The sequence below is a fragment of the Chionomys nivalis genome, chromosome 17 (assembly GCF_950005125.1).
Source record: "Chionomys nivalis chromosome 17, mChiNiv1.1, whole genome shotgun sequence".
Classification (NCBI taxonomy): Eukaryota; Metazoa; Chordata; class Mammalia; order Rodentia; family Cricetidae; genus Chionomys; species Chionomys nivalis.
The window spans coordinates 56,136,939-56,278,864 of NC_080102.1; the positions used below are offsets into that span (position 1 = coordinate 56,136,939).

The 141,926-nt window shown below is 45.8% G+C and overlaps 4 protein-coding genes across 9 annotated transcripts in view; 2 read left to right on the plus strand and 2 right to left on the minus strand.

The window, feature by feature from the left end:
* The first annotated feature begins 3,751 nt into the window (after positions 1–3,751).
* Spats2 (spermatogenesis associated serine rich 2) lies at positions 3,752–79,014 on the plus strand. Of its 2 annotated transcripts, XM_057792808.1 has the most exons (13): positions 3,752–4,038; positions 28,095–28,341; positions 35,028–35,107; positions 37,095–37,203; positions 38,254–38,303; positions 41,981–42,239; positions 43,828–44,007; positions 48,502–48,637; positions 65,000–65,058; positions 70,124–70,233; positions 72,429–72,531; positions 75,273–75,487; positions 77,420–79,014. In XM_057792808.1, exons 2-13 carry the CDS (start codon positions 28,317–28,319, stop codon positions 77,729–77,731), a joined length of 1,638 nt encoding a protein of 545 aa, XP_057648791.1. In that variant the 5' UTR covers positions 3,752–4,038; positions 28,095–28,316; the 3' UTR covers positions 77,732–79,014. The 2 variants fall into 2 exon arrangements, with proteins under 2 accessions (XP_057648791.1, XP_057648792.1); XM_057792809.1 differs by lacking the exon at positions 28,095–28,341 and having other exon boundaries at positions 3,753–4,038; positions 77,420–79,013.
* A 9,600-nt stretch (positions 79,015–88,614) lies between these two features.
* On the plus strand, positions 88,615–106,050 carry Kcnh3 (potassium voltage-gated channel subfamily H member 3). 2 transcript variants are annotated; one of them, XM_057791909.1, is made up of 15 exons: positions 88,615–89,087; positions 90,312–90,545; positions 91,216–91,350; positions 92,143–92,276; positions 92,670–92,913; positions 93,285–93,442; positions 93,530–93,737; positions 97,101–97,385; positions 97,520–97,719; positions 98,107–98,356; positions 101,577–101,794; positions 103,026–103,357; positions 104,213–104,319; positions 105,012–105,088; positions 105,176–106,050. In XM_057791909.1, the coding sequence occupies exons 1-15, from the start codon at positions 89,012–89,014 to the stop codon at positions 105,773–105,775; spliced, it is 3,258 nt and encodes a 1,085-aa protein (XP_057647892.1). In that variant the 5' UTR covers positions 88,615–89,011; the 3' UTR covers positions 105,776–106,050. The 2 variants fall into 2 exon arrangements, with proteins under 2 accessions (XP_057647892.1, XP_057647893.1); XM_057791910.1 differs by having other exon boundaries at positions 90,316–90,545.
* Positions 106,051–106,095: 45 nt separating this feature from the next.
* Mcrs1 (microspherule protein 1) lies at positions 106,096–115,600 on the minus strand. 4 transcript variants are annotated; one of them, XM_057792333.1, is made up of 15 exons: positions 115,512–115,600; positions 114,092–114,211; positions 113,432–113,570; positions 112,921–113,059; positions 112,212–112,370; positions 111,946–112,055; positions 110,682–110,790; positions 110,281–110,419; positions 107,870–107,945; positions 107,565–107,593; positions 107,379–107,471; positions 107,180–107,262; positions 106,938–107,025; positions 106,581–106,708; positions 106,096–106,489 (listed from the first exon to the last, which is right to left on the minus strand). In XM_057792333.1, exons 2-15 carry the CDS (start codon positions 114,099–114,101, stop codon positions 106,403–106,405), a joined length of 1,389 nt encoding a protein of 462 aa, XP_057648316.1. In that variant the 5' UTR covers positions 114,102–114,211; positions 115,512–115,600; the 3' UTR covers positions 106,096–106,402. The 4 variants fall into 4 exon arrangements, with proteins under 4 accessions (XP_057648316.1, XP_057648317.1, XP_057648315.1 ...); XM_057792334.1 differs by lacking the exon at positions 115,512–115,600 and adding an exon at positions 115,376–115,394; XM_057792332.1 differs by lacking the exons at positions 114,092–114,211; positions 115,512–115,600 and adding an exon at positions 113,747–114,029.
* The window catches only part of Fam186b (family with sequence similarity 186 member B), a 53,509-nt gene continuing 27,131 nt past the window's right edge, over positions 115,549–141,926 (minus strand). The window contains exon 9 of the mRNA XM_057791316.1: positions 115,549–115,643. Coding sequence (XP_057647299.1) covers positions 115,549–115,643 — 95 coding nt within the window. The remainder of the gene's footprint in view (positions 115,644–141,926) is intronic.

Consider the following 141,926-nt stretch of genomic DNA (forward strand, 5'->3'; position numbering starts at 1 on the left):
GGGTGGGGGTGGGGAACGCAGAGAAGCAGAGAGAAAGGGAGGGGGAGGGAGGAAGGGAAGGAAAGAGGGGGAGAGAGAGAGGAACAGGAGGTGGGCCAGGCCTACCTTTTATAAGGAAATATAAGGAACATTTTATAGTGAATGTTCACAGGAGGTCCTCTTAGTGGCTGCAGCTGGGGGCACATCCTGTCAGAACCTCAAGGGCAGGCCAGTACAGATGCCTGAATACTAAGAATACCTGGGTTCAATTCCTAGCAAACACATGGTAGCTTACAACTCTTAATTCCATTTCCAAGGGATCCAACAACCTTTTTTGGTCTTTTTGATCTCTTAGGCACTGCATATATGTGATGTACAGACATATATACATGTAAAATACACCTATTTTTTTTAAAGAAATATTTATTTTATTTTGTTTGAGTGTTTTGCCTGTATGTCTGTGTACCATGTGTGGACCTGGTACCCACAGAGGGCAAGACAACAACAACAAATTTTAAAATTTATATTTATATTAATACATACTTATATTAATATTGAGGCAGGGTCTCACTGTGTAACCCTGGTTTGAGAGAGGATCTTCCCAGTAGCTCAGGCTGGCCTCAGACTCATGATTTCTTGCCCCATCCTCCCAAAGTCTGGGCACCTGCATGAGCCACTAGGCATCACAGCACATGCGCCTCATCTTCTTTCCTTCTTTGTTTTGTTTTGTTCTGAGACAGGTTTCTCTCTACGTAGCCCTAGCTGTCCTGGAACTCACTCTGGACCAGGCTGGCTTGACTTTTGCAGTTTGGAGATTCCCCTGCCTCTGCCTGGGATTAAAGGCACTCCACAACCTGGCGCTCTTCTTTCTTTGCCACTAAACTCTTGCTTTCTTGAAAGAGCTGCCACATATAATAGGTTTTTCCCATTAGGAGTGATGAGATGGCACACGGGGTACAGGCACTCATGGATAAGTCTGGTGACCTGAGTTCAATCCCTTGGACCCATGGCAGGGGGAGGAGGAACGGATTCCCATAAGTTGTCCTCTGACTTCCACAATACATGGGAGGTGGGACACGGACACGGGCAAGTGCACGTGTGCCCACACAGAGTAAGAGAAATAAGTCATTAAATTTTCCCAATTTCCTCATTAAAAAATATTTTTAGAGCCGGGCGGTGGTGGCGCACGCCTTTAATCCCAGCACTTGGGAGGCAGAGGCAGGCGGATCTCTGTGAGTTCTAGACCAGCCTGGTCTACAAGAGCTAGTTCCAGGACAGGCTCCAAAAACCACAGAGAAACCCTGTCTCGAAACCGCCCCCCCAAAAAAAATATTTTTAGAGAGGGACATGACATAACAGGCCAGGCTTTTTGTGTGTGCATGTGTGAGCTGCATGTGTGTGAGCATGCATTTATGTGTGTTCTTGCACACACATGCAGGGCATGCAGTGTCTTCCTCTGGGGTTGCTGTATTACCATGAGACAAAGGTCTCTTACTGAAAGGCAAGCTTACTGTTTTAACCAGCGAGCTCTCAAGATCTACCTGTCTCTGCCTCTCAATGTGGGAGCTATAGGCTTGTGCACCTAACCTGGCTATTTATGTGGGTGCTGGAGTTTGAACTCAGGTCAAATTTATTTATTTATTTGCCATAGGGTCTCACTGAGTAGCCTTGGCAGCCTGGCACTCACTATGTAGCTCAGAAAGTGGTCTCCTAATCACAGAGATCTATGTGCTTCTTCCTCTTGAGTGCTGGGATTAAAGGTATGTGTTGCCACATCTAATTTAGCTCATCTTTTGTTTTTTGAGACTGTCCTAGGATGTGCCGAGTAGGTTGGGCTGGCTTGTAGGTAGGCCTCAGGAATTCTCCCATCTCCACCCTAGAATTCACCTGATGCTGAGATAACAAGTCCAAGCCACCACTCTGGTTTTGTTGTTTTTGCCAGAAGAGTCTAGGAATTGAACAGTTCTGATCCTCATACTTGTATGGCAAACACTTTAACAGCTGAGCTCTGCCGTTTGCCTATTAAATCTGTAAAATTGTGTTTGGAATAGAGTGGGCATGTTTTATCTAGGGCTCATTGTACTTCAGAGTTTTGTTTTGTTTTTGGAGACTGGGTTTCTCTGTAGCTTTGGAGCCTGAAACTTGCCTTGAACTCAGAGATCGACCTACCTCTGCCTCACGAGTGCTGGGATTAAAGGCGTGTGCCACCACGGCCTAGCTGCTAAACTTATTATTATTATTTTTTTAATATTTATTTATTATGTATACAATATTCTTTCTACATGTATGCCTGAAGGTCAGAAGAAGGCACCAGACCTCATTACAGATGGTTGTGAGCCACCATGTGGTTGCTGGGAATTGAACTCAGGACCCTTGGAAGAGCAGGCAATGCTCTTAACCGCTGAGCCATCTCTCCAGCCCCTAAACTTATTATTTTTTTTAATTATGTGTGTGTCCGTGTGTATCACAGGAGTGCAGGTGCTCCATTGAGGCCAGGGTGTAGGAAACCCTAGAGACGGAGTTACAGGTGTTTATGAGCAACCTGGTGTTGGGAACTGAACTCAGGCCCTCTGTAAGAACAGTGTATGTGAGTGTAACTACTGAGCCATCTCTCCAGCCTGTGTTTCATCTCAGGCTGGTTTAGAAGCTACTATGCAGTACAAGGCTGGTCCGAAACCTGGCTTTTCTTCACTCTCAGCCGTTGAGAATTGGAATTACAGATGTGCATCACCACAACTGATTTGGCTCCAAATCTATTTAGCTCCTACCCATTCAAAGTTAAGGAATATAAAACTGGGTACCTGGAACTCACTATGGAGACCCGGCTGGACTTGAACTCAGAGATTCGCCTGCCTCATAATCCAGACTTTAAAAATAATCACCACAACAGATCTCATGTTTAAAGAAACTTCCTCGGTTTGCAAGTGGGTTGGACATGCCTCTGAGTGAGCTCCTTCTATAGCCCCTCTCTTGATCAGCCATCCCGTAAGACGCTAACTCAAAAGATACATCATCAATACTAGAGATGATTCTGGCCCTACAGAAGTTGGAGATTTCGAGTACTGGTTACGAAGATCGGTATTTAACAGAAAGATTCCACAGCAAGCGTTACTAAATACTGCCACGTTGAGGGATGTGAGGTTGTCGCCTGTACATCCTCTCTCCTGATCTGACCCTCTTCCACCAGGCTGAGTGGCCCGTGGCTCTGGAATGACCTTTAAAAGGGGTGAGCAGTTGAATAGTACACGGCCAGAGAGTACTGACCTACCCCCCTGCGGACCTGGAGCAAAAAGCGCTAGGTGCCCCTTTGGGAACCTTCGGCCACCTCCGGAGAGTTTCGGCTCTTTCCGCCAGTTCCCGCTCGGCTCTTCACTGATGGGCGCGCTATCGCCCACCCTTAGCCCTGCCGCTTCACCTAGCCTTTTGGCTGTCCCGCACGCGGACGCGCCCCCACTCATTCGCCGTTCCTTCTCGTTTGGCCCTTGACCCGCTCCCCGGCTTCCCGCAACTCGGGCACGCGAACCCGGCGCGAAGAACGAGCGCCCGAGACGAGCGGTAACCCGACCGCCCAGCGTCGCCCGCCGGCCGCGGGCCCTTGCGCCCTCGCGCCAGGTCCCCCGGCTCAGGTCTCCCTCGCGCGCCTCTCGGCCGCAACCTCCTCGCGCGCGGCGCAGCGGCGTCGCGCCGGCGCGAGTACGCGCGCTGCGCTCTGGCTGGCTGGGGCGCACGCGCGCGCGCGGGCTCCGAGGCGGGGCGAGGGGCGAGCAGCGCGAGTGCGGGCGAGGGTCGCTGTGGATCCGCGGGCACTCCGGCCGCAGCCGCGCCTGCGAGTCTCTGCCCGCCGCCCGGCGGACGAGGGAAGCGGGGAAGGCGGCCGTGGGGGCGGGGCGGCGGCGGGCCTTGGGCGAGCTCGGGGAGGAGCGCGGCAGCGACGGCGGCAGCTCCGGGGGACGAGGACGAGGAGGAGGCGGAGGCTCTTTCCTCATCCCAGACCCAGGAGCGTCCGGGACGCAGCGCCCGGAACTGGGGGACGCGGCGGCTGCAGGGAGCCCGGGCTAGGTGAGGCTGAGTGTGTTGGGTGAAGTGGGTGGCGGGGTGAGAGGGGCCAGAGGTGGAGCGGGGGCTCGCGGTAGGGAAAAGAGGGAAGGGGCAGTTGTTGGGGGGTGGGGTACCGAGAGGAGGGGGACCGTGAGCCCTTCGGGACCTGCAGAGGGCCGAGGGTTTGTGGAGTTAAAGGGGCGAGCGAAGCACACGGGTCCGAGTTGCGGAGTTTCCAAAGGATAGGCCAGAGAAACAATGGAGTGAGGGGGGCTCTGGCTTGAGCGTGTGCCGTTCTGGGTTTAGGAAACTACGAATGTGATCGAAAAGAATGAAATAATGGGTAATTCGAAATGTGAAGTACAGCGAAATGGGAATGGATGAAAAACCTTCTTGGGTGTCAGCGGTCCTTAGGACGCCAAGTGCCCTCATGGGACTTAAAGGATAGAAGAACAATTTCGAAATTTGAGAATTGGGAAGGCAAAGAGAGGCAAAGAATTGGAGTTTGGTTTTGAATTAAAGCACAGTATCGGATAAGTGCACTATTGGATTTTTTTAGAAGGTGGGTTAGTTTTAGACTTGGCCCCTTGCTAAGTCATGCAAGCCAGTCTTTCAATAATTTTATAATTATTTGTAGTCAGTTTTATTGTAAGGCAAACCTGTAATATTTATTCCCGATCAGCTCACCAGACTACATAATTTTTCTGCATTTATTGAAGCGGGAGAGGACACATTACCAGAAATATCTTGCTAGGAGTGAGGTCACTAATGCTGCAGAGTTCAAGGTGTTTGGAATGGAAAGCTGTGATGAAAATCTAATTTTTTGTGTTTTGTTAGAATTTCAGTTTTCCATTGAGAAATGTTCATAAGCCATCTAATTTTGGTTTTGTGCTTGGGGAAGAGAATTGGGGTTTTTGAGAAACTGTTCAGTGGGTGCTAATTCCTAATGATCCAGCTGCCTGAGTACCTTCCAGTTTGAGGTAAGGTGACCCGGGAATGCTGTGAAAAAGTATTTCTGGGTTGTGGAATTTGTATCCACTTCTCCCCCACCCACCCTTTGGAGGGTCCTACTCGGTAACCCAGGCTGGCTTGGAATCAACTGTGTAACCCAGTTCCTCTTGAAGTGTATTTTGCCTCAGACTCCCCAAATTCTGGGATTACAGGTGTGGACCATTATGTTGGACTTATATTTTCTAGATTCTTGCAGTCCAAGACAGAATCTGATACAGCACTAACTAGAAGATTGCAGAGTTTGAAGTTGTCATTGGCATTACATATTCATAGATCTCTGTTAAGCTTTTCATTTGTGAGGTGTTACCTTTTGCTGACTCATCTAAACTAAAAATTTCTGGGCATTTTATATTTTTCAGCTATGTTTATTGTTTATTTTTTCTTTCTTTCTTTTTTTTTTTTTTTTTTTGAGACAGGGTTTCTCTATAGCTTTGGAGCCTGTCCTGGAACTAGCTCTTGTAGCCTAGGTTGGCTTTGAACTTACAGAGATCTGCCTGCCTCTGCCTCCTGAGTGCTGGGATTAAAGGCGTGTCAGCTATGTTTCTAATAGCAAGCAACATTAGGCTACCTTATAAATATCCAAAAAGCATATCCAAATTACACTTTTAAAAATTCTTGCTGGAGTGGTGGTGGCGCATGCCTTTAATCTTAGTACTTGGGAAACAGAGACAGACGACAGGCATTCTGTGAGCTCAGTCCAGCCTGGTCTACGGAGCGAGTTCCAGGACAGCCAGGGCTGTTACCCCGAGAAACCCTGTCTCGGGGGAAAAAAGTCTTATTTATTATTTTAAATTATACATGTCAGTGTGTTTGTACATGTGAGCGCAGTGCCCCAGAGACCAGAAGAGGAGGTTGACTTCCCTGGAATTGGAGAGACAGTTTTGCGCCTCCTGAAATGGCAATCAAACTCTGATCTTCTGCAATAGTCCATGCTTTTAGCCACTAGAGCCATTTGTCATGTCTCTAAATCGTACTTCAATTAAGAATTGTTTTGAGATGATAACACTCTATATCTGGTCTGTAATTCATAGTAATTGTTTCTGTCTCAGGCTCAGTTTGGGCCAAAGAAGCAGTCATGCCTGGCTGAACTTTACAGGCTTTTACTAAAGCCCAGACTCACTTGGAACTGTGTGTGATCCTCTTATCTCAGTCTCCCAATTGTTGGGATTGCAGGAATGAGCTGGTGTATCCATCCATATACTTTCCAAAAAAAAAAAAAAAAAAAGACGTGTGTCTGTGTCTGTGTGCACGCACGTCTGCAGTGTGTATGCTGTAGGCCAGAAGAGGGTGTCAGATCTTCTGTAGCAGAAGTTACAGGTAGCTGTGAGCTTCCTGATGTGGGAGCCAAACACCTCTGAACGAGCTTAACTGCTAAACCGCCTCTCAAGCTCCTCTACTCCCTATCTTGATTGATAAAAAGCAGTATGATCTGGTTTTAACTTGAGTCCAATATGATAATAGTAATTTGTTTCCTTCTTGCCTCCCATCCCCTGCCGTCCTGTTTTTTTTTTTAAGTTCTCCTTAATCTTTTTGTCTTAACCTCCCAGATGTTGTGATTACAGGTATGAACCACCATGCCTGACTGATGCAAATGACGCTTTTGCTTGATTGGTTCGTAGGCAAACAATTCCATCTGTAGAATATTTGGAAAATTTATTGCTCCTTTGGTTTTAAAGTTTCTAGGTTCTAGTTTTAATGCTAAAAGCATCTCACTAAGATTTGCCTTGTGATCACACTTACTTTTTCTGTTTAGTCTAGATGATGTAGTGCACATGGTACACAGAAGTCAAGACAGCAGGGGCAGAGCCAGAACTCATTGTCTCGGGAATACAATTGAGAACTGCTCAGTGCTGAAGTGCTCTCCAAGCACCTGTTGATCCCACAGTTGATACTGGCATTACTTCTAAATATAGACAAGATGCTGTTAGAAACCCCGAATGAGTAGAGCAGAAACAGCTGGGGCCTGAGGAAGGCGCTGTAGGTTACCAGCCAAAACATCAGCACGCACGATCCGGGGAGCCTGATCAGGCTTCTGAGGCTAGTTACTAACAGAGGGAATTGGGGAAGAGGGGACGCGAAAGTCTTCTTTTGTTGAGGTTTTATGTGTTTCGTGTGCTAAACTGTATAGTCACTCAATATTGGCATCAAAAGAAACTTATATTAACTGTTTTTTAAATTGCTACTTGTAGTTTCCCGTTGCAGAACCACCACATTAAAGCTGGGAGTGGAAAAGACACCGTTCGTTTGGACCGCTTTAGAGGTGCAGCTGCTTATATCAGTCTTGCTGCTTTCCCTGGAGACTGAAGTAAAGCTTGTGTTTGTTCTGTTTCGGGGAAGGAGGAGTCCACTCCTCATGTGAACATGTGACCGAAGGACCTTGTAGAATAGGATTCAGCCTTCCCCACTGCGTTCAGTGTGTGCTCGGCGTCATTGAGAGCGCCATCCCCTTTGTAGTGAGGCCCTGACTTTCTGGGGAATCATCTGGGCTCTAGACAGCGAAGCGTGCCTGGTCACCTTTCTGCTTTCCTTATATTTTGCCACAAGGGTTTATTATTCTTTCTTGGTTGTTTTATTTTTTTTTTTTTTTATTACTGTGGTGAACTATACATCCAGGTCAGTCAGGTCTACACAGTGACACCTTATCTGAAACAAACATACCGCAAAATTTTACTGTTTAATTTATTTACTTATTGAAGCAGAATCATATTAGAGGATGTTTTAACCATTTTAAATGTGCAGACCACAGCATTAGGTGCTTTCACATGGCTGGACACCATTAGCTATCTTGTGAACTTTTTTCTTCTGAAAGGAAAACTCCCTGTGTATCAAACAGCAACTCCTTATTCCCCTAAGCCTGTCAATCACCGTTCTAGCCGGGCGGTGGTGGCGCACGCCTTTAGTCCCAGCACTCGGGAGGCAGAGGCAGGCGGATCTCTGTGAGTTCGAGGCCAGCCTGGTCTACAAAGGGAGTTCCAGGACAGGCTCCAAAGCTACAGAGAAACCCTGTCTCGAAAAACCAAAAAAAAAAAAAAAAAAAAAAAAAATCACCGTTCTACTATCTACCTCCATGAGTTTGACTACTCTGTGTATTTCCTGTATTATTCTCCCCCCCACCATGTGAGTATGTGTGTGTGTACATGCCCATGTGCACTGGGGATTGAATTTAGGGCCATATGCAATATACCATTGAATTCCTGGGTTCAAATAAGCCTCTTGCCTCATTCTCTCTCTCTCTTTTTCAAAGCAGGGTTTCTTTGTGTAACAGTTAACAGTCTTGGCTGTGCTGGAACTCGCATTGTAGACCAGGCTGGCCTCGAATTCACTGAGATCCACCTGCCTCTGCCTTCAAAGTGCTGGAACTAAAGGCGTGCACCACCCAGCTTTTGCCTCATTTCCTAGACAGCTGAGACCAGGTGTTCGCTACTGCATTCTCCCACACTGCCTTCTGTTTGTTTTCCCTCAGTGGACATTTATGTTGCTTTACCTCTTTGGACTATCTTTCAGTTTTTAGTGATATTGCTGGGATCAAGCCAGGTATGATGCTTGTACTTTCATTCCAAAATTTTGGCGTCTTAAGTCCTAAGACTGGTTCTCTAGTTCAAGTTCAGCCTAGACTGTCTCACAAAACACACTACAACAACAAAGAATTACCATATCCGGAAAGTTTCTTTCCTTTGACACCAGGTCTCATGTAGCCCAGACAGGCCTCAGATTTAATATGCAGTTTAGGATGATTTTGAGTTCCTGATCCTCCCGTCTCTGCTCCCCAAGTGCCTCTCCACCTTCTTTTTATCTTTTTGTTTTGTGAGACAAGTGCTCACTCTGTAGCCCAAACTGGCATGGGGTTCAGTATGGAGTCTAGGTTGGCCTGTGGAGCCCTGTGTCCTGGAGCTGGCCTCGCGCTCAGAGATCTGCCTGCCTCTAACTTCATTACCACTGGGATTGAAGGTGTGTGTCACCATGACAGTCTTGACAGTCTTCCGGGTTGGCCGTGGGCTCAGTGTTGCCCCTCTTCCGTTTTCCTTTCAGACGTGTGCCATGTGCCTGGCTCTGCGCTTTGTTTCGAGGAAGCTAAAGTTCTTTCAGGCTGGTAATTTCATTGCTTGCCCCCTGAAGATAGCACTCCACCTTATGTATTAGGTGGTGCTTGCTCACTAACTTTGTTTATACTTGCAGAACACTTGTAGAACTGATTTCAAAGAAAATGTTTTTTCTCAGTTTTCTTCTTTCTGATGTAGAAGGGACCATTTATGCTATATAGATCTTTTTATCCACATATGCAAATGTGATGCTATCTTCAGAGTGTTGTACCTATATAAAAAAAGCATCAATAGTGTAGCAAATTTCCAGTACACTTGCTTGGGTAAACATTTTTTCTTCATTTAAAGAGGTTTTACACACATCATTTGCTGGTTACTATTTATCTTTTTTGCTTGTATGTTTGTTTTTGTTTGCTTTGAGACCCGGTTTCTCTTTGTAGCTTTGGCTGTCCTGGAACTCTTTAGACCATGCTGGCCTCAAAGTCGCCTGCCTCTGTCTCCTAAGTGCTGGGATCAAGGTGTGTGCCAGCAATGCCCAGCCTACTGTTGATCTTTTATATCTAGTTCATTCATTGAAAATGATCTGACCCCTGGCATATGCTTGAAATTTTTGTTCAGTTTTGCTTTTGTTTTTAGACAGGGTCTTACTGTGTGGTCTAGGCTGGTCTATCAAGGCTGTCCTGGAAATTTGAGACAATCCTGCCTCAGTATCCTGAGATTACAGATGTATGATGCCACACCCAGCTACTTCAAATATTTGTAATTTGATTCCATTTTCTTATGGATATGAATCATCACATTATACCAAATATAAAGCAAAATGTCCCTTAGGGTGGTCTCACCTCCCATTTTATTACTTTCTAAATGTCCTTCGGAAGTTAATTGTTCCTACCTTTTACCTATGATCATTGGGCCTCAAAGTGGCTGTAGGGTTTATATGCTGTTTACCTGGAGCGTTGTGGAAACTTAGTTAGGCCACAGTCACTGTGGAGGCATCTGTCTGAAGCTCAGGCTAACTGCTTGATACTTGAATTGGTCCTGAACTATTTTACGTATTTGAGGTTTAAAAATCTCTTAGGTTTCTGACTAATGAGGATTCACCAGAGGCCAGTATTTACTGTCAGTGTTCGTGTATAGCATGGCAGCTCGTGGGAGTGGGTTTTGAGTGTGCTTCATTATGTATTTGAGCAGAATATATATATATATATATATATATATATATATATATGAATGAAAGAACATTTTAAACTTGAAAATACTGCTGCTATTAGTTCCTATTGGTCTGAGTAGCAGTGAAAACATCAGTTTGTAAAATCTGCAGTGTCTTCTGTGTTGAATACATATGGGTCTGTACAGTGATAATTGGCTCGCTACTGTTGTAAGCCTACTCTTTTTTCTCCTTTTTTTAAAAAAGATTTTTATTTGTTATGTATACAGGGTTTTTCCTGCATGTATCCTGCAGGCCAGAAGAGGGCACCAAATCTTATTACAGATGGTTGTGAGCCACCATGTGGTTTCTGGGAATTGAACTCAGGACCTCTGGAAGAGCAGCCAGTGCTCTTTACCTCTGAGCCATCTCTCCAGCCCCTGTAAGCCTACTGTTAACTGTAGAGCACTACTCTCCTTTGAATTACCCACTTGGTCTGTGGTCAGCACACAGCTGGGTCTAGCTGGCCTCCTGTTACCTAAGTTCTAAGTATGCATTAGTGTGTGGCAGAATAATAAATTGCCTTTGTAGTCTCCCTGCTTATTCTAAACAAATCCTTTATGTAAGGATCTCAGTATGAGGGACTCTGTTACATTTATATTTTAGTTAATGAATTAAAAATTTAATTTTGTTACAGATTCTCACTGTTCAGTTTTAGTTGATCTAGAACTTGCCCTGTAGACCTTGAACTCACAGACTTCCCCCAGTTTTGGGATTGAAGGTGTGTACCACCACACCCACTGGGTCTGTTGTACTTAATGAAAATAATGGAATTTGTTTACAACTAATGTCTTTATGTTCTGAGGGGTTGATGATGTAGAGCCACCATAGGACTAAGTCAGCATTAGCTTAGCCCAGACTTGATGTTAGGTTAGATTCAAACATTTTTTTGAGATGGTTTGCCTAATTTCTTATTAGGTTGACAGTGTTTATAATAATGTTCAGTTAAATTGTTGGACTCTAGTGTCCAAACACTGAGGAGGAGTCACCCCCCAGAGACCATCTCATACACCACAGCCGATGCAAAAGCATGAGGATTTTATTAATTCTGTCATGACAGGGTCCCCCAGCACTCGGGAAGCCGAGGGACCTCGAATAGATGTTACAGGCTACTTTTAAAGGGGCCACAGAAGCAAGGGGGGTTGTTCTTTGACTATTCTGATTGGCTTATTCGAAAGGGCTATTACCAATAATTGACTGGAGAGCTGTTGCCAGATCAGGTGAGGTAAGAGGTCATTTTGACCCCGTTTCCCAGGGGACTGAACCAAAGCATACATATTTGGGTAATTGTTCAGGAACTGAGTATGTGCGAGTGTAGCTGTTAGGTCCTTGGTTCCCAGGGGAGGAGGGGAAGCACTATGGCACAGAGGCTGAGAGGATTCAGAATTGTCAAAATGGCTTCAGGATTGTCTTAAAGTCTTACAAAATAATATTTTGTTTTCTTTTTTTAAAAAAAGTTTTATTTATTTGATGTGTGTGGGTGTTTGATATGTTCATCGGGTGCATGTAGTGCCTGTGGAGGTCAGTCAGACTTAGATCCCCCAGAACTGGAGTTAGAGATGGTTGTGAGCTTCCATGTGGGTGCTGGGAACTGAACCCAGGGCCTTTACAAGAGCAACCAGAGCTCTTAACTACTGAGCCAGCTCTATTTTTATTTGATGCGTGTAGGGGTTTTGCCTGCATGTGTGTCTATGTGCCATGAGAATGCCTGGTGCTCTTGAAGGTCAGAAGAGACTGTCAAACCTTTGGAACTGGAGTTACAGATGGTTGGTTGTGAACCTCCATGTGAGTACTGGGAACTTAATTTGGCTTCTCTGTAAGAACACCAAGTGCTGCTCTTAACTGCAGAGCCATCTCTCCAGCCCTACATCTTTGATTAGACAATGAAACTGAGAATATAGAAGAATTCTTACAGGGCTGGAGAGATGGCTCGGAGGTTAAGAGCACTGTCTGCTCTTCCAAGGATTATGAGTTCAATTCCCAGCAACCACATGGTGGCTCACAACCATCTATAATGGGATCTGACACCCTCTTCTGGCCTGCAGACACACATACAAACAGAATACGGTATACATAATAAATAAAATATTTAAAAAAAAAAGAATTCTTACATATTCTACTGGCCACTGTGAAATAGCAAAAGTATATTATTAATTTTTTATTATTAATTTTCTTGATAACTGAAGTTGTTTTGGCTTTTAGTCTTTTGAGATAGGTTCTGCCCATAGACCTTACTTTGTAGACCAGGCTGGCGTTTAACTAACAGTTTTTTTTTCTGTTCTAGCCAGTACTGGCGTTACAGGTGTGAGAGTACTATACATGGCCTTAATTATTTTTTTATTGATATTTATTGAGCTCTACATTTTTCTTTGCTCCCCTCCCTGCCTCTCCCCTCCTCCCTTCCACCCTCCTCCATGGTTCCCTGTGCTCCCAATTTATTCAGGAGATCTTATCTTTTTCTACTTTCTACTTCCCACGTAGATTAGATCTATGTAAGTCTCTCTTAGTGTCCATATTGTTGTCTAAATTCTCTGGGATTGGTTTGTGGGCTGGCTTTCTCTGCTTTATGTTTAAAAACCACCTATGAGTGAGTACATGTGATAATTGTCTTTCTATGTCTGGGTTACCTCACTCAAAGTAATGTTTTCTAGCTTCATCCATTTTCCTGCAAAATTCAAGCTGTCATTTTTTTTTTTTTTGCTGTGTAGTACTCCATTGTGTAAATGTACCACATTTTCCTTATCCATTCTTCAGTCAAGGGGCATTTAGGTTGTTTCCACGTTCTGGCTATGACAAAGCTGCTATGAACATAGTTGAGCACATGTCCTTGTGGCACGATTGAGCATCCTTTGGATATATACCCAAAAGTGGTATTACTGGGTCTTGAGGAAGGTTGTTTCCTAATTTTCTGAGAAATCGCCACACTGACATCCAGAGGGGTTGGACCAGCTTGCATTCCCACCAGCAATGCAGAAGTGTTCCCTTTTCCCCACAACCTTTCCAACATAAGTTGTCATCAGTGATTTTGATCTTGGCCATTCTTACAGGTGTAAGATGGAATCTCAGAATTGTTTTGATTTTCATTTCTCTGATGACTAAGGATGTTGAACATTTCCTTAAGTGTCTTTCAGCCATTTTAGATTCCTCTGTTGAGAGTTCTCTGTTTAGGTCTGTATTCCATTTTTTTTTTTTTTCGAGACAGGGTTTCTTAGTAGCTTTTTGGTTCCTGTCTTGGAACTAGCTCTTGTAGACCAGGCTGGCCTCGAACTCACAGAGATCCGCCTGTCTCTGCCTCCCAAGTGCTGGGATTAAAGACGTGTACCACCATCGCCTGGCTTCCATTTTTTTTTTTTTATTGGATTATTTGTTCTTTTGGTGTCCAATTTCTTTGAGTTCTTTGTATATTTTGGAGATCAGCCCTCTGTCTGATGTGGGATTGATGAAGATCTTTTCCCATTCTGTAGGCTGTTGTTTTGTCTTGTTGACTGTGTCCTTTGCTTTACAGAAGCTTTTCAGTTTCAGGAGGTCCCATTTATTAATTGTTTCTCTCAGTGTTTGTGCTGCTGGGGTTCTATTTAGGAAGTGGTTCCCTGTGCCAATGCATTCAAGTGTACTTCCCACTTTCTTTTCTATAAGGTTCAGTGTGGCTGGCTTTATGTTGAAGTCTTTGATCCATTTGGACTTGAGTTTTGTGCATGGTGATAGATATGGGTCTGTATTCATTCTTCTACATGTCGATATCCAGTTATGCCAGCACCACTTGTTAAATATGCTTTCTGTTTTCCATTTGATATTTTTTGCTTCTTTGTCAAAAATCAGGTGTCTGAAGATGTGTGGATTCATATCCGGGTCTTCTATTCGGTTCCATTGGTCCTCCTGTCTGTTCTTATGCCAATACCAGGCTGTTTTCAGTACTGTAGCTCTGTAGTAGAGTTTGAAGTCAGGGATTGTGATGGCTCCAGAAGTTCTTTTATTGTACAGGATTGTTTTGGCTATCCTGGGTAGTTTACTTTTCCATATGAAGTTGAGTACTGTTTTTTCGAGGTCTTTAAAGAATTTTGCTGGGATTTTGATGGGCATTGTGTTGAATCTGTAGATTGCTTTTGGTAAGATTTTTTTTTTTTTTTTTTTTTTTTTTGGTGTTTCAAGACAGGGTTTCTCTGTAGCTTTGGTGCCTGTCCCGGAACTAGTTCTTATGACCAGGCTGACCTCGAACTCCCAGAGATCCGCCTGCCTCTGCCTCCCGAGAGCTGGGATTAAAGGTGTGCGCCACTACTGCCCGGCTGAGAAACTTTTTTTTAATTTAATGTGTATGGATATTTTGTCTACATTCAATCTGTATACAATGTACTTGTCTGGCATACTTGGAGGCCAAAAGAGGGTATTGGAGCTCAAGGGACTAAAGAAGGCTGTGAGGTACTGTGTAGGTGATGGGAACCAAACCTGGCTCCCCTAGAAGAGCAGCCAGTGATCTTAACTGCTGAGCCATCTCTCCAGTCCCAGAATTATAATCATACCTAACTTTTAAAGATTATTAATTGTATTAATTTTTTAGAGTAAATATACAGTGTAATGGGTTTCCTTGTAGCATTTGCATACATGTCATTATAAATAGTTTCCTCTCTCCTGAGACAGAATCTCCCTATGGAATCAGAGCTGCATTCACACTGCTGATCCTCCTGCCTCAGCTGAAGAGGACTGCCGTTTGATAACCAAAATGAAAATCTGTTGAATAGTATTATAGTTCACAGCATTTCTGTCAGGTTCTTACTCATTTTTATTGCTAAATGCTATTTATTTTATATGGATGGCATATTTTATTTCTCTTTTGACTATTGGTCATTTTTACCTTTAGCTGTTATGAAAAGTGCTTGGAGGTTCATTCTTTTAATCCCAACACTCAGAGACAGAAGCAGACAGATCTCTGTGGTTTTTTTGTTGTTTTTGTTTGTTTGTTTGTTTGTTTTGGAACTAGCTCTTGTAGAACTCACAGAGATCTGCCTGCGTCTGCCTGGCGAGTGCTGAATTAAAGGCCTGTGCCACCACCGCCTGACTCTGGTTCTTGAGACCAGTCTTGTTTACCTAGCAAGTTCTAGGTCGGCTGGGGATATATGGTGAGATACTGTGCTGGTGGTACACGCCTTTAATCCCAGTGTTTAGGAGGCAGAGGCAGGCAGATCTCTGAGAGTAGACCAGGCCAGCATAATCTACAGAGAGAGTTCAGGACAACCAGGGCTACACAGAGAAACCCTGTCTTTTTTTTTTTTTAATATTTATTTATTATGTATACAATATTCTGTGTGTATGTCTGCAGGCCAGAAGAGGGCACTAGACCTCTTTACAGATGGTTGTGAGCCACCATGTGGTTGCTGGGAATTGAACTCAGAACCTTTGGAAGAGCAGGCAATGATCTTAGCCACTGAGCCATCTCTCCAGCCCCAGAGAAACCCTGTCTTGAAAAACAAAAAAACAAGCCGGGCGGTGGTGGCGCACGCCTTTAATTCCAGCACTTGGGAGGCAGAGGCAGGCGGATCTCTGTGAGTTCGAGACCAGCCTGGTCTACAAGAGCTAGTTCCAGGACAGGCTCCAAAACCACAGAGAAACCCTGTCTCGAAAAAAAAAAAAAAAAAAAAAAAAGAAATGCTGAGTGAGCTTCCCTGAGCTGTCCGCTGAGTGAGCTTTCGGCTGAGTGCCTGTTCTCAGTCCTTCTGAGTCCATCTACAGCTGAGTGGAATTGATGAGCTGAGTAGGAATTCGAGACTAGGATTTTTGAGGAGCTACCATGTAGTTTTCCACAGATGCACCATTTTATGTTGCACTAGCAATAAATACAGTGTGTTAATTTCTCTACATCCTCTGTAGCCCTGCTCCTGTCCCACCCACCTGCTTGTTACTGTAGACATCTTAGGTGTGAAGTGGTATGTAGTTGTGTGGGTTTTATGGGATTTTGTGGGTTTTTTGTTTTGTTTTTGTTTTTCGAGACAGGGTTTCTTTGTAGCTTTGGAGCCTATCCTGAAACTAGCTCTTGTAGACCAGGCTGACCTAGAACTCAGAGATCCATCTGCCTCTGCCTCCCAAGTGCTGTAATTAAAGGTGTGCATTGCTACTGCCCAGTTCTGATTTGCATTTCTTTACTGACAAGTGATGTTGAACACCATTTATTTATTTATTTATTTATTTATTTATTTAATTTTATTTTCTTTGGTTTTTCGAGACAGGGTTTCTCTGTAGCTTTGGAGCCTGTCCTGGAACTAGCTCTTGTAGATCAGGCTGGCCTCAAACTCAAAGAGATCCACCTGCCTCTACATCGCAGTGCTGGGATTAAAGGCGTGCGCCACCACTGCCTGTTTAATGTTGAGCATCTTTTAAAAACTTTGTGTATGTGTAAGTGCCTGGGTGAGTTTATGTGCATCATGTGCACGCAGCAATCCATGGAGGACAGAAGAGGGCACCGGATCCCCTGGAACTGGAGTGGCCCACAGTTGTGAGTTGCTGCATGTGCTGGGAACTGAACCCTGGTCCTCTGCAGTAAGTACTCTTTACCATCGTGACATGTAATTTTCCAGACCATAGTTGAGTGTCTTGTCATGTGTTTTTTTCTTTTTGTATTTTCTTTAGAGGAATGTATATTGAGATCTTTTTTCCATTTCTAGAATTAATTAAGTTGATTAGTTTTGAGACAGGTGTCTGTTGCCAAGACTGGCCTGGTATTAGGTTTAGACTCTTACCCTGCTGTTTCAGGTTCCGTATGACTATTGAGCCAGTGGCTAGGAACACTTGGCTCTGTTAGTGTACATAGTTTGTACTCAGTAAATATTAACTGATCCTACAGTTAGGATTATATTTGTTATCGTTACCTGCATTGGCAGGAAATGGTGCTTACGTTTTCCAAAGTAAGAGGTGAAACCACAAAATCTATACTTATTGTCAATTAAAGTTTTAACTGCCAGTGTTGATATTTTGCTCTTAATGTCCTAAATCATCAGTGTCTAAGTCATCCCCAATGCCTCTGTTATCAGTCAGCTGGCTGGGGTCCTAATGCTCTACCCAAGGAGGAATTGTGGGTAGGCAAAGAAAAGCTGACAGTCCTCCAGCCATGGAGTGCCAGGTTCTAGGTTGGACTGGTGGATTCATAGACTTTTATATGCTGCTCTAAGTGTTGGAAGTTATCAGCACACAGTTTTAGGCAGTCTGCTTGAAGCTTATTGCTCTGGGCTTTAACAGCCATTAGTGTGATCACTTGGCAGCTAGCTAATCATCAGCTCAGCATCCAGAAGCAGTGTGTGACGGGCAGCTGACAACAGCAAGGAACGGCAGACGGCACTGTCCAGTGCTGGAGCTCCTGCCTAGGCCTCAGGTGCTGAACCGCTGGCCCTGTAGTGATGGTGCTGTGACTCAGGTCCGTGTTCTCAGAATCCTCAATCTTAGGTGTCTGAGCTCCTTGGCTCTGTAGAAGTCTTGGCTCTTTGGAGGTCTTCCAGTGACCAGGCCCTGTAGTTTCTCTTCTTTTGTCCCTTGGTGTCCCTGAGGCCTCCGCTCCCTGCTGTTTTGCTTCAGCTACCCTTTTGCGGCTACTGCTGCCCCCTCCAATGTCACTGTTGCTGTCTTCAGTCTGCTAGCACTTGCTGCTGCTTCTGTTGTCCTTTCTTGTTCCAGCCCAGCGTGCTCAACTGATGGTAAAGGACAAAAGTAGGCTAGAAAGGGCTGGGCACTGTGATGGGCACGGTGACAAATACCTTTGACCTCAGAACTCAGTGGGGGGTAGAGGACATTCAAGGTCAGCCTTGGCTACGTAGTGAATTTAAGGCCAGTCTGAACTACATGAGACCCTATCTCAATTTTTAAAAACAACAAGCAAAACCAAGAAGTCTTTGCAATGTGAGTGTACTCAATGGTAAAGCTCTTGCTTGCTGTATGCGAGGGTCTAGATTCTATCCTCAGCAATAACAACCAAAAAAGGGTCCAGTGAAAGATCACTTGAGGTTTTTTTCCTTCTTCCCTTCATGTCTATACTTATTAAAAACTGAAAAACAGGCCGGGCGGTGGGGGCACTTGGGAGGCAGAGGCAGGCAGATCTCTATGAGTTTGAGGCTAGCCTGATCTACAAGAACTAGTTCCAGGACAGGCTCCAAAGCTACAGAGAAACCCTGTCTCAAAAAAAAAAAAAGACAGAACCTGTATAAGAAATATATCAGATTGGGGGCTGGAGAGATGGCTCAGTATTTAAGGCCACTTTTTTGCTCTTCCAAAGGATCCAGTTTGGTTTGCAGCAACTCCAGCCCCAGAGGATCTTCTTCTGGCCTTTGTGGGCATCCATACACACATGGCAGATACACAGACAATATACACAAACAGAAAGAGAAAAAAAAGGTTTCCAAACTGGAACTGGATGGATAGCTCAGGGGTTAAGAGCATTGACTGCTTTTCTAGAGGACCTGGGTTCAAATTCCAGCACCTACATGGTAACTCTGTCTGTAACTCCAGTTCCAGGAGATCCAATGCCCTATTCTGTTCTACATGCATGTCGGCCATATAAGCTTACACAATTACATATGCATACATATAAAATAAAAGATAAGTAAATAATTAATAAAAACCAGTTAAAAAAAAGCCTTTGGAATAGTAATTGTGAGAGACATTATTAATTAGGGAGTCCCTCTTCCTGTGCCAGACCACATCCTTTTCCTCTACCTCTGCCTCTTAGAGCCAGCATCCACAAGTAGGGTATTCACTGGCAAACTGTTGGTAATAGATTAATTAAGTGCTGTTCCTCAAATACTTGGTGTTTCTTACTGTGCAGGTTGTTTTCCAGCATGTGTCCATGCTGATTGATATCTATGCTGGTCATTGTTCCGCGGCCCTGTGTTCCATTTTCAATCCAGTGATTATAGGTTCATGTCTCAGCTTCATCGAGAATCTCACAGGCTTCATCTTCTAGTTCTTTTGGGTTCATCTTCCTGCCTCAGCCTCTGGAGTACTGTGATTACAGATGTGCACCAGCCCATCTTTTATTGGGCCAAATGTTCCAGCAGTAGGGGGCAACACAGGAAAATGGCTCTGTGCTGGCTGGAAAGGGTGTGTGTGGCAAGGGTGTTTGCACCAATCATAGGAGACTCTCATGTAAATAAAGACTCTGTGCCAATCACACTGCAGTCCCCCATGTTGAAGGGACGTGCTTCAGAGGACCTGCTTCTCTTGTAGCCTGGATGGAAATAGCTGCAGGGTCATTTAGAGTCCACTGAGGCCCATGGTGGCACGCACATGTCTAGCACTAGCTTTTCAAACACTTGTGGCTGGTGCGGTGCCTGTTTAAGCAGTAACCAGCTGTGATTGCTATGCAGATTCCTCAAGGCAACCACAGAAACTTCAAAGCAGCTAGTGCTGGCGTGAGTGTTGTCCTCCATTGAAGTTTGGTGGGGGATAAGGGAAGGGTCTAACAGCTGTTAGGGAACCAAATGGCTCTGGCTCCCAATACCTTAGCTTATTTAAAGGAAGAGTGGACACTAAAGGGGTGATTTCAATAAAGGCAAACATTACAGTGGACTTGTAGTGTTTAACAACACTGTAACAGTGTCTAACTCCTGCCCAACCAAGTATTTCAGGGAGACCGTCTAGTCACCATCTACTTACACTGATACTTAGACAAGTTTTCCTTCATTCTGCCCTTTTAGGAGACAGTTACTTGTAAATGCCACAATTAGAATACTTCTGGAAAGTCTTTGGGGAAGTCCACTTTTTATAGTTAATGATACTGGTCATTGATGCATTTATTCTGCCCACCCATACTTGGTGCTGGAGAACATGGTAGGCAAGGACTCCACCAACTGCCAGCCCTGTATTACTGTCATCTTTCTGCTGCTACAACATGGCTTTATTAACTGGTCAGAGGTAGAAGAAAGGGGGGTTTTACCCTGCAGGGAGGATCTTTTGTTTGTTCCTTGCACAGGTCCTTACTATGTATGTAGTCCATCATAGTCTCTCCGGCTGAGTGCTGGCATTGTGGGAGTGCATCACCATGCTGGCACAGAACTGCCACCTGGGACTGATGGCTGTTTTCTGACAGGTGGTCGGTAGACTGCTCGTTTCATTATGCCATGATCTGGAGTGGAGTACTTGTTTTTTTTTTTTTTTTTAATATTTATTTATTATGTATACAATATTCTTTCTACATGTATGCCTGCAGGCCAGAAGAGGGCACCAGATCTCATTACAGATGGTTGTGAGCCACCATGTGGTTGCTGGGAATTGAACTCAGGACCTTTGGAAGATCAGGCAATGCTCTTAACCCCTGAGCCATCTCTCCAGCCCTGGAGTAGTTGTTTTAAGCAGAATGTATAGAAAGCTGACCACAAATCTTAATCTGGTTGTTTTCTTTGATTAAATGTTATGAATCGTATACATTCAGCAACTAGTAATTATTGATGGTCTTTCTCCGTGTGTTACCTAGCTTTGTCCTGAACTCTCCTGTCTTTCACCTCCACACCTATTTCTATGAACTGTGCCAGCAATGCCACTGGATTGAATGAATTTTATGTATGTAGGTATCATGTAGGTATTTTTACCTATTTATTTGACTTCAGGTCTGTATTCTCTTTTGAAAATTATTTACGGGACTGGAGAGATAGCAGTTAAGAACACTGGCTGCTTTTCCAGAGGTCTTGAGTTCAATTCCCAGCAACCACATGGTGGCTCACAACCATTTGTAATGAGATCTGGTGCCCTGTTTTGGCCTGCTGGCATACATGCAAACAGAACACTGTATACATAATAAATACATAAAAATACGTACATTTAAAAAATCATTTACCTGTTAGTAATTAATTGATTGTGTGTGTGTGTTGTACATGTGGATGTCTGAGGGCAACTAGCGAGAGTTAGTTCTCATTTCACTGTGGAGTCTAGGGATTAAACTTACATTTTCAGGGCTTGGTAACAGGCACATACCCCTCGACCTATCTCACATCCTACCTCTATTTTTTTGAGGGAATGTCTCCCTGTACAGCCCTGGATGGCCTGGTACTTGCTCTGTGTCAGGCTGGACTCTTAAGCCGAGGCAGTGCTACTCCCTGTCTTCCCTAGTGCTGGGGTCACAGGTGACATCACATTCTTTGTATCTCTATTTCCCTGATGAACATCTTTGGCTTTTTATTACTGTTGTCTGTATTAAGACGCACTACTGTTTGTGTACTACTGGAAAGTGGAAACAGGCTTAAATGAGTAGTCTGTTGAAGTACAGCTGAGAAGGTAGTAAGTCAAACAAGGCATACTGGTACAAGTCTGTAGTCCTAACATTCAGCAGGCGGAGGAAACACGATTGTGAATTCCAAACTGCAGGCTACCAAATCTCAAATGGAGATTTTATTTTTTATTCTTTTTTATTATGTAAATTTATTAATTATGTATATAGTGTTCTGGGCACCAGATCTCATTATACATGAGTGTGTGTAATCATGTGGTTGCTGGGAATTGAACTCAGGACCTCTGGAACAGCAGTCAGTTCCCTTAACCTCTGAGCCATCTCTCCAGCCCTTTTTTTTTATTCTTTTTTAATGTTTTTAACGAGCTCTACATTTTTCTCTGCTACCTCCTTTCTCCCCCTCCCTTCTGCCCTCTCCTGTGACCCCCATGCTCCCAGTTTACTCAGGAGATCTTGTTTTTTCCTCCTTCCTATGTAGATCCATGTATGTCTCTCTTAGGGTCCTCTTTATTGTCTAGGTTCTCTGGGTTGTGGACGGTGCTGTAGGTTGGTTTTTTTCCTGTCTAGAAGCCATTTATGAGTGAATACATATATTTGTCTTTCTGGGTCTGGGTTACCTCACTCAATATGTGTTTTTAGATCCATCTATCAAATGGAGATTTTAAATTAGAAGTTGTTTCAATGGGGCTGAAGAGGTGGTTCAACTGACTGTTAAGAGCACTGGCTGCTCTTCCGGATAACACTGGTTCAGATCTCAGCAACCATTTGGCCATTCATAACCATCCATAACTATCATTTCAGAGGATCCTGTCTTAGTTAGTTTTCTTTTTTTCTTTTTAAAAGATTTTATTTAATATGTGTACACTGTTTTGGTCTGCATGTGTGCCTACAGGCCAGAAGAGGGCACCAGATCTCATTACAGATGGTTGTGAGTCACTATGTGGTTGCTGGGAATTGAACTCAGGACCTCTGGAAGAGCAGCCAGTGCTCTTAACCACTGAGCCATCTCTCCAGCCCACATGTAATAATTTTTTTTTTTTTCGGTTTTTCAAGACAGGGTTTCTCTGTGGTTTTGGAGCCTGTCCTGGAACTAGCTCTTGTAGACCAGGCTGGTCTCGAACTCACAGAGATCCACCTGCCTCTGCCTCCCAAGTGCTGTGATTAAAGGCGTGTGCCACCATCGCCCGGCCACATGTAATAAATTTTATTTATTCTTTTTTCAGTTTAATTTCCCTTTTTCCAGATTAGTAGTGCTCCAGGAACTTAGCACACATACGTAACAATAATATGTTGTCAGCGGCTTCTGATTTTTCAGAGATGTTAAACTATTAAAAAGGGGTCTAGAAAGAGATGGCTTAGAGGTTAAGAGCACTTACGTTCTCTTCCAGAGAACATGAGTTTGGTTCCCAGCACTCATCAGCTCACAACCACCTGGCACTCTAGAGAACATGAGTTTGGTTCCCAGCACTCATCAGCTCACAACCACCTGGCACTCTAGCTCCAGGGAATTCCAGGAATGCCCTCTTCTGGCCTCCGTGGGTGTGTACACCACACAAAAATATATATACATAGGGCTGGAGAATTGTCTTGGTGCTTAAGAACACTTGTTGCTCTTGCAGAAGACCTGTGTTCAATTCTCAGCACCCTCTTGGCGGTTCACAACAGTCTATAATTCCAGTTCCAGGGGATGAAATGCCTTCTTTTGATCTCTTTCTGTGTTGCCACTATGGCCGCTTCCACAGTGCAACAGCATTTGGTTATGACAGAGACTGTATGACTTAGAAAGCTAAAATAATTACCATCTTGTTACAAAAAAGTTAGCTGGCATCTAGTCTAGTTCATCATAATGGTTTCATAGATTATATTGTATTAAGATGAGGATTATAACTAGCTGCCAGTAGTCCATCATGCTTGAGTTTACACGCAAAGACCGGGTGCATATAGCTCAGTGGTCGAGCACTTAACTTGCATGTGCCCATTCAGGGCAAATGGAGTAGGAAAAACTTGATTTTTTTTCCCCCAAGACCTTTCTACAACTGTTGCTGATCCAGTAAATGTAGACTGTCAGTTTTGTAAACTACAAACCTTGGAGCCAGACTTTTTTATATTTAAATTTTTTCCAAGAGTCTCATTCTGTGCCCTAAGCTGGTTTTAAGCTGGAGATCTTTCTCCCTGAGCCCATTGAATGATAGCATTACAGGCACGTTCTGTCATCTTAATGCGTCTCTCTGTAATCTTATGTCTGATATTATTAGGAGCAGTTTTAAATTTTTAAAAAAATTTCTTTAATATGTATGAGTATTTTGCCTACATGTAAGTCTGTGCACCACGAGTGTACTTGGTACCTGAAGAAGGTGTCAGATTGTTTGGAACTGGACTTGTAGGTGATTATGAACCTCCATGTGGGTGCTAGGAATTGAACCTGGATTTTCTGGAAGAGCAACCAGTGCTCTTAACTGCTGAGTCAACTCTCAGCCCCAGGAATAGGCTTTTTGTTTTTCTTTTTTTTTTTTCATTTTTAAATTTTATTAAAAAATTTTTCTAGCTGGGCGGTGGTGGCGCACGCCTTTAATCCCAGCACTCGGGAGGCAGAGGCAGGCGGATCTCTGGGAGTTTGAGGCCAGCCTGGTCTACAAGAGCTAGTTCCAGGACAGGCACCAAAGCTACAGAGAAACCCTGTCTCGAAAAACAAAAACAAACAAAAAAAAATTTTTTTCTAACATATATCCTGACCAATTTCCCTTCTCTCCCCTTCCCTGAGTTTTCCCACCTCACCTCCCTCCTCCCCCCAGTAGTATTTTTTTTTTTTTTTTTTTGAGACAGGGTCTTGGTATGTAACACAGGCAGGCTCAGTTGAACTCATAACCCTTCCATCATCTGAATGCTGGTATTGTAGGCATGTATCACCATCCTGACTTTTTGGTTTTGTTTTGTTTTTGAGAAAGGGTTCAGACTGGCCTCCAATTTAGAGAGATCTGCCTGCCTCTGCCTCACAAGCGCTAGGATTAAATGCGTGTACCACCACCGCCTGGCAGTTTTTAAATATTTTGAAAAGAATCTCATGTAACTGAGGCTAATCTTTATCTTCCAGGGTTTCTGTCTTTGCCTCCTGAGTGCTAGGATTATAGGTTTGCATGACCTTGGGCCCCTGGTTGTTTCTAGTATTTTTTTTCCTTCAGTGCTGGGGATCAAACTCAGACCCATTAGCATTCTGGCTAAGCACTCCGTCATTGAGCTACAGCCTAGCTTTTGACGTTTCTTAAAATTTTATATGTATGAGTATTTAACCTGCATGTCTGTGTATGTACCTTCTGTAAGCCTGGTGCCCAGGGAGATCGAAATGGGTGTGGCATCCCTGGGAAGGGAGATAAAGGTGTTGGGAACAGCCATGTGGGGGAGTGCTGAGATTCAAACCTGGGGGCTCTCAAGCAATGGTGCTCCTAACTGCTCAGCCATCTGTCTCTCCAGCCCTAGAACCTACTTATTTATTTGTTTGCTTGCTGGTTTGTTTGTTTTAAGGCAACTCTCTGTATAGCTCAGGTTGGCCTCTATTACTCAGGTTAAAGATGTGTATTGCCATGCTCCGCCATTCCTGACAGGTCTGAAGTAAATTTTATTGAACAACAGTAGAACTTTTGAACAAAGCAAAAGTTACTAGGTAGTTGTTGGGGCTCATTGTGAAAGCAGTGCTTACTTACTAAGCTGGAAATGTGCATAGACAGCTGGCATGACTGTACGATCCTGTAATGCCAACATTACATACAAGTAGGCCGGAAGATTGGGAGTTCCAGGCCATCATGGACATAAAAAAACAAAACTTTTTAAAGTAGAAACCTAAATATTTGCCCTGTGAGCAAGAGAGATCCCACCTCTTTCTGAATGAGAAGACTCTTCTTTGCCGTTAGTCCCAAAGCCCAGACGAATACTTAGATCAGCCACGTTGGTAGGATGTAGTGGTGCATGCTTTTAATCTCAACTCTGCGGAGACAAAAACAGGACAGTCCCTGAGTTCCAGGTCATCCAGAGCTGCACAGTGATAAACTGTCTCAGACAGCAACAACAGTAGAAAAACAAACAAAACCAAAGCCTCATTATGGGTTAAATAGACGTTTTTGGTTTCTTTTGAAACAGGATTTTGCTGTGTATCCCAGGCAGGCCTTGGATGCCCAGCAGTCTTTTTGGTTCAGCCTCTAAGTGCTGGGATTATAGTATGCCCGCTAACCTTTCCTTGATTTTTATAAACTATTCAATATAGTGATATAAAATCTCTTTAAACAGTTCAGTGGATGGAATAGTCTTGGATTGGGACTAGAGAGATGGCTTAGAGACCAAGCATTTGCTGCTCTTAAAGAGGGCCTGGCATTTCACAACCCTCTAGAACTCCAGTTCCAGGGGATCTGGTGCTCTCTTCTGGCCTCAGTGTGCACTGCATCCATGTGTGTGGTACGCTTACATGCCCACAAAACACTCATACACATAGCATAAAAGTAAATCCTAAAAAATAGCCTTAATTATCGGTATTATTCACTATTTAAAGAATCATCAGAAAGCAGGATATGTATTTTTATTCCTACTAAATTAATTATGATTATATTTTTCTTGGTATTTGCTAAAACAAACCTTTGTCTAGGAAAAAGTGAAGAAAGCTTAATTAAACTGCTGCTGAATAATTGAGAGAGTTTTAGTGACTTAGCAGATGAAAGCCACCCTCTTTCGGAATGTCTGGTGGAAGTACACAGTGGAGAAAGCTTGAGTTTCCTTAACTGCTGTTGTTCTTGCTGGTCTCTTCCAGTATACCTTTTTCCATTTTGTTGGGGCCAGTTAGTTTCTGTCTGAAGCTGTTTTAGTTTTCCTACAGAAGTCAGACTTAATTGTAATTACAATCTGTGCTTTTAAGAATTTAAATTAAGCCGGGCGGTGGTGGCGCACGCCTTTAATCCCAGCACTCGGGAGGCAGAGGCAGGCGGATCTCTGTGAGTTTGAGACCAGCCTGGTCTACAAGAGCTAGTTCCAGGACAGGCTCCAAAACCACAGAGAAACCCTGTCTCGAAAAACCAAAAAAAAAAAAAAAAAAAAAAAAAAGAATTTAAATTAATTAATGGTTTTTTTGAGACAGGGTTTCTCTGTAGCTCTGTCTTGGAACTCTGTAGACCAGGCTGGCCTTGAACTCACAGAGATCCGCCTGTCTCTGCCTCCCTAGTGCTGGAATTAAAGGTGTACGCCACCCTAAAATTTTATATGTATTGATGTTTTACCTGCCCTGTGCTCACAGGCAAGGTGTGGGGCCAGCTCTCCTGAAACCACAGATATTAACATGGCTTTAGGAAACAGTCCAGACCGCAGATGTCCCAGTGAGCTTTGGTTGTAACATGGGCAGCAGTGTATTTTGAACATTCTTAGCAGACTCTGGACTATCTGCTTATCAGTGGCAACTGTTTCCTGATTGAAAATGGGGAACAAAATATTCACGTGTGCAGTTTTTCTTTGCAGGTTATTTACATGGTGACAGTAATGATGGGATTCAATTGTATTTTTAATAGAGTAGCTCCTGATCAATAAAAAATTTGAAGAAATAAAATAAGAAATAAAAAAGAAAGTATACTTTAAAATGTATTTAATTAAAATATAATTATATCAACTGGGCAGTGGTGGCACATGCCTTTAATCATAGCACTCGGGAGGCAGAGGCAGGCAGAGCTCCAGGCCAGCCTGGTCTATAGAACAATTTCCAGAACAGCCAAGGCTACACAGAGAGGCCTTGTCTCGAAACTCTCGCCCCCAAAAGATTATTTCTCCCCTCTTCTCTCCAACCTCCCTCATGTTCTGCCTTCCTCCTATCAAACCCATGGTTTCTTTAGTTATTATTCTTACACGTATGTGTGAAAAAATATATCATGCAGTGTGCTGAGTACAGTTAGTGTTGCTTTTGTGTAATGTGTTTTGAGGGGTGAGCAGTTGGGACTGGATAACTCACCCTAGAGAAGACTAGTTCTCCCTCTCTCAGCAGCTATTAATGGCCTGTATTTTCTCCTCTAAGGATGGGTCTGGAGAGATTACCCTCATCCCTGGCTGCCAGCTGGTGTCATTGTTAGGTTTCGTTTGGGCGACTATTTATAGTTGAGTATCATGGATGTAGCTTCCCTGTCATTTCTAGACACAGCCTTGCGGCAGATTTCCTGTCTCTTTTCTCTTTCCATTCCATCTTCCACAATGATCCCCAAGCCTTAAGTGTAGGGGCTGTGTTGTAGATGTATTGGTGTGGGCTGGGCATCCCGGTCAGTAGTTCTCTGCATTTGGATCAGTTGTGACTTTCTATAATAATCTCTATGCAAAAAGATGCTTTCGTGAGGGATTAGTGCTACGCTTATGTCTCTGTGCCATGTGGGCAGGCTAAAGTGTCAGGGATCGATGAGTCCCAGAGAGAGGAGAGGGGGCTGAGAGAGAAAGCATACTTACCAATTAAGATGATCAGATTGTAAGGTTAAGCTTTCTTCAGAAAATGGTGCTTTTCATTAACTAAAACTAGTTTTGCAGAAATTGAAAACCCACATATGTCACTCACACAGTTTTTACTGATATTCATTATTGTAATAGTAAATGTGTTTGTATTTTTTCCTTCTAGATTCTGGAAGAAGACATGATACATCCTGACAAGAAGTTAATACCAGAGAAGGAAAAGAAAGTAACAGCTAGTGAACAGAATTTTAAACAGCCAGGGTTTTGCATTTGTTACTTCTAACTACAGACTTCTATTGCCTACTTTTAAATTATCAGGATTCCCAGAATTTGGACAAGATATTTTCTTCTGTATTTTTTTTTTTTTTTTGACATTGAGAAAACTGCAATGTCTAGGAAACAAAGCCAGAAGGGTAAGATCACATATGCACATAAATTGTTAGAATAGTTTTTGCCGTCTGGGGAATGTGTGTAGTTTAGTGGTAGAGAGCTTGCCCAGCATGCACAGGGCCCTGGGGTGGGGAATAAGGCTCAAGTGCTTTGTGGCATGCATGAGGTCAGCCTGGATTTGATCCCCAAGAACTGCAAAAAGTTAAAACCAAAGCGTGGTTATAGACCAGCAATACTTTCGTCTGTATGTTTTACAACTATTCCTTTAGTAACATATTCTGAATGATTTTGCAAGGATTGTGTTAGGTTTTAGTTTTGTGTATAAGTCTGAGAATTGATCTCACTAGAAATTGTTTTTCTACTCAGATTTATCCAATTGTAATAGATTTGTTAGCGAGCGGGACGTATCCTGATGGCGCACTTTTGTAGAGTGGCATGTGTTAGGGAGATGCAGTAGAAGCTAGCTTCCTGCAGGAGGCTTCATATTCCAAGGGACAGGAAATGGAGCAAGAGTGAACGCTTCCAGGCTTTGTTTCCTTCTTTAGCTTTCTTTCCGCGTTTGCTACCCTGGCAGAATGGAAGATACAGGCATGAAGTATCGAGAGAGGTTATAGTGAGGGGAAGCAAACAGGCTGTGTAGAACCCTTTTCAAGTGTGCTGGAAGAGCCAGTGTAACAGCAGCTGAGCCACCGCACAGGATTCATTCAGAGAGTGACCTTCTTCTCTTGTTCATTTTCATTTTTTTTTTTTTTTTTTTTTTTTTTTTTTTTTTTTTTGGTTTTTCGAGACAGGGTTTCTCTGTGGTTTTGGAGTCTGTCCTGGAACTAGCTCTTGTAGACCAGGCTGGTCTCGAACTCACAGAGATCCGCCTGCCTCTGCCTCCCAAGTGCTGGGATTAAAGGCGTGCGCCATATGGTCTTTAATTCAAAACAGAATTTCATAGATTGAGGTCTTCACAGATTCAATGTGGTAGAAATGCTTTTAATTTAGATTAGAAAGTTCAAAAACCTCAAAAGAAGATAATATGCCACAGTTACTTCTAGTTTTGAAAACTGTAATTTCATTGTAGTATTAGCAGAAGAGAAGATTATCTCTCGCATACTAAAGTTGGTGCTGTCTTCAGTTTTGAAGTTTGGGAGTATTCTAGGCATTAGCTAGCAGTTCTGTGACAGTGGCCTGCCTCCTGCCTGCCTGCCTCCTGCCTGCCTGCCTTTCTTTTCAGACAGGGTCTATGTAGCCTAGGCTGTCCTAGAACTCTCTTTCTGTAGACCAGGCTGGCCTCTAACTGAGAGATCTGCCTACCTCTGCCTCACTAGTGGGATTAAAGTGTGCGCCACCACCTGGCAACAGCAGGCTTTCTTCCTTGCACTTAAGTTTGTACAGTAGGACCAGCCCCTACACTTTCCAGTGTCCGTGGGAAGAAAAGCAGCACCACTTTACTTTTTTTTTTTTTTTTTTTTTTTTTTTTTTTTGAGACAGGGTTTTTTGTTTTTTTGTTTATCCCTGACTGTCCTGGAACTTGCTTTGTAGACCAGGCTGGGCTTGAGCTCACAGAGATCCACCTGTCTCTGCTACCCAAGTGCTGGGATTAAAGGTGTGCACTACCATCACCCAGCCTTCCACTTACAAACTTTAAATTATTCTCAAACTGTTAGAGAAAAAGGAAAGTCCAAGGCTCGTTCATAAGGAAAGAGCTAAGTTATAACCTCATTTGCCACTGTATTGGTTTTTGGGAACCTCCTGATCCATCTTTTAGGAACTACCATGTAGGTTACCTTTCTGCTTTGTCCCTTTATTCATACATATGTCCTCTGTCCCTTGCTCCTTTCCTTTCTGCCCCTCCCTTCCGCCTCTCCCTTCTTTCCCTCTTTCCTTCCTTCCTTTACTTCTGTCTGTCCCTTCCCCCTTTTTCTTCCTCTTTTCTCCCTCTTTCCCTCCCCTTCCCTTCTTTCCTCCCTTCTTCTCTTTCTCCTCTTCCCCTCCCCTCCTTCCGTAGTGCTAGGGAGACAGAGACAAATGGCTTTCTGGTCCTCACTGTCCAGCCGACCTAGTCTAGTTGTAAGCCTAGACCTGCAAGAGGTAATGTCTGAGAAATGGTCACTTTGTTTGCCACATGCCAGCTGTGTTCAGTTCATGCAATAGCCACCTTTCCAAGAGCTTATATTTGCTCAAGCATTTATTTCAGCTTTAAAAATACTTGTATCTGTTTGTTTGCATATTTATTTTGTGTGTGAGGACATGTGCATATACAGCTCCTGTGGAGCTCAGAGGATAACTTTGTAAGAGTTGACTTTCTTCTGTTTGAGTCCCAGGGATCCAACTCAGGTCATCAGGCTTGATAGTGAGACTTTTACCTGTGTAATCATCTTGTGGGCTCTTAAGTTAACCTTTTAATTTTCAAAAGGACGTTGAATAAAAGAATAAAGATGACTAAAAGTAGTTGAGCTTCTAGACTTCCTTATCTCTAACTTTATCCTTTTAATTGGATCTTACCTTTTCTTGCATTTCTTTGGCCCTGTTAAAATGTTAGCCATATTGTTCCTCATCTTGCTGTGCATCCGTGTATAACAGTGAGTAGCCAACAGCTGTGATTTGCCAAGGAGCTGTCGGAGTAATGGACCCTTGAGAAGTAGAGTATCCAGTGAGTAGCAGCAGCAGTGTTGTCTGACAACTCGGACTCCCTTGATTCTCCAGGAGGACTCAGGGGGTTACTCTGGACAAGGGATAATACTGCAACTGACTTCCTCGTTTTTCCATCAGTGAAAAATTTAACAAGCTTCAGACCGGGAGTATAGCTCAGTGGTAGAGCTTTTACCTAGCGTGCAGGAAGCCTTGAGTTCAGTGCCCAGAATTGCAGAGTGTGGGAAGGGATTCTCAGAGCTTATAATCCCAATTTCACTTCACTTTGTCAAGGAAATAATTTGTCATCGTCTGTATTCTTCGAAAATGGTGTAAGCAGTCTAAATAATAGATGCAAATTTAGTAGCTTTCTGAGAACCTCTCAACTTACTTCATACCTGAGCAGATCTGTACACTTGAGTTTGCTGTAAGCAGTCTAGAGTTGGGGGTGGGCAGGGCTTTGATGAAGAGAAATCTGTTAATCAAATTGCCTTCAGTACTTCAGAAAGCCTCTGTATATTTATGATGTTAGCCTTGGCTAACTTCTTGGGGTAGGGTCTAGGGTGGTGGGGCTTTTAGTAATCTCTACTTCATAAGTGCTGTTGTGGGAGTCCATTGCGTGGTTTATTATTATTATTATTTATTTTGAGACAGATTCTCACTGTGTAGCTCTGGCTGGCCTGGAACTCACTGTGTGAATCAAAATGGCTTCTTTGATAAGCTAATTCTTAGTTGTTGTCGTATTAATATACTTTTTGTCTTTTTTTTTTTTTTTTTTTTAAAGACAAGTCTCACTGTGTAGCCCTGTCTGGCCCAGAACTTGCTCTGTAAACCAGTCTGGTCTGGATCTCACAAAAATCTGTCTGCCTCTGCCTACGAAGTGCTGGAATCAAAGGTGTGCACTATCATGCCCGATCAGAGTCAGGGTCTTCTGTTGGTCTGTAGCTCACTGGAGGATAAATTGGCTGGCTGACCGCAAGCTCCAGGGATCTGCCTGTCTCTGCCTCCCCTGGGCTGAATTACAAACACAAACATGCTTGAATTTTTTTTTTTTAAATTGGTTAGGAATTAGAGAGTTGGTTTAGTGGTTAAGAGCACTGACAATTTTTCCAGAGGACCCAGGTTCAAGTTTGGCATCCACATGGCAGCTCACAACTGTGTGACTCTAGTTGCAGGGAATCTAACACACTCTTCTGACTTTTAGCATTGAGCCACCTACCTAGTCTCCTAACTCTTTAGGACCTGGGGGCAGGGATGAGTACTGCATTTATTAGCCAAGGGGTAGTGTACTAGGATCTTCCTAAATAGACATATACATATATATGGTTTTGTTGTTGTTGTTGTTTTCTTTTTAGGTTTTTTGAGACAGGGTTTCTGTGTAATAGCTAGCTGTCCTGGAACTAGCTCTGTAGACCAGGCTGGCCTCAAACTCACAGAGATCTTCTTGCCTCTGCCTCCCGAATGCTGGGATTAAAGCCACCATGCCCAGCTAGACCCTATTTTTTAACTATTCTAATTTTATTAATCTGAGTTTGTTCCCTTTCATTCCTCCTCCTTTCTTTCCTTCATTCATCCATCTAGTCATGAGATTACAGACATGCTTTACTACACCCAATTTACTTTATATGTTAGTTTTATGTTAATTGGCATGCTGGATAAATTCGAATAATATGGAGATTGATTTTGGGAGCTGAGTGGAGAGCTGCCATTTGTTGTCTCTGTAGTTTGTGTTTGCTGATATGTTGTGAGGGGAATAATTAAAAGGCTGGTAGTAATCCTTCTCTAATAGAAACTATAAATTGCTGTTTTGATCCAACTGTCCCCTCTCCTAAAGGAGATCGGTGGTTTGAGTCTCTAACCGTAAGCAGATAGATGATTGATGTCTCTGTACCAGTGGAGCAGGGGAGCACACTGCAGCATTCAGATGATATCATTTGACTGCTCTGTGCTCTCAGGAGGTCTGGACGATAGTGCTATGCTATCTAGGGTCTTCCTCTTTCTCAGCAGCATCTCTTCCAGTTGATAAAGATAATTGAGAACTAACTACCCATGTTCTGTAGTCCTCTGGAAGACGTACACATGGTGAGTTTGTCTAAGTGCCTCCTGGTCCTTTTGTGTTAACAGAGGTTAGAGCTCAATGAATTCACAATTCATTGTAACTGGCAAACATAATTTCTCTTAAATGACATGGTTGTATTCGTGTTGTCTTTCATACTTGCACGCAGATCTTACTTACCATAAAACTTGAATCTTTCATAGCAACCAGGAGTTATTTGGAAAGAAGGTAAAAGTTAAACTCTAAACCAAACTTTAATTAAAACATGTTTGTAGTAATAGCAAAGGAATTTGGAATATACTGTCATATTTCAATTTTCCATACTCCTTTGTCAGACTTTCCTGTATTACTTGCTTTGTTGAGATTTCAATTCCCAAACTACTCCTTAGTGGGGTTCAGGAATTGGTAATGCTGAAACCAACTGGGAGTAAAAATCTTAAAAATCGCTGGGCGGTGGCGCACACCTTTAATCCCAGCACTCGGGAGCCAGAGGCAGGTAGGTAGGTCTCTCTGGGTTAGAGTCCAGCTTGGTCTATAGAGTTCCAGGACAGTCAGGGCTGTTACACGAGAGAAACCCTGTCTCGAAAAACTAAACCAAACCAAAAATCTTAAGCCTTAGACTGTTGAGGCACAGCCTACTTTTTGGCATAAGATTCCTCAGAAGACAGACACGCACACCAGAATTTGAGGAGTCCTTAAGCTCCTCCTAGGATTGCCTCTCGTGGGGTTGAAGCATCCACTGCACAGCCAGGGTGTGACTCGGTGGCAGAGCTCTTGCCTGGCAGGTGTAAGGGTCCGTAGCTGGTGTCTCACACACAGTGCTGTGGTTATTCACAATGCTTCGGTAATTTACTGATTGTGTAGTCACAGTTTAGTTAAAACTACTACAGCAACAATTTATTAAATTTAATGTCCTTTATTAAATTTGTGCCAAGAAACTAGACTTTATTTTTAATAATTCACATTGAACAACTCATTCCAGGTTATGTTTGTTTACTCTGCTTATTGTGCAGTTTGATTTGCTTAATACAGACTTGGATATAGTGTTGGTAAGACTTGGATACACTGTTTTATCACACATCTGGGACGTCAGTCAGTGAATGTATTCATGAAGCTCTTAGTCTAAGAAGAAAACTGACTTTTTTGTTACTAACTGTAGATGCTGCCATCTCCACCCCCAGTCTCATAGGCAGCTGTTTGCTTGTACCATTCTTAGGGGGCTTATAAGTTAGGAAGGATCATTAAGAAAGAGATTAAGGACTATAGGATATAGTTGGCTTGTTGCTAGTTTCCTCAAAATCTACTTTAAAAAGTAGACAGTTAAGAACACTTGCTGCTCTTGCGAAGGACCTAGGTTTGGTTCTAGTACCTACTTACTGACCCCCTGTTGTCCAAGACTCCATTTGTAGGGGATCCAGTGCTCCCTCTGGCTCCTGCAGGTACCAGGCACATGTGGTGCACATGTATACATGCAGGCAAACACTGTTTGAGACAGAGTTTCACTATGTACCTCTAGTTATCCTGGAACTTATTGTACAGCCCAGGCTGGCCTTGAACTCACCAAAATCCACCTGCCTCTGCCTCCTAAATGCTGGGATTAAAAGTGTGTGCCTCTGGGCCGGAGAGATGGCTCAGAGGTTAAGAGCATTGCCTGCTCTTCATAAAGGTCCTGAGTTCAGTTCCCAGCAACCACATGGTGGCTCACAACCATCTGTAATGGGGTCTGGTGCCCTCTTCTGGCCTGCAGACATACGCACAGACAGAATATTGTATACATAATAAATAAATAAATAAATATTTGAAAAAAAGTGTGTGCCTCCATGCCTGGCAAAAATAAATAAATCTTTTAAAAAAATTTATTTTATGACTAACTCAAAATGTAGTTATATATGAGCTATGTATATAATGGAATTTTCTAAATAGTAACTAAATTATTAGTAATTACATGGGGGGAAAGTAGCTATTCTTGATCTTTTTGTCTTGGATGAATAAAACACATAGATTATATCAGTTTTTTTTTTTATATTCTTTTAGATTCTTCAGGATTCATTTTTGATTTGCAGTCCAATACTGTATTGGCCCAGGGAGGAACTTTCGAGAACATGAAAGAGAAGGTAAGATTAATTACTATGGATATTAAATTTGAATACCATAGGAAAATTTGTTAATATAAGCAGTGACTATCACAAATGCATTATGAATATGAAATCTGCCCTGGTGTAGTGGCACATGCCTGTAATTCCAGGAGGCAGAGGCAGATGGATTTTTGTGAAGCCAGAAATCTGGTATCCATAGTAAGTTCCAGGCCAGTCAGGGTTACATAGTGATATTGGTCTCAAAAAAAAAAAAAAAAAAGGAAAAAAGAAAATGAGCTAGGTGGTGGTGGCACCATCAGAATTCTAATAGTTACACAGAAGACATGCCTTTTCATTGTTCTAAGTACTAAGGACTCAACAGCAGACGAACATAAAATTGTGGTCTAGGATTGGCGCTCCAGTGAGTGTGTTCCTAGCATGTGAAACCTCTATCATTGCAAAAACAAAAAGCTAACCAACCAAAAAAGTTCTGGTTATCCATTAACAGGAGAATGAATAAATTAGATATATTATACAATAGGAATGCTGTGTACAATGTGTGTGTTAAAATATATGAATGACAAACATTCTTATCAATATGAAGAAAATAATGTGTGGCAAAAAACTAAAAAAGGTATGCATGATGAAATAATACTTATATAAAATAGTATATATTATTTATGGAGTATACATATACTGCATGAAAATACAAATATATTAAAATTAAATCAAATTTTGGAGTAGGAATTTCTGGAGAAACAGGATTTAGTAGATGTCCAGTGGACTTTATTTGCATTTGTTTTGTTTTATTAAGCTGGATTATTACTAGTGCATTATGTTTTATCACCTAAAATAGCCTATAATAATTCAGACGATCTCTGTCAGTTATCTCTGTAGTCTTTATACAGCTAAATGACACAAAGTAACAAGTGTTCTGAATAGTGCTGTATACAAATCTGAGTTGTTGGGCTGGAAAAATTTTGACTCAGTGGTGAGAGCACTTGCTGTGCAAGCGTGAGGACTTGAATTCGGATCCACAGAACCCACATATAGAGCTGCATATAGCTGTGACCCCAGCACGATGGGAGGAATAGACAGGAGGACCCCTGGAGCCTGCTGGCTGCGAGCCGCACTCCAGGTGAGAGACTCTGCCTCAAGGGAATGAAGTGGAGAGTTATAGAACGGAAGAGCCAGTGTCCTCTGCCTTTACAGTGTGCTCACACACATATGTTCCTGTGTGCCAGACTCACACATGCATGACACACAGACTTTTAAAAAGCAAAAACCTAAGCTGTTAGGGCTAATGGTTCATTAAATTTTCTACTTAACCTATAGTATGCTTACAGTGAAGAGCCACTGATGGTAAATTAATAGCTGGCACCTAAATGAAACTACATTTGTGTGACACCATATCTTAATTGCCTACTCTTTCTTGGCATATAATCTTGTGCATACCATCTAACTTTTTGTTGTTGTTGTTTTTGTTTTTTTGAGACATGGAACTCACTAAGTAGACCAGACTGGCCTTGAACTTACAGAGATCTGCCAGGCTCAGCCTCCTGAGTGCAGGGATTTAAGCCCATACTCAGCACCTTCTAGCTTTAAAAATAAAAATTAATATTATTATTTGTGTGTGGGAGAGAGTGTGTTGGTGTGTACATGCAGATGTATCAGGACCTGGTTGGTAGCTTGTGTGGCTGTGTCAGTTTTCTGCCTTCACCGTGGGTTCTAGAGATTGAGCTCAGATCCTCGGGTCACTGTAAATGCTTTTATTCACTGACCGTCTTCAGTGGTGCCCTTTTATTTCTATAAATGTTCTGCCTTTTTAAAATTTGAAATTAAGTTTTCATGTGGTGTTATCATTTTTCTATTTATTATTCCCAGTGTGATGGTTGTGTGTGTTCTTACTGACATTAAAGAGTGATAAAATTGCTGAAAGTAAAATGACATTGTATCTCCCTGATACACTTCAGCTGGCCAGTGACCTACTCGCGTTAGAATCACACGACTCTGTCATCTTTTGCAGATAAACGCAGTGCGTGCAATAGTTCCCAATAGGAGCAACAATGAAATCATCCTGGTTTTGCAGCACTTTGATAATTGTGTGGACAAAACAGTACAAGCATTCATGGAAGGTAATCCTATCTCAAGTTTAGACTTTTGGAACCTGAACCATAGCTCATAGTCTACTGTGTACTGTGATATTTTGTTAATGTGAGATACTCTTTTCCATTCCCAAGCTATAGAAAAACTATAGAAAGAGACAAACTAAGAAAACTCCTTTATTATTAAAAGTGTTGTCTACTAGTGTTTAAGAAATCAGACAAGTGTGGTGGCACATTGCTGCAGTCCCAGTATTTGAGACATAAAGGCAAGGGGACTATGACTTGAGGCCAGTCTTGGTTATATAGTGAGTTCTAGGCCAGTCTCCCATGGTACAGTGAGACCCCATTTAAAAAAATTATGTCCCCCCTCCCCAAACAAACTGATGGTATAAGGGGCTTGAATGGAGCTGGATAAAGTAATTTAAGTGACTGTTACAAAGGAGTAACTCAGTGGCCAGGAACAAGTGACCAGTTCAAGGACTCAGCATTTATTTCCAAACTCCATTATCATTTAGTTTGGTTCTGGCAGGTGACTCAAACATATGAGTTCAGTTTCCTTATGTTCTCTATATGTTAGATAGAAAACAATAATCTTATTCAACTTCTTGAATTTATAGAGTTAAGTGTTTTTAAACTTCATTCTGTATAACGTTACTTGAAGCTGTTTTGCCTTCGAGAAGAGTGGTGTCAGGTCAGGACTCCCCACTGCCCTTTCCTGGATTTGTGCATACAGGAGAATCAAGTCAAAGTCTACAGGGTTTTTCTCTGTCATCATGTTTTCTTTATATTAGGGTTTGTGTCTGATGCAGGGTGCAGCTCTTCCCAAACACCGCAGTCAAGATGGTCTGTAACATGGAGGGGAGAAGACAGCATACTTAGGTGAAGACTAGTCATTTTTGTGCTCAGACAAAGATACATAGAGAATGTTAAATGGCCAGGAGACCGCAGTAGGCTAGTGTAGCAGAAGCATGACATGACTACTTCACTACTCTATCAGCAATTATGAGACGCACTGACTCCTTCTTTACTGTGTGTGTGGCACAAGAGGAAATATATCTATCTCTCTGATTTCTTTTTCAGGCAGTGCCAGTGAAGTACTCAAGGAATGGATAGTAACAGGCAAGAAAAAGGTACAGATGAGTTATATGTAAGAGCATGATGTTTATTTTGTTTTGTTTCCTTATAAATTAGTCTTTAGGGGCTGGCAAGATGGCTTAGCAGGTAATAGTAGCCTACTACTCCTGCAGAGGAACTGGGTGCAGTTCCTGGCTCCACACAGCAGCTTACCATCTGTAACTCAAGGGGCAGGAGGTCTGGACCTCTTTAGACCTCCACAGGCATTAGGTGCACACATGTATAGGAGGACAAAGAACCCCACATAATTTTTAAAAAGAAAAAAAGGCTTTAAAGAGTATTAGAGCTTCTTTGGAGGCTCCAGTAGAGGAGCATTGTGGGTGGAGGCGGGACACCTGCCTATCCACCCTGGTGATCACTGACGTCAGATTTCACAGCCAACTCCATACATCTCATAATATTTGAAAGAAAACATTTAGATGTTTGCCATCTGTTTATCATCTCAACAGTGCCGTTTTGACATTGCGACACTGCTGTTTTCCAGAGTTTGCCCCCTGTGGTTGGAGGCAGAAAGTATTAAATTTGCAGGTACAGTTGCTGGGGTTGCTCTAGACAGAAATACAGTGCCTCCAGGGAAGGCGACTGGCTTCCAGTCAGATTCGTTTCATAGACTAAACAGTTTTCAGGTCAGACAGCTGTGTCATGTTTCTAGTAGTAGTGGTTTTGACTTAAAGCCAAATGGGAGCTTTTGCTTCTTTAAAAACTTTATCCTTGTGTCTGTACTTATTGTTTGTATGTTTGCATATATATGAGCTCACGGAGGCCAGAGGGTAGCTTTGTGGAGTGTGTTCTCTCCTTTCACTTCTAAGTGCTTTCTGTGAGTGGAACTCAAGTTGCCAGGTTTGATTGTCATGTTCACCTGCTGCCCATCTTACTAGCCCATATTTTGCTCCTTCAGAATGCTTCCCTTCCTGGGACATCTGATGTTACATGTTAAAGAATAGAAAGCATTTGGGCTTCAGAGTCAGTCAGAACTGGGTTTCTGTCCTGTTCTGCCTCATCTGGTCTTGTGAGCTGTGGGTATTGTCTGACTTTAGTTTGCTCATCTATAAAGTAGAAATATATAGATGTGATGGCTCTTACCTGTGATCAGGAGTTCAAGGCCATTCCCTGTCTTGCGGGGGGGGGGGGGGGGGAGCCACAACAAAATTAAAATAATACTAAATACTAATACATACATATTTTCATTATAATGCCTAATACGTTAGTTCTTAATCCCTTTATTTATATCCTTCTAAGACCCAAATTGCTCCCCTCCCGTGGTACTGAGTTCTGAATTCTTCCCATGGCTCTGTAACCCAGGTGTACTGCCTTTAAAGAATGTTTAAGTGCCGATTTGAATTAAGTACCAACTCTGTTAGGAGCATTTTGCTGTAAGTTAGTGTTGTGTTCTGAAATGCTTTCTTTTATTTTTTATTTATTTATTTTTTGATTTTTCTTTTTTTTTAATATTTATTTATTATGTATACAATATTCTGTCTGTGTGTATGTCTGCAGGCCAGAAGAGGGCACCAGACCTCATCACAGATGGTTGTGAGCCACCATGTGGTTGCCGGGAATTGAACTCAGGATCTTTGGAAGAGCAGGCAATGCTCATAACCACTGAGCCATCTCTCCAGCCCCCCTCTTTTTGGATTTTTCGAGACAGGGTTTCTCCGTAGCTTTTGGTTCCTGTCCTGGAACTAGGTCTTGTAGACCAGGCTGGCCTCGAACTCACAGAGATCCGCCTGCCTCTGCCTCCCGAGTGCTGGGATTAAAGGCGTGCGCCACCACCGCCTGGCTTGAAATGCTTTCTTTTAAATTTCATTATTGTGTTGTGTGTGTGTGTGTAGGTTGTATACCTGCCATGGTGCAGAGAACAGCTTGGGGGAGTTGGGTTTCTCTTTCCAGCGTGGATTCCAGAGATTGGATTCAGATGGTCAGGCGGTGTGAAAGATATTTTACTCACTGACAAGTCTTGCCAGCCCTGAAATGATTTCTTGACCAAGCCAGGTTTGGCTTTATTAACCTTTGAGAATTTTTTTCCCAGAGTCACGTTATGCTGTTCAGGTCCTCATGAAGCTTTCTGGGCCTGCTGCTTTTTATACTGTCTCACTGGCTTCACCCAGCATACATAGCTTTGAGTGCCCAAAACACCAGTGTCACGATTTATTGATCTCAGAACATAAATTATTAACAACACAAGCCACGTGCATAGTGTGTGTGTGTGTGTGTGTGCATGCATGTGTGTGACATGAACTGGTAGAAGAAAATAGATGTATAGTCTGATACTCTCCAGTGCTTGAATCTGTAACACAACCCTTAAATTAGCCTAATAAGACATGCGTGTGTGCTGCTAATTACACATGTGTAATAACACGGGAGAAAGTAAGATAGAGGAGGAAACTGAATGCCAAGTTCAGGAGTTATTCTGCTGGACAAGGTCATCAAAAGGCCTGGCATGAGAACTGACTGGTTTACTCATCTAGTCTTAGGAGTAGAAGAGTTGAATGTTGCCAGCATAGCTATCTTTTGTTAAAACAGAGACAAAGATTTTTTTTATTAACATGTTTCTGATTTCCAAGGTATAAATGTACCCTGTAATAGTTTTACCTTACCTCTTTCCCCCAGCCATTTGGTGCCCACTTTTCCACCAGGCAGACAATTATTGGTTTATTTATTCATTCATTTTTTGTTGTTTTTGGCATTAGAGATCAAACTTAGGGCCTTGTGCATGCTAGGCAAGTGTTTTACCACTGAGCTACAACCCCAAGTTTATGTAGCTTCCAAGATACTTTATTCACATAAACAGTTACAAATATGTATTTTCTTCTTCACACATTCCATGTAATGGAGCCTGGAATGTCTCAGTCCCCTACTGACATACATTTGCATCATTTCTCCATCCTTATTAATATAGCAGTGCTGTATACATTGTCACTGCTGGCGAGGATAGATTGCTGTTATTAGAACTGCTGGTTGAAAGGTGTGTGCGTTTGTAACTTTCAGAAGCACTACTAGGTTTCCACTCACCCTGATATTTATGAAAATGCCTGGCTATTTCCAGAGCAGTCATAGCTGTCTGTAGAGTGGACCTTTGCTAATGTAGTAGTTGAAAGCCACGTTGCAGCACAGGTTTCATTATTTGTCAGTTCTTGTACTGAGGTGTGCTTCATTAAATTACTTATAGATTATATTTTCTCTATTTGGTTATTGTGGTTATTTAGAGCTCTGTCTATATTTCACTTTAAAAATATGTTACATTTTTTGTTTTTGCCTTTTACTTTTTATAACTTTTCATTTTGCTTAAAGATAGGTTTTGCGGAGGATAGAGAGATGGCTCAGTGGTTAAGAGCGCTTATAATGCTCTTCCAGAGGTCCTGGGTTCAATTCCCAGCACCCACATGGCAGCTAACAACTGTCATACCAATGCACATAAAATAAAAATAAATAAAAGTATGTTTTGCTGTGAAAAGTATTTTATTTCAAGAGTTCATTCAAAATGCAGTTTTACATAGTAAAGTACTATTTTTGTCATTAGTTCAACATAAAATTGCTTCAATTTTTAGAAGAATGTGTGCAAAGTTGGTGACACTGACTTCTTTTGTAGCTGGAATTAGTTACCTCTGAGTTGTGTTGGAGGATCTGCTTTTTCCTTTCTTTTTTTTTTTTTTCGAATCTTTGATAACCTTAGAACAAAAAGAAGAAAAGCAAACCAAAGCCTGCATCAGAAGCAAATAACAGTGTCCCAGACTCCAGTAAGTCAGTACCCATTAAAGAGGAACAACCTGCATCTTCAGAGAAAGGTAGCATTAATGGTTACCATGTTAACGGTGCCATCAATGATGCTGAGTCTGTGGACTCACTCAGTGAAGGTTTGGAGACACTTTCGATAGATGCCAGAGAATTGGAAGATCCTGAGTTTGCCACACCAGATACACTGGATAGAACCGGTGAGTTTTTGTTTTTATAAAGATTTTGGGATGTTAATTTATGCAAAAAAAATAGGACGGTAAGGGGGGTCTACTGGTTGAGACACTTATTATTACATTAAATATAGTTGGTCACTGGACCGTGGTGGCGCACACCTTTAATCCCAGCACTCAGGAGGCAGACAGAACTCTGTGAGTTCAAAGCCATCCTGGGCTACGCAAGATCGATCCAAAAACAGATTCAGGTGATGGTGGCTCACACCTTTAATCCCAGCACTAGGGAGGTGGAGACAAGAGTGATGTGGCTGGACAGAAAGAGGAATATAAAGGGGAAGAGACAGGAGCTCAGTGCAGTGCAGTCTGAGGATTCATGGAGACAGGCTCTCGCCCTTTCAGTCTGCAGAGTTGATAGAGGTAAAAGGTCGCTCTAGCGACTGGCTGCTTTGCTTTTCTGATCTTCAAATTGAACTCCAATATTTGTCTCTGACTTTTTGTTGTTCGTGCTGCATTCATTTATTTTGTATTAATGATTTTGTAAATGTTTCTCTTTGAAAAATAACTTGTTTGGAAACCAGGTTTAGTGGCTCACGCCTTTAATTGAGAGGTAGAGGCAGAGGCAGAGGCAGGCAGATTTTTGGGAGTTTGAGACCAGCCTGGTCTCATACAGAGAGTTCCAGGACAGCCAGTGGTACATAGAGAAACCCTGCTCCCTCCTAACAACAACAAAGAGCAAAAAGAACAGAAAAAGTAATGCTTTTGTTTTGAGGGGAGTCTGGAGTGCTGGGTCATAGGTTAAGAGCACTGGTTGCTCTTGCATAGGACCCAGTTTGATCCCCAGATCCCATACTGTGTCTCACAGCCAGCTATAACTCTAGTACCAGCAGATCTGACACCCTCTTCTGGCCTCTGGGGCACTGCTTGCATGTGTTACACAGATACACATGCAGGCAATAATAATAATAATAATACACAAAATAATAAAACAATTAAATGTAACATAATTACATTCCCCCCCCCCCCTCCGAGACAGGGTTTCTCTGTGGTTTTGGAGCCTGTCCTGGAACTAGCTCTTGTAGACCAGGCTGGTCTCAAACTCACAGAGATCCGCCTGCCTCTGCCTCCCAAGTGCTGGGATTAAAGGCGTGCGCCACCGCCCGGCACATAATTACATTTAAAAAGGTATTTGTTTATGAATCTTGTTCCCTCTGCTTTAGTATACCTGGGTTCTTAAAGGTGATGTTAGTGTAAAAATTTTGTTCTGCCTTTTTGCTGTTTTTTTATTGGCTAATTCACACACATACATATTTTTTTAAAGATGCAGAGAAAAAAATATTGTACCTGAGTGCAAACAAACCAAACCGACGATAACCAGTGGATTCCAGTTCATTGTGTACAAGCGCCCTTTCCATTTCCAGTTCTGCCCTTTCTTTACTCTCTAAAACTTTTGAATAATTTTTTTTCCTCTGAGACGTTATGAAACTTTTTTTCTTCGTTGTAGCTTATGGAAGCCAATAGCCTTTTTAATAGGCATGGCTTTGTCTAATACTTTTTATCTGCTTTCTTTCTATACTGAATACAACTTAGATAATTCACCCTCTTTCTTGCACAGGATCTGTGCTGGAGAATGGTGTCTCTGACTTTGAGCCCAAATCTTTGACTACGCGCTCTGTCTTGAATGCCCAGCAATCCCGGAATGCTGCCAAATCTCTCTCAAGAGCCATCACAGGAGCCCAGGTTTCAAATCTGGGAATGGAGAATGTTCCATCGTCTTCTACCAATAAAAAGCTAGGTAAATCCAAGGCCCACTTGGGAGAGGAAAAAAAAACCCAGCTGTTTTCACCAAAGAGAACAGCATGACTGTTGCTCCTGTGGCTGAAGTTCCAGGGGGCCTTAGGCGACCATTTCTGCCTGTGCTGTAATCCCTGCATGTTACGGTGTCTTTTTGTGAGTTGTAGTCAAATCCTACTGCCAGGATGACCTAGCTAACACTGCCCTGTTCCCTCTGCGTCACGGCAGCTGCCTATGCTGTTTCCTTCGTATTTATCCTGGTTGAATCAACGTGTGAAAGCCTGTGTCTGACAGGACACTCACTGCTCTCTCCAGCTCTGTGCTCTTCCTGAAGTCCAGCAGACGGATGCTCTAACAGGAGCATGTCCTCTGAAATACTTGGTATTGATTGGTGGTGGTAGTTCTTTACTTTTAAAATACGACTATTATAATCATCTTGGCAGAAAGTTGTAATGCTTAGAACATACCAGTGATCCTGGCGCTTGGGAGCCTGAGGATGGAAGACCACAGCTTCTAGGCTAGCCTGGGCTAAAGCAGTTGACCTTATCTCAACAACAGATAATACTTAGCACTAACTAGTAATAACTCTCGCTGTGTGTGCATGCATGTCTGTATTTTGAAGCAGGATCTCACTGTGTAGCTCTGTCTTGCCTGGAATTCTCTCTGTAGACCAGGCTTACTTCAGATTTACAGAAATCTGCTTGCCTCTGCCTCCTGAGGGCAGGGATCAAAGATATTCATCACCCCATCCAACAACTCCTGTTTTTCTAAACGTTATAATAATCATTTAAATGAACAGTCAGTTATTAAACAGACATACTAGTCCGTCTGTATCTAAGCATAACGATCCTCTCAAGTGAACAATGAGAGAAATATAGAGGGCTGTCATAAGTTGTAGCTATTTTTAAAATATTTTTCCATAAGAGCTACATTTTAAAATTTTTTTTTATTTTTATTTATTTATTTATTTATTTTTGGATTTTTTTCGAGACAGGGTTTCTCTGTGGTTTTGGAGCCTATCCTGGAACTAGCTCTTGTAGACCAGGCTGGTCTCGAACTCACAGAGATCCGCCTGCCTCTGCCTCCCAAGTGCTGGGATTAAAGGCGTGCGCCACCACCGTCCGGCTACATTTTAAAATTTTTATATTTATTTATTACATTACTTATTTATTTGTTTTCAAGACAGGGTTTCACTGTGTAATGGTCCTGGCTGTTCTATAACTTGCTTGTAGGCCAGACTGGCCTTGAACACACAGAGATCTGCCTGTCTCTGTCTCTGTCTCCTAAGTGCTGGGATTAAAAGTTGTGTGCCACCACCAGCACCCAGTTGTGTGCCACCACCATCACCCTGCCAACACTCACTTATTTATTCATTTATTTATTTATTTTTGTGTGTGTGTCTGTGCTTTCATATACTCCAAGAAAAACTTTTGGGAATCAATTTTGTTTCTCTTTCATGGCATCTCGGGATCAAATTCAGATTGTCAGGCTTGACAGTACGGCCCTTTGCCTCTGAGCCATTTTGCTAGCTCATGTCCTACTTCCTTTTCATTTTGGTAGTAGCCCTCAGCTTACTGCCAAATGGCCAGGCTGAGAATATCCAACCAAGCAAAAATAAAAGTATGCACAGGGATTAAAAATTTAGATAAATTCTAAAGGAAATCAAATTGGAAGGAGGAAGAATTTGTATTGAAAAGTGAACTGGATTCTGATGTGGGATCCCCTCTGTATGCTGTGATTACCATTAATGAATAAAGAAACTGCTTTGGACCTATAGCAGGGCAGAATTTAGCTAGGCGGGGAAAACTAATACTGGAAGAAAGGAGTCAGAGAGAAGCCATGGAACCGCCCCCAGAGACAGACACGCTAAAACTTTGCTTGTGGGCCATGACCTCGTGGTGATGCAAGATTAATGGAGAAGGGTTAAATTAAGATATAAGAGTTAGCAAATAAGAAGCTAGAGCTAATGGGGCAAGCATTGATTTAAATAATACAGTTCCTGGTGATTATTTCGGGGCTGAGCTGCTGAGCAGCCAGGAACCAACAAGTGGCTCCCTGCAACAGGATTCACTGGCAAAGGCTTTAGTTCCAGCTGCTCTAGAGACTGAGGAGTTTATGTTTAGCCTGGGTAGTATACTAAGAGTCCATCAAAAAATTGATGCAATTGGAAATGTAGCTACTGGGGAGATGGCTCAGTCAGCAGAGTGTCTGCTGTGCAAGAATGAGGACCTGAGTGTGGAGCCCAGCATAGAAAAGCCAGGCGTGGCCAGGTGCATGAAAAGCCCTGTGCTGTGGAGACAGAAGAGTCTCTGGGGCCAGCCAGCCTTCCCTGTTGGTGAGCTCTAGGTCCCAGTGAGAGATTCTCTCTCAGAAAGCAAGGTAGGGGCTAGAGAGATGGCTCAGCAGTTAAGTTGCTTTAGCAGAGGATCAGGGTTCAGTTTCCAGAACCCACATGACCCACATGATAGCTCACACATGGTAAACACATTTTTTTTCATAGCTTCCATCCCACTGTTTATTATAAGTTGGGTAAGCACATATATATGCAGGCTGAAAACTCATACATAAAATGAAAAAGTAAAACATAAAAATAAAAAAGGGTGGGTGACTCCTGAGAAATGAAACTCATGGTTGATCTCTGGCACATACCCCTGTGTACACATACATGTAAAATTAAAAGTGTGTGTAGGCCCATATTGTACACATACATACACAACTATTGATAGTTGCTGTCTAATCCCAGCTCTCAGGAGGAAGAAGCGGGAGGATCATGTCAAGTTCAAGGCTGACCTGGTATACACATATGAGTACCAGTGCCAACCATGATTACAGAGTGAGACTTAGGTCTTAGAAAACAGAAATGAGAGACAGAGAAAACAAAAATGTGCATCTTTGTTGGGTAGTGGTGGCACATGCCTTTAATCCCACCACTCAGGAAGCAGAAGCAGGCAGAGCTCTGTGAGTTCAAGGCCAGCCTGGTCTACAGAGCGAGTTCCAGGACAGGCTGGAAAACTACACAGAAACCCTGTCTCAAAAAACAAGCCCCCCCCCCAAAAAAAACAAAACCCATAGTCTTTGATGGTACTAGGGATTAAATTAAGCCCAGGAATGCCAGGCAAACACTACCGCTGGCCTGAAGTCCCCAGCTTAAAATATTTTTAATTTACGTGTATGAGTAATTCGCCTGCACGTGTGTCTGTGCACCATTTGTATGCCCAGTACCCATAGAGGCCAGAAGAGAGCATTGGATCCTCTTGAGCTGGAGTTACAGACAGTTAAAAGCTGCCCTGTGGGCACTGGGAATCAGGCCCAGGTCCTCTGGAAGAGCCGTCTCTCAGCAGTTAAGAGACATCTTTTGATGTCCTTTCATACTTGATTCTAGCATGTGTCCTTTCTGCATCTGTTTCTGGTGATTTTTTTCTCTTCATAATTGATCATATTTTATTTTTAATATATTTTTTCTGTTTTTATATGCCTTATTTTTAGTGGAATCCAAATATCGTAAATTTTTCTTTGTTGGTTACTAGATATTGGAATTTCAGTACTCTGTGTCTTTTCTGTGGCTTGGTTATGTGAGAACACTGGAGCTTCTGAACCTTGTTAGATTAGATGAGAACAGCCTTGACTTTAGCGCTAAGTTTGCTTCCCTGTTGGGGCACTATCCGCCCAAACAGCCCGTTGTATGTATTGTGAGGTTTTTCTGTTTTCCCCCGTATATACAAACTGTCCCTGGCCTGGGTGAAGGCCAGCTGTCATCCACTGCTTGGTGACTTGGTGATGTCTTCAGCCCATGTCCTGGTTAATCCCAGGGCTCCCACTGCTCTGCCTACCTGTTACAGCTTCATCTTTGTGTGGATTCTGCTCCAGCTGAAGAGTTCTAGCCTTAGCCTCCCCATTTATTTAGCTCAGGAGACTGCCAGGCTTGGGATTTCGTCTTTTTATTGTAGTTTAGAAACTGTCCTGACAGTAAGTGGGCAATCATAGGCCTCACTTCACTTCTCTCTGTTTCTTCAGGGAAGAACTTCCTACTGTCTATTGTTGTAGAACCATTATTTCATACGTTTCGTCTGTGTTATGTGTTGTTTAGTCTGGAAAGATAAATCCACTTCTTGTTTCTTCATTTTCATTAGAATACTTACTTTAAAAAATAAACATGAAAATTTGAAAAATAAGAGTTTCTTTTGTAGCCAGGTGGCGGTGGTGTACACCTTTAATCCCAGCACTCCGGAGGCAGAGGCAGGCGGATCTCTGTGAGTTCGAGGCCAGCCTGGTCTACAAGAGCTAGTTCTAGGACAGGCTCCCAAAGCCACACAGAGAAACCTTGTCTTGAAAACAAACAAACAAAATAAAAAAAAAAGAGTTTCTTTTGTTGGAATTGGAAAAGGTGGTCATTTGGGTCTTAGTCCATATGATGATTTTTGACTTAACACATTCAGATCCAACTTTTAATTTGCATGTTTTTTTTTAAAGTAATGGCTTGTTTTTTCCCTCCAAGGTTCTAACATTGAGAAATCTGTGAAAGACCTCCAGCGCTGCACCGTGTCTCTTGCGCGGTACCGAGTCGTAGTTAAAGAAGAGATGGATGCATCCATCAAGAAAATGAAGCAAGCGTTTGCTGAGTTGCAGAGCTGGTAAGAGGAGTTGCATTTACACATCATTAGCATGGTGTTCATTTATAAATATGGCCAGCCATTCACTAGCTTCTTTAACCCCCTTCTGCTACATATGGGGATAACCTAAAAGTCCTATAGTATATTTAACTTTCTGCTTTGTTCAGTTTCTTTTGGCCATAGTATGGGATTGAGTGGTAGAACTCACAGTGCTCTAGAAATGGGCTTAATGGGAATAATTTTTTTTGGAAGAGACAAATAATTATAGAGTAGGGCCAGTCTGTTGCACCAACAATATAATAAATGACATACTGCTAGATTAAAACCGTAAAGAAGAAAGCCCCCTGTAATCATAGCACTTGGGAGGCTGAGGCAGGAGGATACCAGTTTCCAAGCCAGCCTGGCTACAAGCATGACCTTTTTTTGAAACAAAAAACAAACCAGAACGCGTAGAGAATATCTGTTTTTTAAATTTTTCATCTTTCTTATCTCTCTTACCCTAATAATCTCTTCAGTGCCCTATTAATCATTTATTTACTTTTGGTCTTATGTTTTTCCAGTTGTGTTCTGTACTCATTTCTTAAAATGCACCAGTTTGTATTCTGTTGGGAAAAAAGCAGGTTTGGTAAAGATTTGAAAATACTTTGTATGCATGCATGTATGGAGGTCATAGAGTTGGTGGTCTCTTCCACCTTGGCGAAACTGGTCTGTTTGCCCCTGCAATATACCTGCAGCTGTTCCAGGAGCCTCCAGGAATTGTCTTGTCTCTGCCTCCCATGTTACCATAGCAACACTGGGATTATAGAAAGCTGCTACCATGTGCCTGACTTTGTCTGGACTACTCCCTGAGCCATCTCTCAAGTCTTGAAAATAGTTCATGTGTGTGTGGAGGCAGAGTGTGGTGTACACATGTGACTGTGTGGACCCACGGTATGCATGTGCTCCAGTGTCCAGAACAGGGCACCGTGTCGTCCTCTGTTACTGAAACATTGCCTTAGGACTAGATCTCTCACTGTTCCGCAAGTTTTCATTTTCTACTAGGTGTCTGGGCAGGCAGCTCTCAGAATTCACCTTCTTCAGTCCTGCACCTAAATGCAGTTACACACATGTTCAGCCATGCTGAGTCTCTTGTGTGGGTGCTGGGATTCAAACTCAGGTCCCAGTGTTACAGAGAAAGCAACTCTTGCCCATCGATCCATCTTCCCAGACTCCAGAAAACACTTCTTAAAAAATGTTTAACCCTGAACCACAATGTTCCCTGATATTTATTTATTTATTCATTTATTTATTTGATTTTCAGGACAGGGTTTCTCTGTGTGGCTTTGGAGCCTATCCTGGAACTTACTTTGTAGACCAGGCTGTCCAGAACTCACAGAGATCCACCTGCCTCTGCCTCCCGAGTGCTGGGATTAAAGATGTGCACCACCACCGCCTGTGCTTTCTGAATTCTAATCTGCATTGTGAACTAAAGGGACGTGTTTGATCATGGAATCCTCGGGGAGAAATGTATGCTGTTGTATTAAAGCCATTTTAATTAGATATTAAGGTATTATGTGTTTAAACTTAGCTCTCTTCTGGGTAATTGTATTTTTTTATTTATATATTTTTGGGTTTTCGAGATAGGGTTTGTCTGTGTAGCCCTGGCTGCCCTGGAACTTGCCCTGTAGACCAGGCTGGCCTTGAACTCAGAGATTCTCTTGCCTCTGCCTCCCACGTGCTGGGAATAAATGTGTGCACCATCACTGCTCAGCTAGGAATTGTATTTTTAGAGGATGCTTTTTTAAAAATGTTTTGAACAAACTTTCCAAAAACGTTAAGAAAAGGCAGGCAGGATGGCTCAACAGGTGCTTGCCTCCAAGCTTGACTACTTGAGTGTGATCCCCAGGGCTCACGTGGCAGAAGAGAATTATCTCTCTAAAGCTGTTCCCTGACTCTGCAGGCATGCCATGGTGTGCACCTCCCACCTCCCCTGCCCCACAAATATAAAGATAAAGTAGTAAATATTATTTTAAAAAGGAAAATGTCAGGAAGACAGCCAAGGGTCACTTAGATGTAGGACTGTGCATTCTGCTTGTGTAAGAACAACTTACATTTATAGTGAGTGGTGCAGAGAGCCCTGCGCGTCCCCTTCCTTCTTACTGATGAGCTGTGCTCTTCCCTGAGCTTATGCCTGACCATATCTCTTTGGTCCCTGTGTGCCACAGCAGATGGAAGGAGCTGGGCAGAGAGGATTGTGATTGTGGTCCCCTCAGTCCTCCTTGTCTCTGGGATTGAAAAAAAAGAGTGGGGTAATAAAAATGAAATGACACTTCCAAAACCTTGTCCTTACAGCCAAGACGTACTTGCGTGTTTGTGTGAGGGGGTTTTAAGAGAGGGTTTTTCTATGTAGTCCAGGCTGGCTTCGAACCTGTGCCACTTGCCCAGCTCCAAAAAAGTACTGTTTAAGACAGCTTGTTCACCTCGTAGTCTGACCTTGCCCTGGAGCCCCCGTTTGTACCTTTCAGTTTTGTAGCTATAACATGATGTCGTCTCTTTTTTGATGTACATCTTTGCTCCTGCCAAATTACTCATCACAACTTAGATTTCCTCTTTCCTCCGAGTTAGTGCCACCTTCCCCACTCGATGCGTTCTTCTGTGGCTGTCTGTAGCGAAGTGCCCTTGTTCTGAACACGTACAAGGGGGACGTGCCATGTCTTCTGTAGAGATTCTTAACATTTTATTGGCATATTTGGAAAAGCAGCTTTGCTTTTCGTAGGTCTCTAGTCTCTTAAGATCATTCAACTTACTGCTTACTCGGCTACAGGACCCAATTCCATTCAGGAAACTCACTTCTGAGAGAGATTTGTGAGTTCCTGCTGTCTTGGAGCCCAGCCAGGAGGGACCTCTTTCCGTAACGACAGGTGAAATGGTTTCTTCCCTGGGAACTGTGTCATCAGTAGGTCAGCAGGCTAACAGCCAGGTCAGTTGAGCTTGAGGTCAGAATTTCCTGCCCTTTTCTGCTGGTGCCTTCTCAGGCTGTTGGGGCTCTAAAAGCTGCCTTCTTCCGTGCATCTTGTAGTTATTACTCTAAGATGTAATGGACAAGCAAGCTAACTTCATTCGGCACCAAACAGCTTGGAATTAATGCTGAAAGTCATGTTTGTGTTTGTTATAATAGCACAGAAAAACAAAGATTTTGTTTTTCAAGACAGGGTTTCTCTGTAGCTTTGGAACTTATCCTGGAACTAGCTCTTGTAGACCAGGCTGGCTCTGAACTCACAGAGATCCGCCTGTCTCTACCTCCCGGCTGCTAGGATTAAGGGTGTGCTACTTGGCTTTTTTCAAAAAAACAAAAACAAAACAATTTTTAACAGATTTGCAACAATAAGATTGATTGTAAAAGGTGATGGTGGCACACAACTTTAATGCCAGCACTCAGGAGGCAGAGACAAACGGATCTCTGTGAGTTCAAGGCCAGCATAGCCTATGGAGTTCCAGGACAACCAGGTATTTAAACTTAAAATCTATCCTTATTTAAGATGACTTAGTAATAACAATTTCTAGACCCAGGTTTACTTTTCTTGTTAATCTATAAAACTACAATGTGAGATTAGTTACTTGGCTTAAGCTGAAGACTATTAACAAAGCAGGATTTGAAGTAAATGTATCCTGAAAGGTGTGGTGTGTAGTAGAAGATTGTCATCAAGGTGTGGCTGCAAAAAGCCAACAGAAAATATGCTAGGGTTTCTTTTTGAATAAAAATAGCGTTTTAGTTTTATGAAACACCCACATTTAAAAGCTCTCTTAACTATCTGTGAAAATTACTGCTAGGGTGCTGGCCTTGCCTCCTGTCACTGTGACAAACACTGACCAAAACCAAGATGGGAGAAAGTCTGTGTGCTTTATTTGCCCCGATTTATAATTCTCCGAGAGAAGTCAGCACATGAACTGAAGTGGCTACCCTTCTTATACAACCCTGGACCGCCTGCCCGGGGCATACAGCCCGCAGTGGGCTCAACCTCCCCATAATTAGCAGTCAAGAAAAGGCTTCAGCTGTATCTACAGCAGTCGGAGAGGGGCAGTTCCTCAGCTGAGATTCCTTCCTTCTGGGTAGCACACTGACAACACTAACTAGCACAAATGTCTTACTAAACGTGCTTGGATAGATTGCCTGATATATTTATCCCAAGTTCTTTCCTACTAAGTAGTTTTCTTTTTTATAGTAAAAAAGGACTTGAGTTTTAGTTCTGTAGTTTGCTTAATCTGATACCACGAGATGCAGGTTCAGTATTTGGATCTCTGTGTGTTCTGACCCAGTAACCTTCATCTCATTCTTACTGAGGACTTATTTCCTGTATTTAAACTTTGAAAGGCTAGACATAGCATGAATTCTAATTGGTCATAATAAATAAAAACCCAGAGTCGGATATTAGGGGGTGCAGAGATCAGAGTAGAGCAGGCCACTAGAGAGACCTTTTACCTCTACCAGATCCTCAGACCAAAAGGTGATCCTGTCCTCAGACTGCATCTCCAGACTGTACTCCCGCCTTGTATTCCTCTCTCCGCCCGCTCATATCCCCTGTCTTTACTTCCCTAGTGCTGGGATTAAAGGTGTAGGAATTCTAAATACTGGGGTTGAAGGTGTGAGCCACCACCACTTGGCCTCTAGTGACTTAGCTCTGCACTCTGAACTTCAAGCAAGCTTTATCTGTTAAGAGACAAAATATCACTACAGCTAGACACATTTGATATATGTAACATATATTATTCCTTCCTCAGGTGAACGGCTGTTATATATAAGCCAGTATGGAATAGGATTTAGAACTTTGTCATTGTACAACAGGGTTTTAAATTTAGTAAATTAAATCATAAGACCAGTAAGATGGCTCAGTGAGTAAAGACACTTGCCACCAAGCCTGAACATTTGAATTCAGTCCTGGGTCCACGTGGTGGAAGAAGTGAACGAACTTGGAAGTTTTATGACCTCCACATGCATGCTGTGGTGCTTGGTGCCTCATGCACACTCAAGCGTTCATGTGCACACATGCATAATGCATAAAAAATAGATGTACAAAGCCGGGCAGTGGTGGCGCACGCCTTTAATCCCAGCACTCGGGAGGCAGAGCCAGGTGGATCTCTGTGAGTTCAACGCCAACCTGGTCTATAAGAGCTAGTTCCAGGACAGACCCCAAAAGTTACGGAGAAACCCTGTCTCGAAAAACAATACAAAACAAAACAAAAAAATAGAAGTACAAGGGAAAATGCCCCATCAAAATATTCAGTATTCTTTTGGTTTTTCTAAGTTAGAAGGTCTTAAATAAATCACTCTTGGTTTGGTTTGGTTTGTTTTTGTTGCAGTGGGTTAGTGTTTAAGACAGGTTCTCACTGTAGTGTTGCCTAACCTGCGATGTAGAACAGGTTGGACTCAAACTCATAGAGATCCTTATGCCTCTGCCTCCCAAGAACTGGGACTAAAAACGTATGCCACCGTGTCCAGCTGAGTCACTGTCATTAAGTCATAACTTACAGTTTCGTGATTAAATATCCTTTAGGTCCTATCTCAGGTATGGGAGTAGTAGTAAGATTAAGATAGGAGGACCAGTCTGGGCTACATAGCAAGACCCCATTTCAAACTACACTTAAAGGAAAGTTTAAACTTTTAAAAAGTTTATTTCTCAGAAGTCAGGAGACTGAAACAGAAGGGTTGCTCTGAATTCAAGGCCAATCTGAGATGGATAGCAAAACTCTTATCTGAGAAACTAAAATAGGAGTGAAGAGATGGCCCAGTGGTTAAAAATGTTCCCTGGTCTTGTAGAAGACCCGAGCCAGTGCTAACACCTGCAGTGAGGTGCTCAATTAATATAAAGAAATTTTAGTTAATAAGTGAAAGCAGGGAAAACATCAAAGTCCTGTCCGTGTGCTCTGTAACTGTCTCCATACAAAAAGAACCCTCAGAATTTAACAATAGTAAGGTTGAATGTGTGTTAGTTCTTGAGTTTGGTTTTGCTGCAGTTACTCTCTCTGCTCAGCTGACCTGGCTCCCTAAATGGTCCATTTTGTTCTGAGCACAGGAGAATGAATAAACTCCAGGAAGGTCAGTGCTAGGGATGTGGAGGCTTAAAGAACACAGGAAATGTCATTTATTCTCTGCTATAAAACTGTTGGGGCTAAAAAGGCAACTCAGCAGCTAAGTTGCTTTCCCAGAGGGTCCAGGGTCAGTTCACAGCACCCATCAGGTGGTGCCATACTGGATTCATCCGTGCATCATCTGTGATTCCATCCCAGGGGACTGTAAGCCCTCTTGTGGCCTCCAAGGGCACCAGCCCCTGGTGAACCACAGACTTGAACGCAGGCAAAACAGCCATGCACTTAACCGTTGCCAGGCATGCTCTAGCTCTTGGACATCAGAGGCAGGTGGATCTTGTCAGTCTGAGGTCAGCCTGCTCGACACAGGGAGTTCTAGGACAGCCAGGATGTAGAGAAACCCTGTTTCAAAAACAAACTATTGATAATTCTTTTAATTCCCATTTGCTTTAAATGGGAAGAATAAAGTCTTAAAAGGAAAAAAAGATCCATTGGCTTTGCTTCAATTTCTGATTTGATTTGCAAATATATTGGGATATGTTTTAAGTTTTTTTTAAAAAATATTTATTTATTATGTATACAATATTTTGTCTGTGTCCATGCCTGCAGGCCAGAAGAGGGCACCAGACCCCATTACAGATGGTTGTGAGCCACCATGTGGTTGCCAGGAATCGAACTCAGGACCTCTGGAGGAGCACGCAATGCTCTTAACCTCTGAGTCATCTCTCCAGCCCCTGTTTTAAGTTTTGAGCAAGAAAAAAAAAAAATCAAGTAAAAATATTACCTGAGACTCCTACTAAGTGGTTTATTATGATTATTTTATAATAGACAGAGTGTTATCCTGTTATATAATTTGCTGTAGAATTACAGTTGTTTTTAAAATACTATGTTTTTCTAATGCAATAACCATAAACAAGTGATAATTATTTTTTGGTACCAAGGAAATACTGAACGCAAGACTAGTCTCAAAATGAATAGTTTCATGTTAGGACTATCAATCAAAGATTTTGCTTGAAATGACAGGCACAGAAAATATCTCAGATGTTTGTGGTGCTGCTGTAGTAGCAGCTACTGAGCAGTAAATTGTGCAGAGGCTCTAAAATAAGGTCAGCAATTGGAATTCTGTAACAAGTCCTGAGAGGGAAGGGAAGATAGAGACCATTCAGTGGCCAGTGTTCTCTAGTAATGTGACCATTTCATGATTAAAGGTACAGAAATTATCTACACCAAGCCAGGTGGTATTGCATGCCTTTAATCCTAGCACTTGGGAGGCCAAGGCAGAGAGACAGGTAGATCTTTAAATTTGAGATCTATAAAGCGAGTTCCAGGACAGCCAGAGCTACAGAGAGAAATCCTGGTTTGTTTGTTTTTGTTTGTTTATTTTATTTGGTTGTTTTTTTTTTTTTTTTTTTTTTTTTTTTTTTTTTTTTTTTGAGACAGGGTTTCTCTGTGGTTTTGGAGCCTGTCCTGGAACTAGCTCTTGTAGACCTGGCTGGTCTCAAACTCACGGAGATCCTCCTGCCTCTGCCTCCCAAGTGCTGGGATTGAAGGCGTGTGACACCACTGACAGGGGCGAAATCCTGTTTTGTTTTATATAAATATAAATATAAATACACACACACACACACACACACACACACTACGTAAGGGCTCGGGCGTCATAAAACCTAGTGTCTTTCCAAGCAGGATCCCAGCAATGTTGAGCAAACTGCGTTATCCGTTTCACAGCCTATCCAATGCCATCGTGGCTTACTGCCATTGAGGAGAGCCTTGAGGAAAGCTTATGCCTGAGGTGTTGGAATGAGCAAGGTCATGGAAAGTATGACAGCCTGAGCGAGCCTTTCGTCATTCTGTGAGAGCTCATTCTGATATCAAATACATTTATGATATCTAAGAACTATTACTTCACACCATAGGCAGTGGATCTCTCAGTCACCATGACATACCGGGACCACTGTTTATCTCAGCAACAAATAGGAAACGCTAGTTAAGTTTCTGTTTTAGAAAGTTGAATTACAAAAAATTATTGTTTTTAATTGTAAAGAAAAGAGCCTCTTCTATTATTCAATCCCTAACCTTTCTGACGTTCTGATTTAACTTCCTACCCTTCTCTATTTATGTCATAGTAAACACAGTCTCCAACTTTCTGCCGATGAAAACTTTCAAAAGTACAGAAAATTTAAAAAGATTAAAACAGTGGTCTGTATTGGCTCTATGTATGTGTTGGGAGAACTGTTTAACAGTGGTCTGTGTTGGCTGTGTGTATGTGTTGGGAGAACTGTTTAACAGTGGTCTGTGTTGGCTGTGTGTATGTGTTGGGAGGACTGTGTTAACGGTGCTCTGTGTTGGCTGTATGTGTTGGGAGGAGTGTGTTAACTGTGCTCTGTGTTGGCTGTGTGTATGTGTTGGGAGGAATGTTTAACGGTGCTCTGCTGGCTGTGTGTATGTGTTGGGAGGACTGTGTTAATGGTGTTCTGTTGGCTGTGTGTATGTTTTGGGAGGAGTGTTTAACGGTGCTCTGTGTTGGCTGTGTGTATGTGTTGGGAGGACTATTGGAAATCCAGATGTTATATAACACTCTGCCCTGAGTTCTTTCCTTAAAATGAATGATCTAAGAAAAGCACACTCTTTACAACCATAAAGCCATCATGTTGGGAACTTTTAATAAGAGGTGTTACTAACTTTAATGTTTATTTTCATATCTTAAAGCGTTGTAAAATCTTGAATGGGAAGTTACAAATATTGATTGCGCTCTATCAAGCTTTGTTTTTCATTCCCATGTACTGTGAACTATCGCCAAGATATTTCAGTAGATGTTATCATGGCAACATGACAAACAGAAGTAATTGCTACTTTTCATTAGCCTTTAAAATGCATTTATATGTTTGTGGGGGGGGTGCATGTGTGCACATACCTGTGGAAGTCAGGGAGCAAACTCAAGATTCATCCTCAGGAATCCTGTCTATCTCTCTCTTTTTTTTTTTTTTTTTTTTTTTTGGTTTTTCGAGACAGGGTTTCTCTGTGGTTTTGGAGCCTGTCCTGGAACTAGCTGTTGTAGACCAGGCTGGTCTCGAACTCACAGAGATCCATCTGCCTCCCAAGTGCTGGGATTAAAGGCGTGCGCCACCACTGCCCGGCCCGTCTATCTCTTTTAAATTTTTTAAAGATTTATTTTATGTGTATGAATGTTTTGCCCGCATGTGTGTCTGTTGCATGTGAAGATCAGAAGAGGGCATTGGATCTCCTTTAACAGTTATGAGCCATCATGTGGGTACTGGGAATTGAACCTGGATCCTCAGGAAAGGAACCAGTGCTCTTATCCTGTGAGTCATCTTTCCAGCTGCCACGCACTTCCTTTTGTATGTATGTGTGTTTTGATTTGGGGGGTCGTTTTGTTTTGTTTTGGGGATAGGGTCTTGATATGTAATCTTGGCTAGCCTGGTACTTGCTCTGTAGACCATGCTGGCTTTGAACTTATAGAAGTCTGCTTGCCTCTGCCTCCATAGTACTAGGATTAAAGGTGTATGCCACCCCATCCAGCTTTATTCCCCCTCTTTTTTTTTTTTTTTTTTTTTGTTTTTCGAGACAGGGTTTCTCTGTAGCTTTGGAGCCTATCCTGGAACTCCCTCTGTAGACCAGGCTGGCCTCGAACTCACAGAGATCCGGCTGCCTCTGCCTCCCGAGTGCTGGGATTAAAGGCGTGCGCCACCACCGCCCGGCTATTCCCCCTCTTTTTGAGGCAGGATTTCTCACTGGCATAGAGCTCAATAATTAAGCTAGATTGGCCAACAAGCGTCTACTAGTGCTTCCTTCTCCAGCCTGGAGTTAAAAGTTTATGTCACCATGCCCAGAATTTTTACCTGGATTGAATGCAGGTCTTCAGATTTGCAAGACAAGTCTTTACTAAGTTTTTATTGGTCTTTGGTATGGAAATGTAAAAGGACTTTTGTTGTTGGAGACAACTTGTTCGTTTCCTGGCCGCCCAGACTACTGAAATAATTACATAAAAACTATATTATTTGAATCACTACTTGTCCAATAGCTTAAGTGTATTGCTAGATAGCTCTTACATCTAGAATTAACCCATTTCTATTTTATATTTACCATGAGGCTCATGGCCTACTGGCAAGGTTCCAGCTGGCAGCTCGCGCCTTTCCCTCCGGCGGCTACATGGCATCTCCTGACTCTGCCTTCTTTCAGCATTCAGTTTAGTTTTCTCCACCTATCTCTATTTTGTCCTGTGCAGGCCCAAGACAGCTTTTTTATTAACCAACGGTATTCACAGCATACAGAGGGGAATCCCATATCACCTCCCCTTTTCTGTCTAAATAAAAAGAAAGGTTTTAACTTTAATATAGTAAAATTACATATAACAGGTATCAAGCAAGAATTACAGTTACAATATTTATATGTACTTTTTTATCACTATAATTATAGCCATCTATTCTTCAATTTTATCAAAGACTCCAGAAGAATATAATCTTACCTAAGAAAACAGGAAGTTTATTGTAAGCTACTTCCAACTCTAGAATTGACAGAGACATATCTCTCCCTGGACAGTCACCCAAAGTTCTTCTGTATCATTGGGGCATCCATCTTCAGCCTTCAGACCCCTAATATCCAGCAGACTTTCCCATGAAGCAGGAAATTTCAAAGACAGTTCCACCTATATTGTCAGTTTGTCAGTCACTTTCTTCTGTGTCTTGCAGAATATCTAGCAGACTCTTTGTGTTTTGTTCTTTTATGAAGCAGGAACCCCGAAGGACTGTCTCACCTTCTTTAGGCAACTTCAGCAGTCATTTTTCTGTGGATCCTGCATGTCCAGTTCATACAGCATAACAACAAGTAGTCCAGGCAAGAGCGATTTCTTGCCCAAACTCCATAAGGAACCTCTTCGGTGCCTATCTTTCTTTTGAAGTTATTGGTGCTGCCAGGAGCAGATGTGTCTCACAGTCATGAAAAGTCCTAAGTTCTTAAAACATTTTAAATGCCATATTCTGAAGGTCTCCGAAAGAGTTGAAGAATACCTATCTAGCTGAACTATATCTTTATATATCTAGAAAATCTAACTAACATGACTACATACTTGACTATTATAGATGATCATCTATTAACCTATGTTTCTTAATTATACATTACATTTTATTTTTTTGATTTATTTATTCTGTATACAACATTCTGCCTCCATGTATGCCTGCACACCAGAGGAGGGTACCAGATCTCATTACAAATGGTTGTGAGCCACCATGTGGTTGCTGGGAGTTGAACGCAGGACCTCTGGAAAAGCAGCCAGTGCTCTTAACCACTGAGCCATCTCTCCAGCCCTATACATTACATTTTAAATGAGCTGCACAAACACAATACCTTAATCAAGAGCAGAAATATAACAAAATTGACCTTAAATTTGTATCAAGAAACCAAGATCCATTCCAATGTAAAGTATCCATCTCTATATCATATCTCCCTTTAGATGTAAACAAGCATATATAAACAATCATTTAGGGAATTTGAGTGTAGTTCTCTCCAAACTGCTTCCTGCTTTTTGTTGGGCAAAGTAATTTGGGGGGGGTCTTAGTCTATCAAACCATGTTAGTCTGGAAGGATTCCATAGGTTCTCATCCTCTGGAAACAAAAGAAGAACCTCTTTTCCAAAGCAACAAATCCAAATCCTTAGACCCAAATTTTGAAGTTACAATACCTTTAAAATATATATGTTGGCTTAGTTTAACAGCCCATACAATGAAATGTCTCTGTACTTAGTTCTTCACAGTCAAAAAATTATTAAAAAAAAAACCCACAATACATAATACATATTCCAGACTGTGTATTTTCCATCTCTATTTGTCTTATTTTTCTTTATTCCCATTACTTTTTCTTCAAGTTTAATCTGTCTCTTTAAAGACTTTGTTTTATTTTTTAAAACCATTTACTTTCTTTTATAACTATTTTTTTTTCTCTCCATGTACATTTATCCAACACTGTAACCCATTTAGAGGTTTTTTCCATCTGGATTGGTCTTTATTGCATGAGTATCTGTAATTATTTTCTGACCAGAAGCACCCTTGTTTTACGTTAAGTGGGCGTGACTAAGGCCAACACGGCCCTGCTTTCTCTGCCCAGTCCAACATGATGGAGGCATGTTTTCTGCCTCTGAGAGCCAGATCCAGGGTCGGGCCACAGCAGGTCTGTGTTGCCGCTAAGTAAGTTGTAGCGCTCTGCTACAGACTCCATTTGTGGTCTCTAATGCTCAGTGGAGGACCTCCTGAGAGAGACAGATCCCATTTGTGGTCTGTAGTGCTCAGTGGAGGACCTCCTGAAAGAGCCAGACCCCATTTGTGGTCTGTAGTGCTCAGTGGAGGACCTCCCGAGAGAGCCAGAGTCCATGCTAGCAGCACAGCCCAGGAAGCTGCCATTTTGAAACTTTGCTGTTTAGTGTCTTCAGTTCCTTTCAAAGCCCTCTCATGTTTTATGTACATTTAGCTAGCACACATTGGAGCACCAATCTGTTGTGGCAAGCCACTTGTTCGTTTCCTGGCTGCCCAGACTCCTGAAGTTCTGGCTAAATTCTGCCCAGCTATAGGTCCAAAGTGATTTCTTTACTCATTAATGGTAATCACAGCATACAGAGGGGAATCCCACTTTTATTATTAGGATGTTTTTCCTTCTATGTGTGTCTGTTTGCCACATCATGCCTGATGCTTGTGGAGGTCAAAAGAGTTCATCAGTTCCTCTGAACAGGAATTAGAGGCAGATGTGAGCCAGATGTGAGGGCACTGGCAATCAAGCCTGGGTCTTCTGCAAGAAGCAAAGATCCATCTCTCACTCTTTATTTTTTTTTTCTTTTTTTCTTTTTTTTCTCATTTTATCCTAGGGCTCACTCTTTATTAAGCAACACCAAGGGCAAGTGTTTTGATCTCTTTCCTTAATGTGACACCAATGCAGTAGGGTTCACTAATGTGTTTAATTCATGCAACAAACAACACGAGCCCTCTCCTAAAAAGCCTGATGTGGGATTCCCCTCTGTATGCTGTGACTACCATTGGTTAATAAAGAAGCTGTCTTGGGCCTGCACAGGGTAGAGGTAGGTGGGGAAAACTAAACTGAATGCTGAGAGAAAGAAGGCAGAGTCAGGAGATGCCATGTAGCCGCCAGAGGGGTAAGGCGCTCGAGCTGCCAGATGGAGCATTGCCAGTAGGCCATGAGCCTCGTAGTAAAATATAAAATAATGGAAATGGGTTAATTCTAGATGTAAGAGCTAGCTAGCAATATGTTTAAGCTATTGGCCAAGCAGTGATTTAAATAACATAGTTTCTGTGTGATTATTTCGGGTATGAACTGCTGAGTGGCCGGAACGACCAAGTAGCCTTCTTACAACAAATGTGTATATGTATGTCTGTTCCTAAATGTGGCTTTGCTCTCTTCAGTTAAACAGCACAGAAAGTATCACATAAGAAGAAATGAGGGGTACTTTATAGAGATAGTTTTTGCTCACCCAAATGACAGACAGTATTGCAAATATCATTGCTTATAATCAAGTAGTTAGGTTCAACATTATCCATGAATGTGTTCAGCAGTGGATATTCATCTTATAAGATTGCTTCGACTGCTCTACTTGCTGCCCTCAGCAGTGCTGCATATGCATTACTCTAGGTCGGGTGCATGAAGGAATGAGTAGTTCAGGATTACAGTGACATTAGCTCCACTTGTAAAAGCTGACTACTGAGAAATTCAAGGCAAGTAAGTTGTGTGTCACGCTGTTCTAAAGGCAGGTTAAACGAACAGTCTGGTTACATAGCAGGCTCTCAGTCTAAAGTCTAAGTAACCCAGAGGTGTATTATTAATCTGGCTGTGAAGTCCAGCAAAAGTTATAGTCTCTTAGAATGTAACAGGTATTTCCGTAACATTGCATTGCTAGTCAGTGTGCTATGAATTTTTTTGTGACCAGTGAATCAGTCAAGAAAGCAGTGAACAGGGGCTGGAGAGATGGCTCAGTGGTTAAGAGCATTGCCTGCTCTTCCAAAGGTCCTGAGTTCAATTCCCGGCAACCACATGGTGGCTCACAACCATCTGTAATGGGGTCTGGTGCCCTCTTCTGGCCTGCAGACATACACACAGACAGAATATTGTATATATAATAAATAATAAATAGTTAAAAAAAAAAAAGAAAGCAGTGAACACCATTGGTCGTTACAGTGGAAAGAATGTCATCACTTTTCCCCCTCATATTCCCACAAGAACGGTCTGGTACCGTGCCATTGTAGAACTGGTTTTGCTGGAAACATCCCACACAGCTCTTAGCGAAGATCATGAGACGTGAAACGCTTGTTTTTTGAAGTCTTTAATAAATATTTTATAAGTTTTGTCAAGCACAAAGAATTTGTCATCTGGTGGGCACGGTGTGTGCATCGTAAGACGAACTGGCAGCACCAAACTGCAGGCCTGGCAGTTCCTGGCCCAGTTGTGCCTTCTGGGTATTCCAGAGGCGGCTGGGGTTCTTAAGCAAACTGCCCAAGTGGGAAGTGTTCCCAGCAGAGAGTGGCCACCTCAGGATTGCTGTCTTTTTCTCTTCAGTCTGGGGCTGTTGGATTAATTTGCCACCCAGGTTTTTTTTTTTTGTTGTTGTTGTTGTTTTTCTTTTTTAGTTACAAGTCTGTTTATTAACATGGATAATCATCAGGCTGGCGTACTCTGGCAGTTTTCTGTGAAGGATTTGTTCCTTGAGGAAACAGCCCTGCTCTGTACATTAGTGTATTTCTCACAAGTGTAGTCTCTGTGTTAACTGTGCTCACGTCATTACATAGTGAGATAAATTGAATGGCCGTGTATGTGTCTGTGATTGCCTTTACAATCAGAAAGAGTAAGATTTCTGGGGGTGGGTGCTGTTTAAAACAGGGCTTCTCTGTACAGCCCTGGCTGTCCTGGAACTCACTCTGTAGACCAGGCTGGCCTTGAGCTAAGGGATTGGCCTGCTTCTGCCTCCGGGTATCACTGCCTGGCCGCTGTACTTTATTAAGGAGAAATCTCAAATTGATGGAATGGTTCAGAGTGAAGGTGCCTGTCACCATGCGTGACAAACTGAGTTCTAGCTCGGACCCACATGGTGACAAAAGAGAATGAACTCCTGCACATTGATTCCAACAGTCTACGTACACATATAAATAAATATGTAATAAAGAATAAATAACTAAATTGAGGATTGGTAATTTCAGGATTAGTAACACACACCTATAATCCCAGCATTTGGGATGCTTGAGCAGAAGAATAACGAGTTCAGGGTCAGTGAGAGTGTTTTTACAAAAACAAGAGCTGGAAGGATAGCTCCAGTCGGGGTGCTGGCCTAGCGCACAGGGCCGTGTTCCATCTCCAGTCTGCAGAGGAGGAAAGGACTCCAGAAGCAGAGCGCTTGCACCACTTATACAAGGCCCTTGGTCTGGTCCCCAACCTGGAGGAAGAGAAAAATCTGTAAGAAACTTTTAATGCCATCTTTTCTAATTACTGCTAAGTTTTGTATCAGAAACCAGTGTGGACTATTCTGTATCCTGGGGATTGTAGTGCCATTGATCTTGCTGCCGTAATACAGTGTTCACATGTTGGATGCGTAGATCCTAATCTTGGACAACTTTCTATGACTCTCGCAGAAAGCGATACTGCCTGGTAAAATTAAAAACAACTTTCAAATTGTTTAAGCCCAGCTCAGTGCTTACCTTACTCCCAGCATTTGAGAGGCTGAGGCAAGTGGATCTCTGTAAGCTCAAGGCTAGCCTGGTCTACATACAGTTCCAGGTCAGCTAGGGATACAAAGTGAGACCATATTTTTTTATGAAGAGATAAATCAAAATATAGAAATTGTGGAAATAAATAATTTCCATAAATTCTTACATTACCATAACTAAAAAATTTTGTGGTTTGCTACTGCCATCTGCTGGTTCTAACCTGGATTGCTAGTAGCTTGAATTGCTGCTAGAACATAGAACAAAAGGGAGTGGGTTCATTTTATTATTATTATTTTATGTGCCTTGGTGTTTTGCCTGCATGTATGCCTGTGTGAGGGTGTTGGATCTTGGAGTTGCAGACAGTTATGAGCTACCATGTGGGTGACCGCTGAACCATCTCTCTAGCCCCATGGGTCTATTATTTTCTTGAGGATCTTTGAATATTCTTTGTTGTGAATACAATACTAGACTTCCATGTGTCCATTCATTGTTTCTTAACCATATGTTTTTAGTGAACAAATTTAGTTTTTCTCCATTGTTAATTATATACTATTTTGGTATTTGAGTTTCTTATCTAACCCCTTTTTCTTTGTCATTTTCCCCCTAGTTTAATGGACCGAGAAGTGGCGTTGCTTGCAGAAATGGACAAAGTGAAAGCTGAAGCAAGTAAGATGACTGATAGTTAACTAAAGCTATTCCTGAGCCAAGGTCGTGGTGCACACCTTTAATCCTAGCACTTGAAAGGCAGAGACAGTTCAATCTTTGTGAGTTTGAGGCCAGCCTGGTCTACATAGTAACTTGGAAAAAACTATTACCGATGCAAAGAGTAGGCAGCTGCCTCTCAGTCAGAGTTTAATGTTCATGTATTAAATGCTATCAGTAAAACAAACAAGTTTATGAATTCAGTCTTGAGCAGTTATACTCTGCTTTTACTTCTTCATAAGAGTCTTTTACATTTTTTCCCAAATTTTTAGCATTCTCAATGTAGAATTTAGTCTCAAATTATTGTATTATGGTGTTGCTGCCATAGCATCGCCCTTAGGAAATAAAGCTCCCTGCAGATGCCTGGGCTTTCCTGTTTTGCTTTTCTTTCTAGTGATTAAGCGGTTCCACTGGGTTTTGTTTATTTTGATAAGGCTAAAACATTAGGCTAATCAGAGGATGCTTCACCGTGCCTCCTACAGTTGAGTGTATGTTCTTGTCATTTGCTGTTACAGGATTTCTTTTATTTTTCCATTTTAGGATGATCCTTATTCAGTGTCTGTAATCAGGGAGTAGGGGAAGGGCGGTGAGCCGAGAATTCAACATGCCATGAATGCTTATTAAAGTAGACTCTGGAGGAATGAGGTCTAGCTTGGATAATTTGTGTGGCTTATGATGGAGGAACCAGAAACCTGGTTGTGGTTCTGAGTGCAGGTGTGCAGCACAGGTGTGGAGGCCAGGAGAAGACTTTACGGAATTTGTCCTTTCCTTCCACCCTGGGATTTATGGATGGGATTCAGGCTGTCAGGTTTGCATGGCAGGTGCTTCCCTCTTTGAGCCATCTCGCTGGTCTGGTAGTGGTTGTCTTCATGCATTGAATGCCATCTTATTGAGGAAGGTTGTTTCTTTTAACCTACCCTCAAACTAGTAAGAATAGAATTACTTTATTATATGATCGTTGTGCCTGTGAACACAGCCATAGAAGAGACACCTTGAAAATACTGAGCAGAATTTAGTTCGGTCCATTTTAAGGGAAGTGTTGAGAATGAAGCAGGTATTCTATCTCCTATTTCTCAGAAATAAGATTGCATATGCATTAAATAGTGTATCTTGAGATCTTTAAATTTCACATCTGTAGCCTATTGTTCTTTGATTCTTTCACAAGATAAAGGTTCAGATAAACTAACACTAGTGAAAAGACACACTTACTTTAGAGGAGAAGGTACTTTTTAAAAATAAATCCTTTAAGGGTGGGAGCATGGGTTAGCAGTTAAGAACACTGGCTGCTCTTGTGGGGGACCTGAGCTCTATTCCCAGCACCCACATAGTAGCTAAAAACCACCTGTAAGCTCCAGTTCCAAGTGATCTGATGCCCTCTTCTGACCTCCATGAGCACCAGGCATGCACAGGGTGAACAGACAGACCTTTTTAAGATTTATTTATCTACTTTATGTATGAGTGCTCTGTCTGCTGTACACCTTTATTCAGAGGACATCAGACCGCACTATAGGTGGTCTTGAGCCTCCGTGTGACTGCTGGGAACTCAGGACTTCTGGAAGAGCAGCAGTGCTCTTAACTGTTGCGCCATCTCGCCAGCTTGAAGCAAAACATTCATGTGCGTGTTTGTGTGTGTGTGTGTGTGTGCGTGCATGCGTGTGTCTGTCTGTCTGTCTGTCTGTCTGAGGGAGCTAGGAAGATGGCTTAGTCAATAAAGTTCTTGTATTAGCATCCCCAGTACCCACCTTAAAAGCTGGGTGTGGTGGCACACACCTGTAACCCCAGCTCTGGAGAAGAAGAAATAGATACCTGGAACTTATTGGCCAGCCAGTCTAGCCAGTTGATAAGGCTTAGATCCCAGTGAGAGACCCTGTCTCAGACAACAGAGCGGAGCATGACTGGAAAGATGAACCTGGGGGTAAAGGAAGTGCTCACTACTCAAGCAGGAGGCCTTGAGTTCAAATTTTGGCACCCATAGGACAGCTGAGTGTGGTAGCCTGAGTCTGTGACCTCAGAGCTGGGCACAGAGACAAGGAGATCTCAAGGACTCACTGTCCTGGCCAGTCGAGCCAAAACATGGGCTTCAGGCTAGCAAGAGACCCTTAAATTGAGGAAGATACCCAAGTTCTCCACGTGTGCTCACACATGTGAGTATGGATACACAAATCATCTATAGAAAATTTCAATAGAGAGGCTAAAGGAGTCCCATCACCCAGTTTAAAGCAGTTATCAAATTAAAAGCTACAAAAATTTACCTAATTTCATCAGTTTTATGTCTTTATCTTTATTCTCTCTGAAATTGCTGGTTCTCAGGGATACGATGTAATAATTGTGTTATCAGTACTGTCAAGAAAGCATGTTTTAGTTTATTAAATACTTTATACTATTTCACAGTTCAGAATTTCTTTATACATATTCATATGTATTTTTTGTTCCAATACTTTGAAGTAGGTAGGTTTTCTTATTTTGTTTAATTTTCTTATTTAATAAGTGAAGAAACTTGTATGGGAAAAATATGACTTGTCCAGTATCATATTTGATTTTCTTCTTTTTTTTCCTCAAAATAATGTTTTATGATTTATTTTATTTTCTGTGCACTGGTGTTTGGCCTGCATGTGTGTCTGTGTGAAGGTGTCAGATCTTGGAGTTACAGGCAGTTGTGAGCTGCTGTGTGGGTGCTGGAAGTTGAACCTGAGTCATCTGGAAGAGCAGTCAGTGCTCTTAACTGATGAGCCATTCCTCCAGCCCCCTCACAATTATTTTCTTGTTCTTTGTTTGTTTGAGACAGGTTCTCACTGTATAATCCTAGCTGGCCCGCCCGCATCTCTATATGTAAAGTAGACTGGCCTCAAACTCAGATATCCACCTGTCTGTGCCTCCCAAGTGCTGGGACGTATCATGCTCAGCTAAAATTTATTATTTTATTTTATGTATGTGGGTAGTGTGTGTGTGTGTGTGTGTATGAGTGTGTGTGTGTGTGTGTGTGTGCCATGACATGTGTGCAGGGAGGCCAGAGGAGGGCATCAGATCCTGGAACTAGAGTTACAGAGTTGTGAGCCATCGTGTGGGTGATGAGACTCAAACCTGGGTCTTCTGCAACCAGCCAGTGCTTTAACCACTGAGCTATTTTTCCAACCCTAATTTGGTTTTCCAAGTCTTGTGATGTGTTGTAGAAGTCTTTATTGAGGGGCTGAAGAGATGGCTCCGTGTTTAAGAGCACTGGTTGCTCTACCAGAGGACCTGGGTTCATTTCCCAGCACTGACGTGTATGGTGTCTGTCAGAAACCTGTAACTTCAGTTCCAAAGGATCCCATGCCCCTTTTTGACTTCTTCAGGCATTTCATGCATGTGGTGTACAGGCATACATGCAGGCAACACACTCCCACATATAAAACTAAATAAAAAATTGAAATCCTTACTAAATATATTTTGTCTACCTTGAAATCTATAATTTTGCATTAAAATCCCAGAGTGTTGGAGGCTGAGAACTGAGGTTGATGTGAATGGCAGGTGGGTTTTATCTTGGGAGCTAAGTCAATAGATCTTTTGTAGCTCTTAAGAAAGTCAAGTGTTGGGCTGGAGAGCTGGCTCAGCACTTAGGAGCTCTTGATCTTGACAGAGCATCCACATGATGCTCACAGCTGACTGTAACTCTAGGTCCAGGGGGAATATGATCTCCATAGGCACTAGGCACACATGTGGTCCACATACCTACATGTGAGCAAACACTCATGCATACAAACAAATCCAGACTGAAAGAATGAATGAAAGTAAGTGTTGGGGGGCTGGAGAGATGGCTCAGTGGTTAAGAGCATTGACTGCTCTTCCAGAGGTCCTGAGTTTAATTCCCAGCAACCATATGTGGCTCACAACCACCGGTAATAAGATCTGGTGCCCAACTTCTGTCTGCAAGGATACATGCAGGCAGACCATTGTATACATAATAAATAAATAAATCTTTAAAAAAAAAAGAAAGTAAGTGTTGGACTTAGAAAAACAATGATCAGGGACTGGAGAGATGGCTCAGTGGTTAAGAGCACTGGCTGCTCTTCCAGAGGACCCGGGTTCAATTCCCAACACCCGTATGGCAGCTCACAATTGTCTGTAATTCCAGTTCTAGGGAACCCAACATGTTCATACATACATGCAGGCAAAACACCAGTGCACATAAAATAAAAATAAGTAAATTTTATTTATTTATTTTTGGTTTTTTTGAGACAAGGTTTCTCTAAGAAAAGAAAAAACCCAATGATATAACCTTGCAGGACAGAGCAGGGTGTGAGGGCCTATGTGTAGAGTCTCAGTGCTATAGACCTGTGGTGGAGGGCTACCATGCCATCTTGGTCTGCATAGTGAGTTCCAGACAAGCCTGGATGCTGTCACAGAACAAGTGCTAGCGAGGAATAGCGATTCCCTGCCTTTTTTGTTTTGGTCTGTTATTTACCATAGCCATAGGGACAGGTGCTTTTATAAAAAGAGCGTAAGGACTTGGATATCCCATCATTAGTAGATGTGCTCAGTATTTGGGGTATATCTATAGATTAGATGACCGGCTATGATAAAGAGAAGACTGTATTTTACAGACACCACACGAGGGAGGGAGAGGTCTGTGCTGTCCATACATAGACAGCATTTGGAGTACACAGAAGAAGCTGCTAGTGGCTCTGAGTAGGGACAGCAAAGTCAGAAGTAGAGAGACATTCTGTACCTGCTGGTTCTACATGGAATTTGTGTCAAATGTTTTATATGTATATTTCTGTCTTAATTTATATGCTTCTTGAGGAAAAAAAATGAGGTAGGAAGAGGAGAGAGAAATGGCAAGTGATTTATAAGTCTTTGTTATTCATCAGTGTTTGTATTTTAACTGCCTTCAGAGACTCCTAAGCCAGAAACTAGACCTTGGGTATTTTCACTTTCGGGATGAGTGGGCAGCTAGGCCCTTGGCTGTCTTGATGCACTCTCAAGACGTGTGTTCCCATTCTGTATCTCATTTAACCTCAGCATAGACTTCAGGCTTCTTTTTCTCCCACAGTGGAAATTTTGCTCAGCCGGCAGAAGAAAGCAGAAGTTCTGAAGAAGATGACGGACGTGGCTGTACGGATGTCAGAGGAGCAGCTGGTTGAACTCAGGGCTGATATCAAGGTGAACTTCCTTTTCCTTTCTGCCTTGCACTGACTCAGGACCAGCACAGCAAATCTCCAGAAGACATGGCTGTACAGAGGACACTAAACCATGAACTTCCCTTCCAATCGTGGCCTCTTTCTAGACTTTCTTTTTCTTTACATGGTTCTGTCGTCTCTCCAGTTGTGTAGGCAGGAAATCTTGGGAAACTTCTTCACCCTCGAATTAATCTGTCAGGGAGCCCTGCCAGTCCTTGGACTTAGTGCTGAACCTCAGAGTGACCTTGTTTTTCATCTCCATTTCTACCACAGCAGTCAAGCTGCTCAGCCGTCGGTTGCTTGGCCTTCTGCAATGGGCTCACATAAGTCTTTCTGTTCTCCCCACCCCCATATCTGATTCTCATACTTGAGTAGCCTGCTTCAAATCTGTAATCCTTAAACACGGGTGGACCTGGGTTCAGTTCCCCACACTCCATGGCTGCTCACAGCTCTCTGTGACTCTAGCTCCAGGAGCTCCATTGCTCTTTCTGGCCTCCCTGGGCACCAGGCACACATGCAGTGCACATGCACATATGCAAGCAAGTATTCGTTGCACATAAAGGAAAAATAAATTTTTTAAAATTGTATTTCTGATACTAAATGTGTGACCCCAAGAGGTTGGGTTATTTGTCGGTACCCACGGACACCGCGTTCTAAATCACTGTTTATGAACAGAAAGGAGTAGGGGGTGACCTTTTCTATTCCTAAGCGTTCACCTCTGCTCTTATGAACACATGAACTTTATTGACTTATTTGAGAGGATGGTGTAAGGTGATCGAGGGCCTTCCGGGCACCATTTGAACCAGCGCTCGTACAAACCTGTTGAGTGTCTCTTATCCCTCACTCCTTCCCCTGAGAATTGATTGGGGTAAAAAAGCCAAAAAATGTAAGTTTAAAATTCCTATTTCCTATTACCTAATAGCACATTACGGGATTGTAGAGAACATTTCCCTCACACTGATGCCAGTCAGTCTCATTCAGCTGTCTAGGAGAAACCAGAAATCCCTTCGTAATTAGATGAGAATTCTGGCTCCCATAGGCTTCATCTGTTCCTCTTCCTACGAGGCTGAAAGGTTTCTAGAAATATTTCTGCAGGCTGACTAAGGATCTGTTTCTTTCCACGTTTTTGATGTACTGGAGTGGGTGCTGTGCAATTTAAATGTCTTATTTCCAGATCATTGTACTTCTGTCATCTCTATTATGTCTTTGGCTCAACAAACCCTAAAATTTGTTTCAGAATTAATATCAGACAGATCCTCTGTATCTGGAAGCGCCATTACAGGAGGTCTATACACTTCCCTAAGCTGCAGTGTACTCAGAATTTTTAGGATGTCGTCTCAAGGGTAATTTTTCTCTCTCTTTCCCTGTTGGTGTTTCTGGATGCATTCCAAGAATTCTGATGCGTTTGAAGTGGGAGTAGACTCCCCCAGTGAGGAGTTCAGTTACAGATTCTCTCAGAGCTCTTGACTTTTCTTTTCCTCTACTCATCTGGTGTGTGTGGTGGGGGTGATCCTGGCCCCTAGACATTGTTTATGTAACAGATCCCCAGAACTGCTTCTTCCCTGACTGACTCCTCGCCCCAGAGTTCCCATAGTGTAGTCAGCCTTTGACCCAGGGGGCTGTTACTTCTCAGCTCAGTCCGCTTTTAAAAGGATTAAATCGCTTGCAGCATAAATGTCTCATTTGCAGAGTTGCCTTTACACATGAATGATTTTCTATCCCAAGAAATTGCTTCTCTTTCAAAGACTCTGAAACCCTGTTTTAAAGGAGACGCAGTGCCTTTTCTGAAGGTGGATCCTACCAAAGGAGAACAGCATCTACTCAGAGTTGGAGCTTACGATTACATTGGCTGCCTCTGCTTCTGTGCAGAGTGGAACTGTGTGAAGAAGAGCTCAGGGGAAGACGATCCTTTGCCATCGATTCTTCTTTCTTCCTTACCTTGCCTTCGGGTTATGCCAGCGGTGTCGGCCTTTTCTAGAATGTCATGGAGCTGTCAGGCTTAGCCGGGCCCTTGAAAATGGGTGACCGTCTGAGTACTCACTGTTGCTAATGTAATGGGCACAGCAAACTTTAAAGCAGTAGAACTGAGAAAATTGAAGATGATTCCGTTCACTTGTGTGTGCTTTAGGTTCTTTGTACAATGTTTCTTACCTGGAAGCTTTTCTCTCTTTTCTCCAGCACTTTGTCAGTGAGCGGAAGTACGATGAAGACCTGGGAAGGGTGGCCCGGTTCACCTGTGATGTGGAGACTCTGAAACAGAGTATCGATTCATTTGGACAAGGTGAGAGGACTCTAGAATGCTAAGGAGATTGTTCTCTGGTGGGCAGGTGTGCTGGCTGGCCTTCCACTGCACACTCCTCAAATCACCGGGATATGTAGGAGTCCGGGGCTGCAGGTACTTTGAACTCTAGACTAGTATTTGACAGTCCTGAAGTATGGAAAACGTTTTGTTCTTTGGAGCTCAGAATGGCCTTAAACTTCCAAGGGCTGGGCCGGGCGTTGGTGGCGCACGCCTTTAATCCCAGCACTTGGGAGGCAGAGGCAGGCAGATCTCTGTGAGTTCGAGGCCAGCCTGGTCTACAAGAGCTAGTTCCAGGACAGGCTCCAAAACCACAGAGAAACCCTGTCTCGAAAAAACCAAAAAAAAACAAAAACAAAAACAAAAAAACTTCCAAGGGAGGCTCCAAAGCCACAGAGAAACCCTGTCTCGAAAAACCAAAAAAAAAAAAAAAAAAAAAAAAAAACTTCCAAGGGCTGTAGATCTCTTCCCCAGCACCCAGCAGTCTTCCTTCTCTGAGTTGAGAGCTTTATGAGAGTGTGAAGAGCAGGGTCCCAGAACTCAGACCAGGTTGAATCCTTCTCCAACATTGACATCCTGAACATCATTTTACTCTTCAAACAGAGGTGATAATTCCTGACTTGCTAGGCATATACAAGGCCTTTAAATAATAGCATTAAAAATGGGAACAAGCTGGGGCTGGAAAGATAGCTCGGGGGTTGAAAGAACCGCTGCCCTTCCAAAGGACCAAAGTTTAATTCCTAGAACACACATGGCATGCCTCATAGCCACCCATATCTCTAGCCCCAGTAACCCCTCTTCTGGCTCTGTAGGCATTTGCACACATACAGACACATATACACAAACATAAATAAAATGAATCTCTCAGGGGCTGGGGAGACGACTCTAGTTAAGATTACTTGTTGCTCTTATAAAGAACCTGGGTTCGGTTCCTGGTACCCACAGAATAATACACAACCATCCTTAACTCCCGTTCCAAGGGATTCAGTGTCTTCTTTTGACCTTCATGGGCACTAGGCATGCATATGGTGCACATACATACATTCAAACTAAACACTGACACACAAAATAAAAACAGGGCCCCCAAAATGAGAGTTTGTAGGCATACACACTAGTAATAGATCATGTGCCAGGCGGTGGTGCCTTTAATCCCAGCACTCGGGAGGCAGAGGTATTGGCTGAGGTTTCTGTCCTTCCTGGTTCCTGCAGCCGTCTAGTCCCAAAGAAAACCACACAGAGAGTCTACATTAGTTATAAACTGATTGACCCATTAGTTCAGGCTTCTTATTAACTCTTATTTTTAATATTTATTTATTATATATACAATAACCTGTCTACATGTATGCCTGCAGACCAGAAGAGGTCACCAGACCTCATTACAGATGGCTGTGAACCACCATGTGGTTGCTGGGAATTGAACTCAGGACCTTTGGAAGAGCAGGCAATACTCTTAACCTCTGAGCCATCTCTCCAGCCCCCAACTCTTATAACTTATATTAACCCATTATTCTAGTATATGTTAGCTACATGATTTTTCAGTGGGGCAGGTCACATCTTCCTCCTTCAGTGTCTGGACAGGACTGCCAAGAGAGAGCTTCCCTCTTCCCAGAATTCTCCTATTCTCATTGACCTGCCTCTACTTCCTGTCTGGTTGTCCCACCTATAATTCCTGCCTGGCTACTGGCCAATCAGCATTTATTTAAAACATAATTGACAGACTATAGACACTTGTCCCACACCACAGAGGCAGGTGGATCTCTGTGAATTTGAGGCCAGCCTGGTCTACAGAGTGAGTTCCAGGACTGGCTCCAAAGTTATATGGAGAAACCCTGTCTCATAAAGATCAGGCTTCTGAGCTTACTCCCCTCTTTTTCTTCTTGTCAGTATGGGATGGGGGCTGGGAGCACTTGCCTAATCTGTGTCAAGGACCTTGTGTTTGCTCTCCAACTGTACAGAACAAAACAATGAAATGCTGGTCCCAGAGCAGTGACTGTTAACCCATCATAGCTCAGGCTTAGAACCAAGAAGACATCCGGGGATTGCTTCAAACTATGATATCTGAGAACATTTGAATTGAAAATAATATTTTTCAGTTATATGGGTTATTGAATTTGGGGTCATTTTGTAGTAAGAAATGTAGTGAGATGTGTGTTTGTTGTAAAGACAAGATCTCTTTATTTAACTGATCTTGATTATCTTTACCTTACGTCATTCAATTAATAAAAGGCTTTAGCAGAGATTTTGATTGTTTACTCCTTCCTTCCTAAGATCTGTTCTGCAGGGCCCACTTGCATAGGAAACAAAACATAGACCTGTTCTGTCGTTCCCGGGGTTTGGTCTGCTGGAAGTACAGCCAGGAGTTTAGGTAGAGGAGATGCCGAGAGGCATCAGTGGAGGCCGGTGTGGTTTGGTCTGAGGCTGTCCTCCTGTCTTAGAATCCTTCACAGGGCAGTAGGTTTGCCATTTTGTAGATTTTCCTATGACTGTCCCATGGACACTCCGAAAACGTGTTTATTGTTAATGGGAAGACATGAAAGTCAACTTTGTAGTTTCTCTGCCCACCGCTCCATGGGCTCTAGGCATCAAACAGCTGCTCAGGCCTGTGCAGCACGTGCTTTTATGCTCTGCGCCAGCACGCCAGCCCTCAAATGTTCTTTTCCTTAAATTGCTCACCGTGAAATGCATCATATGACCACAGCATATTCCTCATGTTCCTGTTTCAGTGTCCCATCCAAAGAACAGCTATTCGACCAGATCTCGATGCAGCTCGGTGGTCTCTGTGTCCTTGAACGGCCCGGGTGACGGGTCTGCTGCTTCCTCTTCCCCCTGTGCCTCTGTTCCCAGCCTTCCAGGTGCTAACAAGAGACACTGTGCCCCAGGAGAGACTTCAGCAGCCGTGACAGACTCCAGTGACGGACCCGGCCAGGCTCATCGGGAGGTAATACAGCTTTCACACTGAGTGCATCAGGGGAAATGACCCCAGTTGTTGTGTTTCAGTGCTGATAGCTCATTGTGTTAACCTTCCTCTCTGTTCCTATCCCATCTAGTCTCCATTAGTTCCGGGGAAATCATTTGAGACAGTATTCCACACCACCAGCCAGTTGAGACTTCCTGTTGCCCCAGCAGCTGACTTACATTTGTTGGCAGTCTGCTGTCGGTTGTATTGTCTGGTAATTAGTCACACTGGGAGTTGTGCACCCTTCTCAAGTGGGTAGACAAGTAGTTCAAGTGTCAAGTTCACCACCATGCATCTGAAAGCCTCAGGACTCAGGAGCCCAGTAAGAGTAGATCAGGGTAGAACAAGTGAACCTCACAGGGTGGGAGCAAACTCTAGAAAGCGGCAAAATAACCCATGGTCTCGTTTCCTTGGTTTGAAGGTAAAAAAGCCAGTCCTAGAAGCTTCCTGGGCTGTGACGTGAAAGGCATGCTGACTTTCACGGCTCCTGGTTGGTCCACGACTTGTAGGACACAGCAAAGCGGACTTCCTCTGCTTACTTTTCTTATGCTGCGTGTATCTTAGTTAGGGTTTCCTCTGGCAACAGATTTAGCCCAAACTCTTCACTTTAGCCTCAGGCATCCTCTTTGGACAAGGGCAAAAAGCATCCACCTTCTTCACCAAAATATCGTAAGACTGTCTCAAGGTAACGTACTAAATTCATCCCCTCTGACACCTCTGGAGCCAGGCCCCACAGTCCAAACCCTCTGTGCTCCTACAGGAGTGGCCCACTGAGCCACTTAAAGCATTCAACTGCTTTTTGTTTGTTTATTTGATTTTTTTTAAGACAAGGCTTCTCTGTGTAGCCCTGGCTGTCCTGGAACTTGCTCTGTAGATCAGACTGGCGCAAACTCTAAGAGATCCACCCGCCTTTCCCTCCCAAGTGCTGGGATTAAAGGCGTGTGCCACCATTGCCTGGCTTGACTGCTTTTCTAATCCACAGTCTCATGGTCCATATTCCTTCAAACAAAAGCGTGGTCAGGCCTATCACACAAATATCCTGGTCCCTGGTACCAACTTCTGTCTTAGAGTTTCTATTGCTGTGAAGAGACCATGGCAACTTTTTTTTAGATTTATTTTATTATATGTACAGTGTTTTGTCTCTATGTATCCCTGCAGGCCAGAAGAGGGCACCAGATCTCATTAGGGATGGTTGTGAGCCACCATGTGGTTGCTGGGAATTGAACTCAGGAGTTGTGGAAGAGCAGCCAGTGCTCTTAACCTCTGAGCCACCTCTCTAGCCTCGCATGGCAACTCTTATAAAGGAAAAACATCTCATTGGGGTGGCTTGCGTACAGTTTCAGAGATTCAGTTCATTATCATCACGGACATGTAGAGAGATATGGTGCTGAAGAAGGAGCTGCGAGTTCTACACCCCTCCACCCACAAGGCAACAAGAAGTGGTCTGAGGCATTGGGCATTGCTTGAGCATATGAGACCTCAAAGCCTGCCTCCACAGTGACACACTTCCTCCAACAAGGCCACGCCTACTCCACTGAAGTCACACCTCCTAATAGTGTCACTCCCTATAAGCGTAATGGGGACAATTGTGTTCAAAATGCTACACACGTGCTCGTGTCTTTACAGGTGACATGGGATCTATGTGTTCAGACACTTGTCTGATTCAGAGCTTGTGACTCTTCTGTGTTTATTTCCTTCCTGTGCATGTCTTAACGAGATGGGACTCCTCAGTAGGGAAGACCTAAGTACAAGAGGCAGGGAGATTCGTGGAAGGTGTATTCTGAAGGAGTGAATAGGTTGAATTGGCTGGTAGGATTGAATCCCAATCATGATTGATTACGCCTTCAAAACAGAGAAACAAATCAGGCATCATAATGACAGAGCACCGTGAACGTTGTACTTTTTTATCTGTAGGTATTTCCAGGAAACCGGCGAGGAGGCCAAGGCTACAGACCACAAAGCCAGAAGACCACTGACCCCACAAGCCAAGGGTGGCATGACAGTGCGAGTCGCTACAGAAACAACTCATGGTATTCATCTGGGTCCCGCTACCAGAGTGCTCCGCCTCAGGCCTCAGGAAATGCTAGTGACTGGAACCAGGCTTATCCTTCAGGGACCAATGGGGTTGGAGCCAGCATGACGCCTAGCCCACCCAAGCCTTCATTCAAAAAGGGGCTTCCACAGCGCAAACCGAGGACCTCTCAGGCTGAAGCTGTGAACTCTTGAGGGAAATTCCAGTTGGCTTCTCTCTTCTATCCCATTCAGTTCAATCTAGTAACTGGGCTTTAGGAATGTATACTTAGATATAGTAACAAAAAGAAATTTATGCATATCACATTGGGCCATCCTAAATATTTTTTGCTTTCTCCTCTTGTTATTTTTTGAGAGAAAGCCGTTTTTCCTTGGCCTTTCCTAGAGATATGGACTGACCCAGTTGGTCATTTTCACCAGGAATGAGGACAGCTATGGTTGGTTTTCCCAAGGGTAAGCAGCCTTTCGCCCAGTGCGCCTGTCTTCCAGCTGCCCGCAGAGACTGTCTTAGAGAAAGGGTGATGGTGCTGGTCTGTCAGCTCTCCATTCGGAGCAGACGCCACAGGTCCGCCAGGTTCCCACTCAGTGTCGGTTAAACGGGGGCAGCAGTGAGGGGGCTTCATACAGTGGCAAATCAGCCAGAAAAGGGAACTCAGCGTTAATGTGTGAAGAGGCGTGAACACTAGGAATCATTTGAGAACCTGCCTCTCTTCGGAATGTGCCTGAGATCAGACGCTCAAATCAGGGTTTCAGTCCCATGCTTGGCACTGACCTTAACCTTCAGTTTCTTCAAAATGCCCAAAGCCTTGTTTCCTCTTACCTCAGGCTGCAACCCACTCTAAAGAAGTCTATGGGGAAGTAGCATTCTAAGTTTTTAAAAGGGAAAAAAAAAATGTTTTTTCTTTGTTTCAGTGTTTTGGAGATTTTTGTTGTTCTCGCCCTTCCCTGATCTGGTTAGGAACCCATCTCTAGTAATATAATTAGTGTTAATCTGAGGGTTACTCAGCACAATCGTTGCGCTCATCTTTATAGGTGAATAAATAAAAGCAAGTGCACCGATGTTCCATGTTTCACAGCAGCAAGTGACTTCAGTATTTCTTTCTCTTTGGGCCTCGTGGGTAGAAGTCACTCGGACAGCTTGTTCTGTGCTTCAGCGACGGTATCTGATTCCCAAGTCACTGGTTTGATGTCGCCTAGTTTTAGAGCCAGATTAAAATGTGCAAGCCAGGATGAGCAAATGCAGCTGTTGCTTGCAGGAAAGGCTCCTTGGCTAGGGGACAGTGGCTGTCAAGAGGCAGACTTAGCGAATGAGCTGCTATTCCCCGTGCCTTGATAGGAGGAGTGAATGGAACTATATAACTGAGCTCCTGTGTGTAGCAGGTGGCACCTCCCGCCCCACTGTCCTTCCTCCAGCAAGTTTTCTCCCTAGCCAGGAATTCTGCTGCCTCAGCCCCCCCCCCCCCCCGACTCTCAATGGAACTGAGCTGCCAAGAGTTCAGGATGGCTAGAAAGGGAGTGGAGGGGGGAGGGAGAAGAGAAGAGGAGAGGGGAGAAGAAGGGAGAAGAGAAGAGGAGCAAGAGAAGGGGAGGAGAAAGGAGAGGGAGATACGAGAATGAGATTGACTTGTAGTCAGGAAAATAGCAGCCACAAGTACCATGGAAGTCATTTTCCAAGGGACTAACCGCCATGTCTTCTGGGGCTCTGGAGAAAGCCTCCTTTCCTGATTAACTGCTTTATACTTTTCCAGGAACCCAGAGGCTAACATGACCCCAGAGGGCCAAGAGAGCTTCCCTCCCTAATTCTGTTTTATTTTTCATGAAAAGAGATCATATTGCCGGGCGGTGGTGGCGCACGCCTTTAATCCCAGCACTTGGGAGGCAGAGGCAGGCGGATCTTTGTGAGTTCGAGACCAGCCTGGTCTACAAGAACTAGTTCCAGGACAGGCTCCAAAACCACAGAGAAATCCTGTCTCGAAAAACCAAAAAAAAAAAAAAAAAAGAGAGAGAGAGATCATATTATCTGTTTGGGCTTCTACCTTTTAGCCTCGTTGAAATTTTACCTTTTTGTTTGTGTTCTAAGATTTATTTATTGGGGCTGGAGAGATGGCTCAGCAGTTGAGAGAGCTGGCTGTTCTCCTAGAGGACCTGAGTTCAATTCCCAGCACCCACGTGGCAGCTCACAACTGTCTGTAGCTCCAAGATCGGACACCCTCACACAGACATACATGCACACCAATGCACATGAAATAAAAATAAATTTAAGAAAAGATTATTTATTATGTATACAGTGTTCTGCCTGCATTTATGCTTGCACACCTGAAGAGGGCACCAGATGGTTGTGAGCCACCGTGTGGTTGCTGGGAGTTGAACCCAAGTTCTCTGGAAGAGCAGTCAGTGCTCTAAACTCCTGAGCCATCTCTCCAGCCCTTGTTTTTAAATTTAGAGGGGTTAAATCCAGGCCTCACATGTAGACAAGTGTCTGCCATTGAAATAGGTACCTTCAGCTCCTTTTGAAATCTTCCTTTTGAGACATTAAGTTGCCCTGGCAGGCCTTGTGCAGCTGAGGTTATAGACGTGTGCCACTATGCCTAGTAATAATTTTAGCTTTCAAAAAAAAATGGGGCTCTGGAGAAAATGGCTCAGTGAGTGAAGTGAAGTGGTTGCTCTACAAGCGTGCAGACCTGAGTTCAGAGTCCCAGCTAGACACTGCAGCGCATGCCTGGGATCCCAGAGAACCCAGCCAGTCAGCAGGACCAGTTCAGTGATGGACCCTGTCAAAAAAAAAAAAAAAAAAAAAAAGGAGGACTGGAGCTCCACAATTAAGATCACTTGCTGTTCTTCAGAGGACCTGTGTTTGATTCCCAGCACCCATGTCAGGTGGTTCACAACCACTGTAACCAACATCTCCATCCTCTTGTGGCTCAGACAGGCACTCACATACACAAATAAAAGTAATAAAAATAAAATCTTAAAAAGGAAAAATGAAAGCCGGGCGGTGGTGGCACACACCTTTAATCCCAGCACTCGGGAGGCAGAGACAGGCGGATCTCTGTGAGTTTGAGACCAGCCTGGTCTACAAGAGCTAGTTCCAGGACAGGCTCCAAAACCACAGAGAAACCCTGTCTCAAAAAACCAAAAAAAAAAAAAAAGGAAAAATGAAGCTAGGCGGTGGTGGCGCACACCTTTGATCTTTTCTTTTTTTTTTTTTTAAAAGATTTATTTATTATGTACACAGTGTTCAGACTCCATGCAGGCCAGAAGAGGGCACCAGATCTCATTACAGATGGTTGTGAGCCACCATGTGGTTGCTGGGAATTGAACTCAGGACTTCCTGAAGAGCAGCCAGTGCTCTTAACCTCTGAGCCATCTCTCCAGCCCCGCCTTTGATCTTTTCACTCGGGGGGCAGAGGCAGGCGGATCTCTTGAGTTCAAGGCCAGCCTGGTCTCCAGAGCGAGTTCCAGGACAGGCAGCACTGTAACACAGAGAAACCCTGTTTTGGAAAATGGGGAGGGTGGGGGTGGGGAAATCAGCAAGTACTCTTAACCTCTGAGTCATCTTTGCAATCCCCAGCCCTCACCCTGAAAGAGGGTCTCTCACTGGCCTGGAGCTACTAGGCTAGGACCAGCACCCAGTGAGACCCAGAGACCCAGGATTGCTCAGCTTTGGTCTTTCTCTCTCTCTCTCTCTCTCTCTCTCTCTCTCTCTCTCTCTCTCTCTCTCTCTCTCTCTCTCTCTCTCTCTCCCTTCCCCTCCCTTCCTTCCTTCCTTCCTTCCTCCCTCCCTCCCTCCCTCCCTCCCTCCCTCCCTCCCTCCCTCCCTTCCTCCCTTCGTCCCTTCGTCCCTTCCTTCTCTTTCTGGAGCTTTGGAGCCTTCCTGGAGCTTGTAGACCAGGCTGGCCTCGAACTCACAGAGATCCGCCTGCCTCTGCCTCCCAAGTGCTGGGATTAAATTTGTGCGCCACCGCTGCCCGGCCTGACTCTGATTTTCTTTTTTCTTTTTCTTTTTTTTTCCTCTGGTATTTCAGGTATGAGCAACTTCATCTGGATTTTTCACTTGAGTTCTGGGGATCAAACTCAGGTCCTTGTGGTTAATGACCAAGCCGTCTCCTAAGCCATTCTAGAACTTGGGAATAACTATTTTTCTTCCTGTTGTATAACTGGTAATAATATTATGCATACTTTTACACAACTTGTTTTTTATTGTCTTTGCTTTTTAACTATTAACTTTGTGTTTTTAAGAAAAAGCATAAAAGCTTGGCACATTGATGTATCCTTTCACCCCACAACTGGGAGTTGAGGCATAGTTCAAGGCCACAGTGAGTTCCAGGATAGCTGGATCTATTAGTGAGACCCAGTCTCAGAAAACCAAAGCCAGAGACAGAGGGGGTGGGAGGAAAAAAAAGGAAAAAAGGCATTAAATCGGGCCTGATAGCATATTGCTGTAATGCCAGCACTTAGGCGGTAAAGGAAGGTCAAAAGTTCAACGTTCTCAACTACCTAGTAGGTTCTGGGTCTAAGGCTACAGAACACCATATAGTTTCCACCACCACCACCCCCCAAAAAGGACTATCGCATGATTAGCCTGGGTGTTATAATGAGACCTGTTTCAGAAACAACAAAATTTAAACTAAAAAAATTAAAGCATACAGGTGTTTAGGTTTTTGTTTTGTTTTGTTTTGTTTTGAGGGGTAGGTTTGTGTGTGTGTTCACATGTAGAGGCCAGAGGTCAGCCTTGGGTGTTCCTCAGTTTTTGAGACAAGGTCTCAGTGTAACTGAACTCTGAGCTCACTATATAAACCCAGTGACTTTGAATTCACAGAACTCTGACTGCCTCTGCCTTCTGAGTGTTAGGAGTAAAGTGTGAGCCTCCACACAGCCTGTTCTGGTTCTTTCTCCTTAGCTTACAGTTCAGCACTGAGCAAGTGCTCACACGTTAGTGGTGAGGGCATGCACCTGGACCGCTGTCACTAGTAGAGAGATCAGCTGGGCACGGGAGCAGGAGGATTGCGTGTTTGATGTCACGGGCTAAGGAACAGTAAGTCATCTCTAGAGAAGTCTGTCAGCTGCGAGCTCCAGCAGTGGTTTCTAGACACGTGTCCTTCAGGTGTATCCTCACAAGTAAGAACTGATCCTGTGGTAGCGCCTGTTCATTGTAGCGATGCTTATCAATAGAAAACAAGCAACCTACACAAACCTGAAAACTCGCCGCAGTGACTAGCCTCATACCATGGGATTCATACGGTGAGCAGGGTGCTGAGGCGGCTCAGAAACGCTGGTGTGGTCTCCGGGCTTGCGCTCTTAGGATATCCCTGCTCTAGCAGAGATCTGTAGAGTTCACTAGAAACCTCAGAAAGCCTCCGTGGATGGGACCAGCAATGCAGAATTTCTGAATTCTTTAGACTTCTTTAAACAATACAAATACATGCTGGGCTGGCACTGTAGCTCCATCAGTGAAGTGCTTGCTTGATTTTAACCCCCATGCCAGGTGTGGTAGAGTTGAGGCAGACACATAGGCAGACCTCTGGGGCTCACTGGCCAACCGGCCAAACCTTGGCAAGTTCCAGTGGGAGACCTGTCTCCACGTATATGTCCACATTGTTTCCAAAACAACAACACACAAAACCACAGTCCCAGGCTCCCTAATAGCTAAGAAACTGATTGGTCCAGGGGCTGGAGTTGAGGTTCAGTGTGAGAGAGGAGGATGGGAGGCAGCTAAGACACAGATGCAATGCAGAGCAAGTGATGGATGGATGAAGGCCATGACATCACTGTGCATAAAGTAGGGTGAGAGAAAATATTGCCAGAAGCACTGGGTCCCACCTGGGCTGGAACTAGGCCTGCAGGTGATCTCGGGTGAGGACGCGGTCTTATATACAGAAGGGAATAGGGCGAACCATTTAGAGCTTAGATGCAGCCTAGAGTATCCGAGATGCATGACCATCTGATCATCGACGTGCTGGCTGACCTGTGTATCCCTGGAAGAAGCAGAGTAGTGATTGTGGAAACTTGCCTGGCCTACCCAACGTGAGGGCTTGATCTGTCTGGTGTGCAGAGGCAGCCTCAGGAGCAGTGTGACTGTGGTAGCGAGCCTGAAAGGAACGGGTGTCCAAAACAGGGCCTGTTGGGAGGCCACTGTTCCGCAGCCGTTTAGCCAGTCAGTGCAAGGAGCTAATGATGCCGGTAGCCGGAAGTGTGCTGTACAATACCAAGGTTCTGGCTGAAGCCACTTGGTGCGCTCTGACGGCAAGGGAAATGGCTTCACTTTTTCCCCAACCAGTAAAACCCTGCCTGGCATCTAGTAGGGTCAAGTAGAAAGACCCTGGACTTGGTTCCTTCTTTCATAGCTTGGTAGATGCCCTCGGGATACCATGGCAAAGCATCTCCAAATCTGTCCTGGAGTTGCGGTATGGACACAGTTGTGAGTACTTTAAGCATACTGAGCCAGGAGCTGCAGAACAGCGCCTGGTCTCAGCTGGCCTGTGTTGAGCAGAAGGCCCACTTACGCACCCTCAGCGTCTGTCTCCGCTGCCCTACCAACAGGCCTGTGAAAAGGGCTTCCCATCTCTTCAGACGCCCTTAGTCAAAAGGAGGAAATCAGAACTATCCCTGTCCATTGTGAGGGCTCTGCCCTGCTTGCCAGGACAGCAGCCCCTGACCCAGCTTCAGGGCTGTGTGGATGGGTCAGGCCAGACGCAGAGATGGGCCCAGGGAACAGTCACCACAGCCTGCAGAAGTGACTCTCGGGTCAGAACTTGCCAAGGAATGTTGTTTCCATACTTCTATAAGGGTGATGAGGAAATTTTATGATAATGAGGAAAGCCTATCCGAAGACGTTTCTGGATGGGGAAACTCGCCCACCATCGTCAGCCCACCGACTCTGCCCACCAACCCCTTCGCTGCTGTCAAAACAGCAGAAACAAATGCCACCCACTCCCGACTCCTCAAGCAAACTTCAAGTCTCTTCTATGTCTCTACAGCTTAATCCGACTTAGACTTTCTCTCTAACCAGATTTTAAACAGACTGATGCTTCCAGAACATAGAGTTTGGGGAAATGAGGTTCTCCTCCCTGGGGAGCCGCAGTCAAGGCTGTCTTCCTGGGGCACTCAAGGTTACCAGCACACTACCCATCAAAATGGTCACACCCCTTCCTTCCCATAGGCTGTTCACTGAAAGACGCCTGTTCACTGAAAGACACCGAGAGACTGCCAGCCTGCCGAACCACGATTCCGATCAGGCTCCTTTACATAGAAGCCTATGGTCTGTATTAGGTTTCTCTAATCATGGGTGGACCTTCTAGGATCCCTTGTTGACAATGCTATACTCCAGCTAGATCCTCCATTTAAGAGAAGGAATGCTCGCTCTAAAAGTAACTGAAGGTCTCAGGGACTTCCAGTATCTGCTTGAATAAGGATCCTTTCACCCGGCCTTAGCCTGAGTTCATGTCCACATGTAAAGGATCTGTACAACTAGACTTCCCTTTTTTGAGACAGGGTCTAATATAGCCCAGGTTGGCCTCAATTCTCTAGGTATGGAAAGGTGACCTTGAACTTTTCGTCCTCCTGCCTCCACAAGTGCTGGCATTATAGGCATGAGCCACCATATCCAGTATATGTGGTACTGGGGATGAAATCCAGGCTTCATGTGTGCAAGGCAAAGTACAACTTAGTTACCTCCCCTGCCCTTACAACATTTTTTATAAGTATCATGTTACAAGGACACCCCACACTGCGGCAACTCTCTCACACACACACACACACCCTTGCTTGCACATCCCACCCCAGGTCCTGCTGGTTCATGGCAAAACGAGAGTTTTATCCCAGATCTTCCCACTGTGCTCCCTCAGGATCCAGAGTAATGCTGGGAACCAGGAACCATCAGGTCTGGGACCTCCTAAAAAGAGCAGGAAGATAGGAGGGAGTCCTGGACCCCGTTCCTCGACAGCCACCTGTTCCCACCCCTGCACACAGCGTCTGACTATGCCTTCGCCCTGAGATTGGGAGGAGGGCTTTCTCCATCTTTTGTGGTTTGAGCAGCTTTTTCCTTGCTCTGTTCTTCCTTGCTCTCTCTCCTTGTTCCTTTTTGTAGATAATACTCCCACAGGCCTCCCACGGCTGCTCCAAAATGCAGCCTCCTGAGTTTCTTCTTGTTGACAAAGGTTTTGAGCTGTCTCTGAGTAGGGCTCCCCCTCAGCCTAGCCCCTCCCCAAACCTTCAGAGCAGGGAGCAGGGCCTGGAATAAGTCCGGGGTTGGGGACCAAAGGAGGAAAGCTCAGGGAGAAAACAGTGCTGCCCCTGGTGCTCTTCCATCTTCAGCACTGCAACCTCCTCCTTGCTGGCTCCTGGCCACAGGTGCCTGTGCCTTCATGTGTGATGGTGGAAGGAGAGGGTAGGGATTAATGACCCAGAGATGGAAGCCTAAACAAACACATGCCAGACCTGAGCAGATCTGAGAGCTGGTAGAGGAGGAAGGAAGAGCCCCTGCCCTGTCCAAGTGCATCCTTCAAACAGAAAGCCCAGGCTACAGGGCAAGACCTGCCCCCTGAAGTGTACATAGACATGTTGAGGGCGGGGTTGATGGGGTGAAAGGCACTCCAACTGCGGTTTCGTTCTGGGACAAGAGTGGTCATCAGGGCAGCGGCGGTGCACACCCTTGATCCCAACACTCCTTCAGGAGACAGAGGCAGGAGGATCTCTGTGAGTTTGAGGACAGCCTGGTCTACAGAGTGAGTTCCAGGACAGCCAGGACTATTACACAGAGAAACTCTGGCTCAAAAAACCTTTAAAAAAAAAAAGTGATCATAGATCATAATAACAGCATCCAGTACATATCTCCTGGAAACGGGACCAGGCTTACCCCAGGCAGCGAGTTAAGGCAGGGAATGCGTCTTAGACAAGGTCTGCAGCCTCGTTTCAGTGTTCTCATGTGCACACTGGCAGCTGCAAGTAGGAACCACTTCTAAGTATTAGAATTAACAGGAGAATCCAAATAACAAATTTAGCACAGTGCTTGCCTCAGTAAATGCGACCCTCAGTAATTCCCCCCCATCTCCCTGCTCATTCTAATCCAATGCCTCTGGCTTCACTGATGACCCCCAAGCCAACCCATGTCAGTCCAGGTTGGCGAGCCTGAGAGTCAGGACACCTTTTGACCGCACCGGAATGATTTGGACCACAAGGACCTGAGGACCCCAGATGATCAGTGCTATATGTATAGACAGCCTCAGCTATCTAAGGATAGGATCTGCACTTGGGGTGGGGGAGCGATTGTCAGGGGTGGGACCCTGGCCTTGTTTTTCTTCTTCTCTCCTTCCCTTCTTTCCTCTCTCTTCTCAACGGGCAGTGGTGGCGCACACCTTTAATCCCAGCACTCGGGAAGCAGAGGCAGGCAGATCTCTGTGAATTTGAGGCCAGCCTGGTCTACAAGAGCTAGTTCCAGGACAGGCTCCAAAGCTACAGAGAAATCCTGTCTTAAAAAAAAAAAAAAAATACATCCTCTCTCTTCTCCCTTTGTGAAGTGACTACCCTGGCAGTGCTCTGGGTTCCTCTGAGACTCGAAATCAAACAATAAACATTTGCATGAAGCAGTATCACATGTTGTCCTGGGTCTTTTATCCATGCCCCCTTATTTCTTCCTCAGAACCCCCAGAGGTAGTTACCGTCCTTACCATTTCACAGGGAAGAGAACCGAACCACAGAAATGTTAGCAAAGCCTGCCTCTAAAAGTTCTCATAGATAGCAAGAGGCAGAGCAGTACTTAAAGCCGGCTAGCCTGTTTCCCCAGATGGGGTGCTTCTAAAAAATGTCCCTCTAAAAATGGTTAGCGGAATGCTGCTAGCCCTTGGTTATTCTTCAGCCCTGGACCCATCAGGAGTGGGGGGACATAATCTGCAGACTTTTCTAAGGCTCGCCCCCGCTCCTGTGAGCTGGATTCCAGGGTGTAGGGGACTGGGGGAGGGGACCGTTTCCTCCCTTTCTTCCCAAAGCACCCGCTCATTTAAATACAGGTGTCTTGTACTTAGCCTTTGCTAGCTGCTGACGGGTCGTTGGAGCAGGGTATACTCCTCTTTCCAACGCTGGTGACAGTGGGTGTGTCTCCTCCATAGGAGCAATGCTGAGCTCCGGCTTCACCCATTGGAGAGCAAATTGCAGTTTTGGCCCCGGTGGCTCCTCTGGGCGCGGGCGGCAGCCGCACTCACTGGCAAATCGTAGGAGGGAGGAGGAGCGGCGCTGGCAGGAGAGGCCGCGGGGACGGTCGCGGCGCGCGGGGACAGGAGACGGCCGTCCGCCCCTGCTCTCCGCCCCCTCGCTGGATGTGCGGACTCCCGGGAGAACCGAGTTCTGGGATTGAAGGGGGGGGGGGGGGCAAGGCGAGCACACACAGGGGTAGGAAGTTTTCCCTAGTGTCCCACCTCGAGCAGTCTCCGACCCTCATGTAGCCTAGGAACTGGAGGCAGAAACTTGAGAGAGTGCGAGGGGGCAAGACGGAGGATTGGGGTCCGCCTGTCCAGTGCGCCTTCTGCGCTTCGGGGTCTGGACTTCACTCCAAGGCGTCTGGACTTCACTCCTGGGGCGCACCATCATCGAATTTCCTCAGCACCTGCCCGCACTTTTCAGGGGTCAAGAAGAGTCGGCGGGGTGGCGGGGAGCTTGGCTGCTCGAAGCCGGGTTCAGAAGCACCTCCTTTCGGAGTACTCGACACAGTTAGTAATCTGCCTCAAGGGGCCCAAACATCCAACTACTGGACCTTCCCCACCACCTGGTCGCCAGTTCCCTTTCTCAAGACAATTTTCTCGTTCCGAAGCACATCTACAACGCACACATACACGCACACGTCCCCAAGTCCTCTGGTCCCTCTGGTGGAAAAGAGAAGCCCCGGGCTGCGCCCGAGGCTGTCAGTCTGAGCCCTCCCCGCAGTGGTTCTCGCCTCCGGGAGCCTGGCAGCGCTAGGGGGCGGCAGCCTTCCCTGCCCCCACCAAGGTCCCTAGAGGAGGGGGATCCCTCCGCGGGAGGCATGTCTCTTTAAGGAGGCGGCCCTGACTGGGTGTGCCCCGTCTCCATGGTTACCCCGGTGCAGGCGGCGGTGCGGGAGGTAGGCTGCCGCTTCTCCCCGACAGACGGAGGGAGCTGCGGGGACCCGGCGCCGAGCCCAGCCGGAGCGGGAGCCACCCCACCCGCCGAAACGGGAGCCGCGGGCAGACGAAAGGTGCAGAGTGCGCGGTGGCCGCGGGGCCTGCAGCCCGGAATCCGTGGGCGGCGAGGGGTCGGTCGCGCGCCATGCGCCCAGCCCCGACGGCGCGGACGCCCCCTCGCGCGCCGGCCGCTGGTGGGGCCTGCGAGCCTGGGCCGGGCATTGCCCCCCGACGGCTACTTTAGGGGGCGCGGGGCCCGGCGGAGGGCGGCCCAGCCAGGCGCCCTCCCCCGGCGCTGAGTCCCCGCGCCCCGGAGGGATGGGGCGGGCGGCCACCGCCGCCTAAGATGCCGGCCATGCGGGGGCTCCTGGCGCCACAGAACACCTTTCTGGACACCATCGCCACGCGCTTCGACGGGACGCGTGAGTCAGGCCCTAGACCCTAGCTTGGGGAGTAGTCCACTGCCTCCTGCTGCTTGGCGCCCACGGGTTTCCCCTCTTCCTCACCCTCTTGAAGCTGAAGCCACCCTCTCATTCCAGTCACTGAAGGTTTCCCGGAGGTTTTCAGGGTCAACACTGCTAGCAGATGTCCCTAGGTGCGGAGCTGGGATGAGTCAATAACCCATCCCCACCTCGGACCTGGCGCTGTTGCAAGGGCCGAGTAGGGTGAAGCCTGTGGACAGCACACAGGGCTCAAAAATCCAGATTTAGAAATAAGATTTGCAAAGGAAGATAGAGTAGGCGGGATTCAGCAGATACTGTGTGTGCAAACCATCGCACAGCCTAAACACTTTGCTTGGAAAGCCCACCCAGCCCAAAGATGAGCTTGGGGACTCCTATCGGGACTGGGGAAGTTTGGAAACGGCAACTTGAGCTCCCAGATTCTGGGATCCTGGGCTCTGAACACAGGGAAACATAAAAACAGGGTCCCTCCCCCTCTCACTCCCCGCGGGGCTTCCCGGTTCTAAGTAGCATCCCTTCCTCCTGTTGTAGACAACCTAGGAACTCATCACCGACTCTCCCTCCCCGCACCCAGACTTCTCCATCTGCTTCGGGCTTGAAGCCTGCTGATTCAGCACCCCTCATTCCCCAATACATGCTTGGCTCCGGGCTCTGCTCAGTCACTATCCATACACCCCCATTCTTGATCGCATTCACTAGTTCCAGAGCCAGGGCATGCCCATGCCGTGAGGGTGCAAACACGGCACAGGATGGACAGTGGCCTGGGTTGCTTTCCGGAACAAGTGGGTCTCATTGGAGGAGCCATCCAGCCAACCTTTTTATCCAGTTGGGGGTGAGCCTGGCAGAGGCAGAGGTGGGCCTAGAGCAGGTGCGGTTTTGGGAAATCCCTAACCCCACTCCTTATTCACACTGCTCAGAATACACTCTACCAGGGCACAGTGCCCACACTGGACTGCACTTGGCAATCTGCATTGGCATGGGCTGACCCTCAAACACACACACACCATGACACATGCAGCCGGCAGCTGACCCTTGGGGATACTGACGCACGGATGACATACTTAAGTCTCATTCATAAACAGGTCTTCGCCAGTACACAGAGCCCTGGGGTATTTTGTAAAGCAGAGCTGGTAGCTGAAGGTGCCCTTCAATCCGCGCTCTCTTCTGAGGGGTGTTCTCTTGCAGACAGTAACTTCGTGCTGGGCAACGCCCAGGTGGCAGGGCTCTTCCCTGTGGTCTACTGCTCGGATGGCTTCTGTGACCTCACGGGCTTCTCCAGGGCTGAGGTCATGCAACGGGGCTGTGCCTGCTCCTTCCTCTATGGGCCAGACACCAGTGAGCTGGTCCGTCAACAGATCCGCAAGGCCCTGGATGAACACAAGGAATTCAAAGCTGAACTGATCCTGTACCGGAAGAGCGGTGAGGCACCATGGTACCAATTCGCCTCACCTTTAGTGCCACCCTGGTGGGCTGGGCACCCACCCCGTTCATGGCCACTCTTCCTTTCCCATCTTCCCATGTACCCATCCACTCTTCAATCCCATTCTCTGCCCTACCTCTGTCCTTCCCCCCAACCATCACCCTTGCTCTAGTCTTGAGTTTCTTGTATTCAGAAGGGGGACAGAGCACCCCATCTCAGTGTCTGGCAGTCATGTCTGCTCTCCTTTGCCCCCTCCCCCAACCCCTGTCCTATCCTAGATGAACCTACACTGCTGCTCTCCTTTGCCCCCTCCCCCAACCCCTGTCCTATCCTAGATGAACCCACACTGCTGCTCTCCTTTGCCCCCTCCCCCAAACCCTGTCCTGTCCTAGATGAACCCACACTGCTGCTCTCCTTTGCCCCCTCCCCCAAACCCTGTCCTGTCCTAGGTGAACCCACATTGCTGCTCTCCTTTGCCCTCTCCCCCAAACCCTGTCCTGTCCTAGATGAACCCACACTGCTGCTCTCCTTTGCCCCCTTCCCCAACCCCTGTCCTGTCCTAGGTGAACCCACACTGCTGCTCTCCCCCAGGAGGTTGTACCAGCTTGCTTCTGTTCCGACCTTAGGCTGGGCTCAGAATGGAAAGGCTGAGTCTGTCTCTTTGCTTAGGGCTTCCATTCTGGTGTCTCCTGGATGTGATTCCTATAAAAAATGAAAAGGGGGAGGTGGCCCTCTTCCTGGTCTCTCACAAGGACATCAGTGATACCAAGACCCGCGGAGGCCCCGACAACTGGAAGGAAAGAGGTGGGTGCTTGCCATGTTGATTTAGACGCCACTGAGGCTGGGACACTCGGACCTTCAGCCCAGGCGTGACTGGGACACGTGCCCCCACCAGCCCCTCCTGTGCTCGCTGAGTCCATTCCATCTGACAGAGTGGCTGATGTCCTGGGATGGGATCTTGTCAAAGTTGAAGTTGTCAAACCAGTGTCACCGAACAAACAAACTCCGCCCGTGTCTAGGAAGCTCCCCTTTCCCACCAATGAGGCTACACACATGCTCACCTGTCTCCTTTCTGCACAGCATCCCTGATGGGGAGCCCAGGGCAAAGCCCCCTCCAAGAACTGGGCAAGGGTGTCCAGGTCACAGAGCTGTCGTTAGACACTGGCCCAAGGCCTCCGTGCCCTCTGGGAAACTGGAAGTTCTGTCCATTCCCACTGCTCTATCCTCACTCAGCCCTGGTTTTGCCTCTGCTCGGTGTCAATCTTCAGTGCGGGCTCCACGGAGCTCCCGCACCTTTGCTGGCAGCATCCCACTGCCTCTGCATCTTGAGACCCTCTTAGAGACTTGCTCTCTCGGGCCTTTCTCCTTTTCTTGTCTTGCTGGATCCAGACCGGCAGCTGATCCTGGAACTGGCGTACTGAGTATCCCAGGACTGCACAGCTCTGATTGACAAGTCACCTAGTGCAGTGAGGAATGCCTAACCCCTCACTCTGAAGAGACAAGAGGGTCAACAAGCCAGATCAGTCCACAGACTAGCAGCTAGTGTCCTATACCCCTATCCTATAGCTTAATATCACAGGACCTTCTGCTTTGCAGGTGGTGGCCGGCGCCGATATGGTCGATCAGGAAGCAAAGGCTTTAATGCCAATCGGCGACGAAGCCGAGCCGTTCTCTATCACCTCTCTGGCCACCTGCAGAAGCAGCCTAAGGGCAAGCACAAGCTCAATAAGGTGGACTGAGCACCTGGGTGTGTGTTTGGGTTGGGGGCAGGGTAGGGCAGGCTGAGGAGAGCTAAACCACCTCAGAGAGAATGCCCAGAATTTACTCGGGACCCACCAGCCCTTTGTGGGTGGAACCGAAAGAGAGAATAAGTCCTATCTGATCCATCAGATCTTCAGCTTTGGAGTCCTATAGGCCTGGGCTCAACCCTGGCTCCACTCCTAAGCAATTGTTTGGCCTCGGCTAAGTCGTTGGCTCTTTCCCCTCCTCAGCTTTCTGGTCTGTAAATAAGGCCCCTGTCAGGGCCACTTTGAGAGTGCAGGGAGAGAAAGGAGATGAATGCCCACCTAGTCACGCTCCTGAATTAGCCTTTCTCCTCTCCGGACCCGCCCCTCCTCACTCAGGGAGTGTTTGGAGAGAAGCCAAATTTGCCTGAATATAAAGTCGCTGCCATCCGGAAGTCGCCCTTCATCCTGCTGCACTGTGGGGCTCTGAGAGCCACCTGGGATGGCTTCATCCTGCTTGCCACACTCTACGTGGCCGTCACTGTGCCCTACAGCGTGTGTGTGAGCACAGCGCGGGAGCCCAGCGCTGCCCGTGGCCCACCTAGTGTCTGTGACCTGGCCGTGGAGGTTCTCTTCATCCTTGGTACGTGTAATGTCTGCCTGCTACTTCCCTCGGGGCCAGCCCACCTTGGGCTTCTGTAGGGATCGTTCCTTGCATGGTCTGTAGTGCCCCACAGCATCTCCCTTGCTTTCCCTCGTTTCTCACCCAGGAGTTTTGAATTCACACAAAGGTGCCTCTGCCAAGACAGTGGTCTAGAACCCTGAGCCAAGACTAGCCCTGGAAAGCCTTGGTATCTCCCTCTGTAAAATGGGTCTAACAATGTGTGCATGTTAGAGCTACACAGCTTAGTTAGGCCACAGTGTGAAGGGCTTGGGGCAGGACCATGCACTGGACAGGACGGTGTCCAGTGGTGAAGAGTTGTACCCTACTGATGCCTGCCTATCTTCCGACAGATATTGTGCTGAATTTTCGTACCACATTTGTGTCCAAGTCAGGCCAGGTGGTATTTGCCCCAAAGTCCATTTGCCTCCACTATGTCACCACCTGGTTCCTGCTAGACGTCATAGCGGCGCTGCCCTTTGACCTACTGCACGCCTTCAAGGTCAACGTGGTCAGTGTGGCCGGGTTGGGTGGTGAGTTTTGGGTGATAGCAGCGGGCTAGAGTTGGCCCGGCATGACCTCCCTTCCCCAATCTTAGTATGTTGGGGCTCACCTGCTGAAGACCGTGAGGCTGCTGCGCTTGCTGCGCCTGCTGCCGAGACTGGACCGCTACTCACAGTACAGCGCGGTTGTGCTCACCTTGCTCATGGCTGTCTTCGCGCTGCTCGCCCATTGGGTGGCCTGTGTCTGGTTCTACATCGGCCAACAGGAGATTGAGAGCAGCGAATCCGAGCTGCCTGAGATCGGTACGGCAGACTGAGAGGAGGGTGTGCATGGCAGGTGCCAGGATGTGACCATCTGCATGCGGGAATGTCAGAGAAACGGTGTGCATGTATGTGATGGCCAGCGCCATGTGGGAACAGCCCAGTGACTACCTGGGGAGTCTTAGGCACCCGCAGGATCCTCCTAATGCCCAGACCTAGATTACATTTCTCAAGCTCTTGCCCAGTCCTGGAAGGCCAGGTAAGGACCTGCTGGCCTCGTGGCTTCCTTTTATGTCACCTTCTTTGAAGCTTGTCCACACGGGTTCTTCAAGCCATTGCCCCGCTTTTATCATCTCCAGTTCATATGTTTTTCATATGTTTCTGAATCCATGTTTTCCCTAGGCCTAAACAGCAGCCTTTTTACCCCAGCATCCCCTCCTTCACTTCACCTCCACTGCTGGGCTCCTCCCTCCACTCACCACCACCCATTCAGTCATTTCCTCTCTCACCTCTCCATGTCACTCACAAGGTTGTGGGGCTTTCTAGGGCTGAACCCCAGTAAGGCTATACCCTTCACCCCTTCACCTCAGTAAGGCTATATCCTTCACCGCCTGAACCCCAGTAACGCTATACCCTTCACCGCCTGAACCCCAGTAAGGCTCTAGCCCTTCACCTCCTGAACCCCAGTAAGGCTATACCCTTCATCGCCTGAACCCCAGTAAAGCTATACCCTTCACTGCCTGAACCCCAGTAACGCTATAGCCCTTTACCGCCTGAACCCCAGTAACGCTATAGCCCTTCACCGTCTGAACCCCAGTAACGCTATAGCCCTTCACCGCCTGAACCCCAGTAAGGCTATAGCCCGTCACTGCCTGAACCCCCATAAGGCTATACCCTTCACCGCCTGAACCCCAGTAAGGCTATAGCCCATCACTGCCTGAACCCCCATAAGGCTATAGCCTTCACTGCCTGAACCCCCATAAGGCTATACCCTTCACCGCCTGAACCCCCATAAGGCTATACCCTTCACCGCCTGAACCCCCATAAGGCTATAGCCTTCACTGCCTGAACCCCAGTAAGGCTCTAGCCCATCACTGCCTGAACCCCAGTAAGGCTATATCCTTCACTGCCAGCCACGCACTTCCGGTGTGTGGTGTGAACCAGTCCCTCCAAGTCCCCAGCCTCCAGACAAGTTTTATTAGCACCTCTCCTCCTCCTTTGCCAGCCCATGGTGTGGCCGCAAGAACACACCTTTAATTTTCCCAATTGACAATCCCGTTCCAGCCAGTGCCAATGTCTGGTGCATCCCGAGTTGAGCACACCTTTCTTCCACACCTCCAACCCTCTGTCAGCATCTTGGTAACTGACATTTGTCAAGTTTCCAGCTGCCTGGGTGACCTCTTGTGTCCAGTGACCTCAGCAGGGTCACCAGTCAGTCTTAGAACTTGCTCTGATTGCTTCCTCCAAGAGATGCTGAGGCTCCTGTGAACCTTCCCCTTGCTGGGCACATGGAGATGGTGTGTGCCCCGAGGGCCCACTTGGCGGCTCCCGTGAGCCCTCTAGTTGCTGAGCATGTGGAAGCAGGGATGCTCCAGCTCGCTGGCACCTGCCTTTCCCAGGGGAAGTCTATAGTCTAGGCCGCTCTGGGCTCAGCATCCACCCCAACCCTGTCTCCAGCTCACCTCCAAGTGGCCCTGAATCACTAAGTTCCCAAGTGAACCCCATTCTTTGCAACTGATCCAGTTACCCTTGGTCTTGAGTCCATACAAGATGGTTCAGTGAGTAAGGGCACGCGCTGCTAAGCCTAGTGAACCTGCGTTTGCTCCCCCGGGGCCAACATGGTAGGAGAGAACCGACTTCCACAAGTTGTCCCTGACTTCCACATGCTTAACATGGCAGGTGTACCCATGGGAGGAAGGAAAAGAGGGAGGGAGGGGGGGAGGGAGGGAGGGGGGGAGGGAGGGACGAAGGGAGGGAGGGACGAAGGGAGGGAGGGACGAAGGGAGGGAGGGACGAAGGGAGGGAGGGACGAAGGGAGGGGGGAGGAAGAAAAGAAGGAAGGGAAGGAGGGAGAAAGAAGGCAGGCAGGCAGGCTTTAAATAAAAAAATCCCTCCCTATCTTGTAAGGTTAAGCACACATATCTTCTATTCTAGGGAGCTGCTGAGCCCCTGTCCGGTAACCCTCAGGTTTAGCCCCACTCCTGCGGCTCCTCTCTACTAGTTCGTATCCTACAATACAGCCTCTGCCCCTCTGCTAGAGCCCTGCCACTGTGTGTGTTCAGCCACTGAGGGGATGGGTGTGGATGGGCAGAGAGCTATGAGGACCTCCAAGGCCATGTGCAAAAATAATTTGGGGGCGTGTGGCACAGGGTCTGTTTGTTGACCTTGTGAACTTGCACTTGCTGTCTTCTCCCGTGTCCAGAGAAGACCGCGTAAGTTCAGCCTCCGCCTAGTAGTAGCCATGTACACACAGGAAAGTCTGTTTGTTTGGGAGGGCATATGGGTGTGAGCGCACACGCCTGTGTGACTATGCAAGTATATGTAGATTCATCTGTGTACAAGTGTGTCCCCACCTCTGCCTATGTGTCAGTGTGCAGTCACCTGTGGCCATTAGGTGTTCAAGCATACACAGGCTTTTTCAGTGCGTGGGCATAGTTGTGGCCGAACATCGGTCCGGTGTTTGCATATTTGCCCTTGCCTTCCCCACTGCGTGGTGCATATGGGCACCTCAGTGGCATACATGCACACATCCATGTGGACTTGTTGGTGACAGCATATATGAGACTGGCTGTGAGGTTGAAGGACAGGGAATGGCCGGATGGGCAGGGACAGGGTTTTCAATAGCAGATAGCTTGGACAAAAGAAAATTGTTTGCTTGTGGGTGGTGGCGCACGCCTTTATTCCCAGCACTCCGGAGGCAGAGTCAGGAGGATCTCTGTGAGTTCTAGGTCAGCCTGGTCTACAAAGTGAGTTCCAGGACAGGCTCCAAAGCTACAGAGAAACCCTGTCTCGAAAAAAAAAATTGTGTGAGTGGACAAGGTAGAGGGGGTGCCCTCAGCCATCCAAACTAGGGGACCAGGCTGAGGCTAAATGCTGTGAAATGCCACCCCTGACCCCAGTGCCTATGCCTGGCTACATTCTGTGAGGCTGACAGCAGCCTTGGAGAAATGGGTGTGCTTCTCCTTACTCTACCAGAGGCGCCAACAGAATCCGGCTGTGGAGCCGGGCAGCTTTTCTCCTGTGCTGTCTTGCTGAGAGTTGAAGGGATAGCTAAGGATGTGCTGTGTTAGCAGAGAAGAGAAAGGGTGACAGAGACACAGGGGTGAGCCTATGTTTGCTCGGTCCTCACTTCCAGGGAGCAGCAGAACTGTCCTGCTCTCTGAGTCCCCCCCTCCCCCTCCCCAGGCTGGCTACAGGAGCTGGCGCGCAGGCTGGAGACCCCCTACTATCTGGTGAGCCGAACTGCAGATGAAGGGAACAGCTCAGGTCAGAACGCAAACTGTAGCAGCGGCAGCAGCGGCGAAGCCAATGGCACCGGGCTGGAGCTTCTGGGCGGCCCCTCCCTACGCAGCGCCTACATCACCTCCTTGTACTTCGCACTCAGCAGCCTCACCAGCGTGGGCTTTGGCAATGTGTCCGCTAACACGGACACTGAGAAGATATTCTCTATCTGCACCATGCTCATTGGAGGTGAGGCTGGGCTATGGTTTTCTGGACCCCTCCCTGCCCACCTCTCTCAGGGTCCCCAGAGGGATAGGCAGGGAGCAGAGGACATGTTTGCTAGCCAGGCCTGGAGGTGACCCTTCCACTCCACTCTTCCCCAGCTCTCATGCATGCAGTGGTGTTTGGGAATGTGACGGCCATCATCCAGCGCATGTATGCTCGCCGCTTTCTGTACCACAGCCGCACCCGTGACCTGCGAGACTACATCCGCATCCACCGTATCCCCAAGCCCCTCAAACAGCGTATGCTTGAGTACTTCCAAGCCACCTGGGCTGTGAACAATGGCATCGACACCACTGAGGTGTGGTGGCCTCCTAGGCTGCTCCTTCTAGACTTTTGCTTCCTCAAGGGGTTTGTGCTTGGTCTCAACGATCAGGAGTGGAGGTGTGGGTAGGTGGGAGATGCAGAAGTTTGGTTTTTCTGGTTCTCTTGCAGGGACAGCACCCACCCACGAGGCAGAGCAGAGTCCTAGCTGGGGCTGTGGGTCCTGTGTTCACTGATGTCAGTCTGAGGCCAGGAGGAGGAAAGGGGCAGGGCGGGGGCTGCAAGGAGCTCTCTTCCATTGACCAAGGCTCAGGCATCCTTCCATTCCCCCCTTTGCTCCTGAGGTTGGAAATGGTGGAAAGGAGCTGGTTGGAAGGGGCCTCCTCCCCTGCTATCCTAACTCTGCCCTACTGCCTGCCTCTAGCTGCTGCAGAGCCTCCCGGACGAGCTTCGAGCAGACATTGCCATGCACCTGCACAAGGAGGTCCTGCAGCTGCCGCTGTTTGAGGCAGCGAGCCGCGGCTGCCTGCGGGCGCTGTCCCTGGCACTGAGACCCGCCTTCTGCACACCCGGCGAGTACCTCATTCACCAAGGTGATGCTCTCCAGGCCCTCTACTTTGTCTGCTCGGGTTCCATGGAGGTCCTCAAAGGTGGCACCGTGCTCGCCATTCTAGGTTTGTATGAGGGGAGAGAGGGTGTTTGGAGGCTCATGTGTGTATGGGATGCATGGCCATCCTGCAGAAGAGAAGGGGGATTCACACAAAGCCACCAAGGGGAGAGACAGACAGGGCGGAGTCAGAAACAACCAGAGCCCTTCAGAGGGACAAAGATGAGTCAGTGACCACACAGGAGGAGATGGCAACCTGGGGCCTTCCCAGGATGAGGCCAGGGAGGAGACTGGCTTTTAAGGAGATCCAGTGCATGATGGGATGGAGAAGCCAGGGAGGAAAGCACAGAAGACAGTACCCTAGGAGGATGGAGAGAGGGAGGACGCAGCAGGCCCGAAGCCCAGATGTCTCTGCGTGACGGGGTAGACTCACTGAGAGAAGAGCAAACCCTTCCTTTGGCAGAAGAAAGAGGGGAAGGGAGACATCAGTTTCCTGGATGAGGACCAGGGGTCATCTCTGCAGAGGGGACAGTGTTAACTGAGCACAAGAGGCTCCCAAAGGATTGTCTGCCCAGGCCTTCTATGCTGAGACTCTGGGAACTCACAGAAACCACCATCGTTCCCATTTCACACAGAAGGGAACTAAGCACAGAAGAGAGAAACAGCCAGGCGTTGGCCACTGGGGCAGGAACACAGCTGTCTGACTAAATCTCATGAGTCTTACACGGTCTACCAGGTGCCTTGAGAAAGCCATGGTCACAAAAGGGAAGCATTTCAGGAGGGCCTGGTGTGCACACAGGCGTCAGGAAAGCATGCCCGAGCGCTCTGGGAAGCACAGGCCTCACTTATGAGAAGCCAGTAGAGGAGCTAATGCTGGGCAGCTGTGGGGGCTCACGGAGGTAACCCCAGAGGGCAAGGGACTGAGACCAGTCTAGATAATGCAGGCAGGTTCATACAGCAGGTGGAAGGGAGGTAATGACCAAGTCAAGGAACAGCTAGAACCCAGAGGCGTGGGCCACAAAGGAGACTAGAACACATAGGAACACGGAAGGTGGTGGCGTGGCGTGGCTGGCATGATGCTGGACACCCCAGCAGCTACAGGGGCTTCATTCTCACTCCCTCCAACAGCATTAGAAGGAGGAAATGCCACATGAGGGCTCAGAGCCCGAGCAAGGTGACAGACTGTTAAAGAACGCATTTTGTTCATCTTTCATGAGTGTGGCTTCAGAGCCTAGATGCAGTGTATACTAGAACTGAGGAAAGGGAGCTATGGCCAGGTATTGGCACATGCTTGGAGTCCAAGCCAGGTGGAATACTCATGCAAGAGATTCGCTTAAGAGTTGTAAGTCAGCCTAGACAACATAGCGAGACCATCTGAGAGATGAGAGGAGGGAAGGGAAAGGAAAAGTGGGAAGGGAGGAGGGAGGGAGGGAGAGAGGAAAGCAGGCAGATGGGCAAGCCCTGCTATGAAGCTCAGTGAGTGCAAGATCAGCCCTGATGTTACATAAAACCAGGTACAGAGGCACATGCTTGTAATCCCAGCACTCGGGAAGTGGAGGCAGGAGGATGAGAAGTTTAGGCCACCCTAGACTACATAGCGAGCTGGAGGCCGACCTGGGATAAATTCAACCCTGTTTCAAAAAGCAAAAGCAAAAGAGAGAAAATAACTAAGGAAGGTAGAGTTGTGCCGCACGGGTATGGCTGGTAACCCTTGAGGAACTGAGGGGCATGTGTGGCTGCAAACCTCTGAGGAACTGAGCTAAAGAAATTAGGAGGCCGGAAAGACAAAGGGTGATAGCCAGACTGGGCAGAGCCAGACTATACGGTGGTCACTTGGTAGCGAGCGCCTGGCTCCAATCCTGCCTGAGAACTGAGTGTTTTGTTCTGTGTGTGCGATGTGGCCCAGTCTCCTATTTTAGCCTCTGAGGGCTGGGAGTACGTGTGCCCAGCTGTGACCTGGTTTCTGCTTTGCTTTCGTCCCAGCCTCCCACCTGCCTCTCAGCTGGGCACTCAGGTGCACCCAGCTGACTCCTGGCAGGTGAGTCTGGCCCCAACCTGTTTGTGAACGGATTCAGCCAAGTGTTCCAAGACCTCTGGTAGAGGTGGCAACTGGAGGCTGTGGCCCAGGTGCAGTGGCAGGTCTCTGGTTGCTGTTGACTTTGTCCTTAGTCCCTGTTTTCTCCTTTTTGTGTCATTTCTTTGATGAGAACAATGACACCTATCTTATCTCAGATGACACAAAAGACAGCTCCTTCCACAAAGTATCTCTGTAATCCAAACAGTTCTCGAAGGATCCAGGGAGCCTCAAACCAAGAACGGAGAACTTAAATGAGGTGCACGGACACTTAGAGGCCTCTGGGCTGTGTGTGTGCTGACTGGCAGCCACCTGCCTTGTCCTAAGGCCTTGACTGCTCTTTCTAATCTCCTGGCTGCTCTGACAGGGCCGAGCTGCCTATGCCCGTGCCCAGGTTGGGGACAACCAAAAGGGAACAAGAGAGAGGGAAACAACAAAATTCGTTCTCTGGTTGGCTCTGTCTGGGGCCAGCACTGACTCACTCTGTGCTCTCCACAGACGGGGTGTAATTCTAAGACCCTCCCCATCCAACATCCCTGAGGCTATAGGACATCATGTCATGTGATAGTTGCTGTCAGCCGGATGGTAGTCTCAGTTAGCATTGGAAAACCCTTGGTGGTGATATCAAGGCGCTCCCTTCCCCATCCCGAGTGTGGAGGAGGCGGCCCAGACCAGGGACGATGACAGCATAGCCACCTGACATCTTCATCATGCCACACAGAGCACTAAACAGATACAAGCCACATCCAAATCACCTGTGGGCCTTTAAGAAAATCAGATTGTAAAAGTAAGTTGGGCCAGGGTCTGGGAGTCTGATAGGTTTAATTTCCCCAGGGGAGTCTAATTAACTGCCTGTCTGTGAACCACAGGAATTGATGACATCCTACTTAGATGCAGAGGTTTCAACCGTTGGAAGTGCTTGAGAGCCTGAGTCCCACTGTTCTTCACTGCGTGTGTGTGTGTGTGTGTGTGTGTGTGTGTGCGCATGTGTGAACAGCACGACCCGGGCATCCCACCACAGCCTGGCCCTTGTGCTTGAGCCTGGGTCCCACTTTCTTCACTATGTGTGCGTGTGTGTGTGTGTGTGTGTGTGCGTGCGTGTGTGTGACCAGCGCGACCTGGGCATCCCACCCCAGCCAGGCCCTTGTACTCAGTTGACAGCTCATCTCTCCCCTCCCCTAGTGACTTGCTACCCTTGATTTCCTCTCCTCAGGGAAGGGTGATCTGATCGGCTGTGAACTACCCCAGCGGGAGCAGGTAGTGAAGGCCAATGCGGATGTGAAGGGGCTGACATACTGTGTCCTGCAGTGTCTGCAGCTGGCTGGGCTGCATGAAAGCCTGGCCCTGTACCCTGAGTTCGCCCCACGCTTTAGCCGTGGCCTCCGCGGGGAGCTCAGCTACAATCTGGGGGCTGGAGGTATCTCTGCCGAGGTAAGGGTGCTGGGTATGTGTATGGAGGGGCTGGGGTGCCAGGGAGCAGGTGAAGTGAACCAAGTTGGGGGAGTAAAGACGGAGGTGTCAGGTTGTGTGAAAGACACACACACACACCTCAGGGCAGAAATCCACACTCAGCCCTTTCTTTTTCTGTTTCCAGACACAGGGTTTCTCTGTGTAGTCCTAGCTGCCCTGGAACTCACTCTGTAGACCAGGCTGGCCTTGAACTCACAGAGCTCCCGAGCGCTGGGATTAAAGTGCCACCACCACCACAGCTAACAACAGTTTTAGAAGTCAGTCCAAGCCAGGGCATGATAGCACATTTCTTTAATTCCAGCACTCAGGAGGCAGAGACAGGTGAATCTTTGTGAGATCAAAGCCAACCTGGTCAATGTAGGTCAGGACAGCCCGGGCTACCTGTCTCAGAAAAACAAGCCAGTCCAGCTTTGGTCTCCCAGACATACTGGGCTCTGACCAGAACAGACTCTACTGGGAAGGAAGCCACGTGCAGTTGCTAACCTGCAGAACCCTGTGAGCTGCAGATGAAGGGGTGGTCAGACTGGCAGCAGCCCTGGGGGTTGCTTCTGAACAGAGCCTTGCCTCTTCATCATCAAACAGCATGTTCTGAGGTGGATTAGTTACTTTCCTGCTGATAAAACATGACCAGCGTCTTACAGAAGGAAAGGTTTATCTGGGCTCACGGGTCCAAAGGGCTGGAGGAGTTGGCAGCTGGCATGGCGGTGGGAGCAGGAAGCTGAGGGCTCACGTCCTTTACCATAGACAGGCAGTAAGTGGAGAAGGTGAAGCGGAAGGGGTAGAGACTGCTTTTCTCTCAAAGCCCACTTACCTTCATCCAGCAAAGTCACACCTCTTAAACCTCACCAAAGGTGCCCTCAACTGGAGACCAAGTGTTGAAATGCCTGAGACTGTGGGGGGCATCTCTCCTTTGACCCAGCACAGAGGTCTTGGGGTCCCCTGGGTTTTCACTAGCACACACTGTATAGTCCTGTCAGTCAAAAGGACCAAGTGGAGAGGTGTTATATCCACATTTGGGTGGAACCTGGAGGAAGATTTCCTCCAGGGCTTGGCGATTTCGTCATCAACAGTGGTGCAGGTTACTTCTGCCAGGGCCTTTTCCTCTTTGTGGGGGTCTTTCCTGTGCCTTGGGGGGAGGGAGAGAAGTACAGCAGTGGCCATCCGTCTTGAACCCCATCCCCTCTGTCCCCAGGTAGATACCAGCTCCCTGAGTGGTGACAATACCCTCATGTCCACCCTGGAGGAGAAGGAGACAGACGGGGAACAGGGACACACAGTCTCACCGGCCCCAGCAGACGAGCCCTCGAGTCCTCTGCTGTCACCTGGCTGCACCTCCTCCTCCTCAGCTGCCAAACTGCTGTCCCCACGTCGAACTGTACCCCGACCACGTCTAGGAGGCAGAGGGCGGCCAAGTAGGCCAGGGGTTTTGAAGCCCGAGGCTGGCCCCTCTGCTCATCCAAGGACCCTAGATGGGCTGCGGTTGCCCTCCGTGCCATGGAATGTACCCCCAGACCTGAGTCCCAGGTGAATAGGCAAGATTCTTCATGGCAAGATTGTGGTGATAGGATGGAGGTACAGTTAAGCATACCCTGCCCTGAGTGTTAGTCATTTTTATTTTCGAGACTATGTGACCCAGGTTGTTCTCCACCGAGTGACCCTCCTGCTTCTGTCTCCTGAGTGCTGGGATTACATATATGCACCATGCCTGGTTTCATATTTTCACATTTAAGAAAATATTTTATTTGTTATCTATTTATTTTGGTTTTTTGAGACAGGGTTTCTCTGTTTTAACAGTCCTGGCCGTCCTAGAACTCGCTTTGTAGAACAGGCTGGCCTTGAGCTGAGATCCACCTGCCTCTGCCTCTCAAGTGCTAGGATTAAAGGTGTGCATCATTGCCACCTGGCCAAGATTTTATTTTTAAATGTGGGGGTGTGGGGCAGGTAGCCACAGAGGCCCGAAGAGGTCTCCTGGAACTGGAGTTACAGGTGATTGTGAGCTGTTCTATGTGAGTTCTCTGCAAGAATGAAACAGGCTTTTAACTTCAGAGGCATCTCTCCAGCCCCATCCTTCCATCTTAATCCATCCAGCCTTCATGGACCAAGCCTGCCTCCTCCAAGAAGTCTTTCCTAATGCCTGCAAAGCCTCTGTTAGTAGGTGGCTGACCCTTAACTCTGGCTGATTTGTTACTACAATTTACTCTTCAACTAAAATGCAAGCTCCTAGGAAAGGGGACCATGTGCTAGCTTCTTAGGATGTCCAGGTCCCCAGCTAGGCCTGAGCTTCTGCAGCTGACACATGTAAACACTGGAACATCCCATCCCGGCACCACGGTGGCTGCCTATCGTCTGATTTGTTTTTTTGATCTGTTGGATCCACAGGGTCGTAGATGGCATTGAGGATGGCTGTGGCTCTGACCAGCACAAGTTCTCTTTCCGAGTGGGTCAGTCTGGCCCAGAATGTAGCAGCAGCCCCTCTCCAGGAACAGGTACTGGGCTGGGGGACAGAGAGTGTGGGTGGGCACCCCATTTTCCTCACGGACGTCAAGCACTGTGGTGTCTGAGCCTGGTGCTAGAGGAACTGGCGGGGCAGCCTGCCTGGATGCCCCTGCAGGCTGCTGGTGAGGACTGGGATGCAGACTTGGATGCCTGCCCTGTCGGCTTTCTAACAGTATAAACTCAGCATCTTGATCTGGCTTCCTGTCTATAAGATGGGTTGTTGTGCATGTTAATCAGAGAACCTTCCTAATGCCCTTATGGAGGGCTGGAAAGAGGCAGCCTGAAAGTGGACAGAGTGACAGCGCATCCTCTAGAAGAATGAGGGACAGATGCAAAGAACAACTTCCAGCTAGTCATGGTGGCATATGCCCATAATGCCAGCATAATGCCAGGGAGGTGGAAGCAGACAGAGTTCAAGACAAGCCTTGGCTATTCAGGAGATCTAAGAGTACCATCGGCTATGAGACTATCTCATCCTGCAGGGAGGAGGACACTGGACAGTGTTACTCAGGGCTGCTGGGAGGGGTTTTCATGCTGCTGATAATTGAGGCAAAACTTAACAACTTGACTAAGCCCAGAAGGGAGCTGGGTGAGCCAGGTCAGTGGTCTAAGAAGGTCGGGCCTGGATCCTAAACTGTCTATCTTTTAGCAGTTCTGACTGATAACCCCACCCTTTCCACAGAGAGTGGCCTGCTCACCGTCCCCTTGGGGCCCAGTGAGGCAAGGAGCACAGACACACTGGACAAGCTGCGGCAGGCGGTGGGTGGATGAGACGGGAGCAGGGAGGGATGACCAGGCTCTGCTGAGATGGCTGGCCTGCTGACCTTGTGACCTCTTCCCCCTAAGGTGATGGAGCTGTCAGAGCAGGTGCTGCAGATGCGAGAGGGACTGCAGTCACTTCGCCAGGCTGTGCACCTCATCCTGGTGCCCCAAGGGGAAGGCCAGTGTCCCCAGGTATCAGGGGAGGGGCCGTGCCCAGCCACTGCCTCTGGGCTGCTACAGCCCCTGCGTGTGGACACTGGGGCATCCTCCTATTGCCTGCAGCCCCCATCAGGCTCTGTCTTGAGTGGGACCTGGCCTCACCCTCGTCCAGGGCACCCCCCTCCCCTCATGGCACCCTGGCCCTGGGGCCCCCCAGCATCTCAGAGCTCCCCTTGGCCTCGAGCCACAGCTTTATGGACCTCCACCTCAGACTCAGAGCCCCCTGGCTCTGGAGACCTCTGCTCGGAGCCAAGCACCCCAGCATCACCCCCTCCTGAGGAAGAGGCTAGGACTGGGACCCCAGCACCTGTGAGCCAGGCTGAGGCTACCAGTACTGGAGAGCCCCCTCCTGGGTCAGGGAGCCGGGCCTTGCCCTGGGATCCCCACAGCCTGGAGATGGTGCTCATTGGCTGCCACGGTCCTGGCACAGTCCAGTGGACCCAGGAAGAAGGCACAGGGGTCTGACCACTGGAGGTCAGCACTACCAGCACCTGTCACTGCTGCTCTCTGAGCCTCACAGCTGTGCGCTGTTCGCTGGCTCAGGGCAGGGAGCCCGAGAAAGGAAGAGGCTTAGCCTAGCCTCGGAGGGTGAGCTGGAGGCTCAGGCAGGCCCCAGACTAGGGGTCCACAGGTTCTGCTCCACTGACCTGCCACCAGATAGGAGCAGAGGCCTGACTTCAAGGAGGGGTTCTGCCATTCCTTGCATGTGCCCATCTCCACCCGTCCTCATGTTTTTTATATTAAAAAAAAAAAAAAACACAAAAAAATAAAAGAAACTACTTTGGAACTCGGTGCTTTTTATTTACAAAAAGAAAAAAAAGAAGAGTCTAAAGCTGACCCACTGGAGACACAGGAGTGATGTGGCAATGATGGGGGCTCTGGCTCTGGGGAGGCTCAGGGGTCCCAGCCTCTCCTTGCTTCCCCATGGTGATCCCCACCTTGCCTCAAAGGCTCAAATCAATGGGCCAGAAGTTGGGCCTCCACTACCCACTCTGGGTAGAAGGGTTTTCCAGGAGCCTGAGTTCCCAGCTCAAGGAGCTGGAATGACAGGGGAAACTGAGGCTAGAGGGTCCCTGGTTTCTGCTACCCGCCTCACTGTGGTGCGATCTTGGCAGCCTCGGCCCGGATGAGGGCAATGAGGTCCTGGTTGATGAGGAAGACAAATCTCAGGCTGGCGATCTGGGCAGGAAAGACGGCTCAGTACAGAGGTGGAACAGGACATCCATGGACTACATTGTCATGCACCTGGCATGCTCCATCCCCAACTCACCTCCACCACAGAGTTGTTGCTAAGCCTCCACTTGGAACCACACAGCACAGGCCGGCCATCGATATAGATGGGCCGCCGGCCCTCATTGGCAATGAAGAAGTCACCATTGTTTTTCAGCTTGATGACACCTGTGGAGGCAGAAAGGAAAACGAATGACAAGGGAGACAACCTGGAGAGAGAGCCAAGTGCCTTTCCGCTTCCTGGGGAAGAGGGCTTGAAGGCACTTCAGACCCCCTCAAGAGACCTCAGGGCACCAATTCCTTTGGCCTGCCTCACTGGCCCATGAGGGCTCTTGAGGTCCACGGCCCATGGCTGGAAAGTCCAGTGAGAGGCCGCTGGAGTGGCAGGAGGGTATACCTTGCTTGCGGGAGATCTTCCAGGCTGGACCTTCTAGAGACAGGTCCACATCGATCTGGTTGTCCTTGGTTGCTCTGCCCAGGGTGATCTGGGAAAATGGTGGAGGTGAGGGCTGGGACAGGGAATGAGGGAAAGGAGCCCCACACAGGCCAGGGAACAATGAGAAAACAAGGACTGGGCAGAGTAAGGGACAACAAGGACAGGTGCCTAGGCAGGGTGGGAACAGTGACAACCTGTCTTACCTCACGAGAACGCATTAGGTATCGCACCATGCGGCCCCGCAACACGGCCAGGGTCTGGTTGTCAAAGTCTGGAGAGCTCATGCCTGAGGAAGGGCAGAGTAAGCAAGTAGGAAATTCCCAGCCCTGCACCAGGGTGGGCAAGCAAAGGGGCTCGACGGGACAGAGACCACAGAGAATGCTCTCTGGTCTCCAGCCTCACCCGTGATGCTGTCCACAAGCACCTGCCACTTATGCAGTTCCTGCTCCAGCTGCCGGATCTCTCGTTTCTGCCGCCGGTCAGCCACTGTCAGCTCTGAGGTGAGGTGAAGCGTTAAGAGGGACACTGATGCCAGCAGCACTTTGAACTGGCCCTCCGCCCCAACTGTCCCCAGGAGGGCAGGCTTACCATGCTCCAGGACTTCGTCTCGCATGTCCCTGGGTGGTGAAAAGGGTGAATCAGGCCCACTATTAGGCCCCGGTACCTGGCCCACTAGGGCACCCCAGGCTCTTCAGCCATGGGGCTCAGGAAGTTGTTTAAGGCCTGGCCTAGCCCTGGGACCAGGCGGGGAAAGGGAAGGCAGTGAGCTTAAGCGGCCCCCACAGGAGAGGGTGCAACAGGGTGGCTAGGCCCAGCAGCTGCAACTGAAGCCACGTCTGCTGGGCAGCCTGGTGTGCCCAACAAATTGGAGTCAACCCTCTCCAGGAACTCACTTGAGCTTACTGTCGTCAATCAGGTCCTCTGCATCAGAGAAGTTTAGCACTTGGTCCCCCTTAGGCAGTGGCTGCACTGAACAAACAACAGAGGAAGTGTAAATGTCGAGGTTCCTACTCCAGCCCGGCTGCCAACAGCCAGGCGAGCCGAGTAGCCAGGGTGCCAGAGCCAGAGGGAGCACTGTCCCAAGTCAGCAACACTCTGACTTGACACAAGGCGTCCTGCCACTGAACTTGGGACAGAGGTGGTTCAAGATGAGGGATCTACAGCTGACCTGCATGGGCGTGTGGTGCATGACACGTTCACCCGTGACATCTCATACTAAGCACGAGAGGACTGCTCAGCTCCCTGTACACGTGAGGGGTCAGAGACCAGGGGAGGACTGCTCAGCTCCCCTGTATATGAGGGGCAGCAGAGGGCAGATGCTGGGCACAGCTAGGACCTAATGCGCTCCCCAGCCTTCTGGCCGCCCTAAGAGGCGTGCAGCACTGGAAAACACAGGCCTCCAGCACTGCTTCCACTCCCACCTGTGGGGGTGACTCCTTATGGGTCATGAAGTTAGCTTTATTGCTGTTAAGAGATGAAACGGAGCAGGAGAATTAATATTAGAACCAAACGGTTATGTTCTGGAAAAATACTGTTTCATTAAAGTTTTCAAGTTTCTGGTGAGAACAAAAGAAACTGAGGAGCCCAGAATATAAGAACTTGCGACTTCTGGCCAGCTGTGCAAGACCGCAGTGGCGCTCCACAGCAGGGCAGCCAGTTTGGGGGTTGGAGGGCTACACAGGAGGCCAGAGACTGTGGTGACAGAGGAGTGGGCTCTCTGGTCACTGCCACCAAGCTGCCTTCCATCAGGTCCACCTGAAATCTGATGTGTGACTAACCTGCTGGCTAAGCCAAGGAAACCGTCTGATCCTTGGGACCCTGGGATCTAAGCAATGAGAAACTAATTCCCACACAACGACTCTCGGAGGAAAAAAAATCTATAACCTTTAGATAAGGTTTTCAGTCAACAGAGTGACTTCCAAAGCAATGGCAAAAGAGGCAGAATCTGGTGACACAAACCTAGAATTCCAGTTCTTGAGAGATGGAGGCAGGAGGTCAGCCTGGGCTGTAGAAAACCAAGACCCACAAACAAACAAACAAATAAATAAATAAAGCCAGACAGTGGTGGCACATGCCATTAATACCAGCACTTGGTAGGCAGAGGCAGGTGGATCTCTGTAAGTTCCAGGACAGCCAAGGTTACACGGAGAAATCCTGTCTCGAAAAACCAAAAAACAATAAAAACAAAGACAAGCTGGCTTTAAAGCCGTAGAAGTAAATGTCACCTAGCAAATGTTCTCTGTGAAGATTCAGTGACAGGTAAGACAGAAAGTCCCTGGAGCACTAAAACCTGTGGCTGTATTTTCTACGGGCCTCGTGCAGGAGACCATCTTTTGGAAGCAGAGCTGCAGGAGAATCCACAGTGAAGGGCTTCACTTTCCTAGTATGGAGAACTATGGTGGTGTGGTGCACTACACAGCAGGCAGAGGATTCGGGCAAGAAGAGTGTGCCCAAGCCACAGACACCAGGACCTGGGTCACCAGTCCCCCTACAGGCTTTCTGCAGCCTAACCAGATGGCTTTCCTAGCTCTTCTTCTCTGGAGAAGGGAGTTCAATGATAAGAGGGTGGCAGAAAGCACTCCAGCCCTTGGGGAAGAAGCAGATGCGGGCCTAGCTACCAAGTCCCACTGGGGAGCCCTAGGCCTAAACCACCTGACAGCACACACTCCCTGCTCCACCACACGGCGATGGGGAGGGGTGCAGAACGCTGACAGGGCAACTGTAAAGGCAGTGCTTATCCCCAAGGACATGAGGAAGAGGGGATAAAGACGGACACTCCCAGGCTGCTCCAGTTTTAATGCTACCTATAAACAATATACTAATGTATCATTTGTGATGGCAAGATAGGTGAAGAACACTTGGGAGGCAGAGGCAGGCGGATCTCTGAGAGTTCGAGGCCAGCCTGGTGTACAAGAGCTAGTGCCAGGACAGGAACCAAAAGCTACGGAGAAACCCTGCCTCAAAAAACTAAAAAAAAAAAAAAAAAAAAAAAAAAAAAAAAAAAAAAAAAGATAGGTCAAGAAAAAAACAAGACCCAAAAACAAGAAGTAGTAATAACTGCTATTGGACTTTTGGCACAAGATTCTAGGCAAGCTGGTCTCCCTTTCCATGACACCAAAGGCCTTATCAGCTCTACAAGGAAGCAAGTTTTGTTGCTATTTTTTTTTGTTTTTTTTTTTTCAAACCGAGGTGAAGAGGATACTAGGGGCTTCTGACACTGGCAAGCAGTTGTGCCCAGAGCACTTCACACAAGCTCTCCCACCTGAACACCTGGCCGCTCACACTGCAGTTCCTGGGGTGTTACCTGTCTGGTCCTCAAGTAGGTAATACTGTTTCATGAGCTGCCAGTGGGCCTGCAGAGCCTTGGCAGTACGAGCCAGGTAGAAGGCATCAGGGTGTCTGTGTAGCAAGTCCTGGAAGGTTTCCAAGGTGGGCTGGCTGGTCTGGAGACAACAAATAAGCTTTTCATGCCAGGGTTTCCTCATTCCCGCCCCATCCTTGTCCCCAAGCCCTCCCAAGGAACTGGAAGAAGCAACAGTCAAGCAGGGGGTCAGGAATGGTTTCTCCCAAGACCCATCACAAAGGTCCCCGTAGATGTGCTCATCTGCACGTGTGTGCAGACCACAGACAGGGCAGACAGGGCTCCCCACTCTGGTGGTTTTCCAAGTGGCCCAGCTTGTACTCTTTCCCAGTCCTCAACCTTACCGATCCTACTTTGCTCAGCAACTGCTCTTCAGCCTTGCTGAACAGGGCCTTGCTCTGAATGGCTGCAATGGCTTCTGGGTGCAATTGCCTCATGGCCTGGCAAGCCAGCCTGAGCACAGAAAGAGATGAAGGACAGAGCTGAATGGAGGGAGTCAAGTATTCTGGGGTTCCTACTCCCCCCCAAACCTATAAACCTTTGGAACTTAGAGATCCCAAGCCTAGAAGTCCTTGGTAGAAATAACCTGAGGCTTAGCACAGCACCGGGGCATGGTCCAGTGAATGAAGAGGCAACTCATTAAATGGAAGTCACATTCTCTAAAAACCCAGTGTGGTGGCACACGCTTGTAATTCCAGCCTGCAGAAGATGGAGGCAGGAGGACAGTTCAAAGTTCAAGGCCAATCTAGGCTATAGATAAGCTCCAAATCAGGCAGGTGTACATAGTAAGACCTGGGCTCAAAACAGCACACAAGAAAGAGCTGGGACAAGCTGTAACTCCTTCTAGCCCTTCCCCAGTACATGGCTAACGCTGCACTCATTAACCACTGCTACTGTCCCCTTCTTCCCAGGCTGAGCCCGGCCTGTATTCTGGCGTCTCTGGGCTATGGCCACAGCTACAGTGGGTGGCAGGGCTGTGGAGGAGAGAATGGGCGCTCAGCATCAGCCCGAGCTCTGAGACACCGCACTAAGTGATTGAGGAGCACGCTCAGTGAGAGGAGCACTACACTAAGTGAGAGTGAGCTTAGTCGGAATTCTGAACCTAGCAAGGTCTCGGGACTCTTTTGTTTTGGTTCTCTGGTTCTCTTTTTTGTTTGTTTGTTTGTTTTCAAGGCAGGGTTTCACTGTGTGGCTGTGGCCCTTCAGGAACTCACTCTGTAGACCAGGCTGGCCTTGAACTCAGAGATCCACCTGCCTTTGCCTCCTGAGTGCAAGGGGCTCAGTTCCCTCGTCATATAAGGATCTATGAGAGGCCAGTGTGGAAAAGTTCAGAGGTGACCCTGGTGGACCTGGGGCTCCTGGCACTTGTGGCCATTTGTTTCCTATGCCACCTTCTCTACCGCCAGACTCTGCCGCTTCTCTCCACCTGGGACTAGAAGGAGCTGCTCTGTGAACCTGGCAGGTCCCCAATTATCCCAGGGGACACAAGGCCCCAGACCTGCCTCCCAAGCCCTTCCTATGGGCCCTGGTAGAATCTGGCTTTCCTATACCTAGTTCCAAATTTGGGTACCCCCAGCACCTCCCCTCTACTGGAGCTAGCCCACTTACTTGGAGATGACAGGGTCGTAGAGCAGGGCGTACCAACGCTCTTGAACTTCCCGAAGGGTGAAACGACAGCTGAACTTCACACCCAGGTGGACGGATGTCAGGTCATTGGTCTGCAAGACCCAGACTGGTTTGCTCCAGTCTCAGCACTGGGAAGAATCCTTCCCTTGGAAGCCATAGGGTCCTACTGAGCTAGTATGGGGTTTGGGATTTGGAGGGTAGGGGAAGGGAGGTCCAGTGCCCATGGTGGGGTTGGGGGGGTGAACTACCTGCAGCACAGCATTGATGAGTAGGAGGTCGTCTGCAGGCTTCCAGCGGCCCAGATCCTTCGTCACCTGAAGTGGCTGTTTGCTTTTCTTCACACGCTTAGTGAGTCCAGGGGTTGGGGCAGGACTGGGTGGCACAGGTGTGCTGGGGGTCTTGGATACCTGGGTACAGGGCAGGACCACAATAAACTCAAAGCTGGTAGCAGAAAAGCTAGGGCTTCCGACCTACTGCTTCACAAACCGTGACAGCTGCAGGCTCAGGGAACACCAGGGAGCCAAGCTGAGAGCTCAGCTTTCCAATACCCACCCCCACCAAATTACTTCTGCATAATTCTTGACCAGATGGGGTCTTCTTTCTGCTCGTGGTACCCTTGGGTTGAGAATGGAGGGTGGGTGGGGAGGATACCAGGGAACTACTCTTGCTGGTACACTGTCTGGGGCCAGAGCAATGCCACCTGGGGGTTATTTTTACACCCTGCAATGCTGGGAACAAGCTGTCTGCTCCCAGAATAGATACATGCTCCCTGCCTCCCACACCGAATGTGATACAGGATGCACTGGCTCAGTGAGGAGTGCAGCAAGAAAGGGAGTAGGGAAAGACAGGAGGGAGGGGCCTAGAGTGGGGGCGGGGCAGCTTGGTCCCCTCACAACCTCATCTATCTGGGGAAACAGACTCCAGCACGCCTGGCCCCTTGCTGTACCAGTTCCTTACCTTCTTCTTCTCACTAGAGGAGGGCTCGCTCCCTGAGCAGCGGCCCGACTCTCCTCCACTGGCCCCCTTCACCCGGGTGGAAGACTTGGCCAGGCTGCTCTCTACCAGCTCATCATCAAATTTCTTCCTCTTGATGAACCTGTAGGAAGCCCTGCACCGTTAGCCACTGGTCAGCCCATCTAGCCTCCAAAGAACAGGCTCCCAGTGGGCGCTAACTGCCCAGTTGCCTGCCTTCATTTCCACCAGCGCCTGGCTCAGTGCACAGGGAATGACTACAAGCGAGTCCTGAGATGAGAGGCTATGGGTTAGAGACTGCAACCGCCACAGAGGCTGGTAACCCCCTCTGCCTGTCCTGAATGCTACAGGGAGGGAACAGCAGGGAAAGGAAAGGAAAAGTACCGGCTCTGTCTGGACCCAAGGCAGGGTAAGAGGCCATTCCCAGCAAAAGTTAAAGCATGTGGTAGCTAATCCCACAAGCCCTCCCTTTCCCAGTCTCTCCGAACCCGGCTACCTGGAGGAGCTTCTCCGTTTAGGGATAGTACCCAGGGCCTGGGAGGAGGCTCGCTTCTGTCCTGCCAGTGACTCTTCATCCTCTGAACGGCTGGCAGTGCCTGATGCCATCAGAGATGAATCTAGCAGCCCCTGGGAATCTAGAAAAATAGAAATGGTGAACTCAGGCTTCCCAGGCACCCTCTGCACGTGGGACCCCTTTTTCAGCCCCCCCTCGCCCCCCACGCTAGTCCCTTCAGCCCTTTCCCTGCCTCCTTGAGGCTCAAAGCTTCTAAGGTGGGGTTTCCGGCCATCCAGATCCCGTCTGGGCTCAGACCTGGCCCAGACCTTCCACGCTGGGCAGTTCTCCCGGTGCCACCTGTCATGTCGCGCAGCACATGGTGCTCAGGTCAGACTGGTGACGCCGACACACCGGGCTCTGGGCATAACTGCTCCCTCTGCCATCAAAATGCAGCGTGCCAAAGAGCAGCAGCTCAGCAGCAAGTCAGTCAATTGTGGCTCTGCCAAGAGGTGCATGGGTGGTGCTGGCCCAGGGGGAGGTGGCAATGCCCAGCCAGAACCGAGACACTTGTGCAAGGCCCGGGGGGTGGGGGTGGGGGGTGTAAAATCAGCAGATGCTTGGTACCCGAGCATCTGGGGAGCTGGCCTGGCCTCATACTACCTTTGTCCATCCTCTCACAGTCCCAAAGCCACTGGCTCCAAACCACAGGGCTAGGAGGACAGGTCCCGCACGCTCATCCAAGGATTCTGACCAAGAGAGCTTAGAAGTCGAGTAGAGAGTCTGCAAAGGAGAAATAAAGCTCCCTCAGGCTCAGGTTTCTAACGGCCAAACCTACTTCCCACTTCCTGAACTTGCTCGTGTTTCCTGTCTCCTGAGGTAGGGAGGGCATATGTAGAGGGAAGAAGCAAGAAGCGCCACTCCCGATTACACTTAATGATCAGTAGCTATTACCTAGTGTGATGGCTCCTGCCTTTAATCCCAGTACCAGAAAGCAGAGGCAGGTGGATCCCTGTCGAGTTTGAGGCCAGCCCGGCCTACCCAGCAAGCCAGAGCTATACAGTGAGACCCTGCTTCAAATAATAGAAAGAAAAATGTAAGTAGCTATGTGGAAGTCACTGAGACCTTGGGGAGAACGATAAAAGCTGAAAACTAAAGACACACTCGGTTCAGACACCCCTCTAATTTTACCAGCAAATCCCAAATGAAACATCTTGACTGTCAAAAAGAGAGTTAAGGGATTCCTGGCTCGCTTTTTTCTTCAATGGCCCGCTCACAGCAGCAGCCCCAGCCCCTCTCCTAGGCCGCAGCCGGGGAGGGTAGACAGAATCCCGGTGTCTCACTACACCTTTCTCCCCCCTTCCATTTGCGGCTTTTATGTAAGTGGGTGCTGAAGATTAAAAAGTGGTTTGGGAACTGTGTGAATCCCCACCGCCTTGGTGGACCCGCCTCTAGCCCCAGGAAATCTCAGGGACAGACTTCCTGGAGGGCAGTCTGCAGGCCCCGCCCCTTCGGACTCGGGTGCCTCCCGGGGCAAAGTTCCGGGCTCTGCCCGGTAGGACGCTCCTCGCCCTGCTCCGCAGGTTACGGCCGGGGAACGCGGGCACCGCCGGAGAGGGGGAAGGTGCCCAGTCCCACACGCAACTGAGGCGGTCTCTGTCCTTCCTTCCCGTCCCTCCGCGCCCCTCCCGCGGCAGCCCACCCGAGGTGAGGGGTCATCCAGGGCTGTTTCAGGGACTCTGGGGAGAAGTGGTAATTTAGTCAGCGCTGCAGCACACAGTACTGCACCGATAAACCGCGATGCGCTCGCAGTCTGGCTCTGAGCCCCACCGGCTGGTGACAGCGAACCAGGACCAACTCCCGGCCAAGTCTCACCCCACCTCAAGCATGCCACCTTTGCGCATGCGTGCAACGCCGCAGGCCCGATTCTAGCTTGGTCAGACTCACGCATGCGCAGATTTTTCGGGGCGATACCGGGGCGGGGCCCCGAATCTTGGGGCGTTGTGCCCCGCGGCACATTGTGAAACTCCGTTTTGTCCCCAACTCTACTCAGAACACTAGGAGACGAACCGCGAGGTCTCACCATTCCTAGGCTGCCAGCTCCAACAATTTCTCCGCGGCTACTGCAGGAGCCGCAGGGCCAAAGCCGGCTTCCGTGAGAAGCATCTACTTCCGGGTTGTGAACGCGGGGTTGCACGATCTTTTCCGGTTCGTGCTGGAAAGGAGCGTGAAAGGGGCGTGGCTAGGTGGCCTAGAATAAACCATTTTGCCGGAAGCCGGAAGTGAAACTTTCCCAATTGGAAAAGGCACCTAGGGAGGCACCGGGCATTAATTGTAAGAACTCGAGAAGTTTCCCGGTTCAAAGAGTAGCGGGGAGGGCGGGCTTGTGGTGAGACACAGCCTAGGCGACGCTGGGAGGGCGGGGCCGCAGTATAAATTTGAGCTTCGTAATTAGTACTAAGCTTGGAGAGTCTCCGAATTTTGTATTGTTGTATCGGCCAGTGTTTTTATTTATTTTTAAATATTTATATATTTATTATGCATACAATATTCTGTCTGTGTGTATGCCTGCAGGCCAGAAGAGGGCACCAGACCTCATGACAGATGGTTGTGAGCCACCATGTGATTGCTGGGAATTGAACTCAGCACCTTTGGAAGAGCAGGCGATACTCTTAACCACTGAGCCATCTCTCCAGCCCTCGGCCAGTGTTTTTAGATAACGTATTCTGTCAGGCCCTTTGGTGAGCACAAGACTTGCTCAGGCAGGGGAGAATTGGCGTACAGTATGGTCAGCAAGATTAATGTCTAAGGAGGAGAAGGAGCGATGCCAGTCGGTTACATCACATGGACTCTGCCTTGACTGAGGGTTGTCGTGGGTGCCGGGAAAACAGCCCAATCACTTTGTGTCCCCTGAGAGAATATTGGGAAGAACTAGCTCCCAGAGAACAGAAAACGGTGGGAGTTCAGGCTGTGAGAGATGCCCGAGAAAGCTAGGGAAACCGGACTTTAGTAGTTCTGTCTGTTTCATGCCCCCTTTGAGGGGCACAAAAAGGAGCTGTGGCAGGCGTAGCACCTTAGAAGAGCTTTTGCCTAATGTGGCTGACGTCCTGAATTCTTGTCAAATGGACGACTTGCCCGTCTTGACCTTGACAGTTTTATGATTAACTCTTAGCTTCAAGTCTCCATTTAATTTACTGGGATTCTAAATACAAATTTATTTAATGAGTATGTACTTGCTTTATGTCCCCTAAAACATTTAAGTTTTTCGGGTACACAGTATGCAGGTTAGATTTTTGTCATCTTGACATTAGCTAGAGTCATTTACAGAGAGGGAACCTCAATTGAGAAAAAGCCTCCATCAGATTGACCAGCGGGCTGGTCTGTGGGACATTTTCTTGGTTGGGATAGATGTGGGAGGGCTCAGCCTCCTGTGGGAAGTACTGCCCCTGGGCAGGGGTCCTGTTTTGTAAATGAAAGCAGGGTTAACAAGCCTTGGAGAGTTTTCCTCCAGAGCTTCTGCTTCAGTTCCTGCCCTGCTTTCCTCCTTGAAACTTGGAATGGAATAAACCCTTTCCTTCCCAAGTTGCTTTTAGTAAGTAGTAGTGCTTTGGTCTCGGCAATAGGAAGCAAACTAGGATCCAGTCTGGTGGGGGGTACTAAATAGAGTGTAGTTTAGTATCTATGCTAGATGAGAATTAATTGGGTGCTCTTCTCTAAGGGGCTCATTAAAACAAACAAACTAGGAATTGAACACTTGGTGCATGCCAGGCAAGCGCTGTATCACCAAGCCACGTCACCAGCCCTGACCAGGCATCGATCTGGTGAAGAGCTGGGTTGGTGTGGTCCAGTGTCTGTTAGTTGTTTTCTCTAGGCTGTGACAAAATGCCTAACAAAAGCAACTGAGGGCAGGAGGGGTTATTTTAGCTTACACTTTGGGGACAGGGTTCAAAACATTCTGGCAGGAAAGGCACTGTGGCAGATGCGTGGGGTGTCTGCTCACATTGTGTCCACAGTTCGGAGGTGCAGAGGGATGAAGTATGGGTGCCTGAGCCCAGGGAATGGTGTCTCCTGCATTTAGGGGAGGTCTTCCCATATCAGTTCAACCTCCAGAAAACAGCCTCACAGACACACCCAGAGTGTTGTTTTCTAGGTGTCTCTAAATGAGGCAAAAATGACAAGTTCAACTATCACAGATCCACTCCTGACACTCAGGTTTCTAACCTCTGTGTAGGAACTGTCCACTAACTGCTTGTGCCACTGGAGTTCTGCCAAATATGTCACTTTTCTTTCTTGTTTGTTTGTTTGTTTGTTTTTGAGGCAGTTTTCTATGTTGTATGTAGCCCTGGCTGTTCTATAACTCACTATGTAGACCAGACTGGTGGTGGCGCACACCTTTAATCCCAGCACTCAAGAGGCAAAAGCAGGGGGATCTCTGTGTTCCAGGTCAGCCTGGTCTACAGAGTGAATTCCAGGACTGCCTGATCTGTTACACAGAAAAATCCTGTCTTGATCACCACCCCACACACAAAAATAAATAAAAATAAAAAATAATATAACATTCCCTAAAGTCTCATGTTCATTTTTTTTTTGACTGGATGTGAGATTTATTACTGAACATGATTGGGAGGAGTATAGGAGAGCACAGTGGAAGCCATCAGGACTGCAGGGCTTGCCACTTACCCAGGGGATTGTAATTGGGGAGTTATTTGATCCCATAGCCATCAGGGATAGCTGCTTCTCAACTATCATGTCTTCAAATTCATCTGCATTAAACTTGGTAAAGCCACAGATTCAACACAACACCCATCGAAATCCAGCAAAATTCTTCAAAGACCTCAAAAGAACCGTCCTCAATTTCATATGGAAAAGCAAAAAACTCAGGATAGCCAAAACAATCCTGTACAATAAAAGAACTTCTGGAGGCATCACAATCCCTGACTTCAAACTCTTCTACAGAGCTACAGTACTGAAAACAGCCTGGTATTGGCATAAGAACAGACAGGAGGACCAATGGAACCGAATAGAAGACCCGGATATCAATCCACACATCTTCGAACACCTGATCTTTGACAAGGAAGCAAAAAATATCAAATTGAAAAAGAAAGCATATTTAACAAGTGGTGCTGGCATAACTGGATATCAACATGTAGAAGAATGAATACAGACCCATATCTATCACCATGCACAAAACTCAAGTCCAAATGGATCAAAGACCTCAAAATAAAGCCAGCTACACCGAACCTTATAGAAGAGAAAGTGGGAAGTACACTTGAACGCATTGGCACAGGGAACCACTTCCTAAATATAACCCCAGCAGCACAGACACTGAGAGAAACAATAAGTGGGACCTCATGAAACTGAAAAACTTCTGGTAGGCAAAGGACATGGTCAACAAGACAAACGACAGCCTACAGAATGGGAAAAGATCTTCACTAACCCCACATCAGACAGAGGTCTGATCTCCAACATAAAGAACTCAAGAAATTGGACACCAAAAGATCACATAATCCAATAAAAAATGATTTATTTGCATCACTGTAGAATGTAGGGGCTCCAGAAAGTGGTGTCTCTTTTACTATATGAGGGAGAATCCAATTAATTCTTTTAATAAGTGGAAGTCTCTTGCTTTTGCCATATTTATTGTTAATCTCTTCCAAAAAATTAATGCAAGCTCTTTGCCAATGTTCATTTTCTGCCCATAATAGGCAATTTCAGCATTAGTAGAAGGTACCACAATTTCTGCTGTGCCTGTTCCTGCTAATTGGTGAAGTCTCATTTTTTCCTTTCAGAATCAATTCAGAAACCTATCTACATTTCTCTTTAATTTTTTACTCTGTTTGTGTGCTAAAAATATCCATTCTAACATATTATCTTCTCTCTGCATAAGAATCCCTATGGGATAATGTGTAGAAGGTAAATTAAATAAAATACAATAAAACTTTGGATCAAGTGATCTACATGTACATCGTGTAATTTATTTTCTAACAGAGCTAATTCTATCTCTGTTATTGTTTTGCAGTGTGGTGCAGTGGTGAGAAGGAACTTAACACTATACAACAGAACTCATGTGGGAGGTTCAGTGAGGAGAGGGGTCAGGGTGGCAGAAGAGGCCTCTGGGATGGGAGCAGCAGGAAAGAGAGGGAGACACGGGAGGGTCCTGCTTTTTATAAGGGGGTATGGTACATATGCACGTGACTTGATGACATATTCTGTCAGGACCCTTAGGGCTGGCCAGTGTAGGTGCCTGATTACTAACTAACACAAGTACACAATCAAGGCCAGCCTGGGCTACAGAGGGAGTTCCAGGACAGGCTCCAAAGCTAGAGAAACCCTGTCTCGAAAAACAAAAACCAAAAACAAAAACAAAAAAAAACAAGTGCACAAGGAGTGCTCTTAGTGGCTACAGTTGAAGACCCCAAGGGTGGGCCAGTATAATGCCTGAATACTAAAACTCTCAGCCTTAGCCGATAATTTTCTTAAACTATTTAGGTCCTTATCCTTGTGAGGTTTGAAATGAATTACTTAGCTCTTGAGTAGTTAATCCAGTTAATATCTTTCAGAAACTTTTGAAAATCATTAAGAATTTGTAATTGATCTCCCTCGATTTGTGCTTCTGTAGTCAAATTTTCTGTAAACTTATATAATTGATAGAACAGATAATTGATAGAATCTCTTCTTTGTATTTTTCAGAAGCAATTTGTAAACAAGGGAAAATTCTCTCTCTCTCTCTTTTTTTTTTTTTTTTTTTTTGATTTTTCGAGACAGGGTTTCTCCGTAGCTTTTGGTTCCTGTCCTGGAACTAGCTCTTGTAGACTAGGCTGGCCTCGAACTCACAGAGATCCGCCTGCCTCTGCCTCCCGAGTGCTGGGATTAAAGATGCGTGCCACCACCGCCCAGCTAAAATTCTCTTTTCTTCATCAAACATTTTTTCTAAGGTATCTGCATCTGAATCAGCCACTAAGATATCATCCACATAATAATAAATTTTAGATTGAGGAAACTGTTCGCAAATTATTCCTAGTGGCTGTTGTATACAATACTGACACAGGTTGTTGTCGATTACAATAAAATAGTCCCACACTAGCCCAGAATGGAGTATAATAAAGGTTCCTTTATTTAGGGGTAGACTCACAGATCAGCAGTCCTCTGCTCGGACGGGGAACAGGAACCAAATCTAGCATCCAAGGGATTGTGCATGTTTTTACATCTGTATATATAGTAGATGTGACCACGCCCAAAGTGGGCCAGTATCTTCAAGGCTATTGATTGAAGGAGTTCCCACAGCACCTCCCCCTTTTGTCTAAAATAAAAGAGTTCTAAGCTTAATATAAAACTATATACAATAAGAACATATATCAAGTATAAAAATTAGAATTACAACCAGCATAAACAATATCAAGCAAGAAACATATGCTAAATGTTTCAATAGTTATCCTATCATAAGGAATCTAAGTTTTGTATTAGAAATGGCTTAGCTAAGTCTTGAGAGGAAAGTAACTATGACTATTTCGTCTTCAATCCCATAAAAGACTTGAGAAGGGAATTATATTGCTTGAGTAAACAGGAAGTGCAATCAAGAAGCTTCCAACATGTTCAATAAATGACAGAGACAACCGACCACCCAAAGTCTTATTTGCAATGTTGGAGCAACCAACTTTGGCTAAGGCCTAGAGTAACTGACAGACCATTTTCAGAGGCAGGAAAAGTTTCAAAACCATCTTACACTATCTTGGTAAGTTTTGGCAGTCTTTTTTCTTGTATCCTGCTTGTCCTGTCTAGGCAATGTGTATTTTGTCAGTAGTCAGTGGTCGAGGCATGAGCAGTTTCTTTGCCCAAAGACCAGTTTTGCCAAGAAGAAAACAGGCTGAGTGTCTTTGGTGCCCAACATTCTCTCAGGAATAGATCGGTGCTGCCAGGAGCAATTATGTCTCACATCAACAGAACCCTAATATATTTAAATGCCATATTCTACAGTTCTTTGAAGTGGTTGAAATTACCTATATATGGGGCTGGAGAGATGGCTCAGTGGTTAAGAGCTTTGCCTGCTCTTCCAAAGGTCCTGAGTTCAATTCCCAGCAACCACATGTGTTCACAACCATCTGTAATGAGATTTAGTGCCCTCTTCTGGCCTGCAGGGATACATGCAGGCGGAACACTGAATACATAATAAATAATTTAAAAAAAAAATTACCTATATGTGCAGAACACAATTGCTATGTATCTAAAGAACTTGATTAGTCTAACTATAAGTATGACAAACATAGATGACTATTGACCTATAATTCTTAATACCTATATAGCTTAAAGACTAAGGCTTCGTATTAGAATATTAAACAATCTTTAAACAACTGTGCAGCAAATGAGGTCAATGACCTCAAAATGAAAACAATGTATAAGTAGCTTGATTAGAGGTAGAAATGTACAGTACAATATGATAAATATATCCTAAAATTATCTTAAATAATATCTTAATATCTTAAGCAGTGGTAGAAGCATGCATGCATACAATATGCCAAAATAACTTTGTATAGGTATACAAATATTGTAAACAGAAATAGAAGAATATTCAATATAACAAATACAATTTGAATTTGTATCAATATGTAAGAATCTATACCAATGTAAATTGTCTATAAATAATAGCTCACAAGTATTCACTCTATTACTCACTATTATTATTAGTGTGAGTAAGCTCATAGTAATCTACCTATTATCCCATCCCCCTGTTTTTTAAAGAAATCCCTGAGCCTACATAATTTTTACCCCAACCTTATACCAGTTATAATCAACCCCTTATTGATGTCCCTAACCCCGAGGATAAACTTTGTTGGGAGAGAGGACATTGTCTTCTAGAATTACTTTCAGCTGTCATGGGGGCGATGTTATTTCTATGGGATCCTATCAAACCTAAAATGATGGTTAAGTTTTAAGATTACTGTCTGGTATAATTGCAAATAGTCTCTGAGTAGTTGGTAGACAGTATCTTTTTTTTTTTTTTTTAGTTTTTTTTTGTTTGTTTGTTTTGGTTTTTGTTTTTTGAGACAGGGTTTCTCTGTGTAGCTTTGGAGCCTGTCTTGAAACTCACTCTGTAGACCAGACTGGCCTTGAACTCACAGAGGTCCTCCTTCCTCTGCCTCCCAAGTGCTGGAATTAAAGGTGCGAGCCACCACTGCCGGGCTGGTAGGCAGTATCTTTTAAAAGCTATTGGCTGAAGGAGTTCCCACAGCAACACGTGAAAATGTTTTACATTTCTTTTTTTTTTTTTTTTTTTTGGTTTTTCGAGACAGGGTTTCTCTGTGGTTTTGGAGCCTGTCCTGGAACTAGCTCTTGTAGACCAGGCTGGTCTCGAACTCACAGAGATCCACCTGCCTCTGCCTCCCAAGTGCTGGGATTAAAGGCGTGCGCCACCACCGCCCGGCTTGTTTTACATTTCTTATGGAAGAACTTTCCATTGATATCTTTTCTTTCAGATTTATTTATTTATTATGTATACAGTGTTTTGCTTGCATGTATGTCTGCACAGCAGAAGAGGGCACTAAATCTCATTATAGGTTGTTGTGAACTATCATATGGTTGCTGGGAATTGAACTCAGGACCCTGGAAGAGCAGCCAGTGCTTTTAACCTCTGAGCTATCTCTCCCACCCGCATTGATACCTTTTAATGGCTGAGCGTTATTGTAGGTTGGCACTGTGAAAACAAATTTTTCTTTATCCTGTACTTGTAAAGGTATAGTAAAAAAGCAGTCTGTTAAATCAGTCACTATAATAGGCCATCCCTTAGGTAATAAAGAAGACAAGGGAAGTCCATGCTTGCTTATGACTCTTAGATATGATTTCCATCCTCCATCTTTTAGATTTCTTTTTAATGACAAATATAGGAGAATTACAAGGACTGATCAATTCTTCAATATGTTGAGCTCCTGTACCAGATGTTCTATTGTCTGCAATTTTTCTGATGCCAAAGGCCATTTTTCCACCTACACAGACTTGTCAGTTAACTATTTTAAAGATAGGGAGGTGGGTGGTGATGGTGTACACCTTTAATCCCAGCACTCGGGAGACAGAGGGAGGCAGATCTTTGTGAGTTCGAGGCCAGCTTGGTCTATAGAGCGAGTTCCAGGGTAGGCTCCAAAAGGCACACAGAGAAATCCTGTCTCAAAAAAATAACAACAAAAGATAAGAAGTTTGGTATCTTTGAAAGACCAACAAGTATTGTGACCTGCTTATGTACAGCCTGAATGGGCTGTGACTGTTCTTGATAATACCTTTTAATATTTTTCTCAGAAGCATTCTTTATTTTGTGGTTTGTTTCTGAGATTGGAGGAATGTTATCTTGTTTTCCATTGCTGCAACAATTTATGCCTCCATAAATTTATGGCTATATTGGCCACATAAGGTTTTAACTTTCCTATTTGTCCTTTTGGTTCTTTTATTTTTTCCAATTAATTATGTATGCAGACATCATTCACACACACAGCACGCAGACAGAGCACAGAGACACTCAGACACAAGCACAGACACATACAGCACAGCACAGTACAGGATAGACAGACTTACCTTACCTGGGACTTGAACTGGTGACCTCGGGCTCCACGGGCGGAGCTCCAATCCTCTCAGCCAGCTCTCTGACCATTTGTCCTTTTGGTTCTATACACTTGATCCATCTTGTACTTTGCTTTACCTTAGATAAATTTCCAATCAATAAGAGTTGAATATTTAATTTACCTCCTGAAGAGGCCAATCTGGATGCCAAGATTTTAGTGAAAAAAAGTTACGTCTGCTCCTGGGTCTACTAAACCTTCAATTGCAGTGTCATATATATTTTTAGCTTTGGTCTCAGATCATTTATAGCAGTTGGCCAAAATACTTGTTTACTAATCTCTCCTGAATTTTTTATTTTATCTACTGAAGCTGTTTTGTCCTTATTACACTCATAGTAGCATTGCTTTTAACAACAGACATTACGTCTTTTAATTACATTGTGGATGAGTTTCTCCAATGCTGACAGGGAATGATTGAATCCAGTTGATATTGGGACATGCAGGAGACCCCTCAGGGAACTTCCTGATGACAAAGAGTTACCTTGTGTGTCCCTTTTTTATCTGCATTTATTAGTCCAATGCCAGGCTTTGCCACACCTTCTGCATACTCCAGAAGACTGGAGCCTTGTTTTTGGATTGTCTCTAGAAAAAACATTGTTTCTAGGAATGTCTTGCCTACTCACTTTTCAAATGACCTTGCTTACCACAATTAAAACATCTGACGTTTTGATTTTTCTTAAAACTTTTAGAAATTACTTCTATCAGTGTAGTATCATAAGTGTGAGATCCAATTATCAGCCCTGTTTCTAATCCATTTATCTATTGATGCTGATCTTGCCTTTAAAGGCTTAATCATCCTTTTTCATTCTGGATTAGCATTTCCAAAAGCCAAATATTTGATTAATGTTTGTCCGACTTCTGGATCTGATACTGTTCTATTTACAACTGGTAAATTTTTGCAAAAAAAAAATTAGTGAAGGCTTATTTTGGGCCTTATATAATTTTAATACATGACTCAGACCTCTTTCCTGATTCTTCTCCCAGTTCCAAGCATTTAAAGCTGCTAAACGGCATAGGTGTGATTATCAAATTCAAGCTGCCTTTGTACCTCAGCACACTGACTTGTAGAGAAACTGATCTTTTTTTTTTTTTTTTTTTGGTTTTTCGAGACAGGGTTTCTCTGTGGTTTTGGAGCCTGTCCTGGAACTAGCTCTGTAGACCAGGCTGGTCTCGAACTCACAGAGATCCGCCTGCCTCTGCCTCCCAAGTGCTGGGGTTAAAGGCGTGCGCCACCACCACCTGGCTGAGAAACTGATCTTGAGAACTACCAATACCTCTAACCCTATTTCTTTGTTCTATGGTCCTAGCTTCCTATTTCCACCATGTTTACCATTGTAACTGAGGACCAGGTTCCAATATTGCTGTTGCCAAATCTTTCCAGTCTTGGGAGATAATTCTGTTCTGAGTTGCCCATGAATTTAATATTTGTTCCCCATATGGTGAATGAATACCATATGAAACTACCATTTCCTTAAATCTCCTCAAATCTAATATTTTTATAGGATTCCATTTAACTTCTACATAAGCTTTAGGGTGTCTATTGTCTCCTGGTCTTTCTTGTGCAGTAACTGGATAAGCTAAGGTTGGTTTTCTAACAATTTTGGGCTGCTCCTCTTCAGTTTCATCATGTGGTGTGGTAGGTTCTTGTCTAAATTCCTGTCTGTTTCTGAGTATTTTTTAATTTTCATTTATAAGTCTTTTTAAGGCTTGTATCTTATTAATCCACTTTTTATATTTGGCACAAAAAATTATTAAGGGTAAAATATGAGTTACCAGACTGCTAGTAATTACAATTGGTATTATGTCAGTCTCGGTTAAGTCATTCATTGTTTTTTTAGCTTCTATTTTCAAGCCATTTAAATTAGGACTGCACAGGATCCTAATGTCCTGTGTTATGATATTTCCCATCCTTAATGAGGGAAAGATTTTTTTCTTTTTAATAATACTTAACTCTCTCCTTGAGGACTTTCCAGGTAGCTAGCCAAATCTGTTGTCTTCTCAGTTTGTCTGCAGCTGGCATGATTTCTCTGTCTGGTGGTTGTGGTACATTTTGGAGTGCCAAATGTTGTCTCTGACTAAATCTCAATTGTTTGATTTTATCAATAAAAACTCGGGAGCCAGATGCTGGGGTGAAAACCTCCACTGACATCCCAGAAAGAACTTTCTCCTAGGCTGTCTCAAAACTCTCGGACTGGTGCCCCTCCCTTGTACTTCCTGTGCCTCTCTATCCGTCCTCTTGACCCCCTCTTGCTCTCTGTTGTTTTTTCCTGTCAACTGGTTGCTTGCCCGGCCTCTTGACCTATGGTTGACTTTAATCCTATTTACAATAAGCAGAAAGCTCTTGGATTAAGGGTGTGTGCTAGGTGTTAGGAATATTCTCCTAACATGAGCTCTCTGCAAAATCCCAACCAAACCAAATCAAAACAAGCCAAATTAAGAGATATCCAGGTTTAATGGGAGTTCTGTGCTCTTGGGTGGCCCTGAGGGGGAACCGGGAAGCCGTGCAAATGTGACCACTATGAGGAAGAAAAAGAGACCACGTGTCCCTCTTTTGGGAGTTCACTTAAATATTCTGTGGGAGTGCTGGTCTGCTGGGATTTGGAGTCCAGAGTGCTAACTCTCAGGGTCAGGGGGCTAGGATAGATGCCAGGGGCTGGGGCCTAGGCTCCCAACTTAACACTAGGGTTGAGCCATATCATAACTAGGAACAGCCAGGCGGTGGTGGCGCACGCCTTTAATCCCAGCACTCGGGAGGCAGAGGCAGGCAGATCTCTGGGAGTTCGAGGCCAGCCTGGTCTACAAGAGCTAGTTCCGGGACGGGCACCAAAGCTACAGAGAAACCCTGTCTCGGGGGGGGGGGGAAACAAAACAAAACAAAACAAAAAAAAAAAACTAGGAACAGGTTTTTCCAATAAATAACATAATCTCGGGGTTCATAGTGTGATAAAATATCCTACAACACTTATAAAGCCAACACCAACCATGTGGGTGCCTCTAAGTTCTACTGTTGCTTCAAGATATAGTCTGTCCCCTTTCTATCACAGTCGCATTGGCTTCTGCACACACTAGTGCCACACCTGAAGCACCTGGGGAAACAGTGTCTCTCTAGTTGCTGCTTTCAAACAGTGAATATTTTCAGTGGTATTCTCAATTTAGACTCTCAAATTTTATTTTTCTCAGTTAGTGTCTCAGTGGATGGGGTATTGCTTGCAGGGCACCTTTCCTATTGCCTGGCTCTCTCTTTTACTGTTGGATAAGTTTAGTGAGCAGTAACCGTGAATATAGCCTGAACACTGTGTTGTCATTGTTAGGATCTGCTGGCCTGGTCTGTCATCTGGGTACACTGTCCCTTTAAGAGACAAGCTCCACCCTCTCCCAACCCCTCCCCTTCTGCCGAGGGAAGAGGATATCCTGCTTCCTCCAGCCTGTACTGGGTTCTCTTTCATCTCTCTCCTGAAGAAGTAACAACTTCTTCTTCCTCTTCCTCCCTCCCTCCCTCCCTCCCCCCCTCTCTCTTTCTCTTCTTCCCCCTTATCCCCTTCCCCCTTTCCTTTTTCCCTCCATAACCCACTAAATAAACTCTGTACCTAAACTCTCTCTGCATGATGTATCTGGCTGTCTCTCACCTTCCGCAATCTCCCACCTGCCAAGGTGACCGCCAAGGCCTCAGGGGACTAGCTGAGGGCTGGGGTACCACCGAGGTCTCGGATCATTGGCCGCTACCCTTCATGGGTCGGCCGCCCCTCATGGGACCAGCCTAACCCCCTTATAACTTTTAAAAAGAATAACAGTCGTGACATTTCCAATCCCCACATTCATTTATTACTTTTTAGATCAGTCTCACTCACGTTCTCAGGACATGAGCAGAGTGCAGCCAGGTTGATTGGCAGAAGGCAACAAGAATGGTGCTGCCTTCTGCTGAGATCCTGGGAGCATGGCACTTACTGTCTGCCTGTTAGTGCCCCGCTCTTCCAAACTCACACCACAGTGGCATTAAAAAATCTGTGTTTAGGCCGGGCGGTGGTGGTGCACGCCTTTAATTCCAGCACTTGGGAGGCAGAGGCAGGCGGATCTCTGTGAGTTCGAGACCAGCCTGGTCTACAGAGCTAGTTCCAGGACAGGCTCTAAAGCCACAGAGAAACCCTGTCTCGAAAAACAAAAACAAACAAACAAAAATAATAAATAAAAATAAATAAAGATACCCAGAGGTGTGTCTCCTAGGTGATTCTAAATCCCATCAGGTGAGTGATGGGAGTTGACCTTCACACCCAGAATCTGATGAATTTGAAGAACAAGGATCCTAGTGTGGCTGGCACAGAATGACCAAGAAAACACTCTGGAAGACTGGAGCAGAGGAGCAGCGTGCATCAGGAAAGAAAACTCTAGAAGATGGGAGCAGAGGAGCAGCCTGCGTCCGGAAAGCTCGTGTTACCTTGTAACTCACAGTGTAGGTTTTGCCCTGCCTCCCCGGGACACAGGACTTTACTATGTAGCCCTGGCTGCTCTGGAACTCGCTCTGTAGACCAGGTTGGCCTCAAACTCACAGAGGTCCACCTGCTTCTGCCTCCTGAGTGCTGGCATTAAAGGCAAGCGCCACTTACCGCCATCCAGCTGGGTTTTAGCTCTTATTCTTGACATACTAAACCCTTAGTGATTACAAATAAGAAAGAATATCCTGAGATGTGATTCTGTGTTTAGAGCAATCTTTACTGCTTTGTGAAGAGCACGACTTAGGGCCAGAAGAAGAGGCAGGTCAGCAATGGGCAGCAGTTCCAGTGCGGGTGAACTGGGGTTCAACTCAGGGGGTGAGTTCAGGGGTTCAGCTCAGGGATTCAGCTCAGAGAGTGAGCTCAGGGGTTCAGCTCAGAGAGTGAGATCAGGGGTTCAGCTCAGGGGTTCAGCTCAGGGGGTGAGCTCAGGGGCTTAGGAGTCGAGTTCAGGGAGTGAGCTCCTGTTTGTTGTTAACCCTCTGTTTCTCAAGGATTGGGCTACGCCTCGCCTGTAGCCTTAGCTATAAATGGTTCTGTATTGCCTACTCCAGGAAAGGGCAACTGTTTCAAAAGTTATTGGGACTACCTGTTGTTGTGACTATCTTATGACCACCTTGAAATCATGTATTTGATTTAAAGGTTATTACGACTAACTTATGGCTTGTTGCCTGTCAAATGCCCCATTTGGAAACCTCCTAACCTATAAAAATCTTATCTTCCCATGTCCAAAGCTGACATCTTGGAGGGGGTGGGCAGCCTGTGCACTCAAATTTAAAAATCTTGCTTTGCCGGCAGTGGTTGTGCACACTTTTAGTCCCAGCACTCCAGAGTGCAGAGGCAGCAGGATTCCTGAGTTTAAGGTCATCTTGGTCTACAGAGTATGTTCCAGGACAGCCAGGGATATTTGTATAAGTGAAGACTGCTTTTTTGTTTCCTGGCCACCCAGCCCCAAATAATCATACAGAAACTATATTAATTATAACACTGTTTGGCCTATTAGTTCAGGCTTCTTATTAACTAACTCTTACATCTTAAATTAACCCAATTCTGTTACCACGAGGTTCGTGGTTTGTTACCTCACTGCTTGCTTCTTCTTCTTCTTTTTAATATTTATTTATTTATTATGTATACAATATTCTGTCTGTGTGTATGTCTGCAGGCCAGAAGAGAGCACCAGACCTCATTACAGATGGTTGTGAGCCACCATGTGGTTGCCGGGAATTGAACTCAGGACCTTTGGAAGGGCAGGCAATGCTCTTAACCACTGAGCCATCTCTCCAGCCCTCACTGCTTGCTTCTTGGGCAGCTACGTGGCATATGCCTGGTTCTGCCTTCTTTCCTTCTCTATCTCTTCTTAGATTTTCCACCTTGCTATATTCTGCTCTACCATAGGCCAATGCAACTTCTTTATTAGCAAATGGTAATAAAACATTCAAAGCATACAGAGAGAAATCTCACATCGTGCTTGCTCTAATTAGTTTCACTCTGATGGTGTGATTTGTTTTAACTAATTTGGCTATGATGGTGTGATCTGCTTTAATTAATTTGGCTGTGACGTTGTGATCTATGTTGTGTCTTTGGGATTAGCCCTAGGAAAGAAAGGGGATTAAAAAAACAAGACCCAGACAGCCTAAGAAACTGGGTGGCTGCTATGACCACACCTGGCCACGGAAGCATGGGAATCACATAATGCATAGCAAGCCTGCTGAGAAAGGAGCAGAATATTTCACATCTCAAACCACCTTACCTGCTCTCCCTCCATCTCCTGCCCCAAGTCCCCAGGTTCCACCTGCCCTATCTACTGCACTTCCTACCATGAACTCACGCACCCAGGCTGCTCCTATTCCTGTGGACTTCTACTTGTTCTGACCACTGTCTGAAACCCCGCTCTTCTTGGAAGAAAGCTGCTGCCTCTCTGACCTCATTCTGTTGTCAATGTGTGGTCTTCTGGACCTCTTGTTCAAAGACTGGAAAAGAAGGGCTCATGCAATTTGGCAGAAGTAGCAGGCTAACTTTATCAGACCAAAGCAACGGTACAGGTTGTAGAAGGACACACTGTCAAGACTGACATCAGGCCATGTGAGGAGAGGGCCCTGGAGGGCCCTCAGCTAAAGCCAGAGGTCTCTTTTTATTGAATCTAAAAAGTTGAGTGTTTCTCTATTTTAATTGATAGATTAAATCATACATTGTTTTCCTATTACACCTGCTCCTTCCCATAATGCATCTGATTTTAATCATATGCACACTCAATTATGTATAAACATAAATGGCAAATAGACGCCCCCTAAAACTTACCAGAAGACACAATTTTGTCTTTACTGTACATGTACCTAAAACCAGTTCAGACTGGATCAGCCTTCTATTGTTCTTACCCTGATATGTTGGGAATACAACTGAATAGAAACTGTTTTAATTTGATCGTTACTAGGAGCGGGGACACTTACACGATTGTCCAAAGATGAGATCACTCATAGCTGGCTGCACAGAGGGTTGAAGGAATTCTGAAGTTGCTAGGTGCCTTGTTTGCAGAGGGGTGTATGTGCACAATACATGCAAGTGAAGGAACTCGGCTGCCAAATGCATCACCGCGTTAGGGGTATATGCATAACAAATGGGGTCCCGGGTTCAATTGACCTGTACAAGCAGGTCATTCTTCAGTGATCCTAAGCGGGTTGAGAGGATAGAGAAGATGGGAAAGCTGGGGTTGGGGTCTTGTACAAGCTATGCCTTAGGTCAAGCAAGTTTATTAAGAAGGACAACAACTTATATACATTTTTTTTTCAGGGGAGAAATGAGACAAAATCAGCAGAAAACGATCATATATTGGGACAAAGTCATCAGGAAGCTAATCAAGCATTGTTGCCTAAGAGGGAACAGAGTATATCTCAAGTCACCCAGCGCACAGCAGCCTTGGGCCTGATGACCAGCGCTCCAACGGGGAGAAGAGTGGGTTCTCCAACCCCAGGCGAAGGTTTCCCTAGGCCCTGGCCCCAGGCCAGTGCTGCCCTTACCAAGCAGATTTCTAGTTTCAGACAGGGAACTTCTGTTCCTTTCCCATACATCAGGGCCTTGGGGGAAGCTCCCAAGGTCCTGGGTTTGTCAAGCTTGTTCCTGGGTTTTGACAAGGTATTACGTCGTTTCTCCACACATCGGGGTCTGGGGAAAGCCTTAGACCAGCCTGGCTCTCAGTACTGAACAATCCCCTATGCTTTCAGTTGACTTTGTCTCCTCATGCCTGCCCAACTGTTTGGCTCTGAGGGCAGTTGTTTGGGTCGGGTTTTGTTTTTGTTTATTTCGGTCCTAAAGTACGTACTTTATATTCGTTGAGTAATCATCTTTAATTACTGGAGGGAAAGAGTCTGTGGGAGGCCCAGAATTGTGTAGGCGCAGAAACAAAGAGCTCCTAGTTAAATAGGTTCCACTTTGGGCACCTGTGCTCCCTGTGCGGCGTCTTGGTGGAGGTATTGAGTATACAAGGCAGATGTGAGAGCTTGGCTAGGAAAGAGGCCTGGAGATGCACAGAAAGCCACCAGAAGACGCAGATGTGAATGCCTACGGAAGAGTAGAGACAGGTAGAACGAGGAAGGGCCGAGACCTGTGCAGAGACCCTTCCCAACATACAAAATAAAGTAGAGGGTGTAGATGGGAAGCAATGACTTCAGTCATCCAGTGTAGCAGCCCTCAGGGTCCAGCTCTCTTTTCCAGGTATGGATGTGGCTTACAGTGAGGGCCATGTTCAGGGGTCTTTTTTGGATCTTGGCTCAGGAATCCAGACTTCTGAGAGATTAGAACACAACACAGTGGTTGGGAACACAGGATCTGGAGTCAAACTGCTTGGTTTTATTTCCTTCCTTCCTTCCTTCCTTCCTTCCTTCCTTCCTTCCTTCCTTCCTTCCTTCCTTCCTTCCTTTCCTTCCTTTCCTTCCTTCCTTTCCTTCCCTTCCCTTCCTTCCTTCCTTCCTTCCTTCCTTCCTTCCTTCCTTCCTTCTTTCTCTTTCTTTCTTTCTTTCTTTCTTTCTTTCTTTCTTTCTTTCTTTCTTTCTTTCTTTCTTTCTTTCTTTCGTTTTTTCCAGACAGGATTTCTCTGTAGTTTTGGAGCCTGTCCTGGAACTCACTCTGTAGACCAGGCTGGTCTAGAACTCACAGAGATCCTCCTGTCTCTGTCTCCTGAGTGCTAGGATTAAAGGTATGCACCACCAGTGCATGCCTTGGTTTTATTTCTTATTTATTTGGTTTTTAGAGACAGGGTCTCTCTATGTAGTCCAGGCTGTCTTGGAGCTCACTGTGTAGACCAGGTTGGCCCCAAACTCACAGCGATCCACTTGCCTCTGCCTCCCAAATGCCAGGACTAAAGGCATGTACCACCACACCTGGCATTTGGTTTTATTTTTTTTAAAGATTTGTTTCATTATTATTCTCTCTCTCTCTTTCTCTCCCTCCTTCCTTCTCTCCCTCCCTCTCTCTCCCCTCCCTCCTTCTCTCCCTCCCTCTCTCTCCCTCCTTCTCTCCCTCTCTCCCCTTTCTCTCCCCCTCTCTCTCCCTTTCTTCTTCTCTCCCCCTCTCTCTCCCTTCTTCTCTCCCTCCCCCTCTCTCTCTCCCCTCCCCTCCCCTCCCCCATAACATTGTATGTGTTATGACAAATTTGTGGATGTCAAAGCACAGCTTATGGGAGTTAATTCTCTTCTTCCAACAGATAGGTTTGGGACTGAACTTCAGTTGTTGGGCTTGGCAGCCCATGTCTTTACCCATTGAGACATCTCATTAGCCCCATAGTTAATTTTTTTCAATATGACTAAATCTCCACACTCAGCTGGTTATAGTGGTGTAGTGACCTTTAATCCCAGCACTTAGGAGGCAGAAGCAGCTAGATCCATGAGTTTGAAGTCAGACTGGTACAAAGCAAGTTCCAGGACAGGCAGGGCTGGTCTCAAAAAACAAAAATAAAAACAAAAACAAAACCCAGAATTTTACACATTTAGTCCAAAGTTCATAATCATACTTAATAAAAATTAGATTATTCCCATTACATTGAGACATGTGACAAGGTTGCTCCTGTAGCTGCTTTCATTTAACATGGCTTTGAAAGTACTTGCCTATGTATTTACAGAAGAAAGCTACAGAGAAACCCTGTGTCGAAAAACCAAAAAAATAAATAAATAAATAAAAATAAAAAAATAAAAAAATTAAGAATTAAAATGTTTAGGATGGTAGCTTTCCTTTTTAGATTTTTGGCCACTTAACACTAATGGTCTGTCCTGTCCCTTTAAAAGACAAGCCCTGCCCACTCCCTCCCCCATCCACTGAGGCGGGCCCTTCCTGCTAGCAGTCTCTTCCTTTCTGTCTCTCTCTTGAAGAGGCAATTTCTGTCTCTCCATTCTTCCCACTTCTACCCTTCCCCCCTCTCTTTCTTCCTCTCTCTCTGCCTCTCTCTCTGCTCTTTTCCCTTCTCCCCTTCCCTTCCATAACTCTCTAAATAAATATCCAACTTCACTCTGCATGGAATACCTATCCGTCTCGGTCTCTCACACGGCTTCCTGCCTGGGACCTGGCTGCCTTCGTGGCCCACCATGGTCTCGGGACCTGCTGCCCACTGCCTGCAGCCGCTCAGGGACTTGCGGAGTGGTCTCATGGCCTGCTGCCCACTGCCTGTTGCCTGCCGCCACTGGGGGACCTGCAGCATTTTACTTAAACCATTACAGACACAAGCTAGAGTTATTTAGGAAGAAGAAACTCAACTGAGAAAATTTCTCCATTAGATTGGCCTGTAGGCAGGTCTGTGGGGTATTTTTTGATGGATGATTGATTTAGGAAGACCCAGTCCATTGTGGGTGTTATTATATTTAAAGCTCCTGCAGCTCAAAAAATGTGGCTTCTCCATACAACACATGACTGCTGCCATTTTTACTGAGGTCAGGTGACTTCACTACCATCTTAATGGAGGGCCAGATCAGGTGACCAAGTCCTGCCATCTTTACTGAGGTACTCCTTGTCTGGTCCCCCAGTGCCGACTCTGTTACATGTGTGTTTTGTGCAGTGGCATGCCTTTGGTAGGGCCCACCAAAAGCATCCACTTTGCTCAATTCCTGTTCACTCTGTGTGTGTGTGTGTGTATGTGTAACTTAAATGCATCTATGTTTACTGTTAATGTTATAATTGTCTGTTCATTGTATCTCATTTCAGACTACAAAAACAATAAGTCTCATGTTTTGAATTGGTATGTACTTTTAAGTCTCTTACAAAAACTACAGTATATTTAATACAACCCTGCTTTTATACACACACACACACACTTATCATAGTGACAGAATGCAAACTAAGACAAGAGCTTATTTAGAAAGTCCAAGAACAACAGATTCAACCCAATGCCCATCAAAATCCCAGCAAAATTCTTCAAAGATCTCGAAAGAATGGTACTCAACTTCATATGGAAAAGCAAAAAAACAAACAACAAAAAAAAAAAACCAAACAAACAAACCAGGATAGCCAAAACAATCCTGTACAATAAAAGAACTTCTGGAGGCATCACAATCCCTGACTTCAAACTCTACTACAGAGCTACAGTACTGAAAACAGCCTGGTATTGGCATAAGAACACACAGGAGGACCAATGGAACCGAATAGAAGACCCAGATATCAATCCACACATCTTCAGACACCTGATCTTTGACAAGGAAGCAAAAAATATCAAATGGAAAAAAGAAAGCATATTTAACAAGTAGTGCTGGCATAACTGGATATCAACATGTAGAAGAATGAATACAGACCCATATCTATCACCATGCAGAAAACTCAAGTCCAAACGGATCAAAGACTTCAACATAAAGCCAGCCACACTGAACCTTATAGAAGAGAAAGTGGGAAGTACACTTGAATGCATTGACACAGGAGACCACTTCCTAAATATAACCCCAGCAGCACAGACACTGAGAGAAACAATTAATAAGTGGGACCTCCTGAAACTAAAAAGCTTCTGTAAAGCAAAGGACACAGTCAACAAGACAAAACAACAGCCTACAGAATGGGAAAAGATCTTCACTAACCCCTCATCAGAAAGAAGTCTTATTTCCAAAATATACAAAGAACTCAAGAAATTGGACACCAAAAGATCACATAATCCAGCCGGGCGATGGTGGCGCACGCCTTTAATCCCAGCACTCGGGAGGCAGAGGCAGGCGGATCTCTGTGAGTTCGAGACCAGCCTGGTCTACAGAGCTAGTTCCAGGACAGGCTCCAAAGCCACAGAGAAACCCTGTCTCGAAAAAAACCAAAAAAAAAAAAAAACAAAAAACAAAAAACAAAAAACAAAAAAAACCAAAAGATCACACAATCCAATAAAAAATGGAGTAAAGACCTAAATAGAGAACTCTCAACAGAGGAATCTAAAATGGCTGAAAGACACTTAAGGAAATGTTCAACATCCTTAGTCATCAGAGAAATGCAAATCAAAACAACTCTGAGATTCCATCTTACACCTGAAAGAATGGCCAAGATCAAAAACACCGACGACAACTTATGCTGGAGAGGTTGTGCGGAAAAAGGAACACTTCTGCATTGCTGGTGGGAATGCAAGCTGGTACAGCCTCTTCGGATGTCAGTGTGGCGATTTCTCAGAAAATTAGGAAACAACCTTCCTCAAGACCCAATAATATCACTTTTGGGTATATATCCAAAGGATGCTCAATCGTGCCACAAGGACATGTGCTCAACTATGTTCATAGCATCATTGTTTGTCAAAGCCACAACCTGGAAACAACCTAAATGCCTCTCGATCAAAGAGTGGATAAGAAAAATGTGGTACATTTACACAATGGAGTACTACACAGCCGAAAAAAATAATGACAGTTTGAATTTTGCAGGAAAATGGACGGAACTAGAAAACATTATTTTGAGTGAGGTAACCCAGACATAGAAAGACAATTATCACATATACTCACTCATAGGTGGTTTTTAAACATAAAGCAAAGAAAGCCAGCCCACAAACCACAATCCCAGAGAACTTAGATAACAATGAGGACACTAAGAGAGACTTACATAGATCTAATCTACATGGGAAGTAGAAAATAGAAAAAGACAAGATCTCCTGAGTAAATTGGGAGCATGGGGACCTTGGGGGAGGGTTGTAGGGGGGAGGGAAGAGGCAGGAGCAGAGAAAAATGTAGAGCTCAATAAATACCAATAAAAAATGTATAAAAATAAAAAAGAAAGTCCAAGAATATAAACTGATAAGCTAATACAAATAAGACATATTTTACATCTATCTGTGTGTGTGTGTGCGCGCGCGTGGCGTGTGTGCCCATGCCCATGGAATACAACTCAGATCAGACTTGATACTTTAAGCAAAATAGACATGTTAATATACATTTTAAAATGAATTCAATAGATAGTATAAGGAAATAAAACATGTGATATTCAAGTGAAATAACAAGTAAAGGAAATAGCAATCTAATCATAAATATGCTGAATCTAGGTAGTTAAAAATGCCAGCAAAGGCCCAAAAAGAATGTCGGGTAAATGGGAGAGCACAGTATATCTTGAAGCAGAAAGACTCAGTATCATAAAGATGTCAGCTCTCCATAAACTAATCTATAAATTTAATATGGTCTAATAAAAATACCAATAGGCTACAAAACCTGAATATAAAGTTCATGTGTAAATTTATACTGATCTAAGCAGCAGCAGCAGCAGTAGCAGTAACCATGAGCATTTTGAAAAGGAAGGTTAATGAGAGGGAGGAAGCTCTCCCAAACAGTACAGTGAACTCCAGAGAATGCCAGTGCATGCATAAGTAGCTCCACCAAGAGAACAGAATGGTCCAGAAATAGATCCAAGACATTAAAAAAATTAGGATGTTATAAAGATAGCATTGTCTGTCAGCAGGGATAGGCTAGATTATACAGTTAGTACTATTGAGACAACTGTGTAACCACCTGGAAAAAATAATTCAGTGTCTCTGCTTCAGTTCTTATACCAAATTACATCCACACGAATCAATTGTGTTCAAATAAATGCAAAAGTAAAATTACAAATTTACAATGTCATGGTGGAGGAAGGGTTTTTCAGATGGTACAGGATTTCTCAAAGCATAAGAAAGACAAATTCTGTCATCAGAAAAATCTATAATTTCTGCAGAACAAAAGCACACCATAAACAAAGATGAATGAAAACCAGGGGGGGGAGAGTTGCAACTCATATTGCAGACAAAGGAACTAATTTGCTTTATATATACAAAATCTTCTCAAATCAATATGAAAAAGAGCAAAGATTGTATAAGAAAATGGGTTGTTGATGGAAGGGATAAATGACCTTTACACATAGAAAAAGGAAAAAAAAAAACCAATGTTTCTCACAAGAAAACTTAAATCATATTTAAATATACTTTTTAAACCTATAAATTGGCAATAATTTCAAACGTTTGATGATCAGTCAAAGTGCAAATTATCATTGTTGGAATTACAGCAGCATATGATCTTTGATCCAGTATACCTGCATACATGGAAAACAAACTATATACAAAGTTAAAGCAAGAGTTTAGAAAACACGCAGACACTTGTCACTAGAGGACCAATCAGCAGCACAGTACATCCAAATAATGGAATACAGTGCAGTCAACTGAAGGGCTTTGCAGAGTGATCAAACATTTTTCTTAAGAAAAGTAAGAGCAAGCCGGACGGTGGTGGCACACATCTTTAATCCCAGCACTTGGGAGGCACAGGCAGGCGGATCTCTGTGAGTTCGAGGCCAGCCTGATCTACAAGAACTAGTTCTAGGACAAGCACCAAAGCCACAGAGTATCTCGAAAACACCAAAAAAAGAAAAAGACAAAGAAAAAGAAAAAGTAAAAAAAGAAAGGAAGGAAGAAAGGAAGGGAGAGAGAGAGAGAGAGAGAGAGAGAAAAGAAAAGAAAAGAAAAGAAAAGAAAAGAAAAGAAAAGAAAAGTAAGAGCCACCACCAGGCAGTGGTGGCGCACATCTTTAATCCCAACACTTGGGTAGGCAGAAGCATGTGGCTCTTTGAGTTTGAGGTCAGTCTGGTTCCAGGACACCCAGGGCTGTTACACAGAGAAACAAACAAGCAAAAAGAAAAAGAAATGGCCGTGAAAGAGGTTTTTAAGTGGAGATGCTCTATGACATCTACAGTATAGATCTCTCAGCCTAGTGTGGAACATTGTTTGCAAGAGAATAAAACTAGGCCAGGCGGTGGTGGCGCACGCCTTTAATCCCAGCACTCGGGAGGCAGAGGCAGGCGGATCTCTGTGAGTTCGAGACCAGCCTGGTCTACAAGAGCTAGTTCCAGGACAGGCTTCAAAACCACAGAGAAACCCTGTCTCGAAAAACCAAAAAAAAAAAAAAAAAAAAAAAAAAGAGAGAGAGAATAAAACTAAAGAAACCTTGTCAGTTTGGAGAGATGGCTCAGCGGTTAGGAGCACTGGCTGCTCTTACAGAGGACCCACATTTGATTCCCAGCAACCATATAGCAACTGTCAATTGTGTGCAACTCCAGTTCAAGGAGAGCCAATGTCCTCTTCTGGCCTCTATGGATCCCAGGTACACAGGCGGTGCACAGAGATTTATGCAGGCAAAACACTTATATACATAAAATAGTGTAAAAATTGAAGAGAGACCCCAATCGGTGGCCTGAATTATGGTACTTACCGGAGAGAAGACACACAGAAGACGCGTAGACTGAATGCAGGCCTGCGAGAGGTTAGGTGCCTGTTCTGGCGGAAGGGGGCTGGTGGTCGTGCTCTCCGAAGGAGAAGTACAGGTTTGGGCTCATTGGGGTGAGCTGATGAAGGCATCGGGGGCAGCTTTTGAGATGTTTGGTTGTGGGTACAATTCCTCACACCCACATGGTAGTTTACAACCATAACTCCGGTTCCAGGGCATCCAATGTTCCCTTGTGACCTTGGTGAGCACCAAGCGTGCACATGGTACACATACAAACATGCATTGCACACAAACATCAGGCAAAACACTCACATAAAAAGTAAAATGAATACATCTAATAAAATGTTTTGAGAGAGAGAGATGTTCGGTTGTGTGTGTGCTTTACAGCTCTGTGACTTAGGATAGAATTGGAGGCCCACGTGGTGTAGGGCCCATGGGTCTACCCCTGCTCCCGGGTTTCATCTTTTTTTTTTTTTAAGTCTTTTCTTATTTATTTATTTATTTATTTATTTATTTATTTATTTATTTATTTATTATGTATACAGTATTCTCAGTACTCTGCCTGCAAGCCAGAAGAGAGCACAGATCTCATTACAGATGATTGTGAGCCACCATGTGGTTGACTGGGAATTGAACTCATGACCTTTGGAAGAGCAGGTGGTGCTCTTAACCACTGAGCCATCTCTCCAGCCCCCCGGGTTTCATCTTGAGGACAGTTTCTGCTCAGCCAGCTAAAACATCCTGTTTGTTCCTGTGACCCCTCTGTCCCACCTGGTGATTAGCTATAGGGCATTGTTGACTCCACCTTGGGCGTGGTAATTTCCCACCTGCCTCGGGGGTATTCCATTGTGTGGCATCTAGGTATTTAAGGTTTTTCCTAAGTTTGAGTAAATGGCATTCAGCTGATCTCCTTTCAAAAGACCCAAGTCTCTTGTGTGTTCTTTCAGTCTCCAGGCCCTTGACAGGCTTGGGTACCATGACACAGTTACAATGTGTAACTCTTTGACAGCTGCAGCCTGTGGCAAGGTAAAGTCATCTTGGGAGACATTCCAAGTAGCGAGGTGTCGCGTCCCCTCCCCTGCTTCCCCCAGCCGAGGCAGAGGATAACTAATGAACAGTGGAGGGAAACCTTGAAGAGTGTGGAGAGGTAACAGGGAGAATGTGGCGAGATTTGCTAGTCTGTCTCCCACTCGACTGGAAACCTTTGAGGATATAAATGGGTTTTATTATTCTTGGTTTTCCCTCTCTGTTCGTCCTCCCACCCTGCTCCCTGTAGTAGCTCTGTCTTTCCTCCTTCAACACCGACTGAAAATCCCTGAGCCCTGGAGGCCTGTCCTGCAGTGATCATCACTTCTCTCCATTTCACCTTGCTCTACGACACACTGCCGTGGACTGCTTTTCAGGCCTGCCGGCCCACTACAGTTTACCATTCTGTCTCCAGAGTGGAAAGAGACATGGTAGCTCAGTGTCATAATCCAAAAACCGTATCAGCACAGCATATCAGGAAGCCATTGCTGAGTGAGTGGTGGATGGATGGATGATGGGTGGATGGACAGATGGGTGATGGATGGATGGATGGACAGATGGGGGATGGATGGATGGATGGATGGATGGATGGGTGATGGATGGATGGGTGATTGGTGATGGATGGATGGGTGATGGATGGATGGATGGATGGATGGATGGATGATGGATGGATGGATGATGGATGGGTGGATGGATGATGGAAGGATGGATGGATGGGTGATGGATGGATGGATGGACGGATGGGTGATGGACGGATGGATGATGGATGGATGAATGGATGGGTGATGGATGGATGGATGGACGGATGGGTGATGGACGGATGGATGATGGATGGGTGATGGATGGATGATGGATGGATGGATGGACGGATGGGTGATGGTCCAAATAGCAAATTCTAGGCCATCAGTGCCTAAATAGTGAGTCCCTGTCTCAAAAACAATCAACCAACCAGTAAATACAAAGTCATTTATTTGATCTGCTTTCCAAGCAGAAGAGCAGCTCAATCGAAAGCTCAGATGAAGAGCAAGCAGTTCCACGGGGGGGGGGGGGGGGGGGCATCTATTCCTTCCGAAGTATTCGACTTGGTTTCTATGGTGTACACAGTCCTCTGGGCAGGGTGCATAGTGTCAAGTGCTTAACAGATATTTGTTGAATGAGTAAGTGAACAAATGAATGAGGACGTGGCATGTGTTTGGCAGAAGTCTACAGGAGGGCCTCCTGGCAGAATTCTTAAAAGTAGTTGCCTAAATAATCATCTGCAAGAACGTATTTCCACACTGCAGTGCCGAGGGCCTTATGGGGATGGGTAGCCAGGCAAAAAGGAGTGGCCCGAGGCTGAAGAAGAGAAGCTGGACTCCTACAGAGCTTCTGTAGGATCTAGATGCTCAGAGGATGGTCAGGGATCTTCTGTGTCATTCCTCTCCCTTTGCCAAACTTGCCCTCCACGCACAGCCCGGGACCTTCCCACGTGGACCTCCTGGTGGCCGGGGACCTTCCCACGTGGCCCCGGACCCACCCACCTTGTGTGGTTCCTAAGCTTCCTGTAAAGCGGCTTCGCACCTTGAGCCTCTTAAACAAGCCCTTTGCTGCCTCCTAGTGGCTCCCGCAATTAAGGCACTCTCCCAGGAAGCCAGGCAACCGGGCTCAGGTGACTCACCCCTGGGTGATGGGAGAGGACACCTGGATCTTCTTGACTTTCAGACAAGCCCACATT

Bases quoted from the DNA above. Each gene is read 5' to 3' on its own strand.
- Spats2 (XM_057792808.1), top strand. From the start codon at position 28,317: ATGTCTAGGAAACAAAGCCAGAAGG. The intron at 35,108-37,094 runs GTAAGATTAATT...CATCTTTTGCAG, and splicing joins TCGAGAACATGAAAGAGAAG to ATAAACGCAGTGCGTGCAAT. The intron at 38,304-41,980 runs GTACAGATGAGT...TGATAACCTTAG, and splicing joins TAGTAACAGGCAAGAAAAAG to AACAAAAAGAAGAAAAGCAA.
- Mcrs1 (XM_057792332.1), bottom strand. From the start codon at position 113,795: ATGACAGGTGGCACCGGGAGAACTGCCCAGCGTGGAAGGTCTGGGCCA. The intron at 107,946-110,280 runs GTAACACCCCAG...TTGTTTGTTCAG, and splicing joins CCTACTTGAGGACCAGACAG to TGCAGCCACTGCCTAAGGGG. The intron at 107,026-107,179 runs GTAAGACAGGTT...CCATTTTCCCAG, and splicing joins ACCTAATGCGTTCTCGTGAG to ATCACCCTGGGCAGAGCAAC.
- Kcnh3 (XM_057791909.1), top strand. From the start codon at position 89,012: ATGCCGGCCATGCGGGGGCTCCTGGCGCCACAGAACACCTTTCTGGAC. The intron at 92,914-93,284 runs GTACGTGTAATG...ATCTTCCGACAG, and splicing joins GGAGGTTCTCTTCATCCTTG to ATATTGTGCTGAATTTTCGT. The intron at 93,443-93,529 runs GTCAGTGTGGCC...CCCCAATCTTAG, and splicing joins ACGCCTTCAAGGTCAACGTG to TATGTTGGGGCTCACCTGCT.